We start from the raw sequence: 144,179 nt of genomic DNA, 5'->3' as shown, positions 1-144,179 counted from the left end.
GTAAGTTCAGACAGCAGCAGACTCCACTCCCCTCCCCTCCGCCTCTCTCTCTCTCACACACTCACAGCAGCAGCAGCATTCCACAGTAATGGTTTAGTTTGTCCAGGACCAGATAAGCATGCCGGTTGTCAGAAACGGAGCTTTGAAAGGGGATATCCGCATGCCTGCAGCCGAGTTCAAAACAATGACCAGAGTGGCCACTTGACTTCAGGGGATTGTGGGACATTTCCGGAGGCCAATCACAGCGCAGTAATGCAACATGTCATCCACACTGACACCCGAGCGTTTCAGCCGGGGCACAGCAAGCTTTATGCTTCTCGTGGAGGTGGATTACTAGGAGTGTTCCAGCTGCAGAATCCAGGCGCTCTAAGTGCCTTGCCAGTGTGGACTCCTCAGGAGTTAGGGCGCTTGGGTCTGATTTAATGTGCTGTAACTTGCAAATGTAGCCAAGCCCTGAATCTACAGGAGTCTGGAACCTGGGGCTTCATCTTTACAGCTGTGCCATAGACTGCAGTGAAAGTTTGACTGAGGGAGAGAGAAAGATCAATTGTTCATGTCCTGATGATGCCCTTGGAGGATGGAAATTCCCTTAATTACTTAAAATCAGTTAGTACTTGAGGAGAAAATTAAATCAAAGTTCTGGGGCATCTAAGGCTGTTACCAAATGAGTAATATTGGTAGGCCTGAAAATAATGAAGGCTAGTGGCCTTGTCATACATTCCTTTTCTACCCCCATTGCCTTACTTACCTTTAATTTGATCTAACCTAATAAAAAAAAATAATTTCAAGCGTACAGATTTCCAATTTGGGCGCCACACTGAAACTATTTGTTGGCCTTACTTTAGTATTCCCTTCCTTACAAACAAATAGCATTCCATGTACTAAGAATTATAGCAATAGTGATCAGCATTACTTTAATAAAAGTTATGGGAAGGAATCAGGTTTAATACATTGCTAAGAAGAATCAGAGAAAGTGTAACTGAGGGTGGGATCCACAAAGGTACTTAGGTGCCTAATTCCTGTTCATAGGCTCAGTTGTGATCTACAGAGCTCCCACATGGCTGCCACCTAGCCATAGGTTTTTACAGTAAAAGTTCCCCAGGTACAGCCTAGGTGATTATTTCCTGCCTAAGCCCCAAAGCAATTTGCAAAACATCGTCATTCAAACATCCGAGTCGTATGCAAGGCACCCCATCTGGTAGACTGCCTCTAAGCACACCTACTCGATTGGGTCCAGTACATGCAATTTCGCACAAAACAGCTGGCAAGGCGTATGCAAGAAGGACCTCCCTTATAACCTTTACCCAGTGGTTAGGGTATTTCAGCCACTATGTGGAAGTCTCCCCTCCACCTGGTGAGAAGAAGGGATTTGGTCAGGGCTCTGCTACCTCTCACAGGTGTTCCCTTGCTATTACTACTCAGGCTGGTAGAGCTCATGCTAGCCTAAAAATAGTGCTTTTGAAGTTGTGGCTCAGGCTAGGGAGAGGGGTTGGCTATTTGCTACATTTCACATGTGGCAACATTAACAGCAACTTGAATTTGGGATTCCATTGCCACAGACTTAGTTTAATTTGTACACAAAACAGGTAATTCTTTAACATTTATTAAATTCACATTAAAAGTAAAGGAGGAGGGAGGAAAAACAACACATTTAAAACTCAAAAAAGAGACACAGCTGCATTGTTGGGCACTCAAATATGGACCATCAGAGCAAGCTGCAGAGGCCTTCGTAAACACAGAGTCTGATAACAAACTGGGAGGGGGGAAACAACCAAAAACCCAACCATTTTGTCCAGAATAAGATTCATAAGAGAGACCTACTCTAAACACAAGGTGGCACCTTTTTAACTAAAGGTGTGATTTAGAAAAATAGTTAAACTAGGCATTCTTATTCAGTGTAAATCCTTATATAAAACTACAAGCATTGCATCATTAGAACACTTTTACTGGGTGAACATAAGATGAAGGTAGGACAATATTAACTTTCAACAGGGTATCACAGGTGAAATGGACAATATACTTTGACATGCTTTATTACTATTAAAGATGTATGAGTATGAAAGAACTTGACATACAATATGACTTTCAGATGTTAGGTTGATTTGGCAGGGCTGACAGGAAAAATGTTTTTATCTATAACATAAACTAGTTTGAGCTGTAATTACAGAAAATAAACACAGAACTCCCTTGGGCCATTTTTATGGACTCTCTTAAAGGTAGAGCTGCATTTGAAATATACATGAAGTTGCTCGGTAAAAGGCATTAAACACATATAGTAAAAATCACAGCTGAACACTGCCATAAATAATTATTTTTAAACTAATAAAATGCACTGCTACTTGGTCTGACATTTGAGAGGAAACTTGAAATGATTACTAATTATATAAAGTAATACAAAGAAAAAATGAAATGACATTTAGAAAAAACATTATTCTAATAGAAACCTGATTTTAAAAAGATAGGTATAAATTTCAGCAAGAGAATACATTAAACATTTATTGCAATTAGGTTTCATTGTGTTAACCAAATATATCGAATGCAATTCAATAATATATCACCAGATGGCATAACAGAGCCTTGATGCTATTAAGCATAATACACAATAAAGAATAGTAACTGAAAACAGCAGAGTAGACTAAAAATATGAACTAGAATACAACATTCAAGTTACAGACCTGTTTTCTCAGTGATTGCTGTGCCAATCTTTAATAGCTAGGAAAAGACTGTTACAGAAAACAGAGAAAAAACGGGATAAGATAGTAATTACCTTACATTTTTTCAGTTAATAATTTTACATGATTTGTATTGGCAATTATGATGTCTGGGATGGGCATTTCCTGGCACTTAATAACTGGCTGGATTTGCCTTCGGCCCTCCATTCTCCTAGCGGGTCATTTAATGCCTGGAAATGGCTGATCTGAAGGTCATTATTGCCTAAATTATTAATCACTTTTTTTGGAAATAAAAATAATACAAAAATAAAACCTATTCAAGCAGTTCTCTTTTATCTGTTTTTAAACCCATGTAGTCAAGAGACCCTTCCTTAAGCTGATTAATAATGAGCTACTGCTTTGTTTCCATGTTAGCTTTTAAAATCCTAAGGAGTTCTCAAAATGTAGTCGTGAAGCACACATTGTGATCTAGGGAGAGCTGGCTGGTCATATGATGCTAACACTTCTCGTTTCCAGATGCTAAATCATAATAAAAGTAGCTAAAACCACATTAAGTGATTTGAAAACATTACTTTTCTATGTAAACGATTGCTGTAATTCCCACAGAGATGTCACTGGGAGGAAAATGTGCCACATGATTATAGATGAGAAGGGAAATAGCCCACACAATTGTAAACAGGACAGGAGATGATCCACAAGACACTGTCTCTATTAGTTGGGGTCCATGCTGTGAGAAACTTTGAGCAAATCTGCTCTGAGGCTTTTAAAGAAGTAAAAGTATTGAAAATGATAAGATTGAAGAATCAAATATAGCCCTCTCAGAGGAGCCCGCCGCGATTAATTTTTATTGAAAAAAATGTTTTGTCATTTTTGCAAACCTGTGTCCTGGCTCTGCGTGCTCACTGTATGGCGATGACTGCTCTGGTTCTAATTGAAAAGAACACCCAATCCTTCAGAAGAGGCGCAGCCTGAACATGCAAAGTGCTGAGCACCTCTGGGAGATGCTGCGTGCTTTCAACTTGCACTGACTCCTAGTACTGCCATGGAATGCTCATTGCTTCACAGGCCCAGGCCCATTGTATCTTTGACCTTGTCTTCACTTACCGGAGGGTCCGGCGGCACGCAATCGATGTTCTGGGATCGATCCTGGAAGTGCTCGCAGTCGGCGCCGGTACTCCAGCTTGCCGAGAGGAGTACGCGGCATCGACGGGGGGAGCCTTCCTGCCGCGTCTGGACCGCGATAAGTTCGGACTAAGGTACTTCGAATTCAGCTACGTTATTAACATAGCTGAATTTGCGTACCTTAGTCCGAAGTAGGGACTTAGTGGGGACCAGGCCTTTGTTTAAAGAACTTGGAGAACAGCCCGTGAGGCTGAGCTGTTTGATACCCATTGAGGATCCAGCCCCAAGAGCCCATTGATTATATTTTACAGGGGTTCTCAAACTTCATTGTACCGCGATCCCCTTCTGACAGCAAAAATTACTTCACAACCCCAGGAGGAGGGACCAAAGACTGAGCCTGCCCAAACCCCACTGCCCTGGGTGGGGAGGCCAAAGTCCGAGCCCCGCCGCTCCAGGCAGGGGGGGGCCAAAGCTGAAGCTCAAGGGCTTCAGCCCCAGGCAGGGGGCGTGCAACCTGAGTCCTGCTGTCCAGGGTTTTGGCTTCGGCCCTGGGTAGTGGGGCTCGGGCTTCAGCCCCGGGCCCCTGTAAGTCTAAACCAGCCATGGCGACCCCGTTCAAAGGTCATGACCCAGAGTTTGAGAATTGCTCAATTATAATGTTCTATAAATTCATCAGTTATCTTTTGCTCCTCTCATTTCTTTTTCTCTGTAGTTTCTTCTATGCGATTAAATTATCTAAAGAATTGCACCTGTGGATCAGTGCAAAATTTATCTTTTGTGATCAATAGAAAAACACATTTAGAGCCTGAACCTAATATCCTTACTCATACAAAACTCCTGTTGAAGCCATAGAAGTTTTACCTAAGCATAGAAGGATCTGGCCAGTAATATTACTTTACTTTTTCTGTTTCTCTCACTATTTTTCATTACTTAATAGGCATGATTTGTATGTTTGGCCAATAGACGTGGCCCTTAACCCAAGCAGCTTGCCATCTAAGGCCTGGGCCACACTTACAAGTTACAGCGCTGTAAAGCCTCCCCCAGCGCTGTAACTCACTCCCCGTCCACACTGGCAGGGCACTTACAGTGCTGTGTCTCTCTGGGTACACCGCTGCAGGTACTCCCCCTCCCCGAGAGGAATAACAGCTGCAGCGGAGTGGCTACGACTCTCCCCTGTGAGTGTGTACCAGGAATCAACCTGCAGCGCTGTACTGATCACCTTGTCAAGCGGCCAATCCTCTCCATTGTTGTGACCGGCTGCAGGAATGCGGACATGCTGGTTTCAAAGCTCGTACCACAGAGAAAAAGCAAACAGTTTGCTGTTTGCTTTGAGTGAGTGAATGAATGAGCAGGGGGCCGGGAGTACGGAACTTGCAAAATAGAGTGCTGACATGCTCCAAAAAGCACTCTCTCTCCCCCCACACTCTCTGTCACACTCCACCCCACCCCACCCCGTTTTGAAAAGCACGTTGCAGCCACATGAATGCTGGGATAGCTACCCATAATGCACCACTCCCAACACAGCTGCAAATGTTGCAAGTGTGGCCACACCACTGCGCTGTCAGCTGTCAGTGTGGACAGATTGCAGCGCTTTCCCTACTCAGCTGTACGAAGACAGGTTTACCTCACAGTGCTGTACAGCTGCAAGTGTAACCAAGGCCTAAGAGTGATATTTCCAAAGAAGTCATTAACTTTAATGGAAGATATTTGTCTAAATTCCTTAGGCTGCTTTTTGCACTGTTGTTGTAGCTGTTTGGCCTATGACTGCAGAGATGTTAATGGGCCACTTTACCTTTAACAGTCCGTTAGAATGTGTGTTAACTTCTTATGCTAACCAATCTATTCCACCTTGTATTTAGCTGTGACACTGAGTACCTTTCCCACACCTAAAGAGCTCTGTGTAGCTCAAAAGCTTGTATCTTTCACCAACAAAAGTTGGACCAATAAAAGATTACCTCACCCACCTTACGCTGCTTTGAAAATCTCACCCTAAGGCCCCAGTCCTGCAATCTGATCTGTGTAAGTGGGCCTATGAAGATCTACACAGGCAGAGGCGCCGAGTTCCCTGGGGCTGCTCGATCCCCGCTCTGCTCCAGGCCCCACCCCCACTCCACTCCTTCCCTCAAGCCACCCTATTCCCTCACCTCTTCCTGCCCCCGCTTTTCCCCCTCTCTCCCAGTGCTTCCTGCACGCCGCTGAATAGATGGGAGGCACTGGGAGGGAGGCGAGGAGCTGATTGGCGGGGCCTGTCGTTGGGTGGGAGGGCTGTGGGGAGAGGCGATGACCAGGGGGGCTGCCCAGTGGGTGCTGAGCACCCACTATTTTTTTTTCATGGGTGCTCCAGCCTCAGAGCACCCATGAAGTCGGCAGCTATGCACACAGGTAAATCTGGTTTCAGGATCAAGACCTAAATAATTTTTGTTGAAATTTATTAACAATGGACTTTAATGGAAAAAGAAAGTCCCCTGATATATGGTGATACTTTATTATACTTGCTTTTGTCTGTCCTTCCATCTATAGTGAAGATTGTATTTTTCATGCAGTCTAAAGAAGAATTTAGGAAAATAAAGACTCAACCTGCACTTTCATCCAAAACTTGATGGAAACCACAGCCAAATCTTCTCTGAGGTTCAAAAAGTTCTATTAGCTTTTTGTTTGTTTTGGCACCTGACTTCACTCTGTGGTTTTATTTTGGACCAAAAGTGGAATTGCTGGGAATAACCTTTCTTATGTTATCCATTGTGGTTACAGCTTACTAGGAATCAAGGAATACCAGGAATTTTATGGGAGTTCCATACGGGTTATAAACAAAGAGGTTTAGATAAACACCCAGACATTTGGATGTTGATTTAAAAAAAAAAGTCTTTAAACATTTTGCTGTTTACCCATCACTGTCAACAGCTCCTTTCCCAAGAACATCTTTTGTTAACTGCAAAGGTCAATTTTTAATCCCAAATCAGAAATAAATTAGCTTGGAGAGATTATTGAGGAACTCTCTCTACAAAGTCCTCAGATGAGCAGAGAAACATGAAAACCAGAGTGGATGGCAATGCCATATATATTACTGATTATCTTGGTGCTCTGCAGAGCTAGCATAACCTATGTTGCTTTAGGGCAGTGGTGCTCAAACTTTTGTACTGGTGAGCCCTTTCACACAACAAGCCTCTGAGTGCGACCCCCCCTTATAAATTAAAAACACTTTTTAATATATTTAACACCATTATAAATGCTCGGGGCAAAGCAGGGCTTGGAGTGGAGGCTGACAGCTCATGATCCCCCATGTAATAACCTCTCGGCCTCCTGAGGGGCCCTTAACCATGTTTCAATTGACAAGGCTGTAAACTGGGCCATGTCCTACATTCTCTAGATGAAAATAGATTTATTTGTCATCAGTAAGAATTGGGTATATGTATTGCAGGAAAAAATAGACCCTAATTTAGTCTTTTAAAGGCAGGTTGTAGATAAGTACTCTGGAATGTTTAACCCGTAGCTTCGTTGAGAGTATGCATATTTGGGCATGACAGCTCCAGATATGGAAGCACCTGCGTCTGTTGCAATAATCCCACATTTTAATGGCTGCATACCGTGTGTTTACTGTAAATGTGTCATCTCTAGAGCAGGGGGCCTGGAACTATTTGTACCGTGGTGGTGCTGAGAACCATTGAACCAAACTGTAAACCCTGTATATAATGGAATCCACTTCAAGCCATGGGGTGCGGCAGCACCACCCGCACCTGTACTTCCAGCAACTATGCTCTTCTAGAGTGTTTTATCATGGCATTTTTTAGGCAGTCAACAGGACTCAGATCCACAAAGGGTTTTAAACTTTGCAATGCAGAGCACCAACACCTCCTCCAGCCAGATTTTCAATAGGACCTGATCTGGTAGGCAGCGTTTGAGCACACCTACTGGATTGGGCCCCCACGTGAGCTATGCAGAGGAGTGCATATCTTCCCCTGGTTTGTGGATCCTCTTGGGGCTTAGGCAGGGGACAGGCATCTGGACATGAGGCAGCAGCGTGTATAGTATAGGATTATAGTGCATGATTGTGTCTTTAGTACAAACGTGTTTGTGTTGTGATGACAGCTGAACAGTTATGAGCATAGTTATTACCTTACCAGATAAAAACTCAACTTGACTCTCTCTCTCTCTGTCTTTAATGCCTTTTACTTTGGGGGCAATGGAAGCCTCACTGTCACTGGAGGACAGGAAGCTCCTTTCTGAGAGTTCATTGGCCTGGTCTTCAGGGTTGCATTAATCTCAGTGATGTTTGCAGAGCTTCTGCTTTTTCCTTAGCTTCCCAGTCAGCTCAGGGTTTAGCTTGGCAGCTGTCAAGGTTCTCAGCGAACTGGGTCAACTGTTTACCATCACATCCATGATCCACCCACATGCAAAAATCCCAAGATGTCATGGTTATATTAAAACAAACCAAAGCCAAAACATGAGAATAATGGCATCTGCTGTGAGAGCTGTGCCCCAAATACATCCCTAGTGATCCCTATACTTGTGAAAACGATCAAATAAATTCTCTATGGGCAAAGTCCTGCTCTCAATTGAAAACTTGCCCTCGGTTTTCCAAGTGCAGCCTCAGTGGTGTTACTTTTCTTTGAAGTGAATGACTAAGCAAATATGTCATTTGTGTAAATTGTGAGCTTAGTCAGGGTTTTTTCTTTTTTTCTTTTTGCAGTTTAGTGAAATTCAAAGGCAATGGGCCAAATCCTAAATTTCTTATTCACCTTACTCAGTCCTTCTTCAGACAAACGTCCCTTGAAGTCAAAGGGAATTTGCCTGAATAAGGACCAAATAAACATCTTCTAAATTGGCTTGTGTTAATGCAACCTTAAAGCTAGGGTTGCCAACTTTCTAATCACACAAAACGAAACACCCTTATCCTGCATCCTGTCCCAAGGCCCTGCCCCTTCTTTGAGGCTCCGCCCCTACTCACTCCATCCTCCCTCCCTCCGTTGCTCACTCTCGCCCACCCTCACTCACTTTCACTGGGCTAGGGCAGAGGATTGCGGTGTGGGAAGGGGTGAAAACTGTTCAAAACAATCCTCAAAGTGAAGTACCAAAATGAGCCACTTCCCGCCCTTTCTAGCTGGAATCCTTCCACAGGCCTCTGCCTGCATGGTCCAACTCTTTGGCTCCAACAGGGCAGCAGGCAAGCTCTCTCTGCTGCTCTCCTAGTCCTTTCCAGATTTCTCAGGGTGCCTGAAGGAGCCACTCTGCTTTCTGCCTCAGGCTAACTGTAGCTTCCCAGGCGTCTGCCCCACCTAGCCATTCCACTCAAGCTTCCTTCAGCTTCTGTCTCCCCAGGCCTCTCCCTTATCAGAGGACTGACTGGGTCACATGACCCATTTTCCACACCTGGGAAGACAAGTTGAGCTTGTCATAGATAGACTGTGGCCCATCATCCTTTAAGGGGCTAGCCACCCTGTGACAGCAACCAGTGTAACTACAGTTCAGGTAACGTTTCAGATTGTACGGTATAGAAAGAACAATTCAAAGCACAGCTACTGTGTATTTGCACTATACCTACTGGGGTAGTCAACCTACCAGCGTAACATCTGCAAATTGCAATTAGCTTTTCAAAACATTTCATCTTCAAAAAATGCTGTGACCCTCCAGCTCTGCTGGATTCTCCTGCTAAATACAGTATGTGATTGTTGTTATTTATTTACCAAATACAAATAATATGTTTGGTGCAGTAGGGATCACAGAAGAAATAACTTTTCCAGCCTCAAGGAATTTAAAATATAAGGCCCCAATCCCACAAACATTTAAACACATGCATAACTTTACTCACATGAGTGCACTTCAGTGGGGCCACTAATGCAAATAAAGTTCCGGTACTCACATGCTTAAGTGTTTGCAGGATTGGGATCTAAACTATGTATACAGACAGCATAGCCACACACAGCATTGTACACACATAGACCCCAATCCTGCAAAGGCTTATATGCATGCTTAACACACTGTGAGTAGTCCCATTGAAACTGATGGGGCTACTCACAGTGCATTAAGCTGTGCACGTGTTCATTTTTGCAGGATCAGAGCCATACATCTTAGGTATACATAGAAGGCAGATGAGTTATTGGTGGGAAGGATGAATCTTTATGCGTTTGGTGAAGTTAAACATCTAATACTTAACAGGTTATTACTGAAACACTTTGTGGCATTAGTAAGTTATAAGGAGGCTTTTGAATATGCAAAAGGCTTGATTGAAAAGCACAACTATAATCTTTTGCAAACACTTGACACAAAGTAAACAATTGGATTAATTATAAATATTTTAAAAAATATTAAAACATTTGCATGCTGTTAAAAATAACCCTTTGTTTTTCTTTAAGTCAATTGCTCTGCTTATAAATATCTCCAACTACACTGTATGCCTGGGAGCCTAGCACCAGAGAAAAGATCCAAATGTGCTAAAAGATTTCCTGGAATGTATCACTGAACCATGCAGTTGAACTGTTTGAACATTCTTTTTTCAAAATCTATTAAAAAGTATTCCCCGAGGGTTGCAGTTACCATGGGTATGTTGAGATTAATTACAGAATAATGGTGTGTTATTTTTTTTTCCAGTCATTGCTGGTCAGATAATAACTGGTTAGAGGATTTAATGGCCGGTTTAAGCAAAGTGTGCTGGAGGTTCTCACTGGTAATGATCAGAAAGCCATATATTACTACTATTAAACCCTCTTTTTCTTTTCTGCTGTTGCCATTAAAGAGTTTCTCAGAGTCACTTGTCTGAAAATCTGATTAATTTCACTTCCTTCTTTTTCAAAGAAATTGATGTGACTGGACAGTTTTCAATATTGCTTTTTTACAGAATCACTTTGACATGACTTTGGAATCATGTATGTTCATGGTGTATGTGCATGTGGTTAAAGTGGGAGCGAGAACTCTTGAGCTCTACCCCTCAGCTCTGCCACTGAGTGAATGTGAGATTTTGGGGTAGTCGCTTTACTGCAACCTCTTTGCCTCAGTTTACCTATCTGTCAAATTGGTACAATAATACCTATCTCACACTGATGTTGTGAAGCTTAATTAATGTTTCTGAAGTGCTTTGAGATCTTTGGATGGAAGGTGCTTTAGAATTCAGAAATATAATTAATTATTATTAATTATTATTATTATATAATGTTATTTCATCACAATGAGCAGGAAACATGCCAATTTTCTTTTTTTCCATTCTACGCTCCTTCCCCCCCCCCAGCAGGAAAGCAGCTGGTTTGCATAGTTGGGGCTTTCCTTTGAGAGATTATCACAAGCAGCAATTAAATACACATTTGTTGGCAATTAGAAATTAGGTTATGGTAGCATTATTTTTATTATTGTTATTATTGACACCATCATTATGTTATCATTAACTTACCTTATGAAGGAAAAACTGTTTAATCAATATGTACATTTTTTACCAAGTCACCATAACCATGCCATTTTAAAATGTCAGTTAACACAACAAATCATTTTCTTCCCATTGGTCCAAAACCCTAAGAGCAAGTTACATACAGCAAGGAGTACATTAAGGTTCCCCTCCAAAGATGCTATTGATTTCACTGGGCATTGGATCAGCCCCAGATACACATGGCCACAGAAGGTGGTTGTATAGGAGGCCAACCAGTCCTGGGGGCATCCAGCCTAGTGCCATGGGAGTAGAAAGACAGAGGGTGTGGAGCAGATAAAAGATAATGTTTTCACTAATACATGAGCTTTCTGACTTCTGAACAGCTTTCCATGAAGACTGATTTGGTGTAAATGCATTGAGCCAAATACATCATTGGTGTAACTCCATCAATTTAATACAATAAAATATTAAAATTAAAAGGTTATATAAGGACATGATTTCTTCCATTAGTAGTAGCAATGCAGGAACAGTATTTTCTGTAGTCACTAGAAAATTCCCTAAAAGCATACATTGAGGTGAATGATACAGCTCTTCACACAACCTGATCACTATAAAGGATCAGTGTCGTTCTTCTGGGTAATAGTCTTACTAACGTGATATTGGAATTACGGTAACTGTTGTTTTAGTAGATCATAGGAAAGTACAGTCTCGAAATACACAGACTGGAACAAGTTTATTCATTCTTTGAATGTTCATGCTGTTTGCAAATCTTACCAATCCTTACTTAATTTGCACATGCATTGTATGTCTGTGGGACTTTGGGTGTGTCTTAGGCCTGGTCTACACTAGCAGGTTATGTCGAATTTAGCAGCGCTAAATCGAATTAACTCTGCACCCGTCCACACAACAAAGCTATTTAGTTCGACATAGAGGTCTCCTAAATTCGACTTCTGTACTCCTCCCTAACGAGGGGAGTAGCGCTAAATTCGACATGGCCATGTCGAATTAGGGTAGGTGTGGATGGAAATCGACGCTAATAGCTCCTGGAGCTATCCCACAGTGCACCACTCTGTTGACACGCTGGACAGCAGTCCGAGCTCGGATGCTCTGACCAGACACACAGGAAAAGCCCCGGGAAAATTTGAATTTCTTTTCCTGTCTGGGCAGTTTGAATCTCATTTCCTGTTTGGACATCGTGGCGAGCTCAGCAGCACTGGCAACGATGCAGAGCTCTCCAGCAGAGATGGCCATGCAATCTCAGAATAGAAAGAGGGTCCCGGCATGGACTGATCGGGAAGTCTTGGATCTGATCGCTGTGTGGGGCGATGAGTCCGTGCTTTCGGAGCTGTGATCGAAAAGACAGAATGCAAAGATCTACGAGAAGATCTCCAAAGCCATGACAGAGAGGATACAGCCGGGATGCAACGCAGTGCCGCGTGAAAATCAAGGAGCTGAGACAAGGCTACCAGAAGACCAAAGAGGCAAACGGACGCTCCGGATCCCAGCTGCAGACATGCCGTTTCTACGAGGCACTGCATTCCATTCTAGGTGCGGCCGCCACCACTACCCCACCACTGACCGTGGACTCTGAGGATGGGATATTGTCCACGCCCGCTTCCTCTGAGATAGTAGTGGACGGGGAAGATGAGGAGGACGAGGCAGTCGACAGCGCTTACAACGCCGATTTCCCAGACAGCCAGGATCTCTTCATCACCCTCACAGAGATCCCGTACCAACCGTCCCCAGGCGTTAACCCGGACCCAGAATCAGGGGAAGGATCAGCCGGTAAGTGGTTTAAACATGTAAACATTTATTTTGAAAAGAATATTAATATTAACTGTGGCTTTTTCATGATTAGATTGTCCTAGGCACTTAAAGTTCTAGTCTTTGGCAGTGCAACTGCTGCAAAAAAATCTAACAATGTCCGGTATATCTTGATTGGTTTGCCCTAGGCGCTCTACTGTTTAGCCCTTGCCAGTGCAGCTACAGTAAAATTCGGTCAATATGTCCGGGGATAGAGCAGAAATCCTCATGGGACATCTCCATGAAGCTCTCCTGGAGGTAATTGGAAAGCCTTTGCATGAGGTTCCTTGGGAGAGCGGCCTTGTTGTGTCCTCCGTAGTATGAAACGTTTCCGCGCCAGGCTACCATCAAGTACTCCGGTATCATTGCCTTGCACAGCATGGCGGCATACAGCCTTGGTCTTTGCAGGCTTTCCCGAAGCATGTGTTCTTTGTCGCTGTCTGAAATACGCATCAGAGTGATGTCGCTCATGGTGACCTGCTTTGAATTAGGGGAATGTTAGTATTGGGACTACTTCCCTGTTCCTTTACAGAACTGTAACCGCCGGTTTACAGCCATGCTGTGGAGGCGGGAGAGGGGCAGCATAGAGGGATCTTTCCCGGGGACAGCCGCGAGGGGGTGGGACAGGGGCAGAGTTCATGCTTGCCGGATTGCTGGCAGCAGGAACTGGCAAACGCTAGGAGCATTGCTTTGAACGTGAAAGTAGGGCAGTGCTATTATTAAAGTTTTAAGCTGCCACAAGTCTACAGCTTACCATGTCAGCCCGCTACCCAAATTCCGCTGTGCTGTTCCGATTCTGTGATCTGCACTGCAAGACCCCAGGGACTGAATGCGAAAGCCGAAAATTTGACCTTGTCCTGAGTGCGCATGTGATAGGTGCTGTGAATGGTCTTTTTCACAGAGAAAGACTATTTTCTTTGTTCACCCAAAAATTTATCTTTCTGAGGAATTCACTCCCTTTTTCCCATCCCACAGCTGTGGCTGTCTCCCGACCTACCCTGTCATCAGACTCCCAGAGGCTGTTGCAGATTAGGCGTAGAAAGAAAAGGACATGGGACGACATGTTCTCAGAACTTATGGGCTGCTCCCGAGCCGAGGCAACCCTGCAGAGTCAGTGGAGGGAGAACATGTCCCAATACCAGCGGGCACACAGCGAACGGGAGGAGAGGTGGCGGCAGGAAGACCAGCAGGCGACTCAAACACTGCTTGGACTAATGAGGGAGCAAACGGACACGCTCCGGCACCTTGTGGATGTTCTGCAGGACCGGAGGCAGGAGGACAGAGCCCCGCTGCAGTCTATCTGTAACCACCGTCCCCCCGCCACAAAGTCCCATACCCCCCTCACCGAAAGTACCAAGAAGGAGGGGCTGCAGAGCCTGTGAAAACTGTCACTCTACCCCTGCAGACTGCTCAAGTGGCAGAAGGCTGTCATTCCCCAAAATTTGATAAGTCCTTTCCTTCCCGCCTCACCCAAGCCTCCATCCCAGTTTCATCCCCTAACTGTCCATTTGCTAATAAAAAATACGTTTCTGTTAATTGCTGTTTCCATCATGTTTTTTTAGAGGACAGTCTGTTTTAAGGGGGGGAAAGGTGGTTGGTACAGACACGGGGGCAGGTTCAGCAGCAGGTCACACACACAGTGCAGTCACTAGGTACCCTGGTCAGTCTGGGAGGTGGTTTTCATTGTCGGGGGGGAGGGGGGCCTATGTGACTTTGTGGCGGGGGAGGGCGGTTACAGATCTTATGCAGCGGTCCTTATCCTGGATCACAGAGCCACGCAGCAGGGAATCTGTAACCGTCCTCCCCCTGCCACAAAGTCACATAGCCCCCACACACAGAGTCCCGAACAGGAGGGGTGGCAGGCTCCGTTCAAACAATCAGTCCGCCAGTGCGAACCACTGTAGAAGCAGGAGCCTGGCATTCCTCGAGTTTAGAAGCGTCCTTTGCATCAGTACACTACACCCGCTCCCCACCACAGTCTGCATCCCAGTTTCAACACTTTACCGCGAAAACAGTAATAAAGAAAACGTTGTTCATTAACAAATTTTCAGTGATTTTATTTTTAAACGTGGGTTGGAAGGGGGTGAATGGGGTGAACGGGGTATGAAACTGGAGAGGATAGTGAACAGTCACTGGGTAAAGAAACGGGGGCAGGTTCAGCTTCTCTGTAAACTAACAAAATTGTCACAGGTTACCCTGCTCACTCAGGAACCTAGCTTTCAAAGCCTCCTGGATGCACAGAGCGTCCTGCTGGGCTCTTCTAATCGCACGGCTGTCTGGCTGGGCATAATCAGCAGCCAGGCTATTTGCCTCAACCTCCCACCCCGCCATAAAGGTCTCCCCCTTGCTCTCACAGAGATTGTGGAGCACACAGCAAGCTGCAATAACAATGGGGATATTGGTTTCGCTGAGATCGGAGCGAGTCAATAAGCTTCTCCATCTCCCCTTGAGACGTCCAAAAGCACACTCCACCACCATTCTGCACTTGCTCAGACGGTAGTTGAAGAGTTCCTTTTCACTGTCCAGGGTGCCTGTATAGGGCTTCATGAGCCATGGCATTAGCGGGTAGGCTGGGTCTCCGAGGATCACTATAGGTATCTCCACATCCCCAACAGTTATTTTGTGGTCCGGGAAGTAAGTACCTTCCTGCAGCCGTCTAAACAGACCAGAGTTCCTGAAAACACAAGCGTCATGAACCTTGCCCGGCCATCTGACGTAGATGTTGGTAAAACGTCCCCTGTGGTCTACCAGTGCTTGCAGCACCATGGAAAAGTAGCCCTTTCGATTAATGTACTGGCTGGCCTGGTGGTCCGGTCCCAGGATAGGGATGTGAGTTCCATCTATGGCCCCACCGCAGTTTGGGAATCCCATCGCTGCGAAGCCATCTATGATCACCTCCACGTTTCCCAGGGTCACTACCTTTGACAGCAGTACATCAACAATTGCCTTGGCTACTTGCATCACAACAACCCCCACGGTAGATTTGCCCACGCCAAAGTGGTTCGCGACTGACCGGTAGCTGTCTGGCATGGCAAGTTTCCAGAGGGCTATGGTCACTCGCTTCTGGACAGTCAGGGCTGCTCGCATCTGGGTGTCCTTGCGCTTTAGGGCAGGGGACAGCAACTCACAAAGTTCAAGGAAAGTTCCCTTCCCCATGCGAAAGTTTCTCAGCCACTGGGATTCATCCCAGACCTGCAGCACTATGCGGTCCCACCAGTCAGTGCTTGTTTCACGTGCCCAGAATCGCCGTTCCACGGCATCAACATGACCCAGTGCCACCATGATGTCCAAGGCGTGGGTTCCCGTGCTTTGTGACAGATCTGTGCCACTCTCAGACTTCATGTCCTCATCGCGCTGCCGTAGCCTCCTCGCCCGATTTCTCACCATCTGCCTCTGGAAAAGGTGGCTGATAAGGTGCGAGGTGTTGACAACGGCCATAACTGCAGCGATGGTCGCAGCGGGCTCCATGCTCGCAGTGCTGTGGCGTCCACGCTGTCACTCAGCAGAAAAGTGCGCGAACTGATTGCCAGCCGGCGCTTTCAGGGAGGGAGGGCGGGAGTGACGGTTGGATGACGACAGTTACCCAAAACCACCCTCGACACATTTTTTCCCCCAGCAGGCATTAGGGGCTCGACCCAGAATTCCAATGGGCAGCGGGGACTGCGGGAACTGTGGGATAGCTGCCCAAAGTGCACCGCTTCCAATGTCGACTCTTGCCCCATTAGTGTGGACTCACACAGTCGAATTACTGTCCTTAGTGTGGAAATACACGTTCGACTTTGTAATATCGATTCCACATATTCAATTTAAGTGACATCGAAGTACTCTTGTAGTGTAGACATACCCTTAGTGATGGATGGGCAGAGCTTGATTCTTCTCTCACACTGGATTTACAACAGTGTGACTTAATGGGGATAATCCAGATTTACACCAGAGTAAGCAATGGGAAAATTAAACCCTCAGGGGGGGTTAAATATATTTATTAGTTTGAAGTGGCATTTGTAACGGTTTGTTTCAAAATGCTAGTGATAAAAACAAGGGATCAGTGACTCTCAGTAGGTTCACTCCTGAAAGTGCAGAAAGAGAAGCAATAGCTACACTGGGTGGTGCTGATGAAGCAAAGGCCTGAACTCTTAAAGTCCTATGTAAACAAACCTTAAAGTGGACTTAAATTATATTTAGACTCACTTTTAGTCCACTTTACACTGTCCAAGTAGTGTAGGGATTGCTCATGTAGAAAGATGCTACTCAGAATGAGTTAACGGTAACAAAATCTGATCCTTTCTTTCTAGTTCTCAGAGTAGGAGGAAACATGCCTAAGTAAGCTCTGTTCAAAATAGAATCTTGGGCATGCTCCATAAATAATTAGCTGACAGAAGTACCTGAAACCCTAGCGGCCAAGTGCTTCTCTCTCTTCCCCTGCCTGTATACACACTGATACAAACATAGCTGGTTTGTGTGCTTAATGCCTGTATTTTGCTTATTTCAAACTCAGTTGAGAAAGCTGGGGGTTCCTAATGGAAAATGGTCTCCTCATAGGTCTCAAAGCAACTGTATTCAGTGTAATTTTCAAGAGAACCTAAGTGAACATTCTTACATGCAATGCAATTTTCCTGGCAAGTAGATGCGATTTTAATTCACTAGTTAGGAGTAACTGGCAATCTCCAATGTATGGATTAACAATAATTGAACTCCTTGGCTGTTGCACACTTTTGGAATGAAATATTATATATGTTTCCATGGAAAAGGATTTAAAGTTCTTATATTTGTAAAATGAACATGTCGACCAAGTTATGTAACTTTATTTGGAAATAAAGCTCCTACTTTGCTTTACTTAAGACATCAGTGTAAACATAGAAATATAGATGCCAAAAATGAGAATCTCCAAAACAGGGAGTACTGACAATTCAACTCTTAATTATAAATAAATGCACTGTTTTGACAGTCAGTCTCCTCTTTGCCAGTAAGATGGTGGGGATTTGCTGTGTTTCCATTCCTTGCCAAACTTGATGAATGGTCTGGAAGTCCCCAGAATGCACATGTATATAAATACAAAGTAAATTTTTCCAACCAAGCCTTCAAAATTCAAATGTGAACCTTTATCTTGTGAAAAATGGGAACTGTAAGGGAATCATTACAGCTAAAAATAAGAGGCTCAGAATTAAGATGTTTCAGGCTTACATTAATTTAAAACTATAAAATAGGTCACTTATTAAACTTATCCTGATTGATCAGCACCATGGTTCACAGAGTGCCCTTCATCTGCACACAACTCCCATGAGTATCAATTGAAATTTTGCAATGGTTTTTGGGCTGCATTTGTGGAGATAAAGGGCCTGATTCTCCTCTCAGTAACACCAGTGCAAATCTGGAGTAATTATTGAAGTCCATAGTGTTACTCAGAATTACGCCTCAGTTCAGGAAAGCATCCCTATTCAGGAATGGCATTTAACACATGCATAAAGTTAAGCAAATGTTTACGTGCACTCCTGAAGAGTGACATTAAATTAGAAAGAGTATAATCGGGCCCTGTCAGAGGGTAGCTGAACTTTGGCACTGGTCAGATGCCTAACCTACCTCTGACAGGGTCCACATGGAGGTATGAGGCAGCTCAGGTTCACCTGGGAGTAGTTAACTCACTTAGGCTAGGTCTACACTACCCGCCTGAGTCGGCGGGTAGAAATCGACCTCTCGGGGATCGACGATCCCCGAATCGGCGCTCTTACTCCACCAGCGGAGGTGGGAGTAAGCGCCGTCGACAGAAAGCCGCAGAAGTCGATTTTGCCACCGTCCTCACAGCGGGGTAAGTCGGCTGCGATATGTCGAATTCAGCTACGCTATTCAGGTAGCTGAATTTGTGTATCTTAAATCGACTCCCCCCTGTAGTGTAGATGTACCCTGAGATAGTTAACTAGGTAGGAAAGGACCTGAGAATCATAGACGGTTAAGGACCTCAGTTAGAGGGAAAAACTCCAGAGGAGACAGAGGAGGCCTTCAGCAAGCTGGTGAGATGCTGCCAGAGAAAACGAATGCTTCAAAGAAGAGGAAATTAGGCAGGAGGCTGGGGAAGACTCTAAAGTAAGAAGTAGCAGCAGGGTAGCACGGGACTGAGAAGGACTGGTTCTGGCTGTCTGTGACCTGGAACCCAGTGGAGTGAGTGAGTCTGGGTTCCCCTATCTGCCCCAGCTACGGACTTTCAGAGAAGATGTTCCTAAACTCAGTAGAGCTAGGACTGATTAGCCCCTACTACAGCCACACTCAGCCACAAGGGGGTGTTTGGGAGGCAACAGTGCCCTTTCTTCGGGCCCCAAATGCATACCTACGTATGCTTTGGTCATAAAATGAATCCAATTAAAAGAGACCTTGAGTTACAAGAGAAGCAGACACAGAGCTATATTCTTTTACTAATATCTTGCTTATGAATCCCAAATTGTAAGCATAAAAAACCAAGGGAGCAGTCATCATAGGTTCATTCCAAGGGAACTGCTTTTAACCTGGGGAATTTCAAAGATACTTTGGCCTCAGTTACCATGAAACTTTAATTACACTTTCATGTTATGACTCGTCAATTTTGTAATTCTGTTTATTTTCTCAGAAATCTAACTTGTCTTTTTCAAACTTCCCCAGAACTGTAACAGGGACATGATAGATTGTTTAGGTGGGCACAAACCTCACTTGAAGGGTGATACAGTTACCACCCAACTAAGAATTTTGCAACATTTACTTGAGCTGCAAACTGCAACAAAATAGACATGATGATGTCACTGGAACTTATTTTAGAGCTGTTTTGTTAAATGTTCAATCTGACTACTCCAATTGCCGAGTAAATGCTATGTCCCAAATCCTGGGCCCAATAGTTTCCATAGCCTGGAGCATGAAGAAGCTAGCGTCTGCTCTTCCTGAGAGGAACAAAAAAGCACTTCTTTGTGAGGCAGCCATTTATCTCTTAGGCAGATTCTAAACTCCTCCCCCATTCTGAGGGAGAGAGAGCCAGACTCCACGCAGCCTAACTGCCATATGTGACAAATGGCCAGTGACATCAGCAGAGGCACTCGTATAAAGCATGGAGAATGAGTATGAGGCACAGTGCCCCCCAATGTGTGTGTGGGGGGGGTATTCCTGTCTCAATGATTGCCTGCCATAGTGGAATTGAAGGGATTGACACCTCCAAAACATAGAGAAGATTGGGTCTATCAATCCAAAGACTCCCTCTTTTGTAGCAATCAGGGAAAGAGAAGGCTCTCCACAGATCTCTCCAAAATCTTGCAAGGTGCACTACAGATATTTAAGTCTCTCTTTCCCCATCACCACTATGGCTAGAATAGCTTCTATGGCCCCAGGAGAGGCAAGAGAAGGATCAGGACAATATAATCTAAGATTCTACTAACATTCATATACACAACTGGGGAAGAATAAGGTTGTCTGGGCAAGTTGAAAAGTGTTCAGGAAAGAGCTACAAGAATGTTTCAAAGTCTGGAAAATCTGCCTTACAGTAACAGAGTTCAATCTATTTAGCTTATCGAAGAGAAGGTTAAGAGATGACGATCACAATCTATAAGCACCTAACATGAGAGGAAGATTTCTGATATCAGAGGGCTCTTTAATTTAGCAGAGAAAGGCATAATGAGATCCAAAGGCTGGAAGCTGAATCTAGTCAAAGCCAGGCTTGAAATAAGGCATCAGTGTTGAATAGTGAGGACTATTAACCATTGGAACTGGGGATGTGGTAGCTTCTTCCTCACTTGAAGTCTTCAAATCAAGACTGGATGTCTGTCTAAAAATATGCTCTGTCTCAGTCAGAAGCAATGGGCTTGATGCAGGAGTTACTGGGTGAAATACTATGGCCTTCCTCATACAGGAGGACAGACTAGATGATTATAATGGTCCCATCTGGCCTTCAAATCTTAATTCTGGAATTTCCTCATTTTTGAGTGCTTGACTTTGCAGCCTTAAACATGTTCTTTTAATGTACTTTTTTAAGTATGAAATTTCCTAAGTTTTGTAAAAAAACACCCTAATGCCTCTCCTTTCCCATGACCCCACACTACAAAATTCTATCATGTGGAACCATAATGACCCCCCATACAGGGCCAGCTCCAGGCACCAGCTTCTCAAGCAGGTGCTTGGGGCGGCTGCTCCGGAGAGGGGCGGCAGGTCCAGGTATTCGGCAGCAATTCGGCGGATGGTCCCTCACTCCGGCTCGGAGTGAAGGACCTCCCGCCGAATTGCCGCCGCAGATTGCGATCGCGATCGCGGCCTCAGCTTTTTTTTTTTTTTGGTTTTGGCTGCTTGGGGCGACCAAAACCCTGGAGCCGGCACTGCCCCCATATGCCATCAGTAAAGTTTGAACCCAGAAGCTTCAGGGCAGATCTCTTCCACTTAAATTAAATGAGAGGTAGGCTGTTATCCTCAGTGTGTAAAAGCTATTAGAGGGATCATAACACACCACAACTTTGCTGTCTTGCAAATAGCTGTGTAATCCACTGCCAATGAAATGTTAAATATCAGGATTGGCTTTTATTCCTGGCTTGGGAGGGACATAGTTTAGTGGTTAGCAACTTGATTACAAAAGCCATAGCCAAGCACATAGATTTAACACATTCATTCTGAAAGGCAGTTTGGCTAAGTGGGGGACAAGATTTGGATCTGCCATATTACAGACCTGACAGAAGCAACCTTGTACAATCTCTCAGTTTCCTTATCTGTAAAATGTAGGCAATGATACTCCTCAAGTGGGCATGGTTCTATTGACTTGTATGTCTTTGCATTCCTGTGGAACTATAGACAACACAGTAGGTAAACTCTGTGGTGTGTGAGTGCTCATATTGTGCTTGTGATCAAAAGATTAAAACTGTGGATGTGGGTGAGCATACATTTGTTTCCACTTTCCACTCCAGCAAGTTCCTATGAGACCATATCTTAATTTAGCCCAAGCCATTATTGTCATTGGAAACAAAGTTATTTTGCATTCAGATGATGCAGCAATGCCACCCCACTGTCTGTATCACCACTGCATGGTATTTTTAGAAACACTCATGTTGCAGCAGATGACAGGATTAAAGTTTGAAGTCCTTCAGAAACAATTTCTTTAAATAACCCTTCTAGTGACAAAAAGTAGAATTGCACTGATGTGGAAATCAATAAAGCCACCCACTGTGACTCAGTGGTTACTGGACGTAAAAGATATCCTTGAGAAAAACAAACTTGTTATAAGGGAAAAATACAAACTGCCAATTTTATATACACTCATAGTTTATTTGAGTGAAACTTATCCAAGACTCACAATAATATCTCTAGAACACTTGCCTTCCAGAAATGAACGGACAAATCATTAGCCTATTGCTCAGGCTGATGGGACTACACCTGTGCACTGGGGGAGGGGGAGCATCATCCTCCCAGCTCACAGAGGGACTGTGAAGCTGTCTACACAAATTATTTTAGCCTTCATGTCCTGAACATGACTCCATTGCAGAGAGGTGGCAAGAGGAGGTCCTGACCCACTCCAGCTTACCTATGGCCTTCTTCCATTGAGTTGAGCTCTGTGCAATTGTTGAGGTGCATAGTTCCCTGGAATCCAGCCTTGCCCCTTGTGAAGGGGAACTACACCAATTTTATTGCCTAGAGCCCACCACAGCCACAGGTGGGGATTTGTTTGTCCCTAAATTAATTACAAGGACACTTACATGGCAAATAAACTGCCTCTCTAAGTCAATAACATTTCCTATAAATGTGGCAATTGTAGATTCCCACCCTTGGGTCACTGCTTTCAGTATAATAGTGGTGGATATTTTTTCATAGCTTTAGAATTAGGGATACAATTGCCTTTCCAATCTAGCCTCTCAAATACACTTAGAGGTCAAAAATTGGTAGATTTAGTATGTTCATTCCAATCAAACTGTATTTTATAAAATCTACTGAGTATTTTATTCAGAGACTGTAGTTCTGTCTGGATAATCCTAGTCCAATTTTCCTGGGACGTTATGGGGCCAAGATAGGTATACAAGGGAGGGTCTCATGGGACATGTCACTGGAGTATAGAAGAGAAAAAGATATAGTACTGTTTTCTTTCCTTCCTGTACCCTCCTGGCGCTGAGAACTTTGCCTAAAGTTTTACATTGCTGTGAAAAGGGGAAGAGCTCCATGTTGAATATACCTTACAGAATCAGGGCTTGAATCTACTCTTACACCAAGGTTAACTGGGAATAACTGCATCAAAATCTATGGGTGCTTTTGCATCACTGAAAATAATGCCACTTATTTAGGTACTTAAAAATGGATTTTGATACCTAACTTTTAGACACCCAAATTTACAAATTTGGCCTTACTTAGTATATCACATGTACTGAAAAGCCATACCACAGTCAGTAGTGTCAGCTGAGCTAACCAATAAGAAAAAAATGATCAGAAAAGGTTTGTTAATCATATTTTGCAGCTCTTTGTATTTCTCTGACAAAAGCAGTCTTTTCAATTACATAGTCAATTACTGATCACCAGTTTTGCATTTAAAAGGCTTTCATAAAAGGCATCAATGTAAAACTCATATTGTAGTCGTTGGCAAGCTTGTCTACATGTTACAGACTCTGCAGCAGAGTAAGAAAGAGCAATTTAATTATACTTTGTGCTTGTTTTTTTTTGGCCCAGAACCTACACACATACACACACACACACACCTCTGCAAGTACCTATGCCCTGCAAAGTAGGAGAACTGTGCAGTTCCATTGTATGATTGGGATCCAGGCTTCAGATAGCCAACAACCTCTAGGACTGCCTTCCCTGTGCAAAACTTGAGAAAATGGGTGCTCTCTGGGGTCTAGGGACCTTAGATCTTCCACCACCACTACCCACCACCAGGCTGGGAGGTGATGGTTTTGTGTATATAAATGACTTGCACACATAGCTGTTGGTACTCAAAGTGTGGTATACAGTTGTGGGCTAGTGGAAACAGGGTTAAGGCCCAACTGAAAATTTGGCTCAAATTTTAAAACAATCATTTTCAAGGTGATAAGCAGGACATTCTCACAGAGCCATTACCAAGTGGCTTTTCCTTAAAGAATTAATCAGTTAATTAATTAGTTAGGGTATAATTTGTGGTTAAAGGTTTTGTATTATAGTGTAGCCAATTCTCATGATTTTATCATGAGTCTCACAACCTTTGGTGCTTTACTTAAAGCCTAACCTTCTGGAGTCATGTGATTATACAAGAATTTTAGTTTTCATTTAAAATGTGAAGAAAGCTTCTAGCCCTCTTGGGTGCAGAGAAAAGCTTGAAAACATGAATTCTAAAGGCTGAAACACCAGAAAGAAAATAAAAAGAACCCAATGGTTATTTAAAAACAAAAACAAAAAAACACTGCATCCTTTCAAACCAATCTCATGATATTTTGAGGCCTGACACATGATTTGTGAATGCCTGGGGTTGACAGTACTGGCATTATGAATTATATCTGAATTACAAAACTGTAATATAATTTCTCAGCCACTGTGTTCTGCAGCCCGCATTTTGTAACTAATTTTATTAGACAGCAAGTAAAAGTAGCTTTAGATACTAGACAGCTTAAATTCAATACTAAGACACCCTAAATCAAATTGTGTGTGCATATATATTATTTATAGATACACACAGACCACATGCACAATAATGTGATGTGGTATAAAGGTTTTATGAGCTTGGGTTTAGTATGCTGCATTACTCTCCTCAAGTGACAATGGCACAAGTAAGTTTTGCAAAACCTGGAAAATAAGTGTCAGTAAAAGCTTTATAAGTAAAGTATACTTTATACATAAAGTACAAGTAAAACCGCCTTATGTTTTTGGTTTTATGTGACATATTTGACAGAAAATCTATTCCTGAATTTTTAAAAATGTTTTAATATATTTTTGTGGGACTATTATTAGTTATTTGTAATCCTCTATCTGTAGAGCCAGGCTACCTTAGTATAAGGGCAACTCTGCCAGGGAAAGTAAAATTATAACTACGGTCCCAACCTGTACCTACTCACATGCATCAAGATAAGTGTGTGTGTATGTGTTATGCATCCGAAGAAGTGGGCTGTAGTCCACGAAAGCTTATGCTCTAATAAATTTGTTAGTCTCTAAGGTGCCACAAGTACTCCTGTTCTTCTTTTTGCGGATACAGACTAACACGGCTGTTACTCTGAAACTTTGCAGGATCAGTGGCTCTGTTTTTAGAAACCTCCCAAAATAAGTAAATAGCTTCTCTACTCGTAATAATGGCATGATTTTAATGTCTGAGATTTCATGTCCTTCCAGAGATTGAAACAAACACCTTATAGCATCAGAAATTCCCAGCTGCTCTCCAGTGGGATAAAGCACTTATTTCTAGTTCTGATGACTCACAAGATATTGTACCTTCATTGCATCACTGCTTCATATAGATGGTTGTTGGTTTTGTTTTGGGATTCTAAAAAGTTTAGGAACCTGCTGCCCCTAAGTAATGCAGTCATCCTAAATGTAATAACTAGACACAAGCCTACACCACAGAGTTCTGATCTGGATTCTGGAGTAGGGTTGCCAGGTGTCCAGTTTTCGACCATAACACCCAGTTGAAAAGGGACCCTAGCAGCTCCGGTCAGTACCACTTACTGGGCCATTAAAAATCCGGTTGGCGGTTCAGCAGGGCTAAGGCAGGCTACCTGCCTGCTCTGGCTCCGCGCAGCTCCCAGACGTGGCCGGCATGTCCCTACGGCCCCTAGGCGCAGGTGCAATCAGGGAAGCTCCTCGTACTGCACTGCCCCGAGCATTGTCTCCACAGCTCTCATTGGCCAAAAACCAATGGGGCCAATGTGAGATGTAGGGATGGCACCTGCGGGTGCAGGCAACATGCACTGCACAGAGCCGCCTGGCCTTATCTCCGCCTAGGGGCCGGACATGGCGGCTGCTTCTGGGAGCAGCACGGAGTCAGGGCAGGCATGGAGCCTGCTTTATCCCCGCTGTGCTGCTGACCAGGAGCCACCTGAGGTAAGTTCCACCCGGCCAGAGCCTGCGCCCTGAACCCCCTACCCCAGTGCTGAGCCCCCTACCACACCCAAACTCCCTCCCAGAACTCTCACCCTGAACCCCCTCCTGCACCCCAGCTTCCTGCCCTAGCCCTCAGCCCCCTCCCAGAGCCCACACCCCAAACCTCCTCCCACACCCCTGATCCAGCCCTGAACCCCCTCCTGTACCCTGAATCCCTCATTTCTGGCCCCACCCTGGAGCCCACGCCCCCAGCTGGAGCCCTCACCCCCTCCCACACCCCATCCCCCTGCCCTAGCCTAGTGAAAGTGAATGGGGGGGCACCCAGAGAAGGGGCGGGACAAGGGTGTTCAGTTTTGTGCAATGAGAAGGTTGGCAACCCTATTCTAGAGGCTCCTCTGTCACACTCCATCTCCCTCCTACCATGCCCCAGTAACTCCCCTTATACTGGGTGCAGCGGGAGTTCCGCAGAGCCATCTATTCTGGTTCTATGCCTGCCAGGGATTCCTTTGCACTGAGATGCTCCTGAGATGCCCATTTAGGCACTGACTCTGAAAAAATATGTTCAGGTGCTTCATTTTATGCTCATGAATGGTCCCGCTGACTTTAATGGGACTATTCATATGCATTTATGCGTGCATACAAGGGCTTGCAGGATTGAAGCCTTAGAGCAGATCTATGGTTCACCACAACAGAAGTGCAGAAGATCCATAGTGTGCTCAGGGCTTTGCACTCTGACTTCAAAGTCCCATATAACTCATCAATGTAGGACTAGCAATAGTAGCTTTATATCACGGGGAAGGGGCAGTTCCCAACTTTCTAACACGATGCAGATCTCCCGTGTAGCCCTAGAATATCCCAAGCTAAGAGACTTCAAGGCTGTGACATTTTTATGTATAAAAGAAAGCTATATTACATCATTTCAGAGGTTTTTATGGCTCCCTCTGAGCCTTTTATATCTGCACTCAGGGTAACTACGGCACCTGGCTTTATAAAGGAGGGATTTTTTTTAAATAGCATGAATAAAATTTCTAAAAGCTCTAACACATTCTTAATTCATTTTCAGCAATACACACGATACCTACAGTATATGCTCTGGGGTGGGATAAAAATACCATCTGCCATCATTTGGGAAGCCCAACATAACTCACTTGTATTTTGTCACCACTCATAAATGTACCATATCAAACTCATGCTGAAGATTTTTACATCACCTCCACACAATCATGCATTGTCTATGTATAGTACACAAGTGTGTATACATGTATACTGCATATGTTAATGTATATTCTAAAATATGTTGTATATATTTTTCCGCTTGCCGTATATGTACACCTATTACACATGCTATGGTGCAGATTATGCCTCCCCTATTAAGGGTCTGTGAGGACCTGTTTGGTCCCAGAAACATAATAGGTTAGTGCTGAGTGCTGCCTTGAGATGTACCATCACTTCAATACCCCCCAGGGGCAATTGCAAGCATGCAGAATTGCCAAGGTGCAGTTCTGCCCCGGCCATTCCACCATTCCACCCTCACCGTCTTCCAGCTTGTTTCTGCTCCACCCCCTAGTAAGGACGTTTTGATATTTTGTGCAAATATGCAAATACAATGATCCAGATTCACAGATCTTTCTAACAAGCAAAAATGAATTATTCTCAGTTTTAGATTTCATTTTATTTGTCATCTATTATGAACAAATTACGAAATATACTTCATTCACAAATTGGAAATATTTACAATTTCTTTACAACAAGGCATTGTTGAGGTTTTGATTTATGGAATTCTTAAAGCATTCTGTCTTTCAAAACAAAGACATCAGTGTTGTTTTCAGCACTCTCATCTTTCACTCATTTGGACTCTGCATGTGTAATGCACGTTTTTTACAAGTCTAATTTGCACTCTCTCCACTGTACAATCTACTGGTTAAACCCTCTCCATTTAAATGGGATTTTTTAAAAAAGTCTTCATGAGAAGAAGAGTCTGAAAGGTCTATCTCGAGTCCTATAATAATTCTGGAAAGTTATTCAGACAAAAAGAAAAAAAAGGAATAGAGATGGAGTGAATAAATACTGTATATCCACAAAATCCTTGGGAGAGAAATTTCAGATATGTTTCTAAAGGGAAATGCAACTGTGCTGTTCTGCAGTTGTGAAATTCTAGCAATAAAAGCCAAGACTGTTTCCATTTCATCTCAGTCTCTTGGTGTCTATTTGTTTGTCCAGAAGAAAATCGTAAAAAATTTTTTTCCTTGAACTTTTTAAATCTTTTCGTACACTCTTCCATTATAAATCAGCTGTGGTCCTCCATTGCTCATATTGTCTGTCATTTCCTGTAACAAGAATAAAAAAGGACTGATCAAAATTAAAATTATTTTATTGATCTTGAAAAAGTATTTAACTAATGGTCTAGTAAATATTTAACAAGCCCTGAATGCCAACATTCAGAGAACCTTTATCTTTAAAAAAAAATCACATTATAAAAAGAAAAATTACCACATTTTTTTCATGTGAGTTGAGTGCTTATGAATGGTGCTAGACTGACTGCCCTAGAGATGGGCATTCTTTCTCCACAGAACAGATACATATCACAGATGGCAGCCGTGCAAGCTTCCTCACACTGTCCTGCCAATGTGCTTCCACTCAGACCTGGAGGGCAATGAATGAAATGGTAAGTCTCCATGTCCATTGAGACCTTGGCCTCTCTGCTGAGATGCCCCAAAGGGTGCCAGTTAATGCGAGCTCTGGAAGTGGTTATTGTGATGTAGATACTGGTCTGTTGAGGTCACCAAAGCCATTTCACATAAGCCATCAATCAACTTCTTCTTTCTCTAGATCAGTGATACTCAGACTGAGGCGCCAGAGCTGCAAGTAGCTCTTTAATGTGTCCTTTGCAGCACATGATATTAAAACATGAATTGATTATTAACCAATTTAAGTTATTATCCAATCAGGATGCTTTTACTAGGTTATTAACCAATTGTAGTTGATAAAATAATAAATGGGCAATCATTTTGCTGTGAGAATAACATAAACTAAATATTTCCTCGTCATACTGTTCAAATATGCATATATAGTACTATAGTAAATGAAACAATGAATTCACACTATTTTGTGGTTCTTTTGGGTAATGTTGATCACTAATTTGGCTTCTGAACCACTGAGGTCTGAGTATCACTGCTCTAGATAATAGTAATGTTCTGTCAGCTGCGTTACGTGTGAGCTAGTGACCATGAAGTGAAAGTCTCTGTTTCCCATTTCTATCACTTTAATTTGTTGCCAGCATTTGCTATTTCAATATACTTATAATTTCAGAATGAAATAGTCACAATCATTATTTTCCTGACATTTCTATTCTAAACAATAAAACTGTAGTTAAGTTTAAAAGCGGTGTTGGATTTAAGACATGAAGAAGCATATAAATTAGAAGTGGCGTGAACTGACGGTGGGTACATCCAAACAAGATTGTTTGGATGTCTACAGCTAAATATTTTAAATACTTGACTTACTTCCAAATCACAGCACTCCACCATGTAGAATTATTTCACTGACTGTTAGTACCTTTCCTGAATGCAGTACGTCTGGGAGTGACATCACAGCATCAGCCAACATTGATTAGCTGAAACTATGCCTCCTCTTAGAGGTGGGACTTTCTGAAGTGACATAACATAACATGGTAGCTGCCTAGAGTTCAGCATACCTGGGAGGTAACTCTGGTGTCGGGGGAACCACCAGGCAGCTGGGCAGGTCGGTTATTTCAATACCCCTCAATCTCTAATATAAATATAACAATTATACAATAAATATAGCACAAACATATGCACATATAGTACATGTCTATACTACTGTATCAGTATAAAATATACAAAATATTATTGTATATAAAACACTTTAAACTTGTTTGATTAGGGCCTAATTTATTATTCATTTTTAAATTGCCTTCCATTGTTTTAAAAGACATGCCCTGGGCTTAATGTACTTTGAAAGATTTGTCCTTTCAGGCATGGTCTTTCTCTACTCTTCTCCCTGTTCTTATCTTGCATAAGGCCTCCTCTCTGTCCTCTTCTCACTGTTGATGCAAGAGCCTTCTCCTTTGCAGCTCCTACTACCTGGAACAGTCTTCCTGTATCTACCTCGTTGACTTTGTCTTGTTTCAAATTTCATCTGGAAATGTATCTTTTCTCCCTCTTTAATTTATTTTCTGTACATTATTTTAATGTAGCACCTACACTATTTAACTCTGTAAAGATTTTGTGAAAAAGTGTGTATGAAAGATACTATACGAATCAAATTATGTTTATTATCATATAAGAAAGTACTGCATTAGAGATTATTATTATTATTGGGACATTTAGGAGGTGCATTTGACTGTGTTACATACAGAATTCAAAAGAAATAATGAAGTTTAGTCATATTAAAGCAATATATAATTGTGGCAATTTTTTGAAAATGTAGCAATACTTTCTTAACATTTTTACGTGAGTCCCGGCTACAGTTCTGCATGGAATCTAATCTCAGTTAAGAAAGTAGTGAGTAGTGATAAGACTGCAAAGTAGTCATTTTCCCTTATTATATTTGTTACTGTTACATCACATTTTATCTAAGAATCTCTCAAAGCTTTACATATATGAATTAATGTACCTCTGTGGGAGGTGGTATATATAATACAGGCAGGTGAACAGGCACAGAGCAGATTTGTGCAGGGTCACCCAGAGAGTCAGTTGTAAAGGCATGCATAGAACCCATGTTCCTGACTCCTGATCCCCGGTTCTATAAACACCATACCTCTTGAAAGAAAGGTATAGGGCTTCCTGCCCTTACAGAAGCCCCAGGATCAAAATGAATATTTCACTCCCAGGGCAAGAATCATATCCTTACACCAAGTAGATGGCTTTAAGAACCTATATTCTTTTGGCCAACATCTTCAACCTTAAATTTAAAACACATAAATCCCTATTTAGGCACCTAAATATAAAAAAAATCCTTTTAACCAGTGGAAGCTGTAAGTGCTCAGTACCTCTGAAAACAGGATTACCTTTATTTAAGTGTCTAAATATGGATTTAGGTGCTTAATTTTAGTAATTAGGGTTTGAAAACTGTGGCCTTTGTGGTTACATAGCCTGCTTTTTAAACTGAATATGAAGGGAGAGGAAAGAATTGATTAAATCCTGGAAACAGGAAATGATGTGGGTGCAGAAAGCATTCTGTACTTTTTTCCCAGTACAATACATGATAATTCATATAACTAAGATTTTCAATTATTTTTGAGGTGCTATCTTTAGAAGCTAAGCCTTTGAATAGCTATACAATGGAATTATGTTGAAAATGGATGTATTTCACTGAAATGGATGTACTGCAAAGGATGCACCACCTAAAAATAATTACATATACTGCAACAGAATAAAGCTTATACAGAATGGTAACATTGTATTTCCCAGAAGCTCTTCCTCATATGTAGTTGAAAATTGAATTCACTTACTGCCAATTATTACATATGTTAGAAAGACAAGGTGGGTGAGGTAGTACCTTTTATTGGACCAACTTCATAAAAGAAATTACCTCACCCATTTTGTCTCTCTATTATCCTGAGACCAACATAGCTACAACACTATACAATTGCATATGTTAACACATACAGTTGCTTTGTAAGAAAAGCAGACCAAATAAAGAAAGGCGCCCAACTCACTTTCTCTGCCATTTCGTGGGAATGATGCAGTGAATGCTCCCTTTCAGAGAACATTCTCCTTTGTTCATAGCTGGCTAGCCGGCAAGTGAGCCAGGAAGAAAGCGTGCAACCTCCAATTCCAATGCATGCAAGAGACATGGAAGTAAGATGCAAAGAATAGAGAGTGGAGGACTTCTTTGTCAGAGCACGAAGGAACTGAAAATTTAATATTCCTCCAATTAGTCCGCAGATGCAACAGGCTGAAAAAAGGATCATCTGTTAGGAGAGAGAAGAGAGGCAATGTCACAGTGCCATTATTCAGAGATTACCGTCACAGACAAATTCACTCAGATTGAAAGTTAGCCTGACTATAATAAGAATACTTAGCGCTTCTATAGCACATGGAATTTAAAATACTTTACAAACATTAATTACTAACCCCCATAACTATTGTCTAGGAAGTAAGTATTATCCATATTTTAGAGATGAGACACAGCAAGATAATGTGACTTCCCCAAGGTGATGGCAGATCAGTGGAAGAACTGGACTAGGATTCAGGCCTCCTGATTCCCTTCCAGTTCTATATTCAAAACTCTAAACTAAACTTCAAAGGCCTGATTTTGATCTTAGTTAAATCAGTAAAGTATAGTGAGATCAGAATCAGACTCCATATCTGTGCCATTTATTTCCTCCACTTGAGTGCAGTGCTTTAGTGGTATTGTTACTGAATCTCTCCTACTTATTTGTGCCCCCAACCCACCCCCCTGTTCTAATCTCTTCAGGTCAATTTTTGCAGTTTGGTCCTGGCATCCTTGTTTGCTCCTCCTGCAGCTTTTATGCAATCTGCAAATTTAATCATGGTTGAATTTAAACAAGTGAAAAAAATGACAAAGAAAAACCTGAAGCAGCTATGCAGGGTGCAGTGAAGTGCTACTTTTTAAGTTTAGCTGGTCAGAAAGATCTTCTAGGAGTCCCAGAAATATCTAAACTGGGCTACAAGTAGCAGGAAGTGTCACTGCTTGAAGACAAAGATATTTTACCACAATGATGGAAGCAACTTTGTGGAGTACCTGGGACTGCTCCATGGACCACCAGTACCCAATGGACCACTGCTGCGTGCCAATGGGATGGTAATTTTAACAAGAACATAGTTCTCAAACTATTGTTCATGGTCCACTAGTAAGGGATTATTTCTTGTGGTCTATGAGACCACCAGAATTGATTAAAGAAATGGGGGTTATAAAGATCAGGCATGGTTGGGATGCTCCACACAATGAAGTAGTCCTCAGAATTTAAAAAAAAAGTGACAGTCACTCTTATAGGAAATTGAATAGTTCACTGACTCTCAAAAATAACCTTAGAGAGAGTGATTCTTCTTTCACTTATACTAGATTTGCATCAGCATAACTCCATGGACACCCATGGAGTTAGTCCCAATTCACTCTTGTGTACATAAGAGAAAAGTCAGGCCTATAGAAAACTAAAGCCAGTTTTAATACTGAAATAAACATAAACAATAAAGAAGCTTTAACACCGGGCTTTATAATAGGATCATATTTTTAACAGATGAAATATTTCTGCAGTTGCTTTTGTAGCAATTATACCATCTGTCTGCAGTCAGAAAGATGATTATACTTCAGATTCTTATATGAAACAAAACATCTGTAAAGATTTTAGAACTGGTTTAATCATGACTTAGTTTGAAATTTAAAATAGTGAACAGCTAAAATTTCTGGGATCAATTTGGGACAGCAACCCTGGGGCCCAATCCTGTACACACATATTACTTCGCGGGACTGGGGTCCTGGTCAGAAAAGCCCCAATCCGACTCCCACTGAAATAATTCGGAATCGTTCAATTGATCTTAATGGAACTTGGATCAGGCTCTTAATCGAGACAGGGATAACTACAGGGGCTACATTTTTGGACATGACTTGTATAGACCATTTTAAAATGTCCTCCCTTTGCTGTGCTAACCAAAGGGCTGATTGTATTTCTTTGACAGCCTGTGTTTACTTTTCATTTAATTTTGTTTATCAGCAACATTTTGGAAATGAAGGATGATGATTCCATGGTGAAGAGTTCAAGTTACAGCAGTTTACATTTCAAGTACTTATGCATAAAGCATGCAGTGCAAAAACTTACGACAAGTCCAGATTTCTTTTTGGCACACAATATTCCACATATGCCACACAGCAGAAACTGCAAGGAAAAAAAATATCAGTTATTTCATAGTCTAAGGTCCCAAGCGCTAGATTAAACTTTGCTCTGTTATTGCAGTGGGGACCACAACAGAAGATTATACAGTTGTTACCATTATCAGTGTTTTTATTACAAACTTTGTTTCAGGAAGTTATAACTTAGCCGTAAACACATTTATCCAGGAAGAAACCAGGATGAGACGTCAATCTGAGGGTGACTGCTCATAAAAATAACAAAAATCAAATGTCTGTTTTTAAACTATGAGAATAAACAAAATATGAAAAACAAATGTTACCAGTGTAAGATGCTTCTTTTACCCTTGTATTGCTCAGAAATTAAATTTGGCAAGTCAGTGATCAGCAATATGGAGCAGGTATTCTGATACTTCCAAAAACATATAAAGTACTTATCCCCGCATCCTGACAATTGAACCACTCAGGGAGCCCATGAAGTCAATGGGCCTCAGCACAGGAGCAGAGGTTCACTTGTGTGAATTCGATTACAGAATCTGGGCCAAACATTTGAAGTAGCTGAAATGAATATACAGTGACAACTGTTTATAGCCTGTTTTAGCATGCATATTTCAGACATGTAGCTGTCTGACATACCATAGGAAGGTGATTTTTCTTTTTTCCTTTATGCAAATTTAGGGCTCATAAATGAGCTGAACTGGCAATGCTGGCGACTTGGATTGGGCAAACAAAGTTCTGTGAACACAATTTGTTCCTATTTTTGAATGAATCCACTTGAGCTCTAGCCGTGCCCCTTTTGCTTTCTGTGAATGGCTTCTCCTGCTCCCCTACATGTGCATGTTAGCTCAGGCTTGCCCAGGGAACCAATGGGAGTACGGCTCCATAGGGAGCTAAATTGACAAGGGCCACACGATAAGGAGGGATAAGTAATCATGCAGGGAGTGGGCCTTCTTCAAGTCCCTAACATCATTAGGAGATTTGTTTGGCTTTCCACACACCCATGGGCTAAGAGGGCTATTCTCTCTTCTCTGTGCTCAGTGAGACTAACTCTACCACATCACAGAAAGACTGGGAGGAAACTACATAGGCTTAAAGCCAATTTTTGCACTTCGGTGGGATTTTCCATGGAAGACCTTAATTTGGCCCTTAACTGGGATGAAAATATCACAAGACAGACCTGGCCCCTACACAGTCAATAAAAATAATGTTAACATTTAGGGTCTGTATAAACTATATCATATATGTCTTATTCCCTCACAGAACTTTGGAATATTAAATATTTCAGTTGATGAGTGGTTGCAATACGCAGTTGGAGCAAAAAAAAATGTCTTTATTAGGTGTTTGCACATAGATGAGCACAAAAAAATCAAGATCCTTAATTTTTGCAGTGAATCAGTTGCATACAGTAGTAATAGCTAGATTTTGTTTGTTATTCACTAGTATACCTAGCACAGGATATATAGGCTTCATGCCAGTCCATATATGCTGGCATGAAGGGGAAATTTGGAGTGGGTCAAGTAGCAAGCCATTGGATCTATGTTTACATGAGTGTAATGGCTGGAGGGACTGCAGAAGCTACTACACCCCGTAGGGTGAGGTACCAATTGCAGGGGTATTGAGATGATTCACTATGTTCTCCCAGGCCTGTCTCCCCCTCATTTCAGGGTACATTTCAGACTTCTAGCTCTTGAGCAGGATACGTGCATAAAGCTCTTTTACTCAGATGTTACGTGGGATTCTAGAATTTCACTCAAAATTCTGTCATTATAGATTAACTTCAGTTTATGGCATACTGTATTTCATATTTTCACTTCTCTAGGGCTGTCGATTAATTGCAGTTAACTCACGCCATTAACTCAAAAAATTAATTGTGATATAAAAATTAATCATAATTAATCACACCTTTACTCACATTGTTAAACAATAGAATACTAATTGAAATTTATTAAATATTTTTGGATATTTTTCTACATTTTCAAATAAATTGATTTCAATTACCACACAAAATACAAAATGTACAGTGCTCACTATATACACCTCTACCTTGATATAACGTGACCCGATATAACATGAATTCAGATATAACACGGCGGGACTGCGCACTCCAGTGGATCAAAGCATGTTCGATATAATGCGGTTTCTCCTATAACGCGGTAAGATTTTTTGGCTCCCGAGGACAGTGTTATATCAAGGTAGAGGAGTATTATTATTTTTATTACAAATACTTGCATTGTAAAAATGCTAAACAAAAGAAATAGTATTTCTATTTGTACCATAGTGCAATCTCTTTATCATGAAAATACAACTTACAAATGTAGATTTTTATTTTGCTATGTAACTGCACCCAAAAAACAAAACAATGTAAAGCTTTAGAGCCTACAAGTCCACTTAGTCCTACTTCTTGTTCAGTCAATTGCTAAAGCAAACAAGTTTGTTTATATTTGCAGGAGATACTGCTGCCCGCTTCTTATTTACAATGTCACCTGAAAGTGAGAACAGGCGTTTGCATGGCACTTTTGTAGCCGGCATTGCAAGGTATTTACATGCCAGATGTGCTAAACGTTCATATGCACTCCCATGCTTTGGCCACCATTCCAGAGGACATGCTTTCCATGCTGATGACGCTCGTTAAAAAAAAGCGTTAATTAAATTTGTGACTGAACTCCTTGGGGGAGAATTGTAATTCTTCTGCTCCTCTTTTACCCACATTCTGCCATATATTTCATGTTATAGCAGTCTCAGATGATGAACCAGCGCATGTTGTTCATTTTAAGAACACTTTCAGAGCAGATTTGACAAAACACAAAGAGGGTACTGATGTGAGATTTCTAAAGATAGCTACAGCATTCAACCCATGGTTTAAGAATCTGAAGTGCCTTCCAAAATCTGAGAGGGATGAGGTGTGGATCATGCTTTCAGAAGTCTTAAAAGAGCAACACTCCAATGCGGAAACTACAGAACTGAACCACCAAAAGAGAAAATCAACCTTCTGCTGGTGGCATCTGACTCAGATGATGAAAATGAACATGTGTTGGTCCACACTGCTTTGGATCGTTATCGAACAGAACCTGTCATTGGCATGGATGCATATTCTCTGCAAGGGTTGCTGAAGCATGTAGGGACATATGAATCTTTAGCATATCTGGCACGTAAATATCTTGCGACACTGACTACAACAGTGCCATGCAAACACCTACTGTCACTTTGAGGTGACATTATAAACAAGAAGCAGGCAACATTATCTTCTGCAAATGAAAACAAACTTGTTTGCCTGAGCGATTGGCTGAACAAGAAGTAGAACTGATTGGACTTGTAGGCTTTAAAGTTTTATATTGTTTTATTTTTGAATGCAGGGTTTTCTTTTTACATAATTCTACATTTGTAAGTTGCACTTTCATGATAAAGAGGTTGAACTACATTATTTGTATTAGGTGAACTGAAAAATACATTTTTTTTATTTTTTATAGTGCAAATATTTGTAATAAAAATAATATAAAGTGAGCACTGTACACTTTGTATTCTGTGTGGTAATTGAAATAAATATATTTGAAAATGTAGAAAAAATCCAAAAATATTTAAATAAATGGTATTTTATTATTCTTTAACAGTGCGATTAATCACGATTAATTTTTTAAATCACGTGATTAATCGCGATTAATTTTTGTAATTGCTTGACAGCTCTAGTTTTCACTATGGTGTTTTGTCATTCTAAGCATCCAGACAGAAAATATAAACAATTCTTTGTTCAAGATATCATAATAAATTTCATTCATCTAGACTTGATGACTAAATAATGTTATTTCCTTCTAATTGTGACTCAACAAGAGTAAAAGGAAAATAATGCATAGAGAAAAGAACATGTATGGGTTATATCAAGCTTATAAAAAGGATCTGGAAAATATAATCAATGTTATTTTCAACATGTAACTAACATATTTTAACTATGTAAAAAGCAAAATTGTGTATTTTCAAAGCAGTGTATTTCACAGTATAGGTCAGATTGGATGGGCTTTTCAAAAGTTTTGCAACATTGACTTGAAAGGGAGCAGATTTAAGCCAATACCGAGCACTTTTGAAAATCCCATCCATCATGACTCGACTATTACAATTCCCTCTACTTCAAGCTACAATCAAAAGTCATTCCGTTGCTTTCAACTAGTGCAAAATGTAGCAACATCTCTGCTCCCTGAACATATAACATCAGCCTTACTTTCTGCCAAGAGAGTATCAGAAGAATTACAGATTCACTTTGCTCATGTGGACTGGAATCCACTAATAGGAAAGATCTGCTATTGATTTACTGTCCTTCCAAGACATAGCAAGCTATTTCTCAAACCACCATGTGATGGTACCATCATCTCATCTTGAACCAATGGTTAATGTACATTTTCAGTGACAGTCCAATGACTAAGGAATCAGCCACCACTGCAGGTCTACCTTAGCCTTTGTGTTGTTCTCTAAAAAGATATTAAGTAGTGTTAAGATGCCCTAGGCACTAGTGTCTTTTACCACATCAAGGGAGTTTTATCAACATAAATGGAGTAAAAAGTGTTAGTGATTAAGGCACTGGGCCAGGACACAGGAGCTGTTGGTTCCATTCCTGGCACTGCCACAGGCTTCCTGTGTGACCTTTGACAGGTCATGCCACGTCTACTGACTATATCAAAAGCATGCTGTGAGGCTGTATTTGCTAAGGTTCATGAAGCATATTTTGATGCTGGGATGAAAAACACTTGCTGAGTGTACAGTATTATTATTATTATTGTATTTTTGGATTGTTGTGTGCGTCATGCTCAGTACATTTTCAGAGAAAGGGATTGCCCAATAAATAGAATAATGACTATTTATGAAAGTCAGTTATGCCCAGGATGAATTTGGTCCAATGTTTCAGGCAACTTAAAATCCCATAAAAATGTATGACTAAGTCCATCCGTTTTTGTCTGATGGTGGTGTATCCTGACCCAGTGGAACTGGTGCAAATCTGCTGCACAATGGGAGTATGGGGATTTAGGGACCTTACTCAGGGAACTGGTACTCTAGCCTATAGAACTCAGTTGCCTCATCCAGCGCAAAGAAAGCTTTGGAGAGAATAGGAAGGCATGGGAGATTATGTGGTTGACTCTGTCCAGTGCTGTCTTATTGGCAAACCAGGCACACACATTTGGACAATGCCCCACCCTGGAATTACGGTGTTTTCCCATACATTTTCTGGGTTTTTTTGAGGACTCAATATTACTGACACTGGTGGTGTAATGTACGTGGGAGGCATGGCGCCATGTATACTGAAAGCAGGGCTTGTGTGCAGTTCACATTGGAAATAAATCCAATGGGTTTCTTTTGATTTGTCGTTTGAGTTTTGAACTCTTAGGTTTCACAATACTGCCAGCTGGAATACAACATGAGCCACGTTTTCTGTCTTGCCACACTGTATCCATCCATTGCTGGCCTCTAAGACTTCATCTTCACTAAAATATTTAACCTTGTTTAAACTGTATGTTTAACTATTGAGCTACTGGGAGCAGGGTTTCCCACAACTAGTTGACGGATGCTGAGCATGACTCATCCTTGTTTACACTGACCAGCAAGGTCAGCATCTTGTCACCTCGTTCACTGCATTGTTAAAAGTCCTGTTTAGATATAATTACATTTCCTAGCGGTGATAATAAGCCATAAGGGGACTGACGCAGCCATGCAGCACTTTCCGTTCAACTACTTCAGACCATTTCACCTTGCTGTCCTCTCTGATTCACTACAAAGGATTCAAAACATGTCTTTGCCCCACGAGGGAATGGGGGTTAGCCTGATTGTGTCATCCCCATTCACCCCTCTGTACTGGTAATGATTGAGCCCTGAAGAGCATAGACTGCAACTTGCAGAGAATGCACTGCCCCCTACAGTGGAAGCACAGTAAGATCATTGGCTGGAGCTGTACAGCAATACATACCCACGGAGAGAGAATTTATCCTCCCGGAGGCAAAAGCAATATCAGACAATTGGACTCGAGTGTCTAAAGTTGAAATATGCATAGAGGGGCATTGGTGCAATGATAGTATAGACCTCTATCTACCTACCTCCCTTTTTTAATCCAGAGTGTTTTATATATGGCCTTTCCCCATAATACCTAAGCTCCTTACAAAAATGAAATGACTCAGTGCCCAGATGTACACATCTCAGGCTGAGGAAAAGTATAAAATCTTTCATGGGGATAAGTGAAAGGAACCAGCCTGGAAAAATCTACCTGAGTAGCCAGGCATTGAGGGAGGGACCTTCAATCAGCACCAGTGGCAGATTTAACAGTCAGCAAGGTCAGCAAATGCTTACTGGGCGCCACCTGCTCCAGGCCCCCCTGTCTCTTTCTCCCATGTGCCTGTGGCAAAGGAACAAAAAGATGGGTCCCAGACCAGGTTTTTATTGTGGGCCTGCACATGCCATCACATGTCCCACATTCAAATAAATTCTAACTTCCCTCATCCCCCACCACTCGTCCCTGCCTCTGCATCCCTGCTCTGTTCCCCCATTGCCCTGTCTGCCCACATCCAAGCTGTGCCATCTGCTCCCTCTGGCCTGGGTCCTGCACCAGTGCTGCTACCACTAGAATGATCGTCACTGCTCCCACCAAAGCCACAACTACTCCCAAGGGAGCCAAAGCTGCGAACCACCACTGCTGCTGCCACCAGAACTAGAATCAGAGTCTCTAGGAAGTGTGCGCGCTGGTTCCTGCTGCCCACATTTAAATTTGCCCAGGCAAAGGGAGACGAGGAGGAGCCTGCAACCAAAATGGAAGCTCTGCCATTGGCAGTCCCACTAATCAGAATACATGGCAGAGACACCATTTTGGAGGCCCCTTCCCTGGGCAAATTCAAATGTGGGCAGTGGGGGGCCAGAGCACTGCTGTGCATAGAGGATCCAGCAGGCTGCAAACAATGGCAGCAGCCTGGGCCGGTTATATGTTGTGCAGCTGAGCAGCCCTGAGCCTGCAGGGATCCTCCAAATGCATCAGCCCCTGAGCAGCTGCACCAGCTATTCCTCTGCCATTGCCATCTGCCCTCTCCCCGGCTTGATTCTGGGGCCCCGTTCTAACAAGTAACTGAGTTGGTCACCCTGGCTGCCTCACAGCTGATGCAATTGCCTGGGTTGCATGTGTCTAACACTGCCCCTGGCCAGCAGCCCCCATTTTTGTAGGCGTCGCAGGAGACTCGCACCCACCTACAATGCCTTTGCAAAATCCCACAACCTTTGAGCATGCTGGTAATAGTGATGTTTCTTACCCCATCCTGCAGGGCTCACAGCCACTGGCTATGCTCCAGTGTGGAAGGGGCTGCTTTTGGGAATGTAGTTTGCTTCCATAGCCTCCCCTTGCTGAGGGACACTGAGAGGTACGTAGCTGCCTGCTCTAGCCTCTCCCCAGCCCCACAGCACTTTCCCCAGCCAGCCTCACTCTAGTTCTGCATATCCCTGCTAGATTCTGCACAGAAAAACCAACATTTTTTAGGATTACCCCACTATTGAAAGATAAAGTAAGCAGCACAAAAATATGTTTTATTTAGGCCTATACTTCTAACTTAGTTATTCTCATACTGGAAGGTATCTGAAAATGAAAACCATAAATACAAATACAAGTCCGGTTTTAGAAGACACAAATCAAAAAGAGATTTTGTTATTATATACTGCCTCCAAAGAGCTTAAGCAGCAGAAACTATTGCTTTGTAAACGTCCTGATCAGCTCCAGCAGTCTGAAGTAGAAAGTCATGTGCAAAGCCAGAAAACTGAACTCACTAACATGAAAGAAAGAAAATCCTGATATTTAACTGTCTTTACTTTTTAACTGAAGAAAAGAGAGAAAGAAGCTGAAATTCCAAATGGGTGCACTGACCAGAGAAAGGGTCTGAAATCACTATGGGCTCCTGTTTCGAGTGACAGTGCAATGCAATGGTAAAACATTCAGAGTGTGGATCATGAAGAGCACAAAATCCACACAAGCAGATAAGGAAATCAAGTCAGAGGAAAAAGAGGAAGAGACAGAGAATAAATCCATGACAGAGAGAGAGAGAGAGACTCCAGCAGGGAGGCAGACCAAACAGAAGAAAGGTCAGCCATAAGAAAACAGGAAATTACAGACAAACAAACAACCCCCGTCCCAACCCAAACCTATAGAAAAGAAAAGATGTTCTCAGAAGATCTCAGCAAAGCATATTGAACACAATTGGGAGATTTTCAAAGGCACAGTTGGTAGTTAGGCATTTAATTCCCATTACCTTTCAGTCAGACTTAGGTGCCTAAGTACCATTTTTCTGATAGGGGAAGATTTTTAAAGTACCATTTGTGTCTTTAAAAATCTTCCCCTACCAGAAAAATAATAATAAAAAAAAAAACTATTATGGTAATTCAAATTCCAACACAGTAGTTAATAAACACCCTGCTTGCCTGGGGCCTAAACGCCTAGATCTAAAATTCACTGAAGTCAATAGAAATATTCTCATTGACTTCAACAGGGTTTGAATCAGGCCTTACTGCTGAATGACAGAATAAATTTCACTTTATACCGTGATTATTATTGTTTCACATCAGACGTTTCATTCAGAGTATGTAAGTGTTCTTGGGTAAATTTTTCTTTCCTTTAAAAAAAAACAGAACCAGAAGATTATTTCTAGCTTATCAACTAAGGCCTGAGATCAGCAAAGAATTTAAGCTTGTGTTTAAGTCCATCCCTATTCAGCAATGTTCTTAAACATGTGCCGAACTTTAGATAGATGCTGAAGTTCCATTGGAGCATATGGTGTATGTAATTTCCTGCAGACTAGGAGAATGGTCTACTGGAAAATCTTGCTGGAAGGTTTGAAAGTAAAAGAAAACCTGTTAAATCTTCAGGGACAGATCCTCAGCTGGTGTAAACTGTCATTGCTCCATCAAAGCCAATGGCTTCATAAAAATTTTACCCCAGCTGAGCCTCTGCCCTTCAGAATTCTGTGTTCCGCTTAAGGACTTGATCCTGCTTCCATTGAGCTCAGTGGAAGTGTTGTCATTCTTTTCAACAGGAGCTGCCAAAAAACATGGTTAAAGTGATGAAAATGTTGCTTTTCAATAAGTCTAGGAACATTGGGGAAGTTCCAGAAGACTGGAAGAAAGCTAATGTTGTACAAATATTAAAAAGGGTAAATAGGATGACTTGCATAATTATAGGCTTGTCAGTCTGTCATCAATCCAAGGCAAGAAGATAGAGTGGCTGATACTGGATTTTATTAATAAAGAATTAAAGGAGGGTTTATTAATCAATGTCAGTCAATATGGGTTTATGGAAAACTAGATCTTGTCAAACTAACTTGATATCTTTTTCTGATGAGATTATAAACTTGGTTGATAAAGGTAATAGCATTGATGTCAGATACTTAGACTTCTGTAAAGCATTTAACTTGATCCCACAGAACATTTTAATTAAAAAACTTCAACAATATAAAATTAACATGGCACATATTAAATGGATTAAAAACTGGCTAACTGATAGGTCTCAAAATGTAACTGTGAATGGGGAATCATCATCAAGTGGGTGTATTTTTAGTAGGGTACTGCAGGGATCAGTTCTTGGCCCTATGCTATTTAACATTTTTATCAATGAACTGGAAGAAAACATAAAGTTATCATTGATAAAGTTTGCAGATGACACTAAAATTGGGAGTGTCGTAAATAATGAGGTGATCAGATCACTGATATAGATTGATCTGGATCTCTTGGTAAACTGGGCACAAGGAAACAATATGCATTTTTTATATGGCTAAATGTAAATGTATACATATAGGAACAAAGTATGTAGGCAATGCTTACAGGATGGGGGACTCTGTCCTGGAAATCAGTGACTCTGAAGAAGATTTGGGGGTTTTGGTGGATAATCAGCTGAACATGAGCTCCCATTGTGTTGCTATGGCCAACAGGGCTAGTGTGATAAATGGGACTCTCGAGTAGGAATAGAGAGGTTATTTTACCTCTGTGTTTTGCACTGGTACAACTGCTGCTGGAATAATGTATGCAGTTTTGTGTCCACAATTCAAGAAGGATTGGAAAGGGGTCAGAGAAGAGCCATAAGAATGAGAAAACATGCTCTGTAGTGACAGACTTAAGGAGTTCAATCTACTTCACTTAACAGAGAGAAAGTTAAGGAGTGACTTGATCACAGTTTATAAATACCTGCATAGGGAATAAATATTTAATAATGGGCTCTTCAAACTAGCAGACAAATGTATAACAAGGTCCAATGGCTGGAGGGTAGCTAGAAAAATTCAGACTGAAGGGCTGAAGGGTAAACTAGACAAATTCAGACTGGAAATAAGGTATACATTTTTAACAATGAGCATAATTAACCACTGGAACAATTTACCTAGGATTGTGGTAGATCCTCCATCACAGGCAATTTTTAAATCAAAATATGCTCTAGGAATTATATTGGGGAAGTTCTATGGCCTCTGTTTTACAGGAGGTTAGATCAGATGATCACAGTTGTGGCCTTGGAAACTATGAATCTATGAAAATGTAATGCAGATGCTTAAATAAAGTAGCAGCACATCTGCATTTTGTCCACGTTAAATAACAATGTGAACTGTTTGAGTGTTCATTTAAAATAACCCTTTAAGTTTGACTATTCTTTTCCAGAATAAACAAGGCAAGTAGTCAGTACTGACAATTAAAATTGGCAAACTTTCATTTTTTAACATTACAGGCCACCAACATTGTTTGAGCAGTCCAAACTTATCCCTTATTCTGTGATGTTTCCATACTGATTAAACTGCTTGTTTGAAAACTTGAGAAATAAAAAAGTCCCTGTAACCATGTATTCCAGGTGTCAAATTGGAGCAAATTCTTATAGCCAAATTATAAATGGTTCACTCTGGAGGTTCCTATTGAAAGGGAAGACTTAGGTGTGCAATAATCACAAACATGGAAAGATTACCTGTGTCTGTGTAGAGCCACTGACTGACACTCTGAGAATGCATAACACTTACAGGTGTTTTGACATTTGTCTTCATGAGTGAGAAAACTATCATTCCTGAGTGTTGTAGCCATAAGGGCATCATTAGGTGTCTCCACATGAGTGAAGATAAATGGCATATTTGACAGAAGACTTGGTGTGTGTGTGGGGGGGGGGGAGGGGGTGCAGGGGCTGGGACTGAATCTCATTTACAATAAAGCTCTACACCATCGCAATGTAAATGAGAATCAGACCCATATATACTTGAGAATTATAGTTATAAATATATTTTATATACACACACAACTTAAGATTTCTTCTTGGCTAGAGTATATTTGACAACTTTTAACATTTCGTTGTATTATGTGGGAATATGTTCTGAAAGAATATTGTTTTGATTTTTCTTTTGTGCAACAGCCATTGCAATGCATGCTATCAGGTTTGTTATACTTGTGTGAGTAGTTCAGCATGCTCATGCTATTGGTTGATTTGTTTCTATGGTAAGTCAGAGAAGTGAATTTTAAGTGGTGGAATTCAGAAACGCAGCATGATTTCTACTCACTTGGAGAAACTAACTATAGCAGGTGGAATAAATTGTGATAAGACATGCAAAACAAAGAGGGAAAAAAAATCCAGAAATCAATAGTATGTCAACTGTAGTAGAGGATTTTGATAACCTTGCAGCCACCATAATATTTTATAAAGAGCACAGATACACTATATATTGTATGTGTAGTAACATACAGTAGATAAACATCTATTCATTAGCTAGATTGAACGATCAGTCATAGATAGAGATGTTTTCATTTGGATCTTTTTCTCTACTAATTTTCTTTATCTTAATAGAGGTCAATTTCATAAACTATGAGAGGAGGGCAACTATGTGGGTGGAATTATAAATGTATAATATGTTTTCCCATGTATTTTAAATACCAGTAGATGAGTACCCTAATTCAGACTCATTCACATCTTTCTTTTACTTCATTGCCAGCAATTCAGGACCTTTGGGCTCGATGCTGTACAGTGCAGAGCACGCTGGTCCCAGTCGAGCAAAGCACTTAAACACATGCTTAGCTGTAAGTATGTGACTAGTCCTATTGACCTCAGTGGGACTACTGACATGCTTTAAGTTAGGCACATGCTTAAGTACCTTGCTATGGGGTCATAAACAAGACAGCTGTTATTAAACAAGAAAATCTATTTTTTTAACAAGAGGGCTAATATGCTTCAGACTCAACATTATTACATTCTATAATTGAAATGATGTCATTTCAATATTAACACAGTTTAATCTTGATTGCAGCTGCATGCATATATATGTGTACGTTATACCTGTGTGAATATCATGTTTCCTGTAGTAATGTTACCTGAAAAGGTCACGAAAGACCTTTGATCCAGCTCTGACCCCACTTACATAGGCGTCACTCAGCGGAGGCCCAGTTTCTCACGTAAGCTGATAAAGATGAGGGTTACTATGGAAACCTTAATTCTGGTGTTTGTGGATTTTAAATCTCACACAACATGATAGACAGATACAGATATAATGTGTGTGATTTAAAATCCACAAACACTAGAGTTAAGGTTTCCATAGTAACCACATCTTCACTGAGCCTTGGCTGAGGTACATCTATGTAAGTGAGGACAGAACTGGGTCAAAGGTCTTTCATTACACTGTCAGGTAACATGACTGCTGGAAACATGACATTATTCAGCTTATATCCAATGGTTTACCCTGTGGAGGTTCAAAGTAATAGTTCTCCTTCTCCCTTTTACCTTCCCCACGAAGGGAAAATCTTGATTCCAGAGCACTGAATCAGAACACAGTTACTTTGTGTGACATACAAAGAGCCTGGTCCAGCCAAGATAGGCTCAGTAGGAGACCCAGTGGAGAGGATAGGTGGCTCCACACCACTTTTGGAGCACCACAGTCCTGAAGCTGGCAAGAAGGCAGGTCAGCCTCCAGGGCTAAGACCACTATAGCTGCTCTAGTTTGTGTCTAGTTAGGAATGGCTGCAAAGAGATGTTCTATCAGTCAAGGATCTCTAGAGAGGAGTGGCACTCTGGCCATCTGCCACACCACCAGCATTTCCCCTATGCCTAGCTACGCCCTCTAGTTCTGGGAATCGTCAGCAGGCTGGATAAGCCATCTTTACAGCCCCTTTGAATGAGGGGTTTAAAGGGCTGCAGTTGAGGGGGAAGATCAGCCCAAGATTTCTACTTTTATATTCCAATTAAAAGCAATATAAATACAATCCTTTAGCCATTACAGAAAGCAGAATACTTTGCTGAAAGGCATATTATAAAGGAGCAAAACTAGTCTATTTAAAAGAAGACCATTATATAGGCAATATACATTGTTGTGAAATGATTTTCAATTGTAATTTTTTATTACTTGAGGTGAAATCCTGGCCCCATATAAATCGATGTTACAATTCCCATTGACTTCACCCCTCTGTCTTCAAATTTCTCCTTAACCACAGCTCTTTGAGCAATCCTTGCCACTCTTTTTTTTTAAATCAGAAATCCCCCTTTAACTGCACTGATGTTGGTAACTCCCTTACCTGTTATCGGGTGTGTTGTATTATCTCGTGATTGTATCCTGTTTGGGGCAGGAACTGTGGCTCACTACGTTTTTACAATATCAGGAATATTTACAGCACTATGTAGGTACATTTATTTATAATTATTAGTAACAAGGATAATATTACATTAATCCTTTTGGTAGAAGAGACCTGTAAAGATTACCTGAGGCTTCATCAGTGGTGAGTAATCAAGAGTTTTCCTGCTTCTTATGAAGTAAAAAGTAAACAATCCCTTTAGCAATATAGTTGTTTAATCATAATCAAATAGCCCTTTAGAATTTAAACATGCTCACTTATGTTTACCCTGGATAGTCCTTGCTTGCAAGTCTTGGCTTCATCAGTTATCATACTATTTTTGGAGGTGGGCACTTACTAGACAAAAGGCTCAAACTGAAACTATATCAAACATGTTCTGAGAGGTGGAGCTTACAATAAAAAAGCTGTCTGGGGGGTTGGAGGAACACAGCCGGATGTTAATTGTGCTCACTCAGATCTTTTTATTTTTCCAGCTAAATTCTTCCCAGAAGCTCAGATTGTCCCTGATCCTAAGAAAATATTGTAAGACTCCAAGAACTCTTTCATTCTTCTTCTTTTTTTTTATTTTTTCTTCCCCAGCAGCTCTGGAACACGGAGGCCATTATTCTAAAGGGGTCCTGGCCATTATTCTAAAGGGGCCCTTAGCTCTTCCTGACCAATGACAGGGCCAGATGGGGCCTTTTGGCTTTTACAAGCAAAACTCCCCCTTGGTTTCAGGTTTGCAAGCTATGGCCCAACCTTCTGAACACTGGAATCACACAAGGGTCCAGAGAGTTCACACCAGAGGGGAGGGGGGAGGTTCAGAGAAAGTTCAATTATTTGCATACAAAAAAGAAGAAAAAAAGGAGGGGGAGGAAACCCCTCTGAAAGTGCAAATCCTACCCATGTGCATGACCAGTGCACAGAGCAAGGCTTTCCAGCCCGGCATGCATACGGTAGGGGAAGGGGGGGGGGGAGGTTGCAGAGGAGGTTTGTTCACACAAACGGATCATCACCACACAGAGTTAAAGAGAGAGTGAAATGGCTAACGTACACACACCCCGCTCCATACCGGAGAAGAGTCTCCCAGCTGAGGCTTATGCTCCGCAAGGACCAGGCTGAAACTGACCGCCCCGACGGCCACGCTGGAGACCCCCAGCCCTATCTCCAGCACGGAGAGCACCAAGAGGCTCCCAATGGTGTGGCTGCTGGTGCACATCCTCGCTGGGTCATCGTTCCTTCCAGCTCAGCCCGGAAAACAAACCATCCGCCTTCTCTCCAGCGCCCCCCTCCCTCGGGCTCCCCCAAACTTTTCTTCCTCCTCCTTAGCGACGAAGCGTCAGAGCCGCAGCTTGGAGGCCGGGCATCCCCAAGGCAAAGGCGCCTCTCCTCCGCCACCGGACAGGAGACCCCCTGCCCCAGGCAGCCTCGCTCACAGGGATCCTCCCGTTGGCCGATGGCTGGAGCCCGGCAAGTCGCCGCCCGCCGCAGCTGCGGCCAGCTGGGCTAATCCTCCGGCGCGCCTGGCAAGGCGGCTGGCTCGGAGCTCTCCAAGGTACCGCCGCCTCTTCCGATCCCACCCCCGGGGTCACGCTCCGATGTCTCCAGCAGCCTCCACCGGAGCGCTCCGCTCGGCTCGGCTCGGCTCGCCCAGGGATGGAGTGGGGTTTCTGACGGGCCCGGCCAAGGCTTCCTCGCTTTTCCCTGGGCTGGAGCTGTATTCCAGCGTCTCTCCCCCGCTCTCCCAGAGGCTGGGGAACGCAGATTAAATTCAGCACCACGCTCCACTCGCAGGCTGTGTCTCCTCCAGAAAAGTCGACCTTGTCTGATCGCCTCCTTCACTCTCATTGAAATGACCTCACTGGGGTGGGTTCCTTTTGGGGAGGGAAGTGGGGAAAATCCACCCTGGCTGTATTTATGTATGAATCTGGGGCCAATATCCAGGCGAGCCTCTATAGCAGCTCCGCCCCGGGGTCCAAACACAAGGCACCCCCCACCCCCAAAACACACCTCCTACATCCCTACCCCTACACCCAGCTGCCAAGGGAGCAGAGAAGTGGTGGTGCTGGCAGCAGAGTCCCTTGATGCAAAACTTTTGGGGAAAGCAAAAGCTGGATTCTGCTGAATGCCCCCCCCCCCCCCAAATGCTGTCACAATATAGAACAAGTGTAAATCTTCCAGTTGCAACAATCGAATCCAGATCTCAGAGCAAGAGCACTGCAAAAACTCAGATCCAGCACCAGGATCCTGGCATTTTTGGACCCCTACTTCCCTAGTGCTAATGCCCAACTAGAATAGATGCTCCTGTTATACCAGTGCAACCCAGATCTCAATGCAACGCAGAGCAAATGAGCCACAACTACTCAGAGCTGAATGTTGCTGGATCCTTCTAGTTTTTGGTACTAGTCATTTTGCTGCTTAAATAAAGAGCATGTTCACCCACTCCTATTGCACTTTAAAAATCCAGACCCTGATGTGCCTCAGTGCAACAGTGCTGCAAAAATTCAGAGGTGACATCTAGACCCTGGAAATTGTACCAACAAAACAGATATTAGGTGTTGTGTTTACAATTCCACCCAAAAATGTGGACCCCAATATATCTTGGTACAAGATAGTTGCAAATACTCTTAATCTGTACCAGTATTTTGCTGGATCCAGCTAATTGTGGGCTGCATACTTTCCAGTTTTACTGTCTAAAATTGGTTCATATGTAGCTTCTCCTAGCCAGCAGAATTATCCAGGTCCCAACACTGGAATGCCAAGATGCATTGGGTTCCAGGTTTTTGGTGCAGTAGGAGAGCCTAGACTTGTTCCCTATTTTAATGATACAATTTGGAGACAAGAATCCAAAAATTAGTAGGATCCAGGTAGATCCTGCTTTTTTCAGACCCCAAAACTTTCTTCTGAAAAGAGACAGAATGATGTGCAGGGACGGTGCAAGAATATTTTGTGCCCTAGGCGAAACTTCCACTTTGCGCACCCCCCCCCAAAATAAATCATATACATTATACACAATACATGGTCACAGAGTAACATGTTATAATTTAGAATTTATGTTTCCACGCTTTAAGTTTAGCAAACTTAGAAACAAGTTCCTCCAAGTCAATGCTGTGAGCAATGTCATGTTCTATTGACAAGATAGATAGCCCAACAAGTCTTTGTTGCAACATTGATGTTCGCATATACGTTTTTATCAACTTGAGCTTTGAGAAGCATCGCTCACCACTGGCCATAGAAACTGGGAGAGTCAAGAGGATGCGAAGAGCAATAACTGTGTTAGGGACACTATCTGTCAGCTTATTTTCCCACATTCTGTCCAACCAGCCATGCACCTCCAAATGATTAAAAACATCAAACTCAATTTGAATGAAAAGTTCCATTTTCTAACTAAATAGGTCACACACTCTCAAATGGTTGCCAAGTGCTCTCTGTGGTGGTATGCTCATCTGCTCTAAATGCCTACTAACTTCCCTGTGAGAATAGACTTTGAGTCAATGAAAGCAGGATGGAAAAGCACCCCCACCCCCAGAAGACCTAAGACATGATGGCTGGATGACATAAACAGACACCTGTCCCTTACAGGCACTATCTCATAACATGCCAATTTTGCTCAGGACAGAACATCATAGAGGAATATTATGCATTCAGTGGTCTCTACACTAGTCAAGCAACAGCATGACAACTAACTTAACCTAACCTAACCAGTCCATCCAACGTTTTTGACTGCTTCTTGGGCACTGGTGAGGGGTAGCAGTGCCAGACTGAGCCCGGTGACAGGGGTGCACTACAAGTCTACAAACCGAGGCAAGGTGCTGGGCCTAGAGTGCTGTCCTGCGTCAAGTGGAGCACAGCCTCCATGAGGAGAGAACTCAAACAAATATCATGCTGCTTCTGCGTGATTCCCTCAAGCACTTCTTCAGACAGCTGCTATGGGGGTCACTCACAGGCTTAGGCCTGCCTGTTGCAGGCATAACACAGCATCAGGGCTTAAAACTCAGACAGGGCCACCCAGAGGATTCAGGGGGCCTGGGGCAAAGCAATTTTGGGGACCCCTTCCATAAAAGAAGTTGCAATACTATAGTAACATGTATTTGGAAATATAAAAAATAACTAGTGAAATACATTCAAAAATGAATTTGTAATAATTTGAAAATACACTAAATACATTATTTAAAAACATTAAAAGCTGTAATGGTATGTATACATTTGCAATTACATAATGGGCTGTTGCTGGGTGATGGTGATGGTTGGTACCAATGGGCTGTCACTGCCTGGGGGTGGTGCAGCTGTTGCCCAGGGCTGGGTGGGGAGCTGGGCTCTGGGCTGGGGTGTGCCCGGCTCACAGGGGCTGGACTCAGGGCTGTGGGGGGGATGGGGTTGGGGGGGTGCCTGGCTCAGAGGGGCTGGGCTCGGAGCTGGGGGTCAGGGCTGTGGGGGGATGGGGTTGGGGGGGTGCCTGGCTCAGAGGTGCTGGGCTCGGAGCTGGGGGTCAGGGCTGTGGGGAGGATGGGGGCAGGGGGTGTCTGGCTTAGAGGGGCTGGGCTTGGAGCTGGGGGTCAGGGCTGTGGGGAGGATGGGGGCAGGGGGTGTCCGGCTTAGAGGGGCTGGGCTTGGAGTTGGGGGTCAGGGCTGTGGGGGATGGGGTCGGGGGCGTGCCTGGCCCCAGCCCCTTACCATGCCTCTTACCCCTTTTCCCAGGAGCCTTCGACTTACTTGTGGGGCAGGGGGAGCCTCTGACATACTCATGGGGGCCCCTGCGGGGCCCGGGGCAAATTGCCCCACTTGCCCCCCCCTCTGGGCAGCCCTGAACTCAGATACCGGGCATGGCAGAGGCTGGGGCAGGGAGAGGGGCCACTGGGGCAGTTCAGCTCTGCAGGCTGCTGTCCTCTCCAGCCGCCCATGCACAAGGGGAGCAGGAGCAGGGACCAGCCAAGGACCAAGGGGTCAGGAGCACAGGCGCCCGAGGCCGAGCTGTGGGGAAGCGCTTACCTTGCGTCGGGGTCCTCTTTCTTCCTCCACTCCACCAGACCGCCGCCCGAGGCTCTTTTCTTCTCCATGCCCCCTGCTGGGGCTGTCCGTGGAGGCTGAGCCAGGAGGCAGCCACCCGTTTCCTCCCGAAGCCCTGCTGTTGCGCCCGTCGCGGGGCTCGTGCCACCTGTGCTAAGCGGAGCTGCGGAGCTCTGCTCAGCTGCCAGCGCCCCCACCAGCAATGACAAGAATCGCATGGGATGGAGCGGCCGCTGCGCTGGGAGGGAGAGGGAGTCTGAGCCGCACACCATGTCAGCGCGCCGCTGGCAGCCCAGAAGAACGCTGTAAAAAAAATTGGGGGCACTGCTTTTTGGTGTCCCCAAATCTTGGCGTCGTAGGCAACCTCCTAGTTGGCCTTAATGGTAGCACCAGCCCTGATGATGTGACCATGAGATGAAGCGGGATGCCCACTGTGAAAAAGTTATCTAATCGATCTATCTATCTAATATACATGGGAGAAGATCATATCCAGCATCTATGGGCCACATTCTAGATTGCATGTATATCCAAAGTAGCTCCACTGACATGGGTGGAATTATTCCAGATTTGCACTGCGATCAGATTCAGATTTTATACCTAGATGCAATCTAAATAGGACATATGAGAAAGAGAAAGCAAAGGAAAGACTGTATAGCTATAGGATTGATAAGATGTTATCATCTCATCACTTAGAACAGCACCTGCGGCAAATCTTTTCACACTTGCCCCAATGCACAATAGCAGATAAGCTAATATTTTGTGTCACTTTCCTAAAGGAAAGCTACATTGCAGGTGAAAGCAAAATTGTCCCCTCTCTGCTTCTCATGTCTTCTGTCTTAAATAGAACCTGACATCTGTTATGATAAAAATCAAGGTACAGTATAAAAGCTCCTAAACTCTATACTTTTGTGGGAGCATGGTTCAAGTACAGATTTTAAAGCACCCACATGGGTGTAGGAAGATATTTCTGCTATGGTGGTACCTTTCTTATGTCAAATTATTATACATTTTACAGTGTTGCTAAGGTGCAGTGATTTTCCTCATCAGAACATATATATTTTTCAGAACTGGTGGTGATAAGATGGGAATTGGATAATGAGGTATTTAATTAATCTGTTTAATGCATGTAGCCAGATACAGTATGTGTCATGTCAGGACAGCGTTTGTGTAACATAAATAATGTTTCTGGTGAACAGCTTGCTTTATATAACATTTCCACATCAGTCGTAATAAGCTGTCAGAAACAAAGGGGAAAAGAGGCCTTGTAAGAAGTGATTCTGAGTTGGAGATTGGTTGATATGACTTCTGTTAGGGACAAGGATATATACTGGAGCTCAATGGCATAACGGGGGGTGTCTTAGGTGCATGATCCCTCATATGCAGAGAAGTAAAGAATGGGGCAAGACCTCAAACACTACCCCATTGGAGATGAGTGAGCGATCGCTGTTTTCCACCCTTTAAAAGAAAGAAAGGAAGGAAATATATTTCAATCATTATCTTTTTCAAATAAAGATATTCTTAGCTTCTGTAACTGCTTTCGTTTATTTGTACAGCAGTGCTGCGTCATCGTTTAGGCCCTGATCCCTGAGATTAACTTTACATTATTCCCCCCGCATAAAAGTAAGCACATGTATAGGTTATTGCTGCATCAGGGCATTCATGTTTGGATGTATCTAACTGTTTACTGTTTGGATATTTCTATGTTTTATTGTGGTTTTCCTATTTTCCACAGCAGAATAGTACAATAATATGCCAATACAATTTTTAATTGTAACTCAAAAACTAGTACACGTGGCTTTCCCGTGACCTGAAGCACAACCTCAAAATACAATTAGCTACCGAGTGATAGTCTTCCAAGTGATAGTCTTTAACTACTTTTTATTTACCAATAAAATAATCAAGACATGGTGTTTTCTATTTAGAATACATCAATCTTATATAATTGTTCTTCTTGGAAGAATTCAAAGCTTATTTTCAAAAAGTAATTTGACAATTTTAGCAGGAAGTGATGAGACCTCATCTGGAATACTGTGTGCAATTCTGGTCTCCCATGTTTAAAAAAGATGATTCAAACTGGAGCTGGTGCAGAGAAAGGCTACTAGGATGATCAAAGGGATGAAGAACCTACCTTACATAAGGAGACATAAGGAGCTTTGATTGTTTAACCTAAGAAAATGAAGGCTCAGGAGAGAGATGATTGCTCTCTAAATACATCAGAAGGATAAACACCAGGGAGGGAGAGGCGTTACTTAAGTTAAGAGTCAATGTTAGCACAAGAACAAATGGATATAAACTGGCCATCAATAAGTTTAGGCTTAAAATTAGGCAAAGTTTCTAAAGGAGTGACGGTCTGGAACAGCCTTCCAAGGGGAGTAATGTGGGGGGAAACTAACTTCTTTTAAGGCTGAGCTTGATAATTTTGTGGAGGGGATGGTATAAAATGATGGCATGGTATGAGGAGGTTGCCTAGAATGGCATATGGCCCATCCGCGACAGCTATTAGCCAATATCTCCAATGGCTGAAGATGGGACACTACGGGGGAGGTTCTAAGTTACCACAGAGATTTCTTTCCCAGGTGTCTTTCCCCTGAGTAGTGGGACTTTCCCACATGTTCAGGGTTTAACTGGTCACCATATTTGGGGTCAGGAAGGAATTTTCAACCAGGTGAAATTGGCAGAGACCCTGAGGGTTTTCGCCTTCCTCTGCAGTGTTGGGCATGTGTCACTTGTTGGTTTGAGCAAGAGTAAATGCAGATTCTCTGTAGCTTGAAGTCTTTAAATCAAGTTTTGAAGACTTCAGTAACTCAGACAGAAGTTATGGACCTTCCATAGGAGTGGGTGGGTGAGGTTCTGAGGCTGGCAATGTGCAGGAGGTCAAACTAGGTGATCATGTTGGTCCCTTCTGGCCTGAAAGTCTAGAGTCCATGAGACTCCCTAATAAATAATGATGTCTTTTTTGTTGTTGTTGTTACACTGAGAAAAAGAAGCTTGTGGGCCATATTTTTACTCAGGCTTTTTTACACCACTCTGTCAGTGTAAAGGATTTGTAGAGTGCATGAAATGAAAGAGAGATCTCTTGATCATTACCTGTTAGGTTTACTCCCTCTGGGGCACCTGGCATTGGCCACTGTCGGTGGACAGGATACTGGGCTGGATGGACCTTTGGTCTGACCCAGTACGGCCGTTCTTATGTTCTTAATTTAGTCCAATTCTAATTCCACTTTACACTGACAGAGTACTATAAAGGCCCCTAGATGTAAATGAGAATCAGGGCTGTAATATTTACGCCATTGAGTCTAGTCCAGTCCAGGTAAGTAGTGAATATAAAATGAAAATATATAGCAATCTCATGGGTGCTTAGTGACAAATGAGAAATGAGTTATCACTATTCCTAATGAACAGGAATTCTCGTTGCAAACATCTCTGCCACGAATGGGTAGGGTGTCAAGTGGTAGTCTCAAGAGAAGAGATGGAAAAACAAGTGGTCCTGGAAACTGAACTACTCTCTCACCTTAAAGAGTTTCCTCATGGTCAGGGTTAGGGCACATGGACTGGGCTAGCATGAGGCAACGGACACTGTTGCAGCCCCTACTGAACTTATTCTATTGCTAAATGGAAAAATTCACCCTCAAGGGCTGTCAATGAACCTGGCACCTTTCATGAGCACTAAATTGACTGGCTTTTAGGTTGCTGACTTTACCACATTTCACTAGTTTGTCCCTGGAACATTTTGACCAAATTTTGCCTAGGCAAAAACAGCCTAAAGAAACACCCCAATGGCAGCCTCTAAGCTCATAGGGTGATATGATGCCATTAGTTGTTAAGGAGAGATCTCCACTGATTTCATCCCAGAACAGCCAAAATTGGGCCTGGCCCATTTATTTAGGTGCAATGGGTGGGGAGGGAAGACCTCCTTCCCTCTATTTCACACCCATTCAGGACATGGCATAATCTACCCCTTAATATTTTCTTGATTCATATTAGCATGTGTTGCTTTCTAATGTGGGAAACAAAACCAATCAGAAAGAATACAGAAGTGCATTTTTTTGCGATTGATTTTTTTAAAAACTCCACAGCCAGCCAGGCTTTCTGCTGAGTAGGTAGCGCAGCTTCCAGCAAAACCAGGATCTGTGACATTTTTGTGACCTGCAAAGCCCAGTAGGTCACAACTGTTTTGGTAGCATCAAGCCTTTAAAGTATTGGTTTATAACAAAGAATTATGTTGATAACATAATATGAAATTACGTGGCATGCATTTTATTCTAATAGAAGCTAGAGGGATTGTGATTGTATGTGCTTCAATTTTAATTATGCTTAAAGAACTAATGTCCCCAACCATGGGAAAAACTGTTCCTTCGGTGGAAAGTTTTGCTAATTGCTCTGATGTGGTGGGGGTGCCTGGCCAGTGGGAGATTACACTAATCTCATGTGTTCTCTATCCCCCTGACACTCATATGGCCTTCACTGCTGTAATACTTGAGAAACTCACAGTCATGAATAGCTTTTATCCTTACAACACCCCAATAGTACCCCCATGTTACAATGGGGAAATGAGGCACAGGATAATTTACATGGCTTGCCCAAAGTCACACAGGAAGGCTGTAGTTTTGCCAAGAATCAAATGCTGGTTTCTCAGATCATATGCCAGTGTCCTGTCAATTAGACTGTCTTTCCTAGCCGCACGGTTCTTGTGGGATCAGCTGGAGAGTGTGATCCCCACAGAGGCCCTTTGCCTCCACACTACCTCTGGGTTCCCAGGTCCTCACTAGACTACTCCTTGGCAACCCAGTTTCTGCAGGCAGTGACTGCCCTTGTGGACCCTTTCTAAAGGATGCTCCCCATGATGAGAAGGATGGCATGAAAATGAAATACTTTTATGGGCTATGTGTTTACAATCAGTCCTTCTCTCCCTCAGGGATGGTGGAGGATGATGTGGGTTTCTCTTGTCCTCTTCATTCTTCCTCCAGTCAGTCCATTCTGCTAACCACTCCCAGCATGGATCCCTGGATCTCTGCAAGCACTGCTATGCTACCTACCCAAGCAGGATGGGTAAGGCCTGTGTGCAGAGGGAACCTCTTGGTTCATTGTGGGGATGGGCCATGATCTGACCCTAAACTATGTTGTATAAATATGATAGCACAATGCTAAAAAAAATCCTAGTTGAGAGTTATTTTCTGTCGTTTCATTAAAATAGCTTCACAGTCCATGAGCCAGATCCTGTCTTATGCCCTAGTTGGTGCTGTGCTTATCAGGCAGCCATGGATTCTCCTGGTGTAGGGGAATCCCAGATGGTGTAACGGGCTCTCTGCTACCCTGCTCTTTGGTTCTCCATTATAGAGGACATGTCCAGGGTAGGGAGAGGCTGGAGTGAAATGTTGTCCAGCTGTCCTTGCTGACTAACATCTCCTTGGGGTCTGTTCCAGTTGGTGTAAATTAGAGCAGCCCAGAGGCATACATTAGATAATTGGCCTCTGGCAGCCCCAGGGATATAACCTTTACTATCCGTGTCCTCAGTTGTGCTGAGTGGAGCTCTGGCTCCTGCAGTCCAAGATGTGATTTTGATTGTTCTATCACCTATTGGTTACAAGGTAATCTTCTAAATTATGCATCTAAATATTTGATCTCTGTATCCAGTCATTATATATATGTCAACTTAGCATGGTACATATTCACCCTCTCTTGCAGGGTGGACTGGCCCTTAATGGGAAGTTGGGCTCAGCCCCACCTGTGCCTAATTAACAACTTCCCAGATGATGGGTTGGGGCTTGGGCCAGGGCAGTTTATCAGGCATCATGTTAGGGATCTTTGAGGTGTGGCTTCCTGTTAGAGTGAGCTTGTTCTCTCAGAGAGAAGGGAAACCAGGAATGGCTTTGGGTGATGCCTGTATTGTAGGATGAACCTGCTGAGAGAGTGTGCATGCTCTGGAGTCTCTTGCCCTGATACAAGGGTAAAAAGGGGAGATCCCTGCATAGGATTCAGGGGGGACTGTGGGTCAGAGAGGACTGGGGAAGAAGGTCTCCCTGCCAGCTGGGGGAAAATGCCTGACGGGAGCACCTGCACTTAGTGGTAGGAGTAAAGCCCTTCAGGGGGCTAATGGACTGCTGAGAAGAGGGCCAGGAACTTCTAGTTTTGAGCTAAGCTGTTATTTTGTTAATAACCCAAAGAAAAAGCACCAGCTGGGGTGGCTTGTTCCTTTGAATAAGGGAAACCCTGTAGAAAGGACAGAATCTGTTGCTGGAGGTGGTAAATCTCTTTTATGCTCTAACTTCTCTTCTTTGTAGCTGAGGGGATACACTTACATTATGAGTCATTTCTTAGCGTGTTTTGTGCAAAACTCTCACAGATTCCAAACCTGTAGAAGAACTATTCCATAGGGTTGCTCATGACTGGAGCTATAAAGAGACATTCTGGATCTAAACAGCATGGAGCTAATGCTTTGGCACAAATACTCCCTTACCAGGCAGTGCCTCTACAAGCATGTACCCAAAAGTCACTCAGACTTCTGGCTGGAATAATCTGCAGATGGCATAATGGGTGTTGGGTTGTAACTGAGTGTGTCCAGGCAAACATATTTTGACCACAATATTTCTGTTTTGTATCCTACACAATACATTGCAATTTAAGAAGCAATTACATGTTGAGTCAGAATATGGTAAGAAACTAAGCCTCACAGTGCCTATGCCACTAAGTGCCTAACTATATTTTTATACGGTGTAGTCTTCTTTTCATAGTGCCCTCTGTGGTAAAATGAGCAGTTCTCAAAAGAGATTTGGCATGATTCTAGCAAGCAGAGAACTAGTCCATTTACTCTGCTGATCTGACACAAACCCTTACTGTACGGATTTAAAATAAGACAGGACACAAGCATAAATTCTGATCCATTTATTCAACGTAATCTCCAGAAACCTGACTTCTTTTATCATACATTAACCTTGGATGTGCAAAAGGAAAGCAAAAATGAGAGTATGATTGCTGTCTTGTTGCATAAACAATCAGAACATTTAATTCAATTCCCTATAGAAAGGCATGATTTAGATAACTCACTTGACACTCTGCCATTCTTGAGTTCTGTGGCCTTCACTTTATTTCTGGGAATAAACTTTATATCCCACAAGTCCACTAAGTCAAGGTTTAATTGAACTCTGCCAATCTGAATGCAGTACAGAGCTTTCTGTATTGGTACATACTGTAAGAAAGCAGTTTGAAACCTAACATGCCATGAAAAAGGTGTCTGCATAGAGTCTCAGTAAAATCTAGAGCTTCCCTGATATTTTGAAGTCCAGTAGAGCATTCAGGTGAAAGGATGAGATTCTATTAACATTTTAGTAATATTGGCCTTAATTCAGCAAAGCACTTAATCATGTGCTTAAAGTTCAGCACATGCTTATGTGCTTTGCTAAATAGGAATAGATTTAAGAAAACAAACTTTCAGAGTTAAGCATATGCTCAAGAGCTGGGCCATTATGGGTTTTATCATGCAGACATTACTCAAGTAAAGCTCGCATTTATTTAAGTAGTAGGGTTGTCTGAATAAGGACTAAATTATGCAGTAGGAGTGGGTACTATTGGTTTGGTCCTGCATATATTCAATGGCCTTGGCAGAGAATGACTTCCTCTCCTGCCAGAAATTAGACAGCACACAGACTGCTACTTAGACTAGGTGCTAAATTCCAGGAATTGGCCCTTACCAGTCTATCACTGGGGGGTTGGTGGCTGAGGCTATTGGGAAGACATGGAATGGGAGATGGGCTTTGAATAAACAGCTCCGAATTCTAAGGGCCTGTTTCTCAGTTTGGAAGGCTGAAGGGGCTTTAAACTTACACACACTTTCAAGCCACTTACCATTGCCAGAATGGTGTTGAGGGGCCTTAGTGTCAAATAAAATCAGGCCTGAAACCTTCAGTAGTACACTCATCACTGTTTGTATTATCAGACTATTTTTGCCTTCAGGTTAGTAGTCTATTAACACCTCAGCTTCATCAGGGCCATTCAGCTAATTGACTAATTTTTTTTTAAGAGTTATTGATTGAAATCAGATGGATAAGATAATTCAGGACAGTTTCAACTAATGCCTTTATATTCAAAAGCTAGAATATTGCAGAAATGTCAAGTATAACTAGGAATAATTTTTTTCAAGTGAGATGATTTATATAATATTATGCTACTTTGTTTCTCTGTATTTACATACCATTGACAGCTGTGTGGGACATCCTTTTACCTTGTCATCTGGCTGACATCAGCTCAGCTGATCTACTTTGATAAATACAAACTCATTGGGCCTTTTTCTCCTGGACTTGCTCCCTTTACTGCAGTCAAATGCATTGCCATCAACAAAGAAGATGTACACTATATGAACAATTAGCAAAGCGGATTGTTTCTAAAGGGTGAAGTGTCAGTTTCCTGTTCATAATGAATTCATCCCAAGGTGCCCTTGCTACTGGAAGTCTTACAGCTATATATATAAGAAACATCCTCATTCAGATCAAAATAGAGTTACACTTGTTTACATTAGGAGTGAATTTGGCTCCATATTTTGAAGAGTATCTGTAAGGGAAGATAAGTATGGGAAAGTACTTTTATGGGGTTAAGATTGTGTCCCAAACCTATAGTAAGGAGGTTTGTGTTGCTGCAACACACCAGGAGTAGTGCAGAGAAGGAAATATGGCTCTCTGAGAATCATAATTTCCACTCTGCTCCTACCTTGATTGATGGGGCAGTAGTATACCATTCGTCCCTGGTGCATTGTGGGGAACAGGCCTGAGCCAAGGCTACAATCATTCCCTGCCCATCTACTCAGTGGCAGAGGGAAGTAAATGAATGCAGAGCCCTTGAATCTTGTGCACCGTGGCTCAAGGTCCAGGTAGCTTAGGCAGTGGAACAAGGTGGATTATTTCCCCTGTCGCTCCTGTGATGGTGCATGGTCTGGATCAGAATCATGAGGAATTCTTTCTGCTGAGTCTGATTAACTGTGTTAAGCACAGCTCAGCCAGACTGGGACTTTGGGCCCTTAACATGCTAAAACCCAAAGGATAAATTTAACTGTTGATCAGGTGGGAAGATTTTAAACAGGATGTTGATTTGTGGTATTATAATTGTGCACAATTATAAAGCAGGAAGGATGTGATTGTGTGACCAAAGCAGGGTACAGCAAGCAGCCATGCAAAAAAGGGAGTGGTGTGCGGGGAGGACAAATGGAAAGAAAAAAGGACCAAACTCCTATTTTTCCCCAGCCTTAACTTGGGGCAAGAGAAGAGAATTAATGGCTAATAAAAACCTTCAACTATATGTGCCTGTGTCAATCTTCTGTTCTGCCAAACTGAAAGTGATCATTTTTATGGAAGCCACACGGTACAGAGAATATTGGAAGAAGTGGAAAAAGGAGACTGAAATGGTGAGCTCACAGGACATAGAGCTGGAAGAGTGATTTGTGAACATGCCTTGAAAATCTTGGACAAATGCAGCAAAATGTCAGCCTTTGTAGCATATGGTTTCATTAAAAATCTAGAGACCTGGTCCAATTCCCATTGTAATCAATGGGAATCTTTCCACTGACTTTAATGTGAGCTGTACTAAGCCCTGCAGGCATTCAGTGTCTGCCATAAAAACTCAGTATTTGCTAACCACTTCCACAAGGTGGTGGCTGAGCTACCACAGAATATTCTGCTAGACTAGTAAATACTGGAGTAACCCAGCTACTAATCTAAAGCCACCTTTCGGTCAGTGTCGACTCTTTAATGGTGGGCACTGTGTATGAATATATGTAATGGTCAGTATATTAATGTTAGTGTTTTCTCTACTCCCCAGCCCTGTAAAAGGAAAGGGTAGTTCACTGCCCATAAAACTGAAACATTCACCGGTAGAATTGCCCTGTTGAATATTACTTGCTTGGTGTTCTGGATCATTGTCTGTAGTTAGTGAAAAATTCTGACCCAATGCCTCTGACTCCCACTGATTACAACAGCAACTCTCACACCTCTGAAGGAAGAGCTGGACCATGTAACCTTGTTCAGGTGCTACTCTCATTGACCTCAATGACTTTCCCTTGTATAAGTGAGAGTAGAATAGGGGCCCTAATATACTGAAGCAAGACACAACTTCCATTTGTGCTACAGAAAGATGGTGTTAATGAGCTGAATTTTCATGATCCCTCCTTACCAAATTTTAAACATTAAAAATGCCTAGGCACTGTGGAAGTAAGAGCTACACTCCTTAGGTGAATAGTACAGCAATTGGATTTATCAGCTCCAGTGTTTTTAGCCATAGGTGTGCAAGGAAAAGCACAACTTTGGAAAAATAACCAAGCAAGCATTTTAGCTTCAATTGTTTCAGGATTCAATACTGAGGACACGAGAAGCATTGCAAACAATGGATTCTAAATTGCATCTATCTGGCAGCAATTACCATAGATGAAAAAACCATGAAAAATAACATACCTAGCTCCACTGGTAAAACAGTGAGTACTAACTAGCTGGAAGCAACGATCTGCATGTGTGTGTGATAGTGAGTGAGGGAGAGAGAAGTCTCCAGCAATCAAGTGACAGTAATCTTCTCTCCTTCACTTAGTCTCCATTTATACCATTACCATGGGTCCATCTAAACAGGACAGTCATAAAACTGAGCTCTGGCCTTGGATTGTGAAACCCACTCCCCAAAGCTTGGGACTTTTGATACAGGCCAGCTCTAAACTAGATATTACACAGAACTTCTCAAAAGCTGTGTATTGTAGCACAGTGGCTGCTTCCTACATGGAGATGGGTAATCAAGTTACCTAAAAGTAAACAGATTGGCTCCCAAGAGACAAGTTTCTTAACCTCAAAAGAACCCCCATTGCCTTTCCTACAAATGATCTGAACAATTAGTCGTGCATCTAGCGCTCTTCTTTTAAAATAGCAAATGAACAGTGCCTGCAGCAAGAGAATATGTATCAGAGGTTTGGTATGGAAGGAACTGCATGTAGGAATGAATTCCATTGCCATGAGCCAGGTGCTTTCAATCATTTCTGGGAGACCTCTTTCCCATATTAGTTTTACATTTCTTATTTCATGGACTGTTTCCCATAACAGCAGCATAAGTGCCTGTACTATGGCTTCCAGGTTCTCAATATCTTAACAGCACAGTAAGAAGTGGCTGTGAATTGCACCCTGATTGCTATCTTGTACCTACTATAGTGAGAGCTGGCTGAAAAATCGAGGTTATGAAAAATCGGTCAAGTTTCCTCTTCCTCTTGGTTTGAAAGAGACCCACTTTTTGCAACTTAATTGCTGCTACGTTTAATTGAGCTTTTTATCAACATTTTTATCAGAATATTGGGATCATTACTGAAATTTTTCATTTACAAAAAAAGGAGGTTAAACATAAAATGTCAATTTCAAAAATGAGTTACATATGTGTTAAGAATTTCAGAAAAACTGACATTTGTATTGAACACTTTTTGTGTGGAAACTTTTTTGCAGGGGGAGGGCAAGGCCTGTTTTTTGAGAAACTCACATATCAACCAGCCTTAGGAATGGTGCCCAGAAGCCCTTTCACAGTACTACTCTAGAGCAGTGTTTCCCAAACTTGGGACACTGCTTGTGTAGGGACAGCCCCTGGTGGGCCGGGCCGGTTTGTTTACCTGCCACATCCGCAGGTCCGGCCGAGCGCGGCTCCCACTGGCTGCAGTTCACTGCTCCAAGCCAATGAGCGCTGCTGGAAGTGGTATGAGCTGAGGGACATACTGGCCGCCGCTTCCAGCAACTCCCATTGGCCTGGAGCGGCGAACCGCGGCCAGTGGGAGCTGCGATCGGCTGGACCTGTGGACGCGGCAGGTTTACAAACTGGCCCGGCCCGCCAGGGGCTTTCCCTACACAAGCGGCCTCCCAAGTTTGGGAGAAACTGCTCCAGAGGAAGAGCACAGATTGCTTTTGACCAGCCACATTTACCTCCTGCTGCCTTCCTTGGGGATAAGGCTTTGTTTAGTTCAAGAACATTAGCAAGTTGATATTATTTATATCAAAGTAGTAGCTTGATGCCTCAGTCAGGGATCAGGGCCTCATTGTACTAGCCGCTGTTGTGACAGTATGTAAACTTATAAATTCCATTTAGTTTTATGAACTGTAATTATGACTAACATTCAGCATGGCACTAAACATCCATTTTTATGGCAGAAGACAGACCATGTCTGAACTGGAAACAGGGCTACCAACAATTGAATAATCTTACTTGGATGATTCCATGGAGGTGACAGGCTGAGCATAAATGATCCCCTGCTACCCACTCCATTCAGTGGCAGGAAGGATGGAAGCAGCAGCAAGAAGAGGTGTCAAACCCTGTGTTTAAAATGGTCAGGTTCTCTAGCAAGAGTGGATCACTCTCTCTTCAGAAGACTGAGCAGGAGAAGTGGAAGGTTGGAGGGATCTAGCCTCATGGAAGGATGCTGACTCAACCTCCAAGGAGTGCAGAGGATTCAGAGGGAGGGAATTGTATTTAGGTGTGTTATTTCTCTCTCTCTCCCACCCCCCATATTACACACATCTGTAAATCTCTTTTGCTGTCTGAGTAAAGTGTGTCTAAGAAGTTCCTCTGCAAAACCTGTGCTCTCCTTACCTTAACAGTCACATGTCTCTGGATCTCTGAGGACATGAGCGCATAAGCTACTGGGGAAACTTGAGGGTTCCATACCAGCCTTGGGGCCAAGGTCATCTGGACTTTGGGGCTGGGGTCCTCACCACCCCAAAGAGTCCACATCTTGGGAACGTGACCAAGAGTCCAAACTAGGGAGAGTATGTGGACACTGCCCAGACCAGTGGGTTTGAAAGCCCGTGGGAATCCAAAATTTGGGTCAGGTTATAACAGCCTGGGGTGGGTGCAGGGAGAGACACAGCCTGCTCTATAATAGCTGTATAGACCAGAAGCATAGTTCCTGCCCTGAAGAGTTAATCTTGTTCATGACAAGATGCAACAGATGCACAAAACAGATGAGGTGTAGATAAGAGCAAGTCTTGGGTGGTCAGATGTCTAAGCACCTAAAGTCCTTAGACAAACCTATTTCAGCATAAAGTAAACAAAATCAGCATTTACTCTAATTTCTCAGAATCCAGAAGAGCCTTAGGTTAAACGCTGAACATATAGATACCTTCAATGTATTGAGCTACACCAATTTAAACCAGCTGAGGATCTGGGTCATGAGAACAGACCCTGAAAAAATGTTCTCAGCTGAACCTAGGTTTTAGCTACAGTATAACTGTAGCTTTTATCTGGCTCACCACAGCCTATAAATCCTTCATTCCCAACAGCCTGTCAGAGCATCAGTCCCCCTGGGGATGGCACTGCATCTCAGAGGATGTGTATTCTGTTCATTTATAGTTCCCTCTCATTTTTGATATAAAGGTGTCACAGCTCAATGGGGGATTCATGGGATGTCACCATTGCTGGCTGTTGTTTAAGCCAGCCTATCTTTTGTTTTCAATCTGTTTTTAACTTTGTTTCAAATTGTTCCCCTCCCCCTTCTGGGTAGGGGTTTAGAATGAACACCTGTCCAATTCCAAAAGGATCTCTTAATGTCCTAGCTATGTGAACAGGCCACTTACATGCAATTCAATTAACAAGCCTTTTGAATTGTTTTAATACCTACACAAATTGTTAGTACTAAAATGAGCATAGTTTGTCTCATGTAGGTAGGTGAAAACCTCCAAAAGATTAAACATTGGATAGCTTGGTGACACTGCTAACAAAAAACAGGCAAATTCAGAGGTGATACAAGACCTCTTATGCAGACAGTTATACTTATACTTAAATATGTTGACATCTGATGTCTAAGGGTGTCTCCTTCTCCTCTCCAACAACTGGCAGCTTGCTACCTTATCTGGAGTTGACAATCACTTCAATTCAAATACAGCACTGGGTTGTTTTTTGATTAAAATAAAACAAAGTTCCATGTTGGTTTCTTCCCCGAATGGGGTGCATTTTGCTAAAATGCAAAATGATTTGTGGCTGCCCTGTTTGAAGCAAATGAATGGCCTCTTGACATGTGATTGCTCTGACACCTGGCTGGAGGCATCAGCTTGTCCTTTGTCTGGGGGAAACATGTTTACCCACTCCCCAGGCTTGTCTAGTAAACACATTTTATTCCCACATTTTCTCCACATTTGTGTGCTCCCTTGGGCATTTACTGAACATACATAACATAAGAATATTAGTGATCCATTTTCCAGTGATACCTTACATGATGTATGCCAAATACAGTTTATGACGTTAATGAATTGGGGTACATTGAACTGGTCAGGCCAGCTGAAACTCCCCACCAGAGACCATTGAGCCCCTTGCCCTCTTGCACTGGGATGCTGTTAGGTCACAATATTATAACACCTTGACACTTCCATTCTGTGGTAAATGTCAACATTTTGATTTTGTTCCGAAGTGGAACGAAAAAAAAAATGGATGTCAGAAATTTCCCCTGGAATGCAAATGCCATTTTCCAGCTGGATCTATCCAGGACCAAAGTGATGCTCTGAGGCATCAGTGGGCTGAAAATTAACTATTTTTATCTACTTTGCCCTACTTACTTACAACCAGTGTCAGGTAATAAGACCATAGTAAATGTCCTATGTGACTTCTTTAGGATACGCTTCAATTTGTGATCTCCAAAGAAATCCTGGGACCTGATCCTCCAACAGTGTAAATGAACCTAGCTCTACTGACATTTACAGAACTATCTGAAACAGATGAAAGGTTCTTCCTGCTCTCCAAACCATGGAACATGGCAGGATTCAAGCCATCTGGTCTTTCTTCTGGCTTTCATATTTTTGACTCATTCACCATGATGTTGCTCATCTGTCATCTCTGATCCTCCATCTCTGTTTGATAAACAATGCAAAGGTCCCTCAGAGACTCCTGTGGTATCCGGTGAACGCTTAGATCTACAAATATATGGATGTATTATTTTAGTCCCTCTAAAGTATGATTCTGTTCCGAAAAAGTCAGCTGTATACTTAACATAACTGCTATCTCTATGCATCTGGTCTTCAGATTCTCTTGGTATCAGGGATTATGGGTTTGATCCAAAGCTCACTGAATGCCATGGAAAGACTCCCACTGGGCAGATTGTAAATTGGAATAGCTAATGCAGTAAGGCTAAATGCAGACTTACAAAATCAAGTGTCAACAGTGTGAGACAGTCACACCAATTTAAACTGTTGGAAGTCTGGCCTGTTTGACTTCAAGGGGTTTTGGATCAGTCTCTGTATTTTTTTTAAGTCACATCTACTTATTTTTACTGACAAACATGCTATGTTGGCAATATAGTGCCAAAACAGCTTTGGAAAAACAAGCTGGACTTTTATCTGCCTCAAGTATCAGCAAAATTCCCAGATGAATTCTAATTTCAGATTATTTGACAGGTAATGATGTAAGAAGCAAAGAAGAGCACAGCTTGAATTTCAGATATGGTTGAGTTGACTGAGCTGACAGAAAAATCACATTTTGATTTGTAAGATGAGCACATCTTCTCTGGATGTCACTGACAATAAATATGGAACCTTGCAAGGGATGAAATCCTGGCCCCAAGCTAGACCCCTGATGGTTTTGCCACTGACTTCAATAGAGCCAGGATTTTTCAATGTCTGTTACACATAAATCATTTTAATGGTTCTAAATGTCCAGAGTTTATAATAAGAAGTGAATAATCTTTGTATGACATTTATAGAAGGATTTATTTGCAGACAGGGCTTTGCTTCTTTCCTTGTCAAAGCTGGCCACAGAATGCAGGCAAGCTGATCACACTGACTTCAGCAGGGGCTGGGTATTTTAGGATAGAATTTGGTCCTTGAACTTTGTGCATACCTGAGGTGGCATGCAACCAACAAATACCATGTATTGTAATGTAGTTCCTTATTGTTGGTTCAGCTGTTGACTGGAATTCAGTGGTTCATCCACAGTTAGATTCAGGCTTGAAAGGTCTCAAAGCAAAACTCAGAGCATAAAGTGTCTAACGCTCTCAAATGCATGTGCACATCTCAAAGTCATGCCAATGCACAGGGTTTCTGAGCTAACTCTGCTACAGTTTCAGATAGCATATTCTGTGTTCACAATATAAAATAGCTTACAGTGTAGCCATTTAGCTCTGAGCAATAACTAACTCAGGAAATCGCTCTAGTTGAGAAACCTATAGAAGTTTTTTAAAATGGATTTTTTTTAAAATGAACCTTGGGTAGTTTCTTGTAAACCCACAAGGATAAGTTGTTTAAATAGTCTAGTTGGAGGCCTTTGCCTCTTCAGTCCTGTAGTTTTCTGTTCTTTAAAGATGCATCTGATTTTTTACAAGCCTTGCATCTCATGTAAAAGCTGCTTAAGCATTTTAGGATTAACACAGTGGAATGCTAAATATTTATATTTTGGGGAATGAGATTACAGCCCAGATCCCCTCAGTGTGCAACATTTATGTACAGCAAGCTGCATTTTGGCCTTCAAATGCTCAAGCAGAAACACAAGGGAGATGCCTGGCAGCACAGGATATGTTCAGGACCTGATTCTGCATTGTCTTGAACATCATCTGTGCAAAGTGGGCATGAAATGGGTGAAAAATGTTACCAAATAACCAGAACAAGAGCATTTTGTTCCCACTTCACACAGGTGCACAGGGTGACAAAGTATGGGGCAGGAGAAAATCTGGCCCAATGGTTGCTTTCTGATGCATGCTACCATACCTTTTCATTTATATCTGCTCTTATCCACGGAAAAGTGAACTTGTGTATGAAAGTCTACCTCTCCATAGATATGTGCCTGACATCCATGCTCACTGAATTGAAAGCCACTGCCACATGTATACCAGATGGCTTGATGCTACAGGTGAGCAAATAATTGAGTGAATAAATTATTCATAGAATTTAAACTCTCTCTCTCTATATGTATATATATATATACATATATATATAAACACTTTATATATATATATATATATATATATATATAAAGTGTTCACAAAATGCTTCATTTTTTCAAACTTCTCACTATTGAAATTTATGTGCTGGATAGCTCCTGCAACTAATTCTTCATCTCTATATAACTTGCAAGTAGTTCATCGTAAGTATTTAATGCTCACAATTCTAGTCAAATAACTCCTGTGGTCTGTTCACCTTCCCTGAGTGTCTCTCTTAAAGTCACATTTCTGGTGCAGTACTCCTGGTGCAGTTCAAAATGGCGCAGTTCAAAATTTGCTAACGTGTCTAGAAATGGCACACAAGGGAGAAGGAAAGGCAAAAAAAGTGAAGAAAATTCAGCCACTTATTGTGGTGAAATTTTATAGCCATTTTCTTTAGGGAATTCACCAAACTTTACTGAAAACAGATGCAGTAGAGGCGTGCAAAAGTGGGTTTAAATAACATTTTATGCCCACTTGTTCCTGATGAGCCACTCTGCACAAGCAAGACCCTAAAAAGCTGCTCTAATTTGCCTTTCCTGCCAAAGGGTCATCCCAGTACCCCAGGATTACTTGAGTACAATTCCCTACTCCTATAGGTCATGCATCTGCACCAGGAACAAAAGCATGGCATAGGAGTTGCTGTTGTGACTTTATGCCACCTAAGCAATCTCCTGCCCAGGAGGAATACTTCTATAACTGGACCCATAGAGCAGTCAGTCTTGACTCCTTGCTGGGGATGGTTTGGCCCAATTATTTCAAGTTTAAATTCTTCACTGGGCCTCTAGCTTAGTATTTTGCTAATATTTGAAAAATAACTGGGAAAAGCTCAGGTACAGGTCAGTGCAAAGTTGACCCATACCAGATTTATTTATAAGCCATCTTGATTTAGTAGATACAGTAGGCAAACTACAAAGGGATTATTACACTTTAAATGAAGATGCCTTTGACTTAAAACTGCAGGGGGAAGTAATAAAATTTTGTTTAGAAGCTGTTGCTTCTACATGGTAACAGGTATTAAAAGGACACTGTCAGCATCTTTCATAATTGTTTTTTCCCCTTGTTTTTAATGAACCTGTGGCAACTCAAAACTAAAACATGTTTTCTTCCCAAGATGCTATTTCCTTTATCTCACACATATTGTTCTGTCACTGTAGGGCTGCCTCTCTTCTTTCTCAGCAAACAGAGAATGTTTTTTTTTGGGGGGGGGGGAAATCCGCTGCTATACAGGCAAATTCTGCTCTTTGCTATACTGAGGCAACATCATGGAAATTAATAATTCTGTTCTCAGCTGTACTGGTGTAACTGGTCGTCGTCCCTACCCCCTCTGACCCGCACCAGTGGAATTTTGCCACTGTGGTAAACACTCAACCCTTCTTGCAAATTTAATTATAGGAAGTGGTGAAAGAGAAGAGAGTAAAAAAATAATCGACCAAGATGTCATCTCAGTTTTCTAGTGAAACTAGTGAGTTTTCTAGTGTCCTGTCATAATCTGAACTTTCCTAAATTCTACAGGCCTGAAGCTAATTTTCTGTGGAACTCTTTCAGGGCCCTGCCCTGTGGAGTTTAGCATTTCTGCAGGACTGAAACTCCTGATTATTTCAGCCCTTGGTTTTATAAAAATCTTGGGTGTCCTTAGAGTGCCCTGTAAAATCAGAATTTATTGTACTTTGGCTAAAGCTAAGCTTACTAAGCAATGGCACGTTGCATATTTTCTGCACATTTGTCTTGTGCCCTGTTCAATCTGCCAATTACAGGGCTCAAATCTCCGGAGAGGTTATTCTTTAGCTTCCATGAGCACAATTTTGGCAGCACAAGTAGAGTATATTTTGATTATTGATCTTTGTGACCAAACCTGGGACCTGTGGATAAGTAACAAACTCTAGAACTCTAGGCACTAGTAGGGGACAAAGAGCACCCTGTATGAAGATGAGTTTTACTGCCACAGAGGCAATTCACAGGATTTTCTCCTAAGTGCACTAAGGTGGGGAGGGACTATATTCACAGTAAACTCCTTGGCTTGTTTCTACATGGTTAGTGTACTTTATAAGATGTGTGTAATTTGGTGTAAGTATAGTACAGTAAGTACAGTATCTGTTTTGTTTGCTCCCTTTTAACTATGTACATGAATTCTAAATGGAATGTGTTACTAGCAAGTTTAGTGTTTAATGAACAGGTGCATTTCCATCTCTAATTGCACCCTGTCCTCCCTCTCCACCATAAACCATAAATCACTGCTGAATTCTTACCAAAAGAGCCAGATTGAGATCTTTACTCTGTTTTTACTCAGGCCTGTGTTTGTTTATAAGGGGCCTCTTCCCCTCTTCAACAGAAACAATTCTCACTGATGCTAATAAAGTTAGACAAGAGCATGTCATCAGCTCCCATCACTGGAACAGACTTTCTGTATTTCTCCACCTGAAATTTTTAATCTTATCAAAAATAAACTGAATGTATTTCTCTTCTGTCTAGTCCTCTCTCTACATATCTTGTTTTTAACTCTGTATATTTTGAGATACATTTTAGAAATTAAAGTGAAAATAAAAATGGCATTGTGTTTATCAAATGGAGGACTGGTCATTTTACTAAACACCCACATAATTGGTTACTGACTTTTACATGAAAAAATTGGGCTAGAACAGTCCTGTGGTTAGTGAATGGGATTAAGAACCAGAAGATCAGAGTCTTATTTATTGCCCAGGTTGTATCTTGAGGGAGAAGGCACTCTGGTCCACATTTTCAAGGGTGGCTTTTAATATGTAATACCTCTGTTTGTGGATGTGCAATGTGAGATGCCTCTGGTCTGATATTTCAGAAGTGCACAGAACTGCAGAAGGAAGCCGTTAAGAGCTGCAGATCCTCTGTACCTCAGAATATTAATATTAATACCTACATGTCTCAAGGTGTATTTCCACTAATGTTAATAATGGTGGTGCTGAACTAAGGGCAGGGAAAGCTGATGGGGGGGTGGTGGGAGGTCTAGTGTAGACAAGGCCAGTATGTCTAAACTAGCTCATTAAAGTCATCCATAAAGACACAAAATAATGCATTTTTAGAAACAGAGAAGGGCTTACAGGTGGTGGATGGAAGAAGGGAGTTGGAGACACAAGACTTCTCTGGTTAATAGATTTGGCTCATCTCAACTGAGAATGGGGAGGGTTTGAAGAGAGGGGATTAGGCTATTTTGTTGCTGTTGGCAATTTCTCCTTTTCCTCTCTTCCACAATGATGTATGCACCAACTTCAAATGACTTTCTCTAATTTCTGTACAATACTAGAATGGTACCAGTTGTTGATTGCTACCTAGTACATAAAGCATATTCTTCTGCCTCCATGTGCTGTTTCTTTCCTTTCAGTAATGAGTCACATTTCCTTGTTGCCTTCCTGGTTCCATTTGTTGAGATGCCATTTCTCAGAGATACAAGCAAGTAGCCTATGTGACACTGATAGTTAGGTATCACTCACCATTTTGTGTGTCAAGGCTTGGATATGCCTTAAGTCACTTTTAGTCCAGGATCTGGTCCAAGAGGTGAATCTTGCTGAACTGCTTGGTAATAGAGACCATAATATAATAAAATTTAACATCGGGGGAGGGGAGAAGCCCACTAGAGTAGCATTTAACTTCAAAAAGGGGAACTACACATAAGTGAAGAAACTAGTTAAATGGAAATTAAAAGGAACAGTCACAAGTGAAATGCCTGTAAACTGCATGGAGACTTTAAAAAAAAAACACCATAATATAGGCTCAAATTATACGTGTACCCCAAATAAAAAAGAGAACCAAAAAGATGCCACCATTGCTAAATGACAGAGTAAAATAGGCAGTTAAAGGCAAAAAGGTATCCTTTAAAAAATTGGATGTAAAATCCTAGTGAGGAAAATAGAAAGGAGTATAAACTGACAAGTCAAGTGTAAAAGTATAATTAGGCCAAAAAAGAATTTGAAGAGCAGCTAGCAAAAGACACAAAAACTAATAGCAATTTTTTTATAAGTATATCAGAAGCGAAGTGGATTCTTTGCATTAATCTTCACTGCGGAGGATGTGAGGAAGATTCCCACACTTAAGCCATTCTTTTTACATGACAAATCTGAGGAACTGTCCCAGATTGTGATGTTAAGAGGTGGTTTTAGAACAAATCGATAAATTAAACAGTAATAAGTCACCAGGATCAAATGGTATTCACCTAAGAGTTCTCAAAATTGAAAAATAAAATTGGAGAACTACTAATTTTGGCATGTAACCTGTTGCTTAAGTCAGCCCTCTGCACTAGATGACTGGAGGATAGCTAATGTAACATTGATTTTTTTAAAAAACTCCAGAGCTGATCCTGGCAATTACCAGCCAGTAAGTCTAACTTTATATAGTTTCAACCAATTTGCCTGGTATTAAAAAACAGAATTATCAGACACAGAGATGAACATGATATGTTGGGGAAAATTTAACATGGCTTTTGTAAAGGAAATTCATGCTTCACCAATCTATTAGAATTCTTTTCTTTTTTTTGGGGGGGGGGAGAGGAGGAAGAGGAGGCTCAATAATCACATGAACAAGAGTGATCCAGTCAATATAGTGTACCTGAACTTTCAGAAAGCCTTTGACAAGGTGCCACACCAACACATCTTAAGCAAAGTAAGGAATCGTGGAATACAATAGAAGGTCCTCTCATGGATCAGTAACTAATTTAAAAAACAGGAAACAAAGGGTAGGAACAAATGGAGAAAGGTAAATTAGGGGGGGTTCACCAAGGGACTGTACTGGGACCAGTGCTTTCAACATATTGATAAATGATCTTGAAAAGGAGGTAAACGGTGAGGTAGCAAAGTTTGTAGATGATACTAAGTTATTCAAGATAGTTAAGTCTAAAGCAGGCTGCAAAGAGTTACAAAAGGATCTCACAAAACTGGGTGAGTGGGCAACAAAATGGCAGATGAAATTCAATGTTGATAAATGCAAAGTAAATTAGCTGTTACCACTCAAGAATGAAATTGCAAAGTTATTGTGGATAGCTCTCTGAAAACATCCACTCAATGGGGAGCAGCAGTCAAAAAAAAGCTAACTATGTTAGGAACCATTAGAAAAAGGTTAGATAATAAGACAGTAAATATAATAATGCCACTATATAAATCCATGGTATGCTCACACCTTGAATAGTGCATGCAGTTCTGGTTAGCCCATCTTAACAAAGATATATTAGAAATGGAAAAGGTTCAGAGAAGGGTAACACAAATAATTAGGAATACAGAAGCTGTTCCATATGAGGAGAGATTAAAAAGACAGACTGTTCAGCTTGGAAAAGAGGTGACTGGGGGTGGGGGGGAAGATATGACAGAGGTCTATAAAATCATGAATGGTGTGGAGAAAGTGAATAAGGAAGTGTTCACTTCACATAGCACAAGGACCAAGGATCACCCAATGAAATTAATAGGAAGCAGGATTAAAAACAAACAAAAGGAAGTACTTCTTCACACAACACATGGTCAACTTGTGAAACTTGTTGCCAGAGGATGTTGTGAAGGCTAAAAGTTTAACTGGGTTCAAAAGAGAATTTAGATAAGTACATGGAGGTTCGCCAGTAGCTATTGGCCAAGATAGCTAAGCCTCTGACCAGGGCGGGCTTTAAGCCGATTTGGCCAATTCCCCGCAATGGGGCCCCGCGCCTAAGAGGGCCCTGCAACGTCCGGGGCTGCCGGTGGAGTGGGAGAAAAAAAAAAAAGAAAAAAAATGCCACGTCCTGCTCCTCCCCCCTCCCTCCTCCCTCCAGTGCTTGCACTGCCATACAGTTGATCAGCTCAAGCCTGGGAGGGAGGGGTGAGGAGGAGGAATGAGGAGTGCTTGGGGAAGAGGCAGGGCCAGGGCGGGGATTTGGGGAGGGATCCAATGGGGCAGTGAAGGGGCGGGGCTGGGGCGGGGCCAGGGCGGGGATTTGGGGAGGGAGCCAATGGGCCAGGGAGGGGGCAGAGTTGGGGCGGGGGGGGGGCGAGACAATTAGCGTCCCGGCGTGGGGCCCCACACATGCTAAAGCCGCCTTGCCTCTGACTACCAGATGCTGGGACTGGATGACAGAGGGTGGATCACTAAATAATTGCCATGTTCTCTTCATTCCTTCTGAAGCATCTGGCATTGGCTACTGCCAGAAGACAAGATACTGGACTAGATGATCTGACCTAGTATGGCCATTCTTACGTTCATATTATTTAGTCTCCTGTCGATTCAATATATGGGTGATATATTGCCCAGTGCCAGCCACTAATTGCATAGCTTCTCTCTGGAAATTCTTGATGAGGGAACTGTATCCACAGCACAACTTATTTTCCTACCAGCTGGCAAAAATGGGAGGGAACTACTTTTGCTCACATACAAATTTATTAATATAAATATAGGCTTGCTTAAATTGCATGTTAAAAGCTAACGGAAGCAGCATCAGCTATCACAGCAAACCATTTCTTCATGCTTCTGGCCAGAAGTTTTATAAATATTTTCTTTGTGTTTACATTCATGCAGAAAAAATTCACAATATTATTTCTTGGGAGTTGAAGTGATAGATTTTTTTTGAACATCCTAATGACAACATTTCATTGCCAAACCTCTAACTGCATTCATTACAGATTGTAAACAACATAGAGCTTAACAGCATTCTCAGATTGTAAATGCCATAAAGAGAAAATGAACAATAGATATTCACAATGAGGCCATTTAGAATCAAGACAAATGGTTGTTATACTGTATTCCAAATGCTAACAAGCATACCTATTGACCTCCATGGAGCAGAGTTACTCCAATGCTGAATGCTTCTGAAAATCCCACCCTATGAAGCCTGAAGAATTTTAGGTGGAGATGAAGCGTGCTTACATAAAAGGTCAACCCTCGCAAGAGTGGAGGCTGTTTGGGGAAGAGGCTATTCTCCTGTAAAGCCAGGTGAAAGAAGTTGTAATTGGGACAGCCAGCTGTGGTTGTAAATCTCTGTGAGAATTCTTCTTGCCTAAGGAGATCACCTAGCATTAGCTAGGTGCAACCCCAAGGGACTGACTAGCACATGGTGGCCTGGGAGTTGATTATTTTTGAGTTGGGTTGGAGCAAGCCTGTTGGTTATGTATTCTGTTCATCTGCATTCACTCAAAACCAGCTAACGTTACCGCATCAGTACTGTCACTGGGAGGAAAGCAACATAGGCAGAGCTGGGGGAGGGAGGGGCGCATGGGAGGGCATTGTCCCTCCCCCCCCCCCCAACTGCAAGCCTCAGGCTGGCAGCCTGAGTGTGCAGTGTAATGAGTTTGGGCTGGTCTTCATTACAGGGAGATGGATGTTGCTGTAATCGATGCAGCAGGGATTGATTTAGTGGAGTGAAGAACCCCTAAATCAATGACAGAGCATTCTCCAATTGACCCCAGTACTCCATCTCTCCGAGAAGAGTAAGGAAAGTTGACCAGAGGGCATCTCCCATCGATGCAGCACAGTGAAGACACCGGGGTAAGCTGACCTAAGCTATGTCTTACTCACGTAGCTGGAGTAGCGTAACTTTGGTTGATTTACCCCCATTGTGAAAACAAACCCTTCTGCATAGGAGACAGGAGACTTCTCCCTGCTTGCACCCCTGAGGCAGAGAGTCAGATTTTCGTTTGTAAACAGAGTGATTAACAGGTAATTAAGATAAGAAAGGGCTTATCTGTTACCATGTTTTCTAAAGTTAAATGAACTGTTCCAAACTTGGTGAACTGCAAAAAGAAAGTAGCCTAAATGATAGAAAGTAACTGTACAAATTTTCTACAGTTGTTTCAATTGTTGTATTCAAGAAGTGGTAACAAAGTTATTAATATATTTTATTTGAGAAGATAACTGATTTTTTTAGACAAAGAAAATGCAGTAGATCTAATCTACCTGGCGTCAGTAAGGCATTTGATACAGTTCCACATGATAAATTATTAGTTAAATTGGAGAAGATGGGGATTAATATGAGAACTGAAAGGTAGATAAGGAACTGGTTAAAGGGAAGACTACAACAGGTCATACTGAAGGTGAACTGTAAGGCTGGAGGGAGGTTACTAGTGGAGTTCTTCAGGGATCAGTCATGGGACTTATTTAACATTTTTATTATTGACCTTGGCACAAAAAGTGGGAGTGTGCTAATAAACTTTGCAGATGACACAAAGTTGGGAGGCATTGCCAATACCGAGGAGGATTGGAATACCATACAAGAAGATCTGGATGACCTTGTAAACTGGTGTAATAGAAATGGGATGATATTTAATAGTGCAATGTGTAAGGTAGGTCGTGCATTTAGATACTAACAACAAGAAATTTTGTTATAAGCTGGGGACTTATCAGTTGGAAGTGACAGTGTAGGAGAAAGAGCTGGGTGTATTGGTTGATCACAGGATGACTATGAGCTGTCAATGTGATGCGGCTGTGAAGAAGGCTAATGCAGTCCTAGGATGTATCAGGTGCGATATTCCCAGTAGAGACAGGGAAGTGCTAGTACTACTATACAAGGCACTGAGGAGACCTCATCTGGAGTATTGTTTGCAATTCTGGTCTCCCATGTTTAAGAAAGATGCATTCAAACTGGAACAGGTGCAGAGAAGGGCTACAAGGATGATCTGAGGAATGGAAAACCTATCTTATCAGAGGAGACTCAAAGAGCTTGGCTTGTTTAGTCTAACCAATAGAAGGCTCAGGGGAGATATGATTACTCTGTATAATTACCGGTACATAAGAGGGATAAATAGCAGAGAGGGAGAGGAGTTATTTAAGGTAAGCATCAATGTGGATCCCAAAACAAATACATATAAACTGGCCATCAACAAATTTAGGCTTGACATTAGGCAGAGGTTTGTAATCATCAGAAGAGTGAAGTTCTGGAGCAGCCTCCCGAGGGGAACAGTGGGGGCAAAAAGCCTAACTGGCTTCAAGACTGAGCTTGATAAGTTTATGGAGGGGATGGTATGATAGGACTGCCTACAATGGGCCATCAGCGAATGCCTATAGCAAAAATCCCCGGTGGGTGGAGGCGGAACACTAGATGGAGAGAGCTCTGAGTTACTACAGAGAATTATTTCCCAGGTATCTGCCTGGTGGGTCTTGCCCCCATGCTCAGGGTCTAACTGATCCATCATATTTGGGATCAGGAATTCCCCCCCCCAGGGTCAGATTGATAGAGATCATGGGGGGTGGGGTTCACCTTCTTATGCAGCATGGGGTCACTTTCAGGTTTAAACTAGTGTAAATAGTGAATTCTCTGTAACTTGAAGTCTTTAAATCATGATTTCAGGACTTCAGTAACTCAGTCAGAGGTTAGGGGTCTATTACAGGAGTGGGTGGGTGAGGTTCTGTGACCTGCAATGTGCAGGAGGTCAAATTAGATGATCACAGTTGTCCCTTCTGATTTTAGCAAGAGTATCAGAGTAAGAATATAGATAACAATTTTAAACCTAACCAGTGTCCAATAAATGACTTGCCACAAGATATCAGAACATATTAGTATTAGAGTTGAGGGGGGGGTCTAATATATATTTATTTTTCTTTCTTGATATAGGAATTAGATACAATGCTCCTGTCAGATATTTCTAAGTTATCTGCAAAACCACTAGTTTTCAGTTGCCTACTTAGCCCCTGCCGTCACAGTTAAAGTTGCACCCCTCCCCAGCATCTGAAATGGCACTCCTGTGGCAGGCATTGAATTTGCCTTCTCCCCCAGTAGCCCCATTGGCCTGACTGGAGCCACTCCCCACCCCCAAATGTAGAAGTCAAACTACATCTATGGTAAGCAACCAGCTAGTTAGAACTTTCACATGGGGTCTCTGCTTTCCTAAATAAATACAGAGCCTTCACTGGCCTAAGCAGAGCATGGTAAAGATCTACCTAACTCCAGTAATCCCTGGCTGTCAGCATGCCTCACAGAGCTCTGGCACAAAAACACAAATAGCACTTGCCCATTATTAAATCCTCTACGAGGCTGTAATAGGGGCTGGCCCTCTGAGGGGATTAGGTAGGCAAGCAGCCTCTGTGTAACAAGTTCTGCTAAGAAGAATAAATCAACCCAGGTCTAGCTGTGGATGGCTACTTGCTTAAGTAGCTAGGGGTAGTTAATTAGTTAAGAAACACCTGGGCCTTATAAGGGTTATAACGGCTTAGGCAAGAACAAAATAGAGGGAGCATAAGCTTCTCAGGGGAGTTGGCTTGGATCTCATCTAGAATACAAAGAGAGAGAATGACAGTGTGCTTGCTTGCTTCAGAGGGCGAGATAATATAAAGCTCTCCAACTAGGAAGCCCTGAGGGGTCCTCTGTTGACCCTGGGTAGAGATTGTAGAGCTCCAGGCAGTGGAGAAACCTGGGGACTTACAGCTGAAGGAGAAGGCTTCTTTATCTAACATGTTTGGTGGTTGATTGAACAATGCCCCTTCAGGGGTCTAGTTTGTCTAGTATACAAGCCTTACTGAAGTTATTGAAAGCCCATTAGGGTAAACTGAGGCAGAGATGTAACTGTGGTTCCACAGTGGGTCCCCTTGGGGTGTTCCAGGGGTGAGTGCCTGTTAGAGGGTGCAACAAAGATTTCAATTTTTATAAATATAAAAAGCACTTGTGGGCCCTACCAATTAGCAAATCTTAAGCAATTAATATAACAGAACTAACAGCTGTAGCAGAAGCCTCTGGGTACAGCCAATAGGGGCAGAAATAGCCAAAGCAGTGACTGTCTGTTCCCTGGGGGAGGGTAAACTGAGCCCCAGCTGAGGTGACCCCTCTTCTTGCCACCCCTGGACCCAGAATTATGCTGGAGAGCCCCCCATCAGTACTCTAGGGGCATTAGGACCCAAATGTTGTTTTATTCTGGCTTGCTTCACCCTGTCTAACCTCACCATGTGGGTTTGGGAGGAAGCTGCAAAGATCAGACAGACAGACTCTAGCCAATAGGGCCAGAAGCAGCCAAAGCAGGGACTTTGGGAAAACTTTCTAGAAGTTGTGACTTTCTCTGCCCTGTTCTGATTGGCTGTTTTTTGTTCTGTTTTGTACAGTGTCTCACACACAGTGGGGTCCTGATCTCTGCCTAGGGCTCTTAGGAGCTATGGTAATATGAATAATTAATAATAAATGATTCCTTCCAATACTTGGAGGGGAAAAAATTCCAACTCCCCATTCCATTGGGCAACTCAGCCCTCTCCAATAGTGAACAAATAGATTGGCTCTGAATGTGCTCTCCTTTCTAGACAAGGCATTGGCCACAATATTTTCTTTCCCCTTAATATGTGCAATCTTCATGTCATATTCTTGAAGCAGGATGCTCCAGCGAAGTAGTTTAAAATGAATGCCCTTAGTTCTGTGTAACCTGACTAATGGAGAATGGTCAGTTAGTACTTTCTGAATTTCCTTTTAAAAGATAGGCCTCAGTTGTTTGACTGCCCACGCTATGGCATAATACTTTTTCTATGACAATTTTGTTCAGTTTGTGTCAGTATTTTGCTTAAGAAAGCAATGGGGTGCTTCTTGTTGCTTTCCCCTGCTTGCATCAATAGTGCTTCTAGACCAATGAATGATGTATCAGTATAAAGTTCAAACATTTGTCAAAATCTGGGCGGGACAGAACAGGCTTTTTAGACAAGGTTTTCTTTACCTTATCAAAACCTTCTTGACAGACTTGTGACTTGGGGGTTTTTTTTACACAGATTTCTGATTTGCAATACACTGTAATTGAAACCATACATGAATTAGCCTATGAAAGACAGGAGCTGTTTTTTAGTCTGGGGCACAGGCTGGTTTACAATGGCTTCTCCCTTTAAGGGATCAGGAAAGATTTTATGGCTCTCTACCAAATGATCCAAAAAAGGATACTTTGCTGCTCCTATTTTACACTCAGAGGATTTACCATCATGTCTGTGTCTTTGAGCTTTGACAATACAATACCCAAGTGTTTCTTGTGATCAGACCAAGAGTTGCTAGAGATTGCAATGTCATCAACCTAGGCTCTTGTGAAGTCCTGTAATCTGTGTAATACTCAATTGAGCAGCCTCTGAAAATTGTCTCCTGAATTAATTAATCCCAAAGGTAACATTTTGCATTCATACAGTTCCATATCGGTAATAAAAGCGGAATTTTTTCTGTGCATCTTTGTCTAAAGGGATTGTCCAATAATGTTTTACAAGGTCAAATGTGCTAAGATATCTAGCTTTGCTCAAAATATGCAGCATCTGATCAATTCTGGGCATTGGATAAGCATCTGGAACAGTGGCAGCATTGAGTTTCTTTTAATCAAACCAAAACCTTAGTTTTGTCTTTCTTGGGGACCAAGACCACCAGAGACTCCCAAGAACTGTCAGATTTTAAATCACCCCTCTGTCCAGCATGCTTTGTATTTCTGTGTGAATTTGGCACCTTGCCAGTGGTTTGGTAGGCCTGGCCAGGTGTAGGCTGTCAGCCTTCATTGATGCAGTGGGTCAACATGTGAGTCCTCCCTGGCTATCCGGAAAACACCAGTTTATGCATTTGTAGTACAACTAATACCTCTGACTTTTAAATTGGCATAAACTCACTGCATATTTCAATACGGCCAAGTGAGGAGTCATTTTTACATTCAGACATTAAATCAATGAGGTGTGATGCCTCCGTTTCCCCTTCAAATACTATTTACCATTGCTCCCCTTCTGTGATAAGCTTTAAGCCTATTCATGTGCACCAGCTGTGGGGCAGCATTATTGTAAGGTCTTTTAACATGGTATTTACACTCATTCACCTCTTCTACCGCTTGAGAAGGTCTCTTCCATGTGATTCCTGATGATCAAAAGATGACCACTTTGGTTGCAAAATTGACTGGGAGAGCTCTGGACATATTCAATAAAATGCTATGGGTGATGCTCCCAATTACGGTAAATTTAAGGACTTGGTTTTGAAACAGTTTCAGATTACATCTGAAATTTATAGAGTAAAATTTAGGAGCCTTAAGAGAGGGGCTGGATTAATTAATGTGGCTTATGTGAACTAAATGAGAGATCTACTGGATAAGTGGGTGAAGGGAAAGGTATTACAAGCTTTGAAGGAATTTGTGATTTGATTGCTCAGGAACAGTTCCTGAATATGTCTAGTGATGTAAAACAGTGTTTATGGGATAAAAAGTTAGAAACAGTCAATGAATTTGCAGTTTTTGCAGATAAATTTGAGCAATCCCAAGCATCTAGTAGGAATAAATCACAGGTAGAGGGGTTTATGTTTGGTGGGAAGCAAGGTCTCCATTTTACCCCTGGGAAGAAGGAGGGTGGATGGGAGGCTGGACACTCAGCTCCCCAAGTTCACTCCTCCAGTCCTCATTCCAAATCTCCTGTAAAAGCAGAAGAGCCCAGAAGGTGCTATTATTGTAATTCCATTGAGCACCTGAGGAGTAAATGCCCTGTGATGAGTGGGAACAGGCAGCAGGTAACTCCTGGAAATGCTGCTACCCAGAGTACAGATGCACCTCAGGCAGTTGCCACTTATCACACAGGATTTGTAAAGGTTGCTACTGCACAGCCAGTCAGTAAGCACCTAAAGGCTGTCAAAGTAAATGACAGAGAACTCCTTGCATAGAGAGATACTGGTGCAGAAAACTCTGTGGTCAGGAGAAACCTGGTTCAGGAGAAAGACATACTGCTAGGACAGATGGCAGAGCTTTTGTTAGTAGGGGGTCACAAAATCCTTGTGCCTTTGGCTAAAGTGCACATGAAAACTGAGGATTTGCAAGCCAAATTAACTCACTGTGGTCTCTCAGAATCCTACACACATTCTTCTGGGAAATGACTTTTTAAATGTGGCTAGGGCTGTCCAGGGGTCTGTCAGCAGCAAAGAGGAATTTTGTGCTGAAGCCCCAGTGGGAAGGAGCAAAGCTACAGAAACTGCTGAGGAAATGAGGAGTGTCTCTTTAATTTCTCTATTGCCCTGCAAAGCAATTTTCTACCAAAGGTGGGGGTGGCTAAAACCAGCTCCAGTCCTGTGGCTATCCCCTCAGGGGATGGGAGGGTTTTGCCTGATAGTAGGGAGTCTGTGCTGTGTTGACTGAGCACGTAGATCACATGGCATCATTCTTCTCCAGCATTGGTTGAATATAATACTTAATCAGAAGAATATTAGTAATAATAAATTATAAGGTGTTTTTTTTTAAAGTCTTCTGTCATGCTTCCTTCTGTTCTGGCAAACATTCCTAAAAGGAACTTCATTTACTAAAATACTTGCAGAAAAAATATAAGAGGAGAAGACACTGTGGAAGAAAATTTGTTTTAAAGGTATCACAAAATAGTTACAGACAATAGGCCTGATTCTCCCATGACTTAAACAACTTTCCCTTGTGGCCACTTCATTAGCTCTAAGTCCTGTCTTACACCTATGTAAGAGCATTTGTTTCTCCTGTCATTTGTTTTTGCAGTATTCACCCAGCTCCAACAGAGGCACACTATAGACCAGGGAGAAAACTATGAAGATAAAATACAGCACTATTTTGCTTTTATGCTCCTTATTATCACTTAGGGCTTGTCTATACTTACCGCGCTGGTTCGGCGGCAGGCAATCGAACTTCTGGGTTCGATTTATTGCATCTAGTCTGGACGCGATAAATCGAACTCAGAAGTGCTCCCCGTCGACTCCGGTAATCCTGCTCGCCGCGAGGAGTACGCGGAGTCGACGGGGGAGCCTGCCTGCCGGGTCTGGACGGGGGTAAGTTCGAACTAAGGTATGTCGACTTCAGCTACGTTATTCACGTAGCTGAAGTTGTGTACCTTAGTTCGATTTGGGGGTTTAGTGTAGACCAAGCCTTAGATATATGTCACTGTAGGGAAAGTAAATGCAGATGAATGGTTTAGTTTCATCATAACAGTGAAACCAAAATTGTCAAGGAGTTTTTTGGGCACCATTAAAATAATTGGAACTAGAAACTCTTTTCATCAATATTGGACACTCTTTCCAGATTTACTATTAGCCTTTCTTTCCATTCTAATCATCACAATCATTTTAAGACCTCTTGGGTATGTGCTTATGTAACTTCCCTATAATTATTTCCTCTTAAGGTTATTGAATAGCTGAAAATTGATACCATGGGGAAATAAGTGTTACTGAATTAAAAGTGATATAATTTAGCTGCAATTTGAAAATGTGAAGGACTACTTGAGATAATTTAATTTGGAGGAGAGTAATCCATTGCAGGAATATTTAATTTCCAAAGTAAAAATGAAAGCCTGCATTCTTAAAAAAATTATATACTATTTATGTGGTATATTCGTAAGGCTTTAGTTAGCCCAAACAAAAAGCATAGAAAACATTATTTTCCAAGTACAAGGCACAGCTGTCCAATTTCCAGCTCCTCTTTTCTATACCAGTAATCTGTTCTCCATTATAATCCAATCACAAGAGACATACGATCCAAAAAGGCAAGAAACATGAAAACAGATGTTAGGACAGGGAGATGGCACTCCGGGTTTTAGTCTTGGCTATTTTGCTGATCTGCAGAGTGACCTTTGGCAAGTCACTGTACATATCTTTACAACTGTCAACTGAAGCAAAGACCGCTTGAGATGACTTGGTTCAGTTTGCAAGACTAATTAAAGTTTATAAAGCATTTTGAGATCTTTGTGTGACAGGTGTATTATAAGAGTCCTATTCTGTTCCTTAAAGTCATGGGAATCTTACCAGGTTTATGACAGCAATTCCATGCTGAAAAGTGACTCTCTAAAAATATCACTCTAGGACTCAATGTTCTTGTAGCTCACTGATTCAATACTAAATATCCACAGTTTCTAAGTAAAGAGATGGGTTTCTGTAACCGTGAGCCCTAAAAACTCAAACTGGGCTCTGAGAGTCAAGCTGGGTTCCTTCCTTCTTTCTCTCTCACCACCACCAGTAATAAAGATCCTGCAAGCCAAATGATGTTCTCTCTTCAGTTGAGAGGTGCATGATGAGTTGCACCCAGGAAGTCACTTGTAGTGCATAACAATCTTCCCCTTTGGAACCCGATTGTCTTCCTATTATGGATTCACATATATACAGTCCCACCAAAGGCTAATATTTTACATATTTTTACCTGTATACTGACTAGATTTGTAATAGGCTCAGTGAGACAATAACTATTAGAACTTGACTGTGCTATTTTAACAGTCAGTTTTCAGAGTGGAACCACACTCTAAGCAATGTAAAATTATTGTCAAGTTGTAAGAGTAGATCTAAGTCCATTTTCCTTTCCTGAGAGTTCCATATCTTTCTCTCCTGTTTAGAAATGAATAAATAAAGTGTTTGGAGGGAGGGAGAGGGTAGAATTTCTGCCAATAGTCATTCAAATTCTGAAGCAACTCTTGATTTATCCATATTCTGGATCAATTCTCTCCTGTGCCAAGGATCCACTTGGTGCATGAGAGGAGTAGGACCATTAGAGAGCCAATTATGGCCACTCTATTCTCAGGCTTCCCCAGATCCAGAAGAGCTCCCAGATTGCTCTAATTTAAAACAGCTGGCTATCATCCAGTGGCTGTGAACTGGCATAGCTGCCTCCAACACTCCCTTTGTCTTGCGGTGAGGCAGCTAACTCAGCTAGTTTTACCACAATTGAGAATTCGTCTACACTTGGGGAATTTAACTTGGCAGGTCCATGGCCCTACTGCATTTCTCAGGTGGTGGAAAAAAGGGCCAGAACAGCTAGGTCAGATAGTCTACCCCCCAAAATGGAGACGGGGCAATGCAGAACATCCTGAGTTCAAACGAAGCCTAAATAACTGGCAAGAAGTCTAGATTGGCTCTGCAAAGCGAAATGTGAGCTGAACCATTTGGTGAGCTATCAATGTACATATGGGATAAGAAAGTACGTAAGATCCTTGGCCCTAGTTAAATTCCCTTTACTGGAGTGGTACAGAGGCAACTTAAAGAAGCTTTAATCAGGCAGCCATGGCTACAGACAGTGTTTGGGAATCCTCAGCTGGCATCAAGAGGAGAAGGCAGAGCTGCATTCCAGTAATTCTGAGCTGGAACATTCCTGACAGAGAAAGTTAGAATAACTATATGGCTGCTCAAGCTTTTCTTGGGACTGGTTCAACCCCCAACGTCCCCATAGTATGGGTTGGTGGAAATACATTGCTCTGCTTCCGCCATTTCAGCTGTGTGGATTAATCAGGACAGCCCAGGTTCCAGCCCATAAAGTGATAGATGGTGTCACTATGAAAATCCACAGTTCCAAAATACAGAATTTGATGAAACTGAGCCTCTGGGCCACATAATCAGCACAAATCAAGCTCAAGCCTTTGTTGACTTGCCCACCCTCAATGCACAGTGATAATCCAACTGAGGCCTTTAAAAGGTGGGTTTTGGAATGTAAGCCTGAGAGAAGTATGAATAAGCACTATGGCTCACTCTTTGGCACGGACACCACAAGGAAAACAACCTGTATCTTGTGTAGTCATGATGCAAAGTGAGTATAAAACACCACCAAATCAAACCATTGCTCTTATACCAGTGGTAGTATTTTACACCCACACGGCCCTCCCATTGCATTGGTCCAAATGACTACACAAAGGGCAATGCAATGGTGAATCAGGCCCTGAAGGTTTGATTTAAATGGAGCCATGTCAATGAGAATCTGGTCATGATAGAAAATAAATATCTTGCATTCTCCATACTCTGTGATGTTTTGTTCATCATGTCCTCTAATCTAGGATCACTCTTTGGATTTAAGAGACGTCTTCAATTGCGGAGTTCCACTGGAGAGCTTGCTTTCTTTGTACTATGGAGAACTAAAAGAAAGTTCTCTTCACTTCTGGCCAGACTTCACTCTCCCTTACACCAGAGACACTTCACTGAATTAAATGGACTTATTTTAGTATTTACACAGAGTGCAGAATCTGCCCCCTAGCTGTGAAGGTGGCTGCAGATTACTTAACCTCTGCAGTATATTAGAGACTATAGTTAACATCCCTTGACTGTTGTGCTTTGGAGCCAAACTTGTGCTTCAGTAAGATAATTGCCAAAAACTTCTGGCTTCTGGCACACAAAGCCCTGTGGATGTGCACATTTTTCTTCTGTTTGTCTAATACATTTGTCCTGAGTTATCTGCTTGCTTCTGCTTATTTAATACAAACGTAGATGGCTTTAGCTGAGACTAATGGCTTTTTGGAGGCAGCCAGCTTGCTGCCTGTAGCCAGCAGATACAGGCCTCTAGAAAAGGGCCTTCTCTAAAGCAAGGGTTTGTGAGTAGTTCAGGCATTCAGTGCAGTATAGCAAGATCAGCTTTATGTCATTACTTTCTGCATGAACAAGAAGTACCAGGGCAGGAAGTAACTGCATGCATGCCCTTTCTGGCTGGGACTCTGTTGGCTTTTCCTATGCAGTTTGGAGGCAGACCCTGCTCATCCATGTGAGTAATTCAATTAAAATTAACAGGTCTACTCACATAAACCAAACAAGATTTTGTCTTTGGTTGACATAATAAGATAGCAGAAAACAGAAACCTGGTGTTCATATCTTGCTAAAATGCTACACCTTGTGTTAGTGCCAATGACAACTATGCAGGCTGTGGTCTGGTCCTGTTTGGAAGTTGACATTTAAAGATTACTAAGTATGTAGACCTCTGAGTGTGACGGAAAAAGGCAAGAGAACTAGGTTTCAGGAGATTCCATCAGTTTATTAGATAACTATTACTGTATGAAAGTAGCAAATGGAGAAACAAAGGAAATATAGAACAGAAAATTGCATTTTCTTACACCAGAATTCATCCTTGGTGTTTTCAGAATTCCCACAAGCCATTCTGAATAGACATTTCTAAGAAGACAGAATGCAAAATAGATTCCCTCTTCAAGGACCTGTCCCTGAATGTCCTGAAGGCCATTTCTCTTTTATATCTTATCATGGTTGATTCAACCAAGAAAACAAAAAAAACCTCCAAGCAAACAGAAATGTCTAGTCTTGACAGGACTCTATGACAGGACACAATCTATTTAGAAGAAATTGGTATCTTTTTTTTTTTAGTGAGATATTTGTGAACTGGCTACTGACTCCTGCTCTGACCACAAGGTGTTGCTGTCCACGTGCTGTTTGAGCAGCCCCATAAGAGAACTAGAGCTGATAGGGCGAGCTTGGATTCCACAAAGACCACTCTCTTCCTAATGGAGAAAATAGGAGCCCTACAGAGTTTGCAGGCCTAGGCTGCTACCCTGCAGGTACAGAATGTGGCCTTGCAAGCTCAAGCTGTGCTGTCTTCAGCTCTGACCCCTGCTCCATGCAAGCTCAAGCTCCCCCTGCCTGACAAATTTAATGGCAACCACAACAAATTTCATGGGGTCCTAAGTCAATGTTAGCTCCAGTTTCTGCTATGTCTGCAGTAGGACACCACTGACAAAGACTGAATGGGACTAATTATCAGCCTGCATACCTGCATACCAGCTAGGGCATCCCTACTCTTGGAAAATTCAGGCTTGCTTCTGGGACAATTTGAGGACTTTGTTAGAGCTATGGCAGTGACTTTCAATGATCCAAGTTACAAGTGTATGGCCAAAGCTACACTTCAGGTGTTGTAGGAGGGATGCTGTCCAGTTGCCAAATATTCAGCAAAGTTTCAATGCTTGGGAAGTAAATACTGAGTGGAAGGAGGCTGTCTAGTGTGATCATTTCTGGCTTGGCCCCAACAACTATATTAAAGATGAATGACATGGGTGGAATTCCCATCTGGCCTGGATGCTGTAGGTGACCCTCTATGTCAAGATCAATGATGGTGTGACTGAACGCTGCCAAGAAAAAAGATGGTCCTCCCAAGCTCCCACCACCTTGCTGACTCAGATCCCCTGTCCTCCCATCACCAGTCTCTCACAGCCTCTGCCCATACCACTGCCTTCATCTACTATCTCAGTGGACTTCATTATAGAACTGCCATGCTCCCAAGGATACTCGGTAATCCTAGTCGTGTTGATCTCCTAACAAAGATGGTACATTTCATACCATGGCATCACCTCTTTCTGGAAAATGTCTTCAGCTACCATGGGTTACCAACAGGAACTGTATCAGATTGGGGTCATCTCTCAATTCTGGCAGGAATTTCTCACACTCCTTGACACCGAGTCCCTCACATAACCCACCTATCACCCACAGACTAATGGGTAAACAGGAAGGCTCAGTCAGATCTTTGGAGCAGTATCTTTGCTGCTTTTTGAGTTAACTCCAGGATGACCGGTATCCCCTGCTGGGCTATGCTGAATTTGCACAGAACAAACCAATCCACGCTTCATCCCAACAGAGACCATTCTTTGGAAACTATGGCTTCCACCCCTGCTTCCACCCAGACTTGCCTGTGAGTTCCTCAGTACTGTCCGCCAGAGATTTACCTCCCATCTATTCTGGGTGCATCAGGAAGCTGAAGGAACACTTGCAGTCCACAAAAGAAGGCAATAAACACCATGTCACCAACATAAGCAGGCTGACCCCAAACTGACCATAAAGGACAAGGTGTGGCTCTCTGCCCAGAACCTTACAACGAGCCACCCATCTGCCAAACTAGACTACCAATATCTGGGCCCCTTCAAGATTATAGAATGGGTAAACCCAGTGACCTTCAGGTTAGAGCTGCCCACGTCCTTGAAGATCCACCCTGTCTTTTACATCTGACTTTTAAAGCCCAACATTGAGAACCACTCCAACCACTGGGCCCCGAGGCATCTTTGAGAGGGACTACCATGAGGAATCGGGGCCTGTAGCAGTGCCAGTCTTCGGGCAACCTAATGAGTGCAGCTGGCCTGTAGTAGGCTGCTTTATTGGCTATACCATCTGATTGGCTTATTCAGTGGACTGGATCTTAAGCCCAGCAGCAGTTCAGTGGCTTCTTAAAATATTCGCTCATTGCTGTGATAGCTCCTGCACCTGTTTTGTTTCCAGACCTGCTTCTGCCTTGCCTCACTCCAGGTAATCAGGTTCTGACCCTTGCCTCTGGTTCCTGACTTCTGACCTTGGCTGTGACCCTTGGCTCTGGCATCTGGCCTCTAACTCTGGCTCTGATTCCTGGCTGTAGACTCCTGCCCTGACCACTAGGCTGGGCTCCTGACCTGATCACTAGTCACAACCACCCCATCCTGGTCCTGACATGGAGTAAGGACCAGATCATTTCTGTACAAGTGAATCATCACAAAGTCCAGTGGATCACAACGTCTTAAGTGGGCAAAAGATGTCAATACTCCACCCCATCAGCAATCCTGATGTCATGACATGCTCCTTGCTCTCCTACAAACTTCTGCCACTTTGTGATCCAGGAGTCATCCAGAATCCACATGTTAGGACCACATATTCTTCCCTCAGTGGTCAATGTACCTACTCTATCAGTTCCAAACCTCTGCACTAAATGTCTTTGGAAATACCACATTAATCTGCTCCAAGATCAGGAAATAGCCACATGCTCCCCCTATTCCCACCTAGTAAAACACAGATTTTTTTCTGAAAAAAACAAAACCAGGCTCATTAATTACCCAGTCTTATTTTCCCCACCCCAGCTACAAGCCCTCTCCTAATACCCACCGTAAGGCCTTATAGGTCTAGAACCTAGGCCTGCAGAGCTACGAGGGAGTGAACGTATCCTGGCTACCACCCAGTTGTAACTATATCCAGTGTGTGCTCCACTTCCCATGACCCACTGTGGACACAGACCATGGGAAATTCCACCTCAAAGGATTGACAGACAGGAGTCCCATAACTCCTGATTGGCTCCCTGCTCTATATAAACACAAGGGTCATTCCAGGAAGCAATTGGGCAACAGTGTGGATCTTTTGTAGCTGTTATGACAGTTCCTGCTCCTTGCTCTTGCCTTCCTGGTTTGATTTGGACTTTGCCTCCTGACTTGGATCCTGAACCTTGGTATCAAACCTGGCCTGGATCTGACTATGAACTCTTCTACTCCCAGCCTCAGGTTTGTCCATGCTCTGACCCTTGGCCCTGACTGCTATCGTTGGGATCCTGATGCCCCCACCGCTACACAAAGTTCTCTTTCTCCACCCAGTATAACAAAACTTCTGGTTAGGCCACCTGCTGGCTATTCTGTTTTGTTCACAGTAAGCTGCTCCTTAAAATAGAAACACTTTATAACATAGTCAACTTGTAGCAAGTGATGAGTTATTAAATCTCTATTGCATGGATGCACAAATGTTCAGACTAGAAATGTCAGGGGCAGGGTGTCCACCAGGGGCAATGGTGTCAGCACATTCTCTTGAATTACCCAGGCAAGCATAAATTAATTGAATAGAAACCTTATGATGAGTTTTTCTCTTAATTGGTGTATGCACATTGTTAATTCTCCCAGACTGCATTTCTATGCAGGTGGTGCATGTGCTTCTTAAATACTGTTCTCAGTTTGGGTTCCACAAAGATTCAGTGGGTGCTAGGCACTATCTTGTGTAAAACTGGACAGAGCTGAGACCATTTTGACCCACATAATGTCAATAGTTTGATCTCTAGCTCTGCACAAAAACCAACCACCTAGAAACTTTTTGAAAAAGGGCTATTTTTTCCTGGCTTCTATTTCCACAACCCCTATGTTACATGACCCCAAATTTGAGTTGTTAATCCTACTCTACACCCTCCTGAGGCAAACCAAATTTCAAAGGTATGTAAGCATGTATATTTTTTGAGGAATTACAAAGGACAACCAGAAGTAGTGACTCAAACTTAAGAACAGTGGCACTGCTGTGCCACTATTATATCACATCTAAATCTGTTATGCCAGGTCTGAGTTTGGCTGATGGAGTTTAATAAATAAATACTAAGTTGTTCTTCCCCCCTCTCTTTATATCCCATTCTTTGAGGTAGAAAATTGTATATGAATCTATTGCTGACTACTGTATTAACGTCATTGGAGTAAGGCAGCTAAAAATCTCTGTGCACGCACACACCCATGCCAGCATGGTTTCAATGTGCTGTTCTTGTGCTTAACTCACTTGGCTTGGTTTTGTCATTTTTAGAATACTGTTTCCCGTTGAGCAAATGCTGGCACTTTTCAATATGTTAAATGAAAGTTAGCCATAAAAAGTTTGTTTATGTTGCTTTTGCTATTGCATGTCCTCAGTTAGAAGCTAATTTTCAGACAATGCAGGACTCTGCCATTTAAAATGAGCTGAAACTTTGTAAAATGTGGTTTTTGTCTGTTTGAGAATGTCAGAGGTGTTCAGCAGAGAAATTTGTGGTTGCTGATGAAATTGTTGAGACACTAACGGTAGATGTCGAGTGAGTGACGTATCTCTAGCAAGGAGGAGACTATAATATTTCATTAAATGATGTTAGTATATCCATAAATGTGTCCAAAAAGGTCAAGCTCAGATAGCACTACCACTCTTGTATCTATAAGAAACTAACGATGAGACTGAGCTACAAAATTCCAAGTAGGATTTTGAACACCCCCAAAGTAAGGCGCATTCAGATCTTGGGTTTTGGTTTGTCCCATTAAAATTATTTTAGGTGCCATTTGCAAAATTTGGCTTCTGGTCTGGATTTGAGTATGGAAGCACCCTTCCTCACATTTCAGCAGTGTTTGGATCTGGGGTGTTGGTCTGTGCTCATCTCTAAAATGAGTAGAAGCATCAGTGCTCTTCTGAGCCACCAACTAGCTGGGAAAAGTACCAAAAAATGAACAGAACTGAACTAAGAGGCGGGAGAGAAATTCTACAAATATTCTTTTAAAAGAAAGTTACATTTCTTAGACACAGACCATGTGCTGGCCTTTGGCTCAGGGGTGAATTTCACCCAAAGAGGAGAAGATCAATGGTGGCAGTGAAACAGCATGAAGAGACCCCCGCTTCTAATGTCAAAAAAACTATCTCCTGTCAAATCTCTGCTGACATTCTGTCAGAGCAATTGCAGAGGCTATATTTTTAGTTTAATTCATGAAGACCATTAATCTGCCTTAGAGAAGAACAGTTCCTAGATAACAGGCAAGCTAGATAAATCTGTTGAAGGCAGCTGAAATATTATAGCTCTGTGAAAGCAGCGATGGCAAATGGAACTGGTTTTGCTTCCAAAAAAGTGCATGTGCCTTAGCACGATTTCCCATGAAAACTGGCCCGTTTTTGAGTTCATAACAATATGTGAAAAACCCAAAGTTGCACCAGCTTTGTACTTTTGTCATGAATAATCTGCATACTTCTATCTTTTGTGCATGAGCTTTTCTTCTCTGGAGACCCAAGTTCAAATTTTAAGCTCATAAATAAAAACCGAGGGCACGTCCTGTCCATTTGTGCACCTTGCCGAACATCACACAGTTGGCCAGCTGGTAGCTTCTGTTTTGAGAGAGGCTCAGGACTGAAGGATCAGAGTGACCACTCAGGATGAGCAGAGCTGTGGAATCTCGCCTAGCACCTCCTCCATGGCATTGGGCTCCAAGTTGGTGCTATTTACCAGTCCTTTCATGCGGACTTAATATTCACTCAAAATATTTTAAAGGCTTCATTTATCAAGTTGTCCTGCTCCTAAAGGTTTTTTGTGCACATTTTTAAAGGGAAAATGCAGTACACAGTATTTTTCCTGGTTTTATTAATGCACATTCTAAATCTGCTTTGAAGCATTCTACAAGCAGATATTGGGGAGGGGGAGGAGTCTCTCTGCAGGTTGCCAGCAGAGCGGTGTGTTAATTTTCTTCCTAATCCTCATTTCATCATTGAAATGAAGATACAAATTCACATCTACTAACAGAGGTGAACTATTCAGTGCAGGGATCTTTTTGTATGTTTCTGCAACACTTCCTAGTTTTATGGGTCTTATCTCCAAATGTTGGAAGTGGAAAATAGACTCCCTTCCTTGTGGCCATACCCTACAAGCTGCTAAGCATGATCAGCTGCCACTGAAATCAATAGAAGTAGGAGGCATTGCAGGATCAGGTCCTTAGAATGGTCTGCTGCTATTAGGCCAGGAAAGGTGCAGTGATGAGCACTGGGAGGACAGATTCTGACCATGGGAACTCTTAGCCCACAGGGACCTAATGCTATCTTTGGCCTAAATCTCATGATCAGAAGGTGTTTGTGATCTCTTCCCCTTACCAGTTGTTTAGTTAGCTTCTTCTGTACAAACTATCCCAGACTTAGGAAGGGGTGGGAGGAAGCAGGACCATGTCTGCAACACTAGCATACTAGCCAGCAGTGCAGGTCATGCACAGATGGAGATGCATGCTGTATCATCCTCAGGGTCATTAAGCAAGAGTACACCTCTTAGGCTCCCATGAACACAGGGCTTTCCCAAGGTCCTACTGGGGCAGGGCAGCAGGGCACCACCTCCAGCTCTGTCTTAATGGTACAATGACATCACTGACAATGTACTTCTTAAATGTTTTTATATATATACACACACTTCCGCTTCCCTCTGACTACTGGTGCCGCTCTGTCTCTATCATGACATTCTGTCTCTGACAACTTACGCTTTTGTTGTGAAAAACAGCAATGTAAGGGAGTAGTTGAATATTAGGGTTAATAAATTAGTGCTCTTAAAAATGAGAAAGCTTTAGCAATGCAACTAGATTATCTGGAGCTGATATCTCTTGGTACCACTGCCTTTCTTCTGAGATGTACATAATCGTGAGGTGGGCTATTTTATTTAATTTTATAGCACACACTACCATTTTGAAAGGCAAGCACCTCTCTGCAGTGTGTGAACACAATATTGCTAAAGATACAATTTCATAAGGTTTATTGGAAGGTTAAGATAAGTAAGGCAACTCTCTTAGAAAATTAAAGAAATAGTCTACAATTGTTCACTATCTAATGAACAAGAAAATTAAGATGCGGCCATTTTCTGTGCTAATAAAACTCACTTGTGGGAGTTTCTTATTGAATTCATTAAGGTTGCTATGACAACTATATATATTCTTTTGGAGATGTGATGTGGCCAAATACCACATGTACCAGAAAAATAATGATGATTTTATGAATGTTCAGACTGAAAACAAGAGGGTTTTTACTTTTTAAACTTACCACTACCTTGTGTTTGCCTATCCAGTCTCTCTGTATGCATGATCATGAGGTACTGGTGAAACATTTGAATAGTGGAGAAAAGCATATGTAGCAATTTTTTTTTCAAGTGTAGGGGAGGGAAGGGAGAGAGAGAAAAGGAATCACTGCAATTATCATAAAGCAACTATCTCCTCTAAGATAATGAAATAAATATTAAGGGGGAAAAGTGACTAAACATCTGTGGCCCAATCCTTGCCGCTGGCCTAGCTGTGATCAGTACAGGTCCTGAAAGGACATATGATATACAATATAGAATAAAATCTAGCTCAGTGTCTTAGCTGTGTTCTGCATTTTTAATAGGAGTGCTCTGCAATAAAAACCCTAATGCTGTCTCTAAAATAAGCAGAAGTGACTGAATACACATAAGGAGCAGATCCATTGAGTAAGAACAACATTTTTATATAGTCACACTTCATGATAGAACATCATTTGTCAATGAGCTTATTCCTGTGTTCCAAGTAGCTAGGATCTCTTTGAAGGTTTTTAAAATAATCTTCAGCAAAAATATTCATACTAGGAGACAAGTTCTATAAGAGACAGCTAACTTACCTGCAGATTTATTAAGAGACTGATGAATGTTAGGCAACACATAGTCTAGGTCTGATGGGATAATCTTTACAGCAATATGATATGAGGAACCATTATTTACTCAGCTGACTTCGATATCTGTCTCCCTCTACCATATCTATTGCTTTCCCCTATTTAAGAATCACACTTTGAGCTAGTAATTCTTTACTTTGGAGGAACTTAATTTATCTGCTGACAACACTACTAGAATCCTGTATTCAAGCGCATATTGGGGAATGCTATCTTTTTATGTTTTCGGCATAGTTCGGGCTGCTATTTGATATGTACAGTAACTCCTTGCTTAACGTTGTAGTTATGTTCTTGAAAAATGTGACTTTAAGTGAAACGATGTTCAGCTAATCCAATTTCCCTGTAAGAATTAATGTAAATAGGGGGGTTAGATTCCAGGGAATTTTTTTTCACCACACAAGACACATACATATACATTATATGTTTTGAACAGTTTTAAACAATGTAATACTGTATTCATGACTGAAGTTTGGTGGAGTTGGTGGAGTCAGAGGGTGGATTGTCGGGCTGCTCCTCTTGCTGTTCTTGCTCCTCCCCCCTCCCTCCCCGCACCTCCCACCCGCAGCAATCAGCATTCGGGAGTCTCCGGAGGGGAGGGGAGAAGCTGTGTGTCACTCCTCCCCCCCTACCCCCCAGAGCCTCCTAAATGCCACGAAACAGCTGATTGCTGCAGGCGGGAGGAGCCAGGAGGGAGGGGAGAGTTGCTGATCCACAGGGCTCGCCGGTGGGTGAGAGGCACTGGGGGTGTGTGTGGAGGGGAGCTGATGGGGGGGCTGCCGGCCCACCCTGGTTCCAAGCCCCCACTCGCTAGCAGGCAGCTGCCAAACAATGTTCTAAGCAAACATTGCACAACTTTAAACGAGTATGTTTTCTAATAAATCAGAGACGTAACAACGTTAACCGAGACGATGTAACTCCTCACTTAACTCTACTGAGAAGGAGAGGGGGGGGAAAAGGCACAGGGAGATTGTCTATACAAATAGAAACATTTTGAAGCCAGGAATAGTACAGAACGAGTCCTCCCTGGTGCTTTAGGTGTGTGGCTGACTTGCGTGCCTGGAAACTTCGTAGTCCCCAGAGCATATGTTGCCCCAATGCTATATGCTTGCTAATATCTGGTAGCAGATGCTGTGGAGAAGCATGTACCCCCCATCAAATGAAAGTGTGAGGAAACAGCTATATATAGTGCATCTGGAATGCCTCACAGCACCTCTTACCTGCTACAGCTCCACTGTCGATCCTGCCATTGGCCAGGTTACCATTTGGCCCTCTCTGTTTAAATGACATGGTTGAAGACTGCACAGATGACTTGGAGCCCTGGGTAAATGGATTGTGTCATCTACATGCTTCCCCTGAGCCTCCCTTTCTGAGGCACAATCCTTCTCCAAACTCTATGTCCGAATGGCCCAGTTTAACACTCTGATTTTTTCCCCCATTACTTATGGGAAAATGTTGCTAAGATTCCTTCATGTTATCCTGACCTTGAGCAGAACCTAATGACCTGATCCAAATCCTTTTGATGTCAGTGGGAGTCTTTCCATTGACTTCACTGGGTGCAGCATTGAGCTCCAAATTCAAGTATTCTAAGGGCACAGTATTTGCCTCTATACTAATTATTGTGTTGAACATGGACTGCGCATCAAGCCCCCTGTCTCTTGTGCCTGAGTCCCTACCCCTTCTGCCCCCTCACTCGCCAGAACCCCAAAGGCACACCCCTCCTGCGGCCAGAGGAAACCTGGTTAAACCTACCTGGGCCATCCCTGGCTGCGCCACCTGAGCTCCAGGCCGCTGGCTGGAGCTGAGCTCCGGTTGGCTTCGGGGAGCGGGGAGGAGGAAGGTGCTTGGGAAAGAGCATGAGCAGGGCCATGGCCTGGGTTATGGGAGGCTTAACCTCTCCTGGCCTTTGATACCTGCCACCCATGGTTTTGAAGCTTGTTGTTCCATACAGATGTGAACATTATCTGTGCTCCTGCTAATAAACTATTCGTAAATGGAAATTGCAGTAAACAAGGCAGAAGTGCCTCATTCTCACAGAATAGATTTGGTTAAAAGATAAGAATGAAATTCCTTTTTAAACTGAAATCTAAAAGGGAAGATGATGTGAGGCCCTTTTAAAATTCAGATCCCCCAGTACACACCCGTGTGAGTGGGGAACCATCATCTGGTATTATGAAAAAATACATATAATCCTGCTTTAAAAAGACTCAGATGACAGTGGAAAAAATCCCATTAAAATAGCCATAATAGCAGCAGTACACCATATACTCAAAGAAAGGGGGAAAAATAAAAAATGGAAATACTTATATTTTCAGGCATGAAGTTAAAATTCACACTTTTGGCCAAAAAATTAGCCTCTGACAGATTTCAGAATACAGCCAGTTACTAAGTTAAACCTCATAGCCCACTAAGAATCCAGCTGTGCAGGCACAGCAGCCAAGTAAAAAGGAGGGCTAAGCATGTGACCTCCGCCTACTACACAATGGAAATCCACAGTGAACGTGCTGAGGGAGATGTTTATTAAGAAAGAAGGCACGAGATAACGATGCTTTTACTGAGAATATTGCAGGCATTTTTAGCACTGTGTGCATTAGAAAAAATCAATATACAATTACTAAATTTACTGGGAGCCGGCACAAATCTCAAGTCTTTAACGGCTGCATTTTTAACCACTTATTAATGCACTGTTTGCGTGGTTCTTAAATATGCAAGTATCATTCCTATGGATTGTACTCTAGTGTATTGAAATTTGAAAAGTACAGTTAACAGGGATCATTTCCCCCAAATGCTCTGGAGACCTAGTTTGTTTAATATTAAATGATTATGCTGTTAGTTTCGGTGGTCAAATTTTGCAGGGAGGAGCTAATTGTCCATCAGTTTCAGATATGTTTCTCTCCTTGGTGCAGTATTATTGTTACCAGGGCCAGCTCTGGCTTTTTTGCCGCCCCAGGCAAAAAAGCCTCCGGCCACCCTCCCCTCCCACTCCCCCCCGCGCGGCAGGGGAGGGCGCGGGGTGGGGAGGGCGGCCGGAGCCCTGGCGGGAGGGCGGTGAGCCCTGGCCAGGGCTCCGCTCTCCCCGGAGGCCGGGGGGAGGGCTCTGCGGGGGAGGGCGGCCGGAGCTCTGGGAGGAGGGCGGAGTGCCCGGCTGGGGCTCAGCTCTCCCCGGCGGCCAGAGCGCCGGGAGGAGGGCGGCGAGCCCCGGCCATGGCCCCGCTCTCCCCGGTGGCCAGAGCGCCGGGGGGAGGGTGGCGAGCCCGGCCATGGCCCCGCTCTCCCCGGAGCCGGAGCGCTGCACCGCGCCGCCCCAAGCACAAGCTTTGTGGGCTGGTGCCTGGAGCCGGCCCTGATGGTTACTGGTGGATGCTGGGCCTGGCACGAGGCAGGTGTCAAGTCTGGAGTCACACAGAACCCCATGCTTTTTAAGTTACTTCTGCAAGATATTCTTCAGGACATCATAAATGCATGATGCTTCCCATCCTCCTCCTCAGATGCTGTAGGTGCTTCCCTCCCACCCACGCTCTTCACAATGTCACGACCATAATTCGACCCACTGAATTTAGGAAACCTAATAAACCCCCTACCCGGTTGTTTAGAACCTAGACTGCCAGTTTCTCTGGCTCATGTGCTGTTTGCAAACACATTTACAGGAGATATGATGGGGATAGAGTAGCTTCTGGGGCATCTGAAATACCAGTACTAGGACTGCCATCACAGGAAAGCTATAACACATTTCTCTGCTTCCTAAACCTATCCTGTTCCTGGGCTTTGTGTGCTTCTAGACTGTTTCCATTTCATACAGGGGGGATATGGGCCAGAACAGAGAATTGGGAGTCCAGATTCCTGGCTTTCAACTGAATTTGGAGAAGGATATGAAGCAAGTAAAGGAAAAGGAGGACAGGGATGATATGCCTCCACTTCCTTGTGTGAGAGGTGTCTGGTTGTAGCATTGTGAATCACTTGAAGCTTAGGGAGTGAGCATTTAGGATGAACATGAAAGAGGAAACAGCCATAACACTAAAGAAGGGTGCGTATTTCCAAATGCAGCTTGTCTTTTAATAGGAAAATAACATTAAAATGGTGTCTGAAATATACATCTTTAAAGCCTGATCAGTGTTGTATCATACCTGATCGAGGGGGAAATGGGCATGTTGAATTATATTTGCTACCCATTTATTTTCAGAGGCCCTCAATATTTCTGGAGTCAATTTTCTAAAGCCCTCTCCTTAAGGAAAGGTTCCTTCTTATATCCAGCAGAGTCCGAAGCCTCCTACAAAACACTCATTTGAAAAATAATCATTTAAAAGAACATCTGAGAGTTACCATCTATTGACACTTCAAATCCCATCCCACTGCTAGCCGTTGTTATACTAGGGGCCACATCATTGGGCCATCTCACCTACTTTCAGCTGACCTGGCAGAGCAAAAGTCAGAAACTATGCCACTTGAGCATTCCTGTCATGTTAGGCAGAGCGAGCACAGCTGGTTCTGCCCCACTCCCCACAGAACGCAGTGTACATGATATTTCTGTGGTTCCTTGAGGCCGTAAGCTTAAATTAGAAACTCCTGAGCCCAAGCGGTCCCTTGCAGGACCCAGGATTGGGATTCATTAAAGGATTTGCCTATCTTCTCTCTACTGAGCATTTCAGCTGCAGCTGAGATGCTAGCCTTGGACGTTTCAATTCCTCTCATTTATAGTAACGGGGGAGTGTCTCAGTTTTAATGTAGAATTATCACACACAGTGGCATTGGTAATGTTTCTTTTAAACCACTACCTTGGAGGAATGATAGGAGTAGTGTTTTAATGACTAGCTCTCTGAACAACAGGACTTCACACTTGGCAGTGAGAACTAGTTTAGCTATCTAAAAATCAGCAAGCGTGTGTGGTTTCTTTTGTTAATTGAAAAGGTCTATATTGATGTAAACATGGTCTTATAGCAAATGGCTCCTCTGTTAGAGGAGCCTTTTACTCAGGTATGAGAAAAGTGTTGTTCCACTGAACACCGCAAATGACAACAATTGACTTGCAGGTATGTCTTGCTTTCATCCAGAAAGATACTGTGATACAAGCATAGGCACAGCTAACAATTTGCCACAGTGCAGCAACACTTTTTAAGTTATTTTTTGTAAAGCTCTTTAAAGTGCTATAGAACTTATCATATTATGGGGCCTGAGCCTGCACTTTTTACTCAGGTAAAATTCCCACTGACTTAAGTAAAACTAGGTAAAGGAGTAACGAAATGGCCCAGAGGTTATTTATAGATTCATAGGCTCCAAGGCCAGAAGGGGTCACTGTGATAATCTAGTCTGTCCTCCTGTATAACACAGGACTTTCCTGAGTTCATTCCTGTTTGGACAAGAGTCATCATATGTGCACACTGCATAGGGCCAAAATAAAATGTAGACAAACATCTCCTAATCTTATTTGTTTGATTGTTTTGTAGGCTCTTCAGGGCAGGGGTCTTTTCCCCTCTGTTTTTGTACAGTGCCAAGCACAATGGAGTCCTGGTCCGTGACTGGTGGTCCGAGGTGCTATCACAATATAAATACTTTTCTATTGTGGTAAAGCCCACAGTATGCTAAGCTGTGTGTGAGTGTGTGTGTGTGTATATATATAATATATATGTACACACACAGTCCCCACCCCAAAGATCTTACAAGCTAAGAAAGAGGTTTGAATAGGTAGTCAGAGCTGTAGAATACAGTGGAAAAAGTATTGACAAAAACTACTTGTGAATAAAATCTGCCAATTCACTTTGCTTGCATTTGCAGGCCCTCTTGTTTGCTAACATTTGGTTATGCACAATGGATATTCATGGCGTGCACAGGTTTCACAAAATATTAGTGTGAAAAAAATGAGGATTCTCCTTGGAAGTGGCCATTTTGGCTACATGGCTTATTTTATTACTGACAAAAGAAAGTTGAACAGTTTTGACCATTTTCAGATAGTACATAATATTTACAAAGCTTAAGTCATGCTAAGCTTTTATATTATCAGGAAACTAACAATAGCATGTCACTTAGGTGACCAATCACGTGGTGTGAATAGTGAATACTCATTGCAACCATTTAATGTATAGTATGTAGAAACTGGTTCACACAAACTATTATTCAAATTCTGATAATGCCTGTAACATGCTAAGCACTGTGTGTGTACGCGCACACACTCCCAATCTTGAAGACCTTCCAGTCTAACAAATAGGTTTAAACATGCTGTGAATAAAGGACAAATGGAAAAAAATTACAATATATTTGCAGAGAGAAGGTGGGTGAGGTAATATATTTTATGGAACCAACTTCTATTGGCGGGAGAGACAAGCCTTTGACTTACATAGAGCTCTTCAAGTCAGCAAAAAAGCTCAATGTAGCTCAAAAGCTTGTCTCTCACCAACAGAAGTTGGTCCAATAAAAGATATTACTTCACCCACCTTCTCTCTCTAATATCCTGGATTGACGTAGGGTGACCAGATGTCCCGATTTTATAGGGACAGTCCCGATTTTTGGGTCTTTTTCTTATATAGGCTCCTATTACCCCCCACTCCCGTCCTGATTTTTCACACTTGCTGTCTGGTCACCCTAGATTGACGTGGGTACAACAAAACTACATACAACATATTCACAGGTAATTTGCAAACCACAAAAAGGGCTAAACTTGTTAACTAAGATCTTTGCTGTAAATAGTTCACCCTGCTCTAGTTCTAAGGTAGTTCAGTATCTCAAGAGAAAAGCTCAGCAACTCCTAATCAGTTTTTCCAAAATCTTGCCCAATTTCAGCAGAAATATGGTTCAAATCTTAATTAAAAGTGCCATAAGAATCACATAACTATGGTGGCGCAGCAGAAAATCTTTTCCCTTCTAGATACTCACCTTGAGACATTCATTGTGAATGATCATGTTCTTGCTGCATTTTAAATCACATTCATCTGAGGAAGAAACACATTTATAACATGGCTATTTTCCTTTAGCAGCAATGATGCTGAAGTGCTATAACTGTACTCTCTGAATGTATTTCTAACTTGCCAAAAATATTGTGGTGTAAGAGAATGAGGTTTGACAATGAGCTGACTAAAAATAGAACTGCTGATCCCACAATGGTCATTAGTTTACACTCTGGCTTTGTCTAACTGCTGAAGTACTTGCTGAGGTGCTGATGTAATAACCTTGCTGAATGTACTGAAATGCTTAAGTGATAGTGCTTCTGCATCAGAAATATAGATTCTGGCTTTGAACACTGCATTTCTTGACCAAAAAAATCATTACACTGAAGGGCTTTATCCAATGTAGACCCTTTTCTTACATGATTTAATTTTAAAATATAATGACAACTATGTAGATAAAATACATACCGTACTACATATATTGTAGAAGAAGTACTTGTGATTGAGCTTGCTAACAAGATGGAATGTAATGCTGTTCAACCCCATCCAAACTGTGCTGTTTGTTTTTTTCTTTGGTTGTGCAGGGTTTTTTAATATACTCAGTGCTACATTCTGGTATCTTGCAGTGGCTGGATTTAAGAGTCCACAATCATAAATCATATGCTGCTAGATACCTTAGGGCACAATCTATTACAATTCAGTTGGTAAGCATTGCTAAATGCTGTGGGGGTCCCAGCTACCCAGCTGAGGTGAGATTTCACCATCTGCTTCAGAACAGTAAGAGCAGAAAAAACCTAATGTAGCTGACTTACATAATTCTCTCAAGGAGAAGAGAAGCCTTGGGCTGCTAAATGTCAAAACTGCTTACTTCTCATCCTCTCCAAGTGCAGAGTCAGCTGTGTAGTTTGAAGATGAATGAGCCAACGAGTCTAGATCCAACAGCCCTGGCAAATCACAACACTTGAAAGAAGGGTATTCTAATTTATCATACTGCTTCCTTTATCAAATTCATAACACTGTCTACAGAATAATAGCATTGTTTCTAATGTATCTACACATTTACAGCACAAAGGACAGTTGCAAAGTGTCAACAAGCTCTGAACTGCCCTTCATTTTCCAGCAAATATATTACTGATCAGATGTGAAAAGAATCAAAATGGCTGCTGCTCTCCTTTGTAAAATTACTGTCACCATGCTAGGCTAGAAAGCATAATTTCTCTTAATGTCTTTTATTTTTCCGATATTCACTCAGAACAGACATTCAATGCAGATTGGCTATTAAAGGGTGCTTGGAATGCTTTTGTGAATCACTATTAAATATGGGCCATGGAATAGCTTCACCCACATGAATATAGAATCATAGAGGATTAGGGCTGGAAGAGACCTCAGGAGGCCATGTAGTCCAACCCCCTGGTCAAAGCAGGACCAACCCCAACTAAACCATCCCAGTCAGGGCTTTGTCAAGCTGGGCCTTAAAAACCTCTAAGGATGAAGATTCCACTACCTCCTTAGGTAACCCATTCCAGTGCTTCACCACACTCCTAGTGAAATAGTTTTTCCTAATATCCAACCTAGACCTCTCCCACTGCAACTTGAAACCATTGCCTCTTGTTCTGTCATCTGCCACAAGTGATAACAGCCTAGCTCCATCCTCTTTAGAACCCCCTCTTCAGGTAGTTGAAGGCTGCTATCAAATCCCCCCTCACTCTTCTCTTCTGCAGACTAAATAAGCCCAATTCCCTCAGCCTCTCCTCGTAAGTCATGTGCCCCAGCCCCCTAATCGTTTTCGTTAACTTACACTGGACTCTCTCCAATTTGTCCGAATCCTGTCTGTAGTGGGTGGGTGGGTGGGTGGGAATTTGACACATAATAAACACGTTTCCCACAGTAATAGATTGCACTTATGTAATGTCTTGCATCCAAGACTCCCCCAAAACTTTTTACAAATGTTACTTAAACAAGTTTCACAGCACACCTAATGAGGTTGGTGAGGGATATCTTGGGATCTCAGTAGTTGCCATTGAAATGGTGCCTTGAGATGAAACATGAGAATAGGACACTCAGGAAGTTGTCTCATATAGGGATGCATTCTATAGACCTTCCTGTTCAATGTGTATATGCATCCATGAGGGGATTAGGGAGCAAATATGGTTTGCAGTGTTTTATGAATCTCTTACCTGGGCAATGGTCGTTACTTAAACAGTGTCTGAAAGAAACTGGAGCATGAATAAGTGTTAAATGGCTGAGACTCAATTTAGATATTATATTCGTTTATTAGCTGCTTTTGGATGCCAAGGTAGCAGCAGTACCAGTTTCTTGTTCTGAGCCTTGTTTTTCTTGAAATACATAAGCATAAGAAAACTTTGTTTCTAGTGTCTCTAGGAATCCAGGGATGGTGTTAGAGATACTTTTTTTTTTTTTTTTTTTTTTGTCAAGGACAGTCCACCCATAATGAAAGAACCATAGGCAGTCAACAGGCTTCAGTTAAGAGTGGATGGGAATATCTTCTTTAGTGAATAAACATTTACTTAACTCAGATTTAAGTATTCCTAAAGCATCTCTTCTCTCCAGCACTGAGTGCAAGGCGGACTCATTACACGGGTGAGTGAGAACCCTGTTCTATCAATTAAATACAATCTTCCATAAAGGGATTCAGAGTTCAAGTTAAGATCCACAACAAACCACTGACCTTTTGTCTAACACAGAAAATGAGCCCGTTATAAACTTACTTCCTCAGACAAAAACAAATAGCTAGAATCAATATATTTGGTTTCTAAAGGGGAGATTTGATATATTGAAAAATCAGATATCTAAATTTACATCTTGTTCATTTTCCTTTTATTAAATCAGGAGAATGTAAGAATTCTGCTCTGGACAATTGAAGACTATATTTAATAGACATGTTTAATCCCTACAGACCACAGTTTTATACCTATCTTGGAGGCTCTCTCTTTACCCAGAGAAGATCCTTTGCAAGAAGCATGTTGAGAAGAATTCTCTGCTCTTATGTCTCTGATAAAGTTCTAAATTTTGAATGATATTCTTACTTTAGCTCCATGAAGTATATTAAAACCATCCTACTCTTTTCTCTTGTCTCAAGATTGATGACCATCTTGATGAAACACAAGGGAAGTGTTTTCCTGTTAGAAGTTCACAAAGCTCTCTTTCCTCTTAATCTGGTAGACTATGGATATGAGATGTAGGTGGTGGTGTTCTATCCATTTACAAAGCAAGGTGAAATGGCAAATTTATACCATACCAGTGAGCACCATTCTTTCTTCACTGCAACTTTTTCAGGAATCCAAGTATAAAACATAGGGACAATGTTTGCTTTCCTGTATGAAATTTGCCTACTGAAGTTTTTTTAAGCTAATTTCTTGAGGGGATTTCCACTTATGGGAGCCTACCATAGAGGAACAGGAACTCCTCCAGAGATATTTTTAAAATATCAAATATAAATCCCCACTATCTGCTGAGTAAGGCAAGAATCCAATGGCAAGTCTTAAACTCTGTTACTGACACAGACCCTCTGAATAAAATAATAGCAGAATTTTGTCTCCTGTTTTTTGGCAATAGTAGACATTCTGCTCTTGTTGTTTTTCAGCAAAAATTAAGGATTTCCCAAGAAAATCAGGGGATTTGAGGAGTTCTGCAATAACCAGAAATCCACTGTATAATGTATCCAAATTATTATATTCTAGCATTGTTCAGTTCATCTTCAGCCTGGCAAGACCAAGCTTATTTTCAGATCTCTTTGAGGTAGTTTACGCTCAAGCTCCTGACTTCTCTCCACAGGAGAACAGTTTGTGTTCCATTTGGAGCTGTTAGCTTTAGCAGAAACCTCAGTTCCTGATTGATAACAGACTTCACATTCTATATGTACACCCAGATGGAGAGCACAACTTGAGCACATGGACTGGAGCCTCTCTCCTTCCTTTCTCACTACTTTGGGAAGGAAGAGCTATTAACAGTTCAGGTGTGCCTACATGCAGATGCCACATGTCAAAATGAAATCCTTTTTTTCCTTAGCTTTCAACTGGCTATGCAATAAGTAACAGGCTAAGGGGCAGTTGAGAATAATATATTTCTCTTCTCTTATTTAAAAAAAATCTAAAATTTGTATTATCAAGACCTACTAATCATCAATTTGACAATTTTACATGTAAACCTTTCCCTCATCTCATTGTCTGCTTCTCTTTCGTTTAAAAACTCTCCTCTACTTACATTACCGTAGCATCTGAGCATCTCAAAATCTTGAATTTATTTATCCTCCTGACACACCTGTGAGGTAGGGAAGTGCTATTATCCCTATTTTACTGAAGGGGAATGGAGGCACAGAGATTGAGTATATCTACACTTCACAATCCTGCAGCCATGGGTCTCAGCACCCAGGTCAACTTGGGCTTACAAGGCATAGACTATGGGACTAAAAATAGTAGGGTGGACATTCTCACTCAAGCTGGAGCCTGGGTTCTGAAATCTGGAGAAGGGGATAGGTCTTAAAGCCTGACTGGGGACATCTACATAAGTGTTTTTTAGCCCTGTAGCATAAGTCCGAGTCAGCTGCCCTGGGGTCTAAGACTTGCTGTTGCAGGGCTTCTTTTGCAGTGTAGCTGAACCCTAAGGTCGGTCACACAGGAAGTCTGCTGTGGATCTGGAGTTAAACCCAGGTCTCCCAACTCCCATGTTAGTTCTAACCTTAGAAAAAACAATCACTTCCTTTCAGTAGACCTGCCTTTCTTTGTTTGTACAGCACCCAGCACATGGTGGATACTAACGTAAATAGGTAATTGTGATCGGTGTCGGTCCACCTGCCCGCTAGGGGGCGGTGGGGAGCTATGACGTCACTGGCCGGCCTGGGTCACGCCTCTGCCATGGGGGAATTAGCGGCGGGAAGGACGCCAGCCAGTGTCTGTAGCGCGCCCCTCAGGCAGGGGAGCGCCGGCAAAGGTCAACAGCGCGCCCCTTCCGGGGGGTGGAGTGAGCTTGGCCTGGCCCCGCCCCCTCAGGCTGAGAGAGCGGCCCTTTACCCTCAGGTTCGGGAGGCAGCCACCCTGGCTCCCTACAGTAACAATGAAACTTATTTCAGGATAGTCAGAAAACTCTGAGCTTAGCAGTATAAAGAATATATGAATTTCATAAGTTTCAGTTAGTGTCTACACTAACAAGATACTGTTAGTTGATATTGACAAGACATTAGAAACAATACCATACAAAACTAGCAAATAAACTCCAGTTAGGAGCCGTGGAAGCTCCCTAAAAGTGGGGAGCTACTGGTGCCCAAACTGGCCCCGCCCCCAGCATTGCCCACTCTCCCCTAACTTCCGTCCCTGCACCGTCTCTTCCCCTCAAGACCCTGCCCACCATTCACTCCTCTGCACCCCCCTCCATCTCTTAGGCTTATGGCCGGTAAAAAGTGATGGGGCCATGGCCCCCTGCCCTCCCACAGTCCAACACTCCCGACTCCAGTCAGTGTCTGATTTAACTCCCCACCCCCTTTGCTAGAAGACTGTAGTACTTCATCTTGGCATTTACCTTCAAGAAAAATTCTTCTCCATGCCAAATGAACACCAGTTAATTTAGAAAATAGTCCCAGCTGGGCTGTGTCTGCTTCCTCCCCTCCCATCAGCAGATGTTACATTTTTTTTGGTTCCTTGACCACATTATCTTTATGTTCCTGTAAGGATTCTTGAAATCATTTTTCCTCCTCTATTTTTTGTGCTTTAATTAGACTTACAGTGCAGAGTTAGGGAAGAGATAGCACAGACCTCAGAGGGTACGTGGCAGGAGGCCCTCATTACTGTAAGTTTGGGCCCAGACTGTGCAAGAGAGACAAAGGACAAGATAAGATACACAGGTCTGCCACAGACTTCTTGTATTGCCTTGGACAAGTTAGCACCTGTACCTCAGCTCCCCTTCTATATAATAGAGTTAAGAACACTTACCTCCTACCTCCAGGGACATTATGAGGAATAATTCAGATACTACGGTGATGGGGGCCAGATATGCACATATAGATGGATAGTTCATTACTGCTCCACACAGCATGGGATTGCATGGATCCATCAGGGACAGTGCCTCCCTTTTGCGCATGTGGTGAGTGTGTCTATTGAGCCACCTCTTTGATGGGTGCCATATGTACTTCTGATCCATTTGGGGGTAATCTTGTTCCCCCAGGGATGCTCATAAGGAACAATCCAAGTGCACATGAGAGCACAGGGGCCACAATGGTCCCTGACCTCTGCAGTGCACACACAAGAACCTGCCACACACATGCCAGCTATAATCTGACCCTCTTAGCTTTAGAAATTGTTCCATAGGGCTAAAAATGTATTTTTACATGAACAGTCATTTGTACGAGGGATGGAAGAATGTGCTCTGGTAAACCTAAAACCCAGTTTGGAAATATCCCACCAGAATGGAACCTTACGAAGTTTACTTTCTGTCCAATGCCTTTTTTCTAGGGTGAGTTGAGGAGGCAGTCCAAGTGACAGTCACTTTCCAGCCAGCCTGTCAAAAAGCAGCATGCTAGCAGTGATGGCCTTAAGGAAGGAATGGAAGAGAGGAAAGTGATTGTGCATTTGTAGTAGGTTTGGGCCAGGGTTCGGCCCTCAGTGGGTCTGTGGGGTGTCCCACTGTCTCGCTCTGGTCCGGCGGCAGTCTGGGACAACAGGCACACGGTTAGGGGCTCAGGTCCATAAGCAGGAGCTGAGTCAAGTGGTCCGAAACCCAGGCCCTTAAGCAAGGGCTGAGGCAAAGTCTATAGCGGCCCAGGCCCTAAGTCAGGGCGGGCAGCAAGCAAACAGTCTGTCAAAGGCCCAGGCCCTTAAGCAGGGGCTGGGTCCGTTTGTGATAGCCCAGGCCCTAGGTCAGGGCGGGGCAGCAAACAAATAGTCAAGCAGTGGCCCAGGCCTTGTAGCAGGGGCTGGGTCAGTTTGGGGCAGCCAGGCCCTAGGTCAGGGCGGGGCAGCAAACAAATAGACAATCAGGTACCCAGCCTCTCTAGGCCAGGGGAAACAGGGGGAGTCCTGCCACCCAAGGAGTGGGTGGCAGGGGGGACACAGGCCCTCCCACTCCACTGCGTCCCAGCCCGGGGCCCTAGCAGTGACAGAAACTCGCTGCTGTCAGTGGGGATCCTGGCCGCAACACACTGACATCGGCTCTGGCAGTGCTGCAGCCAGACTGGGGTCGGCTGCCCCCGGGCTACTTCCGCACTCCCCCTCCTATGGTACCTGGGCTGTCTTGCTGTCGTCTGTACTCTCCACCAGCATTGGCACCTCTGGGTAGGTGGCGAAGGGCAGGCTCGGCTCATCCTCGGGGTAGCTGGCACGGGGCAGGCTTGACCAGTCCGCCTCGGGGTACCTGGCGAGGGGTAGGCTCGACTGGCCCGGTGACTCAGCAGGTCAGTCGCGGCCTACGGCTGTTTCCCAAGGGGGAGCTCAGCCACGGACGTCTGCTTTCTCCGCCGGCCTGCGCTCCACTGAGCTCTGCAGGTGAGCTTTTATATTTCCGGGTCGGGGCCGTGACCTCTGAGGGGCGGGTGCCGGACCTGGTGGCTCCGCCCATGTTGGGATTAGGGGAGGTTCGGCCCTCAGCGGGGCTGTGGGATGTCCCACCGCCTTGCTACAGCATTGGACAGAGACCAGAAGCTAGAGGGGTCAAGAAGATGCAGCCTTGGAAATAGCCTGTAGCACAGTTATTGCAACTCTTTGTCCTGAACTGTTAGGAAGTTGTAAGTGTACCAGCTAAAAACAGCTACCGATGCAGAGAGACCTTGGAGAAGAGAAATGGCCTGACGCTTGAGTGGAAGGAGGAGATCCAGCAGCAGAGAAGAGTTGGCATCTGAGGAAGAACATACTGGAAACATGAATCTGCTCCATCCACAAGGAAGGAGGACTCTCCAGCAGCTTAGCAAAGGCTCCAATCAAAAGATTTCTTCAGTGAAGGGGAGCAGACGAATTCTACCTAAATCCAATCAACAGCTGTGAAACTAACTGATCCAAACCAGGAAAAAATCTCTAAAGATGGGTGTGATGGGTTGAATCACAGAAACCCCCTTGGGAGCTGCCACCTAATGTACCAAGACTACTTCTATTCCTGTTTTCCCTGCCAGCTCAGGACCCCAGCACCCTGTCTTGCTGAGCCAGACACTTCCGTGTGCTCCAACACAGACCCAGGGTCTGAATTACTTGTCCCAAAGCTGCAAGTTTACCTGAAAACAGCTCACAGAAGTGTGCTTGTCTTTAGCACTCAGATGCCCAACTCCCAATGGGGTCTAAACCCAAATAAATCCATTTTACCCTGTATAAAGCTTATACAGGGTAAACTCATAGATTGTTCGCCCTCTATAACGCTGATAGAGAGTATTGCACAGTTGTTTGCTCCCCCAGGTATTAATACATACTCTGAGTTAATTACTAAGCAGAAAGTGATTTTATTAAATACAGAAAATAGGATTTAAGTGGTTCCAAGTAGTAACAGACAGAACAAAGTAAGTCACCAAGCAAAATAAAATAAAATGCGCAAATCTATGTCTAATCAAACTGAATACAGATAATCTCACCCTCAGAGATGCTTCAGTAAGTTTTTTCTCAGACTGGACATCTTCCAGGCCTGGTCACGATTCTTTCCCCTGGTACAGCTCTTGTTCCAGCTCAGGTGATAGCTAGGGGATTCTTCATAATGGCTCCTCCTTCCTTGTTCTCTTCCACCCCTTTATAAATCTTTTGCATAAGGCGGGAACCCTTTGTCCCTCTGGGTTCCCACCCCCCCTCACTGGAAAAGCACCAGGTTAAAGATGGATTCCAGGTCAGGTGACATGATCCCACATGTCACTGCAAGACTTCATTACCCACTTCCCAGCACACACATATACAGGAAGACTCACAGGTAAACAAAGCCATCTGCCGACAATGGTCCTGGTTAATGGGAGTCATCAAGATTCCAAACCACCATTAATGGCCCATACTTTGCATAATTACAATAGGCCCTCAGAGTTATATTTCATATTTCTAGTTTTAGATACAAGAGTGGTACATTTATGCAAATAGGATGATCGCACTCAGTAGATTATAAGCTTTGTAATGATACCTTACAAGAGACCTTTTGCATGAAGCATATTCCAGTTACATTATATTCACTTATTATAATGTTTTTATAAAACCATATAGATTGCACAACGTCACAATGGGTGCCTCCATTTCACCTACAAAATAGGATGTACACCCACTGCAATGTACAAACTCTGCATTTGTACAGGCAGACAGCTATGCACATATTAAATGTCTAACTGCACACATAGACCATTTACCATAAGTACATTTACCCATTGTTATTCTGCAATGCCTAGGCCCTAGATCTTCAAAAGATATGTAGGCATCTAACTGCCAGATTTCAAATTTTAAAATTTGTACATGCGCACACACATGAACATAGACACACACATGGGGCAAGTTTGGTGGCCATGTTTGAAAACATGGTCCTCTGGATCTACAAAAGCACATGGAAGATCACAGGAGTTCATCATTTGTGTGTTATACTGATGATTTTTCCTTAAAAGCCACAATCTCTTCTATGGAAATCAGGTTCTTTTTCAGGTTAATAAAATACATACTTTAATTAAAGTATGTAACTTCACATGGAAATGTTTTTTTTCTAAAATGCATTGAGAATTAGAAATTTATTTGCTTGGCAGAGGTTGGGCCGTTCTCAGGCCCTGATATGTTTCAGTTTGCTTACAATAGTTTCCTTTTCATAATAGTAGACCAAGGACAAACAAGTTAATGACCACAATTGAACTCAGTGCTGAATCTGTGACATCACAACTATTCCCCTGGCGATTGGATTTTATAAACAGCTATGTTACAAACTGCAGGACTAAATAGAATGAAGATATGAGCTGGTGGTGGTGTAAAATAGTTTTGTTCGGACACAGTCTGACTTTAATCTCACTTGTGCAGTTTAATTTTCTCTTTAATTCAGTAGGAAAAACAGGAGTACTTGTGGCACCTTAGAGACTAACAAATTTATTAGAGCATAAGCTTTCGTGGGCTACAACCCACTTCTTCGGATTTTTTTTTTTTTTTTTGAGGATACAGACTAACACGGCTGCTACCCTGAAACCTTTAATTCAGTAGGGTTTCTCCTGAATTACACTGGCACAACTGAGATCGTAATCAGGCCTGTTCTTCACCAACAGGAAAAGGAACACTGAAAATTGCTGGCAGGATACATTGCTTTGTGTCATAGGCAGCAGGTATAATAGGCCAGGGGAGGTTAAGCCTCCCCTGCGGCGCAGCTGCCAACCCACCGCCTTTGAAAGCACAGATGTCTGAGCTGTGGTAGCCCTGCCTGTGCTCCACCCTGAGGCCTCCTCCCACTTTTCCCCCATGGCCCTGCCTGCGCTCCACCTCTTCCCATCCCTGCTGCGCCTCTCCCACAAGGCACCCACTGCTCGCTGAGTCTCTCTTTTCCATCCTTCTACCCCAAGGCATTCCCCGCTCACTGAATCCCTCCCCTCCTCCATAGAGTGGAGGAGAGGAGGGACGCAGCAGGTGGTGGGCGTTTTGGGGGAGGGGGACAGAGCAACTCAGTGAGCAGCGGGTGGGGGAGGAGGAGGAGAGGGACTTGGCAAGTGGTGGGAGTCTTGGGGGCGGGGGGTGGAATGATTCAGCAAGCTGTGGGTGAGGGGTCTGAATCTGAGCGGGGGTGGAGTATGGGCAAGGCCTCGGGGGAGGAGGTCGAGCTGGGGCAGAGCTGGGGCCATGGTCCGGATGCCTGGGGAGCTTCCAGCACTTGGGCCAGCCTCCCCAAATGCCAGAGCCACGTGCAGTCCATGCTTTGTGTGCAAATGTTCTTCTTGTTTCACATCTCAGAGGTTGTGCTCTCTCTGGGATCTGAACGCTCAAGACACTGCAGCCCTTCATTACCAAATGTGCCTCTCAGCAAGACTATGAGGCAGGCCCCTGTACCATCTGGTACGTGAGGGGTTGTGGGGATGTGGGTGTAGGCACGAGACAGCCGCATTCTGAATGTGCTCAGATATTTATAAAAGCTTTCGGAAAGGTTTTCCAAAATGTTCATTTTTGAAACACTTTTAAATGTGCTTTGGAAAGGTGCACGTGGGAGACAGGCTCTTGAAAAAAATGAAAAGAAAAAAATAACAAGGGAAACATTTGAAATTGAAATTCCTCCATTTTCATTTATCCTTAAGACTGTTTTTGGCTTCCTGGGCTTTTCTAGCTGTGTGAGCTGAATATAGTGTGTCTCTGTATGAAATCCAGAGCCAACAACCCAGCATGCTCTCTATTCACCAGAAAGGCCAGGGAGTTTTCCATTTTTGCACATGATTCAGTTTGCTGCCAGGATGCCACAAAGCCAGCAATGTTCATAGCTTCAAGGCAAATTAGCAAAGGCTATTGTTCAGCTCTTAGTCCTGGACAGTGAGCGCATAGTTCAGCTTGTGATGTGGTGAAATGAAATGAAAGAAACACCCACCCTATCTCATCCTGCAGTCAGCAACAAATGCCTGCTTACACGCTCCTAGGATAAAAACTAAAATTCCTGAGGGCATGGCATTTAGCTACTGTGGTGCCAAAGTGGGGAATAGGAAAGACCCTGCGAGGGTTGAAATCCTGGCCCCATTGAAGCCAACAGTTGACCTCAACAGGGGCAGGATGTCATCCAGATATCTCAGCACTAACAGACCCACTGAAAACATAATTATAGACATGCATTCGCTTGTCTACATAGTGCGTTTGTCCACACTAGAGAGGTGTGAATTCTAGTGTATGCTTGCGTGTTAATGTAGCCCTGTTTGAAACAGAACAACATTAATGCGTACTAAGGAACTTTTAGTGCATACCAGGAGGGTCCGCATGGGCCTGTTAGTGCACAACACGCTAGTTAACTCTAGAGGGTTGTATATTCTAGTGTTCCTGTGTAGACAAGCCTTTAGACATGCCAGATTATTTTGTCATTGATAGTTTAGTTATTGGGTTTTTTTTTCTTTAATGGTGAATTTTCAATGCTTGTAAAAGATGCCAGGTTAGCAGCACTACATAGGACATTGAAATTCCCATCAGGATTAATAGGAATTGTGGAGTATGTGTAGGGACAGTGCAAGTTCCTCATGCTGCCCTGCCAGTGTTCTTCTGCCTTGTTCAAAAGGATAAAAGGGGCGCTCCCACTTCACTGCCACTCAGTCCACCTTGGCCTCTGCTGTGACAGCCAAGAAAAGTGCTAATGTCTGAGGGGACCTCAGATCCATGGAACTCCTTTAGTCAGACTCTCCTCTCCTCTTCCTGGGTAAGTTTCTGGCTAGTAGCTGTGTCATGGAAGAGGAATTCAAGCCTCAGAAGAAAGAACAGGAGTACTTGTGGCACCTTAGAGACTAACAGATTTATTAGAGCATAAGCTTTCGTGGACTACAGCCCACTTCTTCGGATGCATATAGAGTGGAATAAATATTGAGGAGATATATATACACACATACAGAGAGCATAAACAGGTGGGAGTTGTCTTACCAACTCTGAGAGGCAACTCCCACCTGTTTATGCTCTCTGTATGTGTGTATATATATATCCTCAATATTTATTCCACTCTATATGCATCCGAAGAAGTGGGCTGTAGTCCACGAAAGCTTATGCTCTAATAAATCTGTTAGTCTCTAAGGTGCCACAAGTACTCCTGTTCTTTTTGCGGATACAGACTAACACGGCTGCTACTCTGAAGCCTCAGAAGGATTGCCCTAGTGGCTTTGTCAAGAGCCAGATTACTGGGGTGTGGAGGAGCAAATTCCCTGATTCCTTGTCATTATAGGGGGAAATTGGTGATTGCAGAAAGTCACAAACAACCTAACACCGCTGCAACTCAGAGTAAAACAATCCCTTGGAACAGGGAGAAACTTCAGAGTGAGAATTCCAGGAGTTTCATGGAACTTCTGTAGGCACCAATAGGCTCAATAGGGTGCAAAAAGCCAGAGGCCTATTTGCCACTAGTTTAGTCTCAGCCCCTGGGCCGGCTCCAGCTTTTCTGCCGCCCCAAGTGGCAAAAAAAAAAAAAAAAAAAAAAAAAGCCGATCGGTGGCACTTTGGTGGCAGCTCAATCATGCTGCTTCATTCTTCAGCAGCAATTCGGCGGTAGATCCTTCACTCTCTCTCTTCCTCTTCGGCGGCAGCTCAAAGGGGAGAGAGGGATTGAGGGACCTGCCGCCAAATTCCCACCGAAGACCCGGAGGTGCCGCCCCGATACCGGATGGAGTGCCGCCCCTTTGTATTGGCCGCCCCAAGCACCTGCTTCCTTCGCTGGTGCCTGGAGCCGGCCCTGCTCAGCCCTATTCTAACATGGTTTCTTTGTAGCACTTTAAAGGGCCATTATTTTACAATCATTTCCCATTTTATATTTTAAACTGTTACATTAGTTTAATGTCCAAACTTTGTTAAGCTCTAGACAGGGAGCCAAAATCAGCATTAGCAAGAAAAATAGATGATGCATTAGTAACACTGTGCTGTGTCTGTGTCAGTGATTTTGTGCTAGAGTGGTGGCTGGGACAACCCTGGTCAGAATTCACTTTGAGCAAAACCTGGGGACCTAATTCTCTTTAATTCTTGAATATGGGTGATGTTTTGGGGAGCTTCACAGGGCATGTCTAACTGTAATGAAGATGTGATTGCAGCACAGGTAGGCATACCCATACTAGGTTTAATCTAGCTACCATGGGTAGCAATATCAGTGAAGACACTGGTATGGGCTAGCAACCACTGTACAAGCCTTCTGGGGATCTTGGGTGTGTACTCTGGTTGCTAGCCGACGCTAAAGCTTGTGCCACCACATCTTCTTTGATGTTATTACCCAGGCTAGCTAGTGCAGGTGTGCCTACCTGTACTACCTTCACTTGCAGTGCAGATACACCTGATGAGCTCAGAACTGAGAAATTGAACCCATATTGCTTCTCCAAAGAAGTTTCTAAAGTTATGATCAACCTCGAGGAATACTGACACTTGTTAATCAAATGCTTGTGAAATAGCTTAAGCTGATCCTTGCTAAAATTTGAGTGGCTCAAATATCTGAAATAGAAAGAGGCTACAACTATGATATAGACAAAAATGTCCTTTTATAATCAATGAAAACCTACCCATCGCAAATGGTATGTCAGAGAAAAAACAAGATGAGATAGAATGAAAGTTTTTTCAACCACACTGAAACCACCTTTCATTTATGGGAAAAGTTTGAGGCAAGAATGAAAAATACTTTTTCCCAACCTGGGAATTTTTTTTTTAACTGGAAATGAGATCTGTTGGACTAGTCTGCTGAATGAAACTGGGAATTTACGTTTTCTTTTTATGGCTGCAAAAGGATTAGCAAAGCAAGGCACAGGGTGACCGCAAGCTAGCATCATTAGCACAGCAAAAATTACGATCAAAGCTAATGGAAGTTTAGAGTGTGCAAGGATCTAGGATTCAGCCCAAGTCTGTGTAACTATGAAAGGTTAACTCTACCAGGAAAGAGTAATGCTTTTCTTTAACCAACTCCCACACCAACAAAACCTGCAAATAAAAAAGATTTCTGAGAATCCAAGGCCTTAATAAGCTAAAATGAAGTCAATGTTGAAACAAGGGTCAGAAGAACATCTGTTCTAGAATTACCTAATCTTTAATAAGTAAAACTATTCCTTGACTTCTGAGCTGAAGGGCTGTTGTGTACACATGTTGTTTAGTTCATCCCACACTTTCTTTCCCGCACACTGTTTCAGTTGCTTTTCAAAGTTAAAAGGAGAAAAATCCCCCTGAAGTCATGGGGGGCAAGGCCATTTATATGCAGAATTTGGTCCAAGAACTTGAAAGCTGTTTCCCCTGAGGTTTTACAGTACCCAAAGGGGGCAGGAAGGGAGAGGGGAGCCAGGACCCAACCCATATGTCACACCAGACCAAGACCAGATACCATGGTGATGGGCATGATATCAAACCCTAGAAAACACTAAAATAGACTTGCCCTTGGTGGAGTGTGATGCACCTCATAAAAGGAAGAAGCCTAGACACTCTTCCACTCTACACCAGGTGACTCCCTGGGCTGAATGCTGCCCTGTGCTCTCCCCGGGGTAGTAAAGCTCTGGGATTTAAAAGCAGAATCAGTGAACGTATTATATCTCCTTTTTCTGAGAGGTGGAAGGAATTTCAGGTTATGCAGTTTCTTCTCAGCCTTCCTCCAGGATTTCTCCCACACTACTGCTCATTCTCATCCTCATAAGTTCAGTAGCTCCAGCTGCACGTGCAACCTCATTTCTGGTTCCAAAACCCAGCAGAGCAGACTAGGAATATGTAGTGTCAAGTAATATATCCTGTCACAATCCTTCTCCCACTCTTGACTGTGCTTTCTTTCATGCCAACCTATCTATGGAATAACTTCCCTCTTCCCATACTCCAAATGTTCCCTCTCTTTCTTTGCCTAAATCCTTCAATCACTGATCTCATATGACTTTTGGTGCTTTACCTCATACTTAGTGCCCTACCAAATTCACGGCCATGAAAAACGCGTCACGGACCATGATGGTCTCCTCCTGTGAAATCTGATTTTCTTTTGTGTGCTTTTACCATATACTATACAATTTCATGGTGGGAGACCAGTGTTTCTCACCCTAGGGGTCCTGACCCAAAAGGAGGTTGGGGGGGGGGGGGTCACAAGGTTATTTTAGGGGAGTCGCGATATTGCCATCCTTACTTCGGCTGAATCGGCTCTGCCTTCAGAGCTGGGTGACTGGAGAGTGGTGGCTGTGGGCTGGGTGTCTAGCTCTGAAGGCAGCAGTGCAGAAGTAAAAGTGGCCATACCATGCCATCCTTACTTGTGTGCTACTACCGGTGGTGGTTCTGCTTTCAGATCTGGCCTCCCAGCCAGCAGCCGCTGCTTTCCAGCCACCCAGCTCTGAAGGCAGCACTGCCACCAGCAGCAGTGCAGAAGTAAGGGTAGCAGTACCGCAACCTCCCCTACAATAACCTTGTGAACCCCCTGCCCCACAACTCCTTTTTGGGTCAGGACCCCTACAATTACAACACTGTGAAATTTCAGATTTAAATAGTTGAACTCATGAAATTTACAATTTTAAAAATCCTATGACTGTGAAATTGACTAAAATAGACCCTGAATTTGGTAGAGCCCCACTCATACTTCATTAAATATCAGTGTTTGTGTCTGTCCAGTTTAGACTATGGTCTCCTCACAGAAGAGATAATTGGGCCTGATTCTCTTTATACCAGTGCTACTACCAGTTTAATTCCATTGACTTCAGTGGAGTTACACCTGCTTAAGTGAGAGGAGAATCTGACCCAATGTCTTGGGCCCACCTGTGGCATCATGTGCACAGTTCTGCAAACCTTACTCACACAAGTTGTCCCCCTGAAGACAGTGGCATTACTTGCATGAGTGCAAGTCCTACTCAATGTATGTGTTGCAGAACTGAACCTTATATAAGGAATAAACAAAATGATGATGTTTAACAATGATCTATTCTATCTCATGCCAGAGATTGACTATTTAAAAACAACTGAATGATGGATAACCAGATACAGTTTTAGGAGAAATGTTGGTAATAAAAAAAAAAAAATCTAATCTCCACCATAGTTTAGGAATGTCGTAGATTTCATCCATCTGATACTTTAATTTACTCTTTTTTTATTATTCTGTTTTTCTTTAGATGCAAGCCTTCCAGTTCCCAAGATTTGTTTCTTTTTCACTTTTTGTCATAATTTTGCTTTTATATTACTGTCCCTGTATGGTGATATGTAAATAATAAAAGTTTAAAAGGAACAGATATAGATTATGTGATGAAAGATATTATGCTGTACAAAGTATTTTTTTCCTAGAGTGCTTAGTCCCTAACTGCTGTTTTTATATTACAGTAGCACCCAGAGACCCCAGCTGAGACCAGGGCCTCTGTGAGCAAGATGCACATACAGAGGCAGGCTGTAATAGAGGCCTAGGTGGGTTAGGTGGCCTAGTGGTTACCGCACCTAGTGCCACCTCCTAGTGGGAAGGTGTTGCAGTCTAGGTCTTCTTTTATTCAGAGGTGTGGTGAGGTGGGCAGTGGAAAGGGAGCCCGGGCCCACCCACACCACTGGGCTCTGACCCAGGACCCTAGGAGGGTCAACACTGTCTTTTCCCCACTTCCAGTCCAATGTAAAGTGAAAAGAAAAAGGCAATCAAGTCATCATCCCCAACAGGTCAGCATATAATCTTATTTCCATCAGGGAGGCGTCTCCAGTATCCTTGGCAGAATCCTTCAGGGTAGATCCATCCTCTTCCCCTTTCTGAGAAGGGTTGCTCCCTTTCAACCCTTTCTCCAGTTGGAGATGCTCTGCAGGGCTGGAGGGGTGGGGCTACCTGGGCCCAGTATTGTCCTTGTAACCCCTTCCAGTCCAGTGTGTATAGTCCTCGCCAGAAAAGTTTACAATCGTAGGACTCAGTACTGAAAAGACTAGTAAGCTGGCAAACCCCAGACAGGTATACTGGCAAACCACAGAGACAATATCCATGCCCATAATTCTAAGGGTCTGCTTGAGTGCATTTGGATCAGGGCCTAGCTAGACAAGACAGCTTAAGGGTGAGAGAAAGGAAGCATTTTTATTCTAATTTTACAGCTGGGGAACTGAGGAATAGAGATGAAGTGGCTTGCTGAAAGTCACATAGGACCGCTAAGGTAGAGTTGGGAATTGAACCCTAACCCATTTTTTAACCACAAGAACCCCCTTCCTCTCTAATAGTTAAGGTATTGATGATTCCTTTTCAGCTAGCATTCTCTAACTCATGAGTTTCAAAAGCAAACAATGTTCTGGCACAGCTCTCTAATTACAAACGACTTCACGATGTTACTGGTCACGTACAGTATTTTCTTCTTTATGTCGGTTTAAAACAATTGCATTTTCCTTCTGAGATGAATTATTAATGTCAATGGGGTAATTTATGGAATCCTGCCAATTAAATTCTGACCTTTATTTGCAACCACATTAATTTTTACATATGGGCTTCCAATAAGCTGAACTAAAAGTTTAATAATGTAGCTGTCAGAGTAGCTAATTTCAGAGTGGAAGCCGTGTTAGTCTGTATCAGCAAAAACAATAAGAAGTCCTTGTGGCACTTTAGAGACTAACAAATTTATTTGGGCATAAGCTTTCCTGGGCTAAAACCCACTTCATCAGATACATGGATTGAAAAATACTGTAAGCACTATAAATATCTCAGAACATGAAAAGATGGGAGTTACCTTACCAAGTGGGGGGTCAGTGCTAATGAGGCCAATTCAATTAAGGTGGACATCGCCCATTTCCAACAGTTGACAAGAAGGTGTGAGTATCAGCAGAGGGGAAATTACTTTTTTTAGTGAACCATCCACTCCCAGTCTTTGTTCAGGCCTAGTAACTAATGTTAAACTTCAGAGTCTTCCTTCTAATACAACAGTGTCCTATATCTTATGAAGAATGGAATAAAAAATGATTGACCACTCAATGCATCCATATCTGGCACATTTTACTTCTAAATTGCCTCTAATGTGAAAAGGGAGCTATAAAGAAATTAGAAATGTAGTGTTCAAAAGGGAGTTCTGTGACTATTATACTTGCTTTAGCAAAGTTCTTAAAGGAACTCCCATTAAAATCCAATTTCTGATGGAGTACCCTTTAACTAGTGTGTCATGAATTTATATTTATTTTATAATGTATTGAATATTTTCTGCCCCCGTTGATGTTTACGAATGTCTTTTCACCAAGGGAAAAACTGACTAAGGCCCCAATCCTGCAAACACACACATGATTAACTTTATTCACATTAGTACCATAGATGAAACACTTGTATCACTGTTTGTAGGATTAGTGTTGATCTAATTAATCAGGGGAAACCGTGAAAGAAACTATATACAAAGTGCTGGGAGGGGTTGCAAGCACTTTGGAGGACAGGATTAGATCAAAACAACCTTGACAACTTGGAGAATTGGTTTGAAATTAACAAGATGAAATTCGGTGAAGACAAGTGCTAAGTATTACATTTACGGAGGAAAAATCAAATGTACCTCTACAAAACTGGAAATAACTAATTAGGTGGTTGTACTTATGTAAAGGATGTGGGGGTTATAGTGGATCAAAAATTGAATGAGTCGAAAATAGGATACAGTGGCAAAAAAGGCCAATTTGAATCTGGAGTGTATTAACAAGAGTGTCATATGTAAGAGACTGGGGGTAATTGTCCCATGCTACTCAGCATTGGCCAGGCCTCCGCTGGAGTACTGTGTCCAATTCTGGGTGCCACACTTTAAGAAAAATGTGGACAAATAGAAGAGAACAACAAAAATGATAAGAGGTTTTGCAAACCTGGCCTATGAGTAAAGGTTAAAAAGAAGACTGAGAGGAGACTGGATCACATTTGTCAACTAGGCTAAGGGCTGTTATAAACAAGACTGAGATCAGTTGTTCTCCATATCCACTGAAGGTAGAATATGAAGTAATGGGCTTAATCTGTAGCAAGGGAGATTTAGGTTAGATATCAGGAAAAACTTTCTAACTATAACCTAGTTAAGTACTGGAATAGTCTTCAAAGGGAGGTTGTGGAATTCCCATCATTGGAGGTTTTTAAAAACAGGTTGGACAAACACCTGTCAGGGATGCTCTAGACAAGGATTACTCAGTCCTGTCTCAGTGCAGGGGGCTGGACTTGATGACTTCTGGAGGTCACTTTCAGCCCTACATTTCTATGATTCTCTTATTTTGTTTCAGGTCAGTTCAACATTAAACTGCACCCACCTGTGGTTCTGCAGTAACTTATGGGAGTTGAGCTTACAGATACCTCATGCCCCCATTTTCTCCTGTGGGCCAGGGTACTTGGCTATACTATATCTTCCATGATACACCATGGTCTCCCTTCTGATCAAGCCATGCGTTGGAGTCAGGGAGTTGCCTGGAGCAAAAAGAGGAGAAGGGGGTGGGGGCCACAGAGGAACTATGACTCTGCCTCCAGTGCTAATCCTAGGACAATGTGCTGTTTGCATTTAGCTCATCTAGCCCTTTATTTCTACAAAATGCATAAGAAATTGAGTTATTTAATGTGTACATCAGCATGTGTACTGGAAGGTGCATATTTGCACACATAATTCAGCTGTATTGTTCTCAAATACCCATGAGTTTAATTAACACACTGCTTCATGTGACACCATTTAAATGTCTGTAGGTGCCTTTTTAGAAACTTTCCATCCGATTATATGGAAAGGAACAGCTACAACAGAACCTGCCTTTTGCTCACTTAATTACTCATATTGCTGACACTCAGATTTATAGATCAAGTTAATATGCCGATTAGTTTTGTTCAAGATTCCAGGCAGACTAATTTTCAGGTTGATTAACTGGTACGTCTCTCTAGTCGTTGTAAAGCCTTTTGTGTCTGTACCGATTCTTGGAACAAATGCCATTACAATAGTAAATGTTTGTTGCATTTTTGAAAATTGCAATGTTCTCTTTGCTAAGCAGAGAAGCATGAAATTAAGCAATATTTTCAAATCCTATTCCTGCCCAGCTCTACTTAACACAGAACAAATCATATCTCTGAGGCCAGGGAGTGAGTCTGGCCGAGTGCCTGTATAAGGGGACATAAGGATCCACTGATTCCCTGCTTGGGCTATCTAGATCTTATAGAATGGCACGGAAGAAGGAAGAGTAACCTCCGTAGGGCAGCTACTCTTCCTCCCATGCAGGCAGGTGAGCTAGGGGATGGATTCTTGATTCCACTCTGTACACTCACTTGTTTTGATTGTTTTCTCCCCACAGGAAGGCGGTCACCACGGACCATATTGTGACTGTGAGGAATATCCAGTTCTTGGTCTGCTTCTGGGCAATGAAATTGAATGCAGCTCCTTGCTTGTGAAAAAGCTACAAATGAGCCCTGTGGCCCAGAATCTCAAAGGATTTAGGTGCTTACCTCTGATTGGAAATTAATAAATGCCTTTGGGGATCTGGGCCTATATGACCAAATTACCCTGTAACTAAGCAAAATATTAAACTAGAAAATCACATGGACCATCCCCATATGATGTCATAGACTGTAGAAGAGTGTCCAGGTTGCAGGGGGGTCTGCTGCTGTGGTAACACTCAGTTTTGAGAGTTTTGATCCCTCAGCATCTGCCTGTCATCTCCACTGGATTCTTGCAATATTTATTACATTAGTATTTTTCCTGTTACACTTCTAACTTCAAACAATTGTTTTGCATCAGTTCTTCCCCCCACCACCAGTTTCTCTCACCCATACTTGTTCTCTGCCCCACAGAATGTTAGTTTTATTTCTATTACTCAATTTTAGCTTTTTTGACATTTGGCCTAATTCTTTTTGTTCCCCTTGCACACTTCTCAACCTGGTTTCCTCTCTGTAAATGGCTCTGGGGAAAATACCTTATACCTAATACACGATGCTGCAGATGCTCAAATAAATGACTTGGCACCTGGCGTATGTTGAATTGCCAAGTTATCACTCATGGTATCGGCATTCTCATTCTCACAACACTGGCTGCATACATCCTTTGCTCGCTTAAGACCTAGAGTTACAGTAAACAAAGACACTAACTGAGGGACAGGCTTACAACTCAGCAAGATGAGGGGAGCAATCAAAGTTCAATACTGAAGCTGCTTGAATATGAATACATAAGGCCTTTGAGCCTCATGAGTCATTTCCCTTGGTGTTTATGGACTCAGTTAAAATCCTCATTGGCTCTGCAATAATTCTGTTCTGGTTGTTGGCCCATATCCTCAGCTTCTGTTTCTCTCTTTTCACTTAAAGGGCCAAATTACCCTCCCTGATCTGCATTAGAATTTCTGACCCCTCTACTTCACTTTCCCTTATTTTCAGTTCTTACTCATCTCTCCATTTCCTTTCCATGTTCCCTATTTTCAAGCTCTTTATTTCTTCTGTTTTACCCATCATTCTCTACCACTTGTTTCTCTCTTCTCCTCCAAGAGGTATATGTGGAAACAACTGTTACTGTTGTGTGTAAATCCTGGCGAGCAGCATAAAGATGTAGGCCACATTAATATTTCAAGATGATGATTATTTATTGTGCTTATTATAGTAGTGCCTAGGGATCAGCCAAGACCAAACCTATTGTGTTAGGCTCTGTACAGAGTAAATGTTGTATGTATAATACATAGTAAAGATGTTTGTATCCCTAGAAATGCAGTAGTATTCTTCTGGAACGTTTCTCTCTCTCCCATTGTAGCCAGTTCATGCCAAATTTGACATTTTCGGCTGCCTCGGAGAATCCAGTTTAGTTTGTTTTACTTCACATTTGCTTTTCCATATATATGCCTAATATATCAACATTCCACTCAGCTAGCAAGCATGGAGTCTGATTAATTAGCTGTTCCATTCTTGTGTGGGTCTGTCTGTCTGTCTGTCTCTCTCTCTCTCTCTCACACACACACACACACACACACACACACACACACACACACACATATATATATATATATATATATATATATATATATATATATATATTAATCCACCTCTGCCTCAAGCTGTATGCCAAATAACTTTCTTGAGGTGAACTGAGGTGAGGTCCTTAGCACAATTAAAAGAAATATTTTGCCCTCTCATTGCTTTCTTTTTATCTCCTCTCACTTTCAGTTGGAAAGTATTGTTTCTAAAATAGCTGCTGGCAATAACCCCCCCAAGCCTGGCATGATTGCATTACAAAATGGCTGGAAAGAGGCTTTTCTTGTTTGTTTTTCCCCACAAAACTCTGATAATAGGGATGATTATGGCTGGATTAGATACAGTAAACAGGAATGGAGATACAGTAAACTAATACACAACACTAACAATGGTTGTGGTAAAAATACTGGTGCCACTTTTGCTAGTAATACTTAGCAGCAAGTAACCTCAAAATCTATTAAGTTCTGGGTGGGCTGTGAAATGCATTGCTGCTTTTCCCAAGTAGCATTCCCAAACCTTGACGTAATCTGCCCTCAGTACATGAATGATGGCATTATCAGTTCCTTTGGGCTTTCCCTTGCCTGGTTTCTGTATGCATCAATTCTTTATTATTATTATTATTATTATTATTATTTATTTCTTGCAATTCTCATTTTTATCTCTAATGACTTTAATAGTCCTTTTCCTATTCTGAGTCTCACAATACTCTTGAGGTATTATAGGCAGGGCTGGTAGCGCCACCTGTTATTAAGATTGCCTGACACTTCCCAGTTTTTAGTTGTTTGTAACTGCCAATCTTTAAGCTCAACTGACATTTTCAGTGTGGGGAGTCTACCTATATTTGAAAAATTTCAGCCAAACAATCTCTGCCATTTCAGAAAACAAAGCTAGAACAAAGACCTGGATCCCTTCATCTCACACTTGAGCTGTCCTTCCTTATGGAGGTCTTTACTTCTCTCACACTCTCTGCCCTGGATCAGACTGTGGTGGGAGGTGTTTGGATTCTCCTTTCCTGTTCCTGTCACTTCCAAACTCTCTTCCCTTCCTTCCTTCCCACTCTTTCTCCTCTTTTGAGCAACACTGCATCTGAACATAACATAAGAATGACCTTACTGGGTCAGACCAAGGGTCCATCTAGCCCAGTATCCTGTCTTCCAACAGTGACCAGTGCCAGGTGCCCCAGAGGGAATTAACAGAACAGGTAATCATCAAGTGATCCATCCCCAGTCGCTCATTCCCAGCTTCTGGCAAACAGAGGCTAGGGACACCATTCCAGTCCATCCTGGCTAATAGCCATTGATGGACCTATCCTCCATGAATTTATCTAGTTCTCTAGAAAGGAGTTCCATAGGTTGACTGTGCATTGTGTGATGAAATACTTCTTTTTATTTGTTTTAAACCTGCTGCCTATTAATTTCATTTGGTGAACCTTAGTTCTTGTGTTATGAGAAGTAGTAAATAACACTTCCTTATCTACTTTCTCTACACCCGTCACCATTTTATAGACCTCAATCATATCTCCCCTTAGCCGTCTCTTTTCCAAGCTAAAAAATCCCAGTTTTACTAATCTCTCCTCATACAGAAGCCGTTCCATACCCCTAATAAGTTTTTGTTGCCCTTTTCTGAACCTTTTCCAATTCCAATATATATTTTTGAGATGGGGTGACCACATCTGCATACAATATTCAAAATGTGGGCATACCATGGATTTATATAGAGGCAACATGATATTTTCTGTCCTATTATCTATCCCTTTCTTAATTATACTCAGCATTCTGTTCACTTTTTTGACTGCCACTGCACATTGAGTGGATGTTTTCAGAGAACTATCCACAATTACTCCAAAGATCTCTTTCTTGAGTGATAACAGCTAATTTAGACCCCATCATTTTATATGTATAGTTGGGATTATGCTTTCCAATGTGCATTACTTTGCATTTATCAACATTAAATTTCATCTGCCATTTTGTTGCCCAGTCACCCAGTTTTGAGAAATCCTTTTGTAGCTCTTTGCAGTCTGCCTGGGTCTTAACTATCCTTAGTAATTTTGTATCATCTTCAAATTTTGCCACCTCGCTGTTTACCCCTTTTCCCAGATCATTTATGAATACGTGGAATAGGACTAGTCCCAGAACAGACCCCCTGGGGGACACCACTATTTACCTCTCTCCATTCTGAAAACTGAGCATTTATACCTACCCTTTGTTTCCTATCTTTTAACCAGTTACCAGTCCATGAGAGCACCTTCCCTCTTATCCCGTGGCAGCTTACTTTACGTAAGAGCCTTTAGTGAGGGACCTCGTCAAAGGTTTCTGAAAATCTAAGTGCACTATATCCACTGAATCCCCTTGGTCCACATGCTTGTTGACCCCCTCAAAGATTCTAGTAGATTGGTGAGGCATGATTTCCCTTTACTAAAACCATTTTGACTTTTCCTCAATAAATTTATGTTCATCTATATGTCTGACAATAATGTTCTTTATTATAGTTTCAACCAGTTTGCCCAGTACTGAAGTCAGGCTTACAGGCCTATAATTGCCAGGATTACCTCTGGAGCCCTTTTTAAAAATTGGCATCACATTAGCTATCCTCCAGTCATCTGGTACAAACGCTGATTTAAATGATAGGTTACAGACTACAGTTAGTAGTTCCGCAATTTCACATTTGAGTTCCTTCAGAACTCTGGGTGAATACCATCTGGTCCTGGTGACTTACTGCTGTTTAATTTATCAATTTGTTCCAAAACCTCCTCTAATGATACCTCAATCTGGGACAGTTCCTCAGATCTGTCACCTAAAAAGAATGGCTCAGGTTTGGGAATCTCCCTCACATCTTCAGCTGTGAAGACCGATGCAAAGAATTCATTTAGTTTCTCCGCAATGGCCTTATTGTCCTTGCATCCTCCTTTAGCACGTCGAACATCCAGTGGCCCCACTGGTTGTTTAGCAGGCTTCCTGCTTCTGATGTACTTAACATTTTTTTTTGCTATTACTTTCTGAGTCTTTGGCTAACTGTTCCTCAAATTCTTTTTTGGCCTTCCTAATTGTATTCATTTGCCAGTGTTTATGCTCCTTATGGGGGGGAGTGATAGCTCTGTGGTTTGAGCATTAGCCTGCTAAACCCAGGGTTGCAGGTTCAATCTATGAGGGGGCCACTTAGGGATCTGGGGCAAAATCAGTACTTGGTCCTGCTAGTGAAGGCAGGGGGCTAGACTTGATGACCTTTCAAGGTCCCTTCCAGTTCTAGGAGATAGAATATCTCCATCATTTCATTTCATTTCTATTTTCCTCACTAGGATTTAACTTCCACTTTTTAAAGGAAGTCTTTTTGCCTCTCACTGCTTCTTTTATTTTGTTGTTTAGCCACTGTGGCTCTTTTTTTGGTTCTCTTTTTATGTTTTTTTAATTTGGGGGATACATTTAAGTTGAGCCTCTATATGGTGTCTTTAAAAAGTTTCCACGCAGCTTGCAAGGATTTCACTTTTGGCACTGTACCCTTTAATTTCTGTTTAACTAACCTCCTCATTTTTGTGTACTTCCCCTATCTGAAATTAAATGCTACATGTTGGGCTGCTGTGGTGTTTTTCTTGCTACAGGGAGGTTAAATTTAATTATATTGTGGTCACTATTACTAAGCAGTCCAGCTATATTCACTTCTTGGACCAGATCCTGTGCTCCACTTAGGACTAAATCAAGAATTGCCTCTCCTCTGGTGGGTTCCAGGACTAGCTGCTCCAAGAAGCAGTCATTTAAGGTGTCAAGAAACTTTATCTCTGCATCCCGTCCTGAGGTGACATGTACCCAATCAATGAGGATAATTGAAATCCCCCATTATTATTATTGAGTTTTTTATTTTAATAGCCTCTCTAATCTCCTTGAGTATTTCAGTCACTATCACCATCCTGGTCAGGTGGTCGGTAATATATTCCTCCCTTATATTCTTATTATTAGAGCATGGAATTTCTATCCATACAGATTCTATGGTACAGTTTGATTGATTTATGATTTTTACTTCATTTGATTCTATGCTTTCTTTCACATATAATGTCACTCCCCGACCAGCACGACCTGTTCTGTTCTTCCGATATATTTTGTACCCTGGAATTACTGTATCCCATTGATTATCCTCCTTCCACCAAGTTTCTGTGTTGCCTATTATATCAATATCCTCATTTAATATGAGGCACTCTAGTTCACCCATTTTATTATTTAGACTTCTAGCATTGGTATATAAGCACTTTAAAAACTTGTCACTTTTTAGTTGTCTGCCATTACACGATGTAATTGAATGGGACCCTTTTTTATTTGAGTGTTTCTGATCAGACCCTGCCAGTATTTTATCATTTTCCATCCTCTCGTCCTCACTAGCACAAAGAGATTCGCTATTAATAAATCCTTGCCTAAGGGATGTCCGAACCACATGCTCCTCCCCACCTGTTGGCTTTCCCCCAGCCCTTAGTTTAAAAACTGTTCTACAATCTTTTTAATGTTAAGTGCCAGCAATCTGGTTCCATTTTGGTTTAGGTGGAGCCCATCTTTCCTGTATAGATTCTCCCTTTCACAAAAGTTTCCCCAGTTCCTAATAAATCTAAACCCTTCCTCCTTACACCATCGACTCATCCACTTTGCATTGAGACTCTTTGCAGTTCTGCCTGTCTGTCCTAACTGGCCCTGCGCGTGGAACTGGGAGCATCTCAGAGAATTCTATCATGGAGCTCCTGGACTTCAATCTCTTACCTAGCAGCCTAAATTTGGCCTCCAGGACCTCTCTCCTATCCTTCCCTATGTCATTGGTACCTACATGTACCACAACCACCGGCTCCTCCCCAGCAGTACACATAAGTCTATTTAGATGTCTCCAGAGATCCGCAACCTTCGCACCAGGCAGGCAAGTCACCATGCGTTTCTTCCGGTCATCACAAACCCAGCTAACTGTGTTTCTAATGATCAAATAGCTACTAATACCTGTCTCTTCCTAATAGCTGGATTTTCCTCCCTCAGTGGGAGAGGATACCACAACGTCATCTGGAAGGAGGGTCCCAACTATGAGATTGTTTCCCTCTGCTCCAGTTAGATGCTCTTCTTCCCTGAGACTTTCATCCTCCTCAACAGCACGGAGGCTGTCAGACCAGGGGTAGGACCGTTCTACTGTCCCAGAAAGTCTCATCTATGTACATCTCTGTCTCCCTCAGCTCCTCCAGTTCAGCCACTCTGGTCTCCAAAGCCTGTACATGGTCTCTGAGGGCCAGAAGCTCCTTGCACAAAATGCATATATACGCCACCTGCCCACAGGGCAGGTAATCATACATGCTGCATTGGGTGCAATAAACTGGGTAGCCCCCACTCTGTTGCTGGACTTCTGCCTGCATTCTCTTTTTACTCTTGCAGCTGGTTCCTTTGTTGTTGTTTTGTTTATATCAACGGAGTATTTTTGGCTCTTAAGTTTAAAGTATGTTGAGTTCTAGCCCCTGCTCACACTCCCACAGTAAACTCCCTCGCAAAACTCCCCTGTTAGTTGCTCCTGTTCGCTAGCTCCTCTGGTCACTTAGGAGTGGGCTTTTTAAAGCCCTGGTCTCCCTGAGTAGCCCTAGGTAGCCCCACACCCTGATTAAGGGTTGATGGGTGCTAAAAGGGTTAGGGATCACAGCCTCATTAAGAAGCTCTCAGCCTTGCCTAGCAGGCCGCTAGGCTCAGCACACACATGCTCAGTACATGTGCACAGAAGCAGTAGATTCACAGCCCCCCAGGGTCACGTAATCGCTCCTCCTTCACCTGGAGAACTCCCTTGCAAAACTCCCCTGTTAACCGCTCCTGTTCGCTAGCTCTGACTCTTTTTTCCTCCCATCCTCCCTATTGCAATCACTACTGCCCACCCAGCTCCTCCCCATCAGCCTTCCTCTCTGATCTTAACACCTGATGGCCTCTCTCCTCCTCCTCACAGTGTCCCATATTCAGTGTTGGTGACTTCAGCTTCCAGGTTGATGACCCATCCAACCCTTAGCTGCACATTTCCTTGCTATCACCACTTTGTTCACCCTGCAGCCCTGGTTCAAATCGCCCATTCACTTGACTTGGTCTTCACCAAGTGCTTCACTCTCTGATGTCTGTTGCGGAGCTCTCCCTCTCTGACCAAACACCTGATCTCTTTCAGTATCAATCATCTTCCCACCCCCCACACACACACCATGCAACTCAGCCTTTCTGTGACTTCCATGTTGATGATTTCTCATCTGGTCCCAGTGCTCTCCTCCCTGCCCTCTCTTTCTTTGCTTATATTAATATGGTTGTTGACTCTTTCCATGCTTCATAAGAATGGCCATACTGGGTCAGACCAAAGGTCCATCTAGCCCAGTATCCTGTCTTCCGACAGTGGCCAATGCCCGGTGCCCCAGAGGGAAAGAACAGAACAGGTAATCATCAAGTGATCCATCCCCTGTTACCATTCCCAGCTTCTGGCAAACAGAGGCTAGGGACACCATCCCTGCCCATCCTGGCTAATAGCCATTGATGGACCTATCCTCCATGAATTTATCTAGTTCTTTTTTGAACCCTGTTATGGTCTTGGCCTTCACAACATCCTCTGGCAAAGAGTTCCACTGTGCATTCTATGAAGAAATGCTTCTTTTTGTTTGTTTTACTTCGGTCTCCTCCATCCTTGACTCTTTTGCCCCTTTCTCCTACCACAAGGTCCACTCAGCTCATCCCCAGCATCTACTCCCTCTCACCCTGCACTTGTGCTGTGGAGCACCTCTGGTGGAAATCCCATGACCAAGCTGACTTCCTTCATTACAGATTTGTCCTCTCTTCCTTCAGTTCTGCCATGTTTCTAGTCATATAACTCTACTTTTCCAACTTAACCACTTCCCATGTCTTCATTCCTAGCCACCTTTTCAACAACTTTTGACTCACTCCTCAAACCCTCCCTATGTCCTGTCACTTTGCTTTCCACATAGGACCTCACTGATTTCTTCTGCAAGCAAACTGATGTGACCTCCCTCCTACAACTCCCTCTTCCTTCTCCCTGTCACAGATGAAGACGTTTCTCAGCTACTCTGACCCCTTCACTTGCTCCAGTGACTCCACCCCATCTCCAGATCTCCCTCATCCCATCCCTTACTCTTCTCCTTAACCTTCCATTCTTCTCTGGCTCTTTCCCCTTCTGGCTGTGAAGCCTTCGTTCACCCCTCAGCCTTTTGTGCATATGCATTATGATCCAGTCCTTAGTTACACAATCACATACTGGTTTTTTTCCATGAGACCCCTACCTGATGCAATGCACAGGATTGACTTGCTCTGCGAATGGTTGTGTAGTGAAGGAGGCTGTGGTCTGTAGGACCTCTGGTTCATTTGTTGTCTAAGTTGGAGGGTGTGTGGTGTATGAGATATAGGATATGCAAGAAGAGAAAGGAAGGTCTCAAGGTACAGGCAGATGAATACTGCTCTGTAGAACTGGGTGATTTCCCTGTCTCTTCCCTAGATTCCTGTGTGGTTAAGCAAGCCACTTATAACAAACCTTTTCACATGTGATCATTAATTGTGTGTTCCTCATTTTCTGGGTGCCTGATTTGAGATAATGGGCTCTCATTTGATGAGCACTGTAACTGAATTCCATGGGAGCTGTGCTTTGAACATACATTATATAATGTTCAAGTACTCCAAAAATTAGGTCCTAGACATCTTAAATTGGGTGCCCCAAATTAGTGGATACTTCAAACTTAACCTCTCTATGCTTCAGATCCCCATCTGTAAAATGGGGATAATAATACCCCTTCAAGGTGTGTTGGGGAAATCAATGCTTGTGGAGCACCACTATAAGCGATAAGCACCATAGAAAAGCCCATGAAGAAATGAATAAGCAGGGTTTAATTAGTATGCAGTAAATGAGGCAGGGCACACACTGAATAACAAAGAGAAAACAAAATATTGAATAGCTGCTCGTTAATTGAGCACCATGCATCCTGAGCACTGAACGAGGTATGAGTTTTGTGAGGGGAAAAATAGTATGTGATCATGCAGTTAAGGACTGTACCATAATGCAGAGGCACATGGGGGCGAATTAAGGTTGACTGCACAACTTTAATTCTGGCATTACCTAGCTTTTGAGTGTGTTGCAATCCTAATCATGTTCTTTAAGCATAGTTTTGTGTGTATAAATACATCAGATTCTACTTATTAACAACCTCCCACTTCTCAGCATAATGTTGCTGTTACCCAAGAGTTGCCAATAAGCAAAAGGCAGGTTTGCAGAACTGCAGCTGGGGAAGGAAGTGCTGGGACATGCCTTCCTTGGCTGCAGCCCTGCAAACCTATCTGTGGCTGGTGCTCAGTTCATCCAGCCATTCTTTCCTTGGCTGCAACCCCACAAACCTGCCTGCAGGACTGCAGCCAGGGAAGGAAGGACTGGGGCATGCTGAGTATGGGTCCTGGTGCCTGTGCAGGGTTTAGCCAGGACTGCACAGGGAGAGGTACTGTTCAGCTCTGCAGGCCCCTGGCACCCCAGTTCACGGTAGAAAGCCCAGGCATCCGGGCGGCAGCCTCTCCCACCTAGACACTCCTGCCCCACCTGCAGTCTACCATTCTAGCTCACAGCACCAGTACTCCGGCAGGGGATCCTCCATTAGGCAGGTCCCTGGCCACAGGCTGGTTTGCAGGGGCTGCAGCCAGGGACTTTCTTCCAAAAAATGTTGTCAGTCAGTAGCATGTCTGTTGCCAATAGCCAACTCCCCATTAACATTAAAGTCAATGGGATGGGATTGGTGCCCAGAAAAATGTTGCTATTCAGCAAAAGTTGTTAATATTGGAATTGCTATTAAGAGGCATCTACTGTGTGTGTGTGTGTGTGTGTGTGTGTGTGTGTATTGTGACGTTGCACTCTATATGATTTTATGAAAATACGCTAATGAGTTTGAATATAATGTAACTGGAATGCAAAAGGTCTCTTGTAAGGTATCATTACAAAGCTTATAATCTACTGAATGTGTTCATCCTATTTGTATAAATGTATCACTTGTATCTGAAACTAGAAATATGAAATATAACTCTGAGGGCCTATTGTAATTATGCAAAGTGTGGGCCATTAATGGTGGTTTGGAATCTTGATGGCTCCCATCAACCAGGACAATTGACTGCAAATGACTGTTTTAATTGTAAGTCTTCCTGTATATGTATGTGTTGGCAAGTGGGTAATGAAGTCTTACAGTGACATGTGATCATGTCACCTGAACTGGAATCTATCTTTTACCTGGTGCTTTTCCATTGAGAAGGAGGGGATGAGAACCCAGAGAAGGACAAAGGAGTCCTGCCTTATGCAAAAGATATATAAGTGGGTGCCATCATGAGAAATCCCCTAGCTGCCACCTGAGCTGGAACAAGGGCTGTACCAGGGGAAAGGATTTTCTTTCATAGACTGGATCCTAGGAAGGCATCCAGTCTATGAAAGAAAATTATTGATACATCTCTGAGGGTGAGATTTTATCTGTATTCAGTTTTATTATTGTATTCGACTTAGATTTGCGTGTTTTATTTTATTTTACTTGGTAATTCACTTTTGTTCTGTCTGCTGTTACTTGGAACCACTTAAATCCTAGTTTCTGTATCTAATAAAATCACTTTTTACTTATTAATTAACCCAGAGTATATATTAATACCTTGGGGGGACAAACAGCTGTGCATATCTCTCTATCAGTGTTATAGAGGGTGAACAATTTATGAGTTTACCCTTTATAAGCTTTATACGGGGTAAAACTGATTTATTTTTGGGGTTTAGACCCTATTGGGAGTTGGGCATCTGAGTGTTAAAGACAGGAACACTTCTTAAGTTGCTGTCAGTTAAGTCTGCAGCTTTGGGGCATGTGGTTCATATCCTGGGTCTGTGTTGGAGCCGACAGGTGTGTCTGGCTCAGCAAGACAGGGTGCTGGAGTCCCAAACTGGCAGGGAAAGCAGGGGCAGAAGTACTCTTGGCACATCAGTTGGCAGTTCCCAAGGGGGTTTCTATGATCCAACCCATCACATATATATAAAAATCTATAGTGTGGATGTGGATGTATATATAAATTGCCCACTCATTGGTGGGTCTTCCTCAGCAGCTCTTGCTGATCTAATCCCCACCACACGATAATAGCATTTGCTGCAGTCATGTTGTTGACTCAGCTTTGTTATCTCTAGACCAAAACCTTGTAATATAATCTGAGCAGAGGAAAAGTACGGTGCTACAAATCATTAGCATAATCCGATCAGAGACCTTCAAGTACATTAGACATGGAATCAGACTCAAAGGTACCCTGTAACTTGAGGTCTCTGGAACACGACTTACCAGTCTTTAGGCTTCCGCAGTGCTCCCTGGTGGCACCGCTTTGGCAATAAGGCACTGTATCCGTACATTTGACTGAGTGCTCGAGCTTCTTCCTCTATCCCTACTGAGCTGCCTCTCAGGTCAGAGCTTTGGTTTTGTTCTCTTGGGACTATTCCCCCCGGGAATGTTCTCAATTACAGCCACCCTTAGCTTAAATAAAGCATTTGGAGGCAGGAAACAGAGAAAATCAAGTATTTCAAGTAGAAGTTAAGCAGCGTAAACATGGCTATGCAAAGCCAAGCTAGCCAAAATAAATCCTGTCGTTAAAAGCCATTAATTAAACAGGATTAAAAATCTTGCCTCTCACTCTGTGACTGAGTCAGAACCTCAGCTGGTGTAAATTGGTGTCACCTCACTGAGGTCAGTAGAACGACACTGATTTACACCAATTGAGAATCTGGCTTTTAGGCTATGTTTACACGTGAAGAGGGGTGTGTGATTCCTATCTTAAGTAGACATACTTGTGTTATCTCCTTGAGCCAGCATGCCTCAAATAACAGTGTAGCTGCGGTGGCATGGGCCGCATCGCTGCCCTGACTACAAACTCACTGAGGTCCCATATGTACAGAGTCTGGGGGGTAGCCTGTGCCACCACTCATTGCCACCTGTGCTACCACAGCTACCCTACTATTTTTAGCAAACTAGCTGGATGACAGCTAGCGTAAATATGTCTGCCTGAGCTGGGAATCACACCCCCAGCTCCAAGTGTAGACCTAGCCATAGTCATTTAACAATGGCTGGGACAAAGTGCTGTGGGGGTAGGAGAAGGAACGGGATGGTCCTGTGATCTTTTCATCTCTAATTTCTGTTTTTCTTCTGATAGGAGATATTGATCCTGTAGCTTTACAATGTGACAAACTTTAATCATGATCAGGATAACATAAAACTCTAAAGGAGGACACTCGCTCAGTCATCATAAGCCTTTACTCATGAGGGAATTCTGCACCAAAACATAAATTCTGCACACAGTATTGTAAAATTCTGCATATTTTACTTGTCAATAAGTAAATGTGGAGGCTCCAGCATGGCAGCGGGAAGCACAGGCCACTGGCTTCATGGAGGTGGGAGATCACCCTGCAGCTCCCCTTTCCCGCCCCCAGGACAGGGACTTGACAATGAGGCTGCACCCAATCCTGACACAGCGCAAGGGCTGGGCCTGCCCCCCGAAACACCCTGGGGCCCTGCCCCTCTGCGCCAGGTGCACCAGGTGTGGGCAGGGAGGCTCAGCCCAGCAGGATCCAAGTGTAAAGGGGCTTAGTGTGGGGGGGATCCAGGTTTGGGGTAAGAGGGTTCTGTGTGGGTCAGTTTGGGTGTGGGCAGCTCAGTGGGGGATCTGGATGCACAGGGGCTCATTGGGGGTTTCTGGGTGCAGGGGCAATGGGACTCTGCAGGGATGGCCAGGTGAAGGTAGTTGGGGCTCAATGGGGGGGTCTGGGTGTGGAGGTTTCGGGGGGGCAGATGGGGCTCATTGGGGTGGGGGACCGGGTGCAGCTTGTTGTGGCTCAGTGGGGTGGGAATTTGGAGGTCTCTTCAGGGTAGTCCAGGTTCAAGGGGGTGAGGCTTGTCTGGTTGGGGGTGGGGGTCAATGGCCCTGCTTAATGGGGTGGCCCCAGCTACTGCCAAGAGGATGCCGCATGCTGGGCTCCCCCCCCACGATTCCCCTATCCCCCCCAATTCCCCTATCCCCTTCTCTTCCACATCCCTTCTCCCTACCTCTCCTCTCCCCATCCCACCCCTTCTTTCCCCTTGCCCTGCCCCGCCGCAGGCACTCACAGTTGTACAGAAAACACAGAATGGAAGCACAACTGACACTAGGAGCAAGAAAGTGCTCAGCAGAGCTGAGCAACACCCTCTTTCATCCCAGAAGCTCTGCGCTCGCAGAAATGCAGGGAAAGGCAGGACCCCACATGCCCCCCGTGCCTCATCTCTGTTTAAGTAGCAATGACCCCCAAACTATGCCCATGGGTGTCCCCAGTCCCCCCTCCTCTCCCCAGCATGGCTTTCCTTTGCTTCCCTGTCACTTTCTGCAGGGAAGCAAAGAAATCTGTGGAAGGACATGTTTTCTGCGCATATGCAGTGGCGCAGAATTCCCCCAGGAGTTTGTTATATATAGGAGGGATAGCTCAGTGGTTTGAGCATTGGCCTGCTAAACCCAGGGTTGTGAGTTCAATCCTTGAGGGGGCCACTTGGGAATCTGGGGCAAAATCAGTACTTGGTCCTGCTAGTGAAGGCAGGGGGCTGGACTTGATGACCTTTCAAGGTCCCTTCCAGTTCTAGGAGATGGGATGGGATAGGCAACTACACATCATTTGCAATATGCACATTGATGAAGTAGTCAAAAAGGTTGTTATGGCACTCTCAGGATCTTCAAATCAGCTTGAATTTCCCTATGCATTCTTACTGCAGCCTGAGTATAGATGTTGGACCAGGTTCACTTCCACCAGGGCAGACTCTGGTGAGAATTGTTGCATGGCAGCAAGTCCATACAGGTGTCTATAACTTCTGCTCAGCCAGGACTGAGAGGAGGCCGTTCAAAGGCATGGTACTGGCCCTGGATGTGGGGCACAGACAGTGAGGCAGGACATGTGTTAATATGGAGCCACCTGGGGAGTGAATCCTTCCTCACCTATGGTGCAACAGGCCAGATTAGAGGTGGGAGATGTAGACTGGTTCAGGGCAGCATATCTAGAAACATCTTTACGTTGGCTAATGTACTATCAGAATTTCATACTCTGTGTAAATCTGGTGCTCCACCCTACGTTCACTTCATTCTGAGTTCCCTTCTTATCAGCCAAATCTGTGGCAATTAAACATTAATGACTACATTGTGAAGAATCCCAGCAAGAATGTAAAGCTGCTTTCTGATTTAGCTACCCTTAATACAGGATATTGAATGAACCTCTTACTCTCTTAATGCTGTAATACAGCAGTGATTCTGGGAAGGCTGCTATGAGGATAAATAACACACATGCACATGAGTGTGCAAATCAGGTGAGTCTCCTTTAATAATGAAGCCAACTAGCATACATAACAAAGACATTGCTTGACTATTACAATCCATATTTAACCAGAGGAGCTAAATCGTAGACTCACAAAGTAGTGATCAAGTTATGTATGTCATCCACCGATGGTATAAGTATTGCAGACAGAAACAGTTGGTACTGTTTATTGTAATTGAGGGATGTTGAAATGAATGAACAGCATGGTGCATGGAACTGTGGAAATATTTAAACATTATATAGCTTTACCGTTACTCAATCAGCATTTCTTTGCTGATTTTGCACTTTACGCTTATGCAGAGATGTGCTCTGCTTTGCGCTTATACAGAGATTTCACCTGAGGATCTGAAAGCTCTTTACAAACCATGAACCATCACAGCACGTGAGCTAGGTGAGTTATCCTAATTTTATAATTAGGTAAACTGAGGCCCAGAAAGGTTGGATGAGCTGCCAAAGATTATGGAGCAAGTCAGTGGGAAACTAGGGAGTCAAATCCACCAGGCATCCTGATTGGATGTGGCTATTAGCACTAGCTAACCATTCTCCTCCAACTCTCAGAATTATTTTAAGGGGCTCATTACATTAAAGACTTTGCTTTTCTGATCCATCTATCTCTAAAGAACTTTTTGGCAAATAGTCTAGATAAGGTTGTAGAAGGAATGCTGCTGTTAAAAGGGAAGGCAGAACACAGAGTACTCTTAAAATTAGACTCTAGTCAGTCATCTTTGCAGCCACTCTGCTGTACCATGACCAGAGATTCAGGAGAGAGACTCACAAGAATTCTAAAACTAGGACCTCATCCAGTGCCCACTGAAGTCAATGGAAAGAATTCCATTAACTTTAGTGGATGTTGGCTCAGGCTCCTAAAGAATCAGGCAATCTTCATAGTTAAGGATTTGCAATACTGCTCATTGCCTTGTCAAGAAATAATACTTCTCAAGTGTAAAAGCAGAAACTCCAACTCAGGTTAGCCTTAATATATGATAACATTATCCTTGTTTGTAGCACTAGGTTTTAACATTAGGTTTTCAGTTTGGTCAATTTTAAAAGCTTTAATCTCTCTTCATATAAATCACCCCTTAAAATATAAGGACGACAAAGCTACCCAAGGATAACACACTGAGGAATGCTGTGTATGTTACAAAGGAAGTGATGTCTGCCAACAGAATTAAGGCTGCACATGTAATATTAACCTATATACCACGATTTTATCTATCCTCTCCACAGTATTTAATGAGATATATTATTATAACAAAATGAAGGTTAGGGTTTATATTCAGCAAAGAACACCAATACAATATACTTACTTATGTACAACAAAATCTAGTTAATGTGACCTCAGCAAACTTAATATTTGGATCATATTCTTTTAGGTTCCTCGACCACTCCCATAATAGTGATATCTGGAATGTCCTGGCTTTTGAGTGCTTGATTTCTCTGTATAAAGGCTGCATTAATGCTAGGCTGTCCTCTTTTTGAGAAGTGACCTTAGGTTTCATCCTTTACAACACTCTACAATCACATGTTTATACAGAATTCAGCTGAGTGACTCCTGAAAACTGCCTTAGGCACCATGAGAAGAATTGCTACCTTAATTTATAAAGTATTTGTTTCTCTATTAAGCTCTTTGTTTGAGTTCATCTTTCTTCTCCTTAACTAGGTTACCATTCGTCCGGATTCCCCCGGACATGTCCGGATTTTTGAACTAAAAATAGTGTCGGGGGGAATTTGTTAATGTCCGGACTTCCCTCCCTCCCCCCCATGCAGAGCACGCGCGGCTAACAGGGCAGCCGGATGGTGCCACTTACATAGGGCTCCGACAGCAAGAGAGAGTCCCTTCTCCACTCACCCCTCCTCCCCCTGCAGCATAGCTCCCTCCCTCCCTCCCTCCCTGCATCGCAGATCGGCTCCGGCAGTCTGGAGCTCCTCCCCCGCTGCTGTCCAGCGTGCGGGGAGAACGGCTCAGACTCAGCAAGCTCCCAGAGAGACCTTAGGCGAACCGAAGGCCAACGACAAGAGAGCCAGGGGGTCGGAGAAGGGGCAGGGAGGTTCTGGAGGGGGCAGTCAAGAGACGGGGGGGTCGGGAGTTCGGGGGGGGGCTTTCTGGGGGTGTGTGGATAAGGTTTTGGGCAGTCAGGGTACGGGTAGGGGGTAGGGTCCTGGGGGGCAGTTAGGGTGGGGGGGTCTTAGGAAGGGGCAGTTAGGGGATAAGGAACAGGGAGGCTTAGGTAGGGGGTGGGGTTCTAGAGGGCAATTAGGAGCAGGGGTCCCAGGAGGGGGCAGTCAGGGGACAAGGAGCGGGGGGGGGGTTGGGAGTTCTGGGAGGGGGCTGTCAGGGGGCAGGAGTGGGGAGAGGGATCGGAGCAGTCAATGGGACAGGGAGCAGAGGGGTTTTGATGGGTTGGGAGTTCTGGGGGGGGCTGTCAGGGGGTGGGGAGTGGTTGGATGGGGCATGGGAGTCCCAGGGGTCTGTCTGGGGGTGGGGGTGTGGATAAGGGTTGGAGCAGTCAGGGCACAGGTAGGGGGTAGGGTCCTAGGTGGCCAGTTAGGATGGGGGGGGGAGGGTCTCAGGAGGGGGCAGTCAGGGGACAAGAGGCAGGGAGGCTTAGGTAGGGGGTGAAGTCTTGGGGGGGCAGTTAGGGGCAGGGGTCCCAGGAGGGGGCAGTCAGGGGACAAATAGTTTTGGCCACTTTTTTTTTTAAAAAAAAGTCTAAATGTTTTATTTTGAGGTTTTTGAAAAAATGTGTTGCCTTTTTGTTTTGAAATGAATTTTTGTTTCAAAATTTAACAAGATTTTGAAAAACAAAAAAAGGTAAAACACCAAAAAATGAAATGTAACAAAACTACCCTCCCCCCCTAAAAAAACGCAAATGAAAACATTCATTTGACTCAAAATGAAATATTTGTGGTTTTTAATTGCAGTAAGGGGGAAAAATGAAAAAATTCTGTTTCAGATTGACCCAAAATAAATATTTGTGGATGTTTTGGTTCAGCCACCAAACCAAATAAAATCAATGATTCCTTTAGCAGTAGTCCTAAATTTTAATTCTGGCTCTCATAATGACTTGCTATGTAGCCTTGGACAAGTTTACTGTCTGGACCTGGTTCTCATTTACCCTGAGGCCGATTTACAGTTCTCTAGACATTTAAAGGAGTATTAAAGTAGGTAGAAATATAATATATTCCCACCTTAAGACACCCTTCACATTGTTAGAGTGATGTAAGGAGGCCTTAGTGTAGATGAGAATCGGGCCCTCTGTGCCTCACTTCCCAATCTGTATATTGGGTAACAGACTTTGTGTTTGGAAAGCCCTGTATCAGTACTAAGTATTACACAAGTTATATTTCCGAGCTGCTTCTTCAATCACTTGGTTTTATAGGCAATGCAGCCAGGAAGATGGCTTGGCTAGCACTGTAATTTTATTTCCAGAAACACAAACTTGGGTGTATGGGTATTTGCGGGGATGCGTATCAGTGGGCAACAGTGATTATTTTCTGGACAGTTTCTGGACAGTTCATTGGTGTACCGAAAAAGCCCTTTACCCTTTAACTCCTCCCAAGACATTGTCTTACCCACATTCTTTTGCTGGCTAATGAGTGGTCTGTCTGTTTGGCTGACTGAACTATTTGTTCTGATTTGCTGAGCCATTCACTCACTTCAGGCCAGACTGTTAATGCGTCATGTGTGGATGCACATGGAAGCGCAGGGATGGGAAGGAAGAGGGTATAAAGTGTGTTGTGCACACACTGCCTGAAAGTCATGGATAATCACAGTCCTGCCCTCAGAAGCAGAGAAACTGCTTGTGCACTCATGGGAGCAAAAATCACCCTCAGGGAGAGGTTTGAACTGATAGGGAGGTAGGGCTCTACCTTTGCACCAGACATCTGCCTTAACTTTGAAGTTTCTCAACTCTTGAGTGTGTAATGAGCAATCGTTACATTTGCTTAATGTAGATTATTTTAATGGTATAAATATTTTTCCACATTATTATTTTATCACACGTTTCCTGCACAGGTTCACATTAGTGCACCATAACTTTCAAGGACAGGAGCTATAAAGAGACGTGGTATCAGACATATCATCCATCAGCTAATGCCTATGGATTCACAGTATTGTTGTTAGAAGCATCTGTTTAGCATCTTTCATCTGTTTTGTACATCATATTTTAAATATAGACTGACGGAGTCTCGTATTTATAGCAGGATTTCACGTTCCTCATATTACTAAGACACACAATATCCCACCAGTTGTAATAGTTAGTTTTATTTGTATTAGATTGAATTGGATTACATATTAGGCTTGATCCTACTTCCATTGAATTTAAAGGAAAAATCCCCACTGACCTAATTTTTTTTTCCTTTTCCCATCAACATATTACAATCTAAATTCCACAAAGTAAATTGGGATTTCCAGCAACCCCAGCTGCATTGCAAAGGTTTGAGATTTATTATGTATCTTGACAGTGAATTGGTGTTTACTTTAGATCATGCCTAAGCCTCCTGAAGTCAATGGGAGTCTTTCTGTTGATTCTAATGGGCGTTGGCTCAGGCCTTTAATTGTTAGATAATAAAGGGCTGACTCAACCTGGGGAAACACGTTAGTTGACTTTGCCAACCAGCCAATTGGGGTGCATGCATTTTGGTGAAATCAAGATAGGCTCCTACAGAAGTCACCGTTAAAAACATTGTTTACAAATGGTTACCACACTGTGGTATATGAGACATTGCCATTGTTTTCTATTCTAATTACATGGAAACTCTAATGGTATCTCAGAACAAAGGTGCAGTAATAGCTGGCAAATATTGAAGTTTTAAGGGTGAATACTATAACTTCATGAAAATCAATGATGCTTTTTGCCTGTACAAAGATTGATTCAACTGCTGTTTATAAAGTTAATCCCCAGTCCTAGATAATTTACATGTGCTAAACTTTACACATTTGAGTAGTCCCATTGAAATCAATGGAACTAGTCATGCCTAGTAAAATTAAGCAGGTTTGTAAGTCTCTGTAGAATTGGGGCCCTATTTTGAGGATATGTGAAAGCTGCTTTGATTCCTTTTTCTGATCGAATATCTATGCCTAAGGACAAATCTTTTATCCCAGTTTCTGATGCTCAAGATGGAAAATAGGACTTTGAAGTGCTTTGTAGGATTCCATACATACTTCCTCTGCCTGGGTTTCTCTGAAGCTAAACAAGTCACAGGTGCTTATGTGAGGCTGAAGTCATGCTCTTCTTTCTCTCTCTGACACACACTTAGATCTCATGCTCATGAATCAAAAGAAGGCAATTACCACCATTGAGTGAACATTACTGTAGTGTGATTTTGTTTTTTGGTGACCACGCAGTTTGATGGCACCATTTCTTTTTAATGCTGCTAAATGCCTAGCAGCAGTGGGCTCATGAAGTAAGAGGCTTGAATGCCAGAGTGAAACTCTCTGGTGACTCACTTGCTGCACGAACAGCTTCCTGAAAAGCCTGTTTTTAGACATTCATCTCATTTGCTGTAACTCATCCCACAAACAGCCCAGCTGTCCCTCTCCCACTCCCCTGATAACCACAAAACTTTAAAATGAACATCAAAGAAACACACAGAACAGAGAATATGGGCTGTGCATCACAAATTATGTTCTTTAAAATAAGCATTAAAAAGTCTAGGCACTGGGAAATGTATCATCCCTGAGCACGACTTTACACCACATTTAGAGAGAACTACATCTCTGGGATGGCTTATGTTTCAT

The 144,179-nt window shown here is 42.9% G+C and overlaps 1 protein-coding gene across 6 annotated transcripts; it reads right to left on the bottom strand.

Moving 5' to 3' along the window:
* Positions 1-27,569: 27,569 nt before the first annotated feature.
* TMEM196 (transmembrane protein 196) lies at positions 27,570-135,420 on the bottom strand. Of its 6 annotated transcripts, none has more exons than XM_054018651.1 (5): positions 135,402-135,420; positions 33,731-33,787; positions 31,607-31,861; positions 29,621-29,694; positions 28,169-28,253 (listed from the first exon to the last, which is right to left on the bottom strand). In XM_054018651.1, exons 3-5 carry the CDS (start codon positions 31,859-31,861, stop codon positions 28,247-28,249), a joined length of 336 nt encoding a protein of 111 aa, XP_053874626.1. In that variant the 5' UTR covers positions 33,731-33,787; positions 135,402-135,420; the 3' UTR covers positions 28,169-28,246. The 6 variants fall into 6 exon arrangements, with proteins under 6 accessions (XP_053874623.1, XP_053874625.1, XP_053874626.1 ...); XM_054018646.1 differs by lacking the exon at positions 135,402-135,420 and adding an exon at positions 48,368-51,418; XM_054018647.1 differs by lacking the exon at positions 135,402-135,420 and adding an exon at positions 48,374-51,418.
* Between the last annotated feature and the right edge of the window lie 8,759 nt (positions 135,421-144,179).

The sequence above is a fragment of the Malaclemys terrapin genome, chromosome 2, assembly GCF_027887155.1.
Source record: "Malaclemys terrapin pileata isolate rMalTer1 chromosome 2, rMalTer1.hap1, whole genome shotgun sequence".
Lineage (NCBI taxonomy): Eukaryota > Metazoa > Chordata > Testudines > Emydidae > Malaclemys > Malaclemys terrapin.
This window is presented reverse-complemented; position numbering and strand designations above follow the sequence as displayed.

What these genes read in the sequence shown, in the direction of transcription:
- TMEM196 (XM_054018646.1), bottom strand. Translation starts at nt 48,532, where the DNA reads ATGTGCACCAGCAGCCACACCATTGGGAGCCTCTTGGTGCTCTCCGTG. An exon ending in CGGTATGGAGCGGGGTGTGT is followed by an intron (nt 33,788 to 48,367) that starts GTACGTTAGCCA and finishes TTTTCCTTGCAG; the next exon opens with TTTCTGCTGTGTGGCATATG. An exon ending in AAAAGAAATCTGGACTTGTC is followed by an intron (nt 31,862 to 33,730) that starts GTAAGTTTTTGC and finishes CTCTCCTAACAG; the next exon opens with ATGATCCTTTTTTCAGCCTG.